At 36.9% G+C, this 144,179-nt stretch overlaps 1 protein-coding gene and 1 long non-coding RNA gene across 35 annotated transcripts in view; both read left to right on the top strand.

Moving 5' to 3' along the window:
• Window positions 1-41,526: 41,526 nt before the first annotated feature.
• On the top strand, window positions 41,527-106,765 carry CREM (cAMP responsive element modulator). Of its 31 annotated transcripts, none has more exons than XM_056800015.1 (9): window positions 41,612-41,730; window positions 52,920-53,021; window positions 55,683-55,806; window positions 68,090-68,236; window positions 75,627-75,724; window positions 75,894-76,036; window positions 86,177-86,365; window positions 97,647-97,800; window positions 105,950-106,765. In XM_056800015.1, the coding sequence occupies exons 2-9, from the start codon at window positions 52,978-52,980 to the stop codon at window positions 106,092-106,094; spliced, it is 1,044 nt and encodes a 347-aa protein (XP_056655993.1). In that variant the 5' UTR covers window positions 41,612-41,730; window positions 52,920-52,977; the 3' UTR covers window positions 106,095-106,765. The 31 variants fall into 31 exon arrangements, with proteins under 31 accessions (XP_056656001.1, XP_056655997.1, XP_056656002.1 ...); XM_007504717.3 differs by having other exon boundaries at window positions 97,644-97,800; window positions 105,536-106,765; XM_003342079.4 differs by having other exon boundaries at window positions 41,613-41,730; window positions 97,644-97,800.
• A 29,618-nt stretch (window positions 106,766-136,383) lies between these two features.
• Window positions 136,384-144,179, top strand: part of LOC103093016 (uncharacterized) — a 22,767-nt gene continuing 14,971 nt past the window's right edge. For 2 of the 4 annotated variants that reach the window (XR_008912397.1, XR_008912396.1), the window contains exons 1-3: window positions 136,385-139,497; window positions 140,067-142,056; window positions 143,372-143,484. This is a non-coding gene — a long non-coding RNA (uncharacterized LOC103093016). Of the gene's footprint in view, window positions 139,498-140,066; window positions 142,057-143,371 lie in introns of all 4 variants that reach the window. The other 2 variants (XR_008912395.1, XR_008912394.1) reach the window with 2 other exon arrangements.

The following is a 144,179-nucleotide window of genomic DNA, read 5'->3' as shown; positions in this document are numbered from 1 at the left end:
AAAAAACAAAAAGGGGGCCCGGTGGCAAGAACCTCTATAGATTTGTACAGGATCTGAGGGCTGTGAATAACCAGGTTATAAAGAGACACTCCATAGTTTCCAAGATCAATACTGTTATTTCTTCTATTCCTAGCACAGCTACATACTTTACAGTAGTAGACTTGTGCTCAGCCTTCTTTTCCATACCCATACATGAGAACTCCAGGCATATCTTTGCTTTCACCTGGAAAGGCTCAAAAACACATGGAGTATTCTGCCACAAGGGTTCATGGAAAGCCCAAGTTTGTTTGCACAAATTTTGAGCCAAGACACAGATAATATAACATTTAAAAATAACAAATTAATTAAATACATAGATGATCTACTCTTGGCTTCAACAGACACAGAAACATGTCAGGAAGATAGTAAACACCTTCTTTTGGAATTGCACAAAAGAAGACATAAGATCTTGAAGGATAAAGTTCAGTGGTGTCTGCCTAATGTAGAATATTTGGGATTCATCCTGATTATGGGTGCCTGCTCTATTTCTCCAAAATGAATTGAAAAATGTTCAAAATTTAAGAGCTTTTACCACTAAGAAACAGTTGAGAGCAATTTTAGGAGCAACAGGGTTTTGTAGTGTGACTGCGAAAAATGTGGGTTTCAAGACTGTAAATTGTCAAAACTGTAAAGATAATTTTTAGTGTCTTGATTTAAATAAAAAATAAGTGGTCACCATGGGAAAAATTCCCAAATATGAAAATACCCAAGTCAGCTGGGTTTCATGGAGATTTTAATTAATACAAATGAAGGAATTAAGAGAAGGGAGAGAGACAGAGTAAGAGGAAATAGTAGGAAGGGCCTAGGCCAATTGGCCTAGGCCTGAGCCTTAAGGGAGACTAGTCAGTGTTTAATCACTCGCCACAAGATCGTCCTAAAGCAAGCTCCAAACATCCGAATGCCATCTCCAACTACGAACTCCAACTAACTCAAATTCAATAAGGCCCTTCCTTTTAAAGAAATTTTCTCTTATGTCACCTCCCTTAAATTTTCACATCTACCAATCACAGTAGACATTTTCCCCAGGACTGACCATTCTTAGTTCACATCTTCTTTTGTTATCACCTTCTCTGGGTAGACTAAAACTTCATACCTCTTTTATTAAGCTTGCCTTTTGTAAGTTGCTTGACCTTTTATTGATTAATTTAACCTTTATAGGTACTTAGCACCCTTTTGTATTAGATCTAAAAATAGATCTAGCTTAAGGTTTTAGCTTCACTATAATTATGAGTTGGGGACTTTTCATTGTTCCATCAGGAGTTTACAACTTTATCTTCCCCTAAAGTATGCCTAAGTATGGGTGGAGTAATGTTAAAATTCCCAATACATTCCTGACCAAGTACCTCCATTTGTTACAATAAGGGAATAGCCTTAACCAAATGTTCTAAGGTAGAGTCTGAGCAGTTTTTAAGATTCACAGTAGACAATGGATTCCTTGCTATGGGGAAATTACTAAACCCCTTATAGCACTAACAAGGGATTTGGTCCCGGAACCCCTCAAATTAGAGCCAGAACACTTGTCAGCTCTATCAGATCTAAAACAGGCTATCCTGTCTTCCCCTGCTCTAGGCATCCCAGATTACAACAAGCTATTTACTTTGTATGTACATGAACAAAGAGGGGTAGCTTCAGGTGTTTTAACTCAGACTTTGGGACCTTCTCAGTGCCCAATTGCTTATTATTCTGCCCAACTGGACCCAGTAGCATCAGGAGCACCACCATGTCTTAGAGGAATAGCTGCTACAGTCTTACTAGTGACAAAAATTATTGATCTAGTATTGTGATGCCCATTAACAATTATGTTCCCACATGAGGTCGAATCATTGTTGCTAAGGCATAGAACATAGGCATTCTCTGATCAGCAAAATACAAGGTATGAAATAACCTTGTAAAACAGCAAACACATTACATTGAAACTCTGTTCAATTCTTAACACTGCCACCTTGCTTCCAGATTTACCAACTTCAGGAGAACCATTACATAATTGTGAAACACTAGTGTCCATTGCAGAAAAGCCTCAAAATAATCTCTTGGACACTCCCTTAGACAATCCAGATCTGGTCTTATTTACTGATGATTCCTCTTTTATGAGAGATGGCATATTTTACATGGGAGCTGCTGTAGTCACAGAATTTGCCACTGAGTGGTCAGCTTCACTGCCCTCTAATATTAGTTCTCAAGGGGCAGAACTCATAGCTCTGAAACATGCCTGTATAATTGCCAAGGATAAAAAGGTAACAATTTATACGGATTCTAGATACGCTTTTGGCATTTGTCACTCAGTCGGGATGCTATGGCTCCAGAGAGGATTTTTAATCTCAGATGGAAAATCTATAGCTAATGCAGAAATTATTAATGAAGTTCTTTCTGCTCTCTAGCTGCCTGAAACCCTAGCTGTAGTTCATTGCTATGCTCATACAGGTGACACTGACCTTGTCTCTAGGGGAAATGATCGAGCAGATGTTGCTGCAAAACTAGCAGCCATAGAAGGGCCTGAATTAATTTTAACATTAACAACCACTGATGACTTAAATTTATCACTTTCATATAATGAAAAGGAAGTGGAAAAATGGAAGCAAAAATTCAAAGCAAAACAGATTAATGGAGTATAGGTGCCATCTGAAGGAAAACCCCTGCCCCTTAGAAGTTTCTATCACCAAATTTGCCAATCTATTCATAAAAATGGTCACTTTGGCACCCAGGGCATTGTGGACTCTGTTAAGAGAGTATGGATAGCCCCTGTTATAAATGCTATAGCCTCCAAAGTGTGTACAGCCTGCTCTACCTGCCAAGCATATAACCAACATGCCTTTCATGGCAAAGCCTTTGGTGGGCATCCTCTGGCTTACACACCTTTTGAGCACCTACAGATAGATTTCATAACAATGCCAAAGGCTGGACATAATAAATTTTGTCTAGTCATGTAGACCAACTGACCAGATGGCTGGAAACATTTTCTGCGACCCGAGTCACAGCAGCTTTTGTTGCTAAGGTGCTTTTAAAAGAAATTATTCCTTGCTTTAGCCTGCCAGCACGTATTGATTCAGATAGAGGAAGTCATTTTACTGATTCTGTCCTAAATCAGATATATTCTTGCTTGGGGATAACTCCCAAATTCCATGTTCCATATTATCCCCAGAGCTCAGGCCAAGTTGAAAGAAGGAACAAGGAATTTAAAACTATGATTGGCAAATTATGCACTGAGACACATTTAAAATGGCCTGAAATTCTCCCTCTGGCCCTATTTTATCTTTGAAGCAGGCCTAGAGGAGACCTATACATCTCACCATTTGAGATGCTTTTTGGACATCCACCTATACAGGCTAAACCTTTCTCACCTGCATATACATTACTATTAGGGGGAGATACTACTATTGTTTCCTATATACAGAAATTACAGCACAAACTGCATGAACTCCATGAATCTGGAGCTGCAGTACAAGCCGGACCACTAGACTTTTCTCTTCATTACCTGAACCCAGGAGACAAGGTGTATATTAAGAATTTCCAGTGTACTGGAGCAACTCAGCCTACTTTGGAAGGGCTATTCCAAATATTTTTAATTACTTTAACAACTATAAAGATTGGAGAGAAGGATTCTTGGATTCATTGCTCATATGTAAAAAAGAGCATCTTCTGTTGAGACTGATTGACTGTATCCTATCACATGCATTGGAGATAATAATCCATTGTCAAGTGGATGCTGTTTTCTTTTTTTTGAGAACACATTGAATTCATGATTTTTTTCTTTCCCCCTTATTTTTATTATTGCTTTCCTTTTATTTTGATTAGAAGATTTTGATTTTTTCCCTTTTTTTCTTCTCATTTTTTGTACTAAAGGTACATACAATTAAATATTATTTTTTTCTGCAGTAATATAAATTTTATATATATGCTTGCTATAATATCAATGCATACCCAAAAGCTTTAAACTGTGGGAACCTGCCATTTATTGATAATATGTTATGAGACTGTGATTAATATTTGTGTCTGATTCTAGGAAATGGGGTAAAAACAAGGAGCACAGACTTAACCTGAATAATGCCAAAAATAGCACACAGGTAAAAAAAAAAACTAGTGTGAGACTCGAGGTTACAATGCTTGACATATGTTAAGTTGTAGGGCTTCCTCATATCTACACTCTTTGTGAAGTACTCAGACATGTACCAAAGTTTGACTATCATCCTGGCTCCCCATATCCCTGAAAATGACAAAAAATAAGACTAGGGAATGACACTTCCCTATCAAAATAAAATTCTAGTTCCTTTCCTTCTTATAGTATGGCAAATTCCTGTTGTCTTGGCTGCAAATGGGTAAGTGAAATATTACTGTATTCTGTCCTACAGACTTGTGGATAGAAATTACTTTAAATTGGACCTATACAAGGGCCTATTAGAAATTTATTAAACCCAAATAATGGCCTATTTTGAATTTTTTCTTTCTTTCCATTTTTCCTTTCCTTGTGTTTTTTGATGTTTTTCTCTTCTTTTGATAATTGACTCATACAACCCCGTAACTCAACATTGCATCCTGAGCTGAACTGGATGTTTTTTAACACCCAATTTGGGGGGGATTGTATTTTAATAAAAATCCAAATTTTTGAAATTTTTTTTGAGAAATATCTTCAAGGAAAGAAGCTTGCTAACTCCTAAATCCAGAGAATGAACTGTTGTAGAAAGATGCCAGAAAACCTATACTACATCAAGAAGATCAAGAATGAACTTTGGGTGTGGTTGATTGAACTGACTTTTGATTGAACATTTATTTGAATGTATACTTTTATGCCAAAAGGGGATTCCCCCCAATTGTTTTTTGTCAATGAACTCAGCAAACATTGGTTTTGCTATCTGTATTTCTTCTATTTCCCTCGTTTATCTAACTATCATAATTTCCTCTTAGAAATTGAATATTTTATACATCTGTAGTTAGAAGTGCTTTAGGGACTACAAGATGATTTTGTTAAATGATCAATGGGGAGACTAGTCTCCCAATGATCATCAGGGGGGATTGTGAAGATTGGATTTTGCTATTTCCTGTTTGTAACAATGAAGATACTTAGTTTAACAAAATCAGGAATGTCTTGGGAACTCTAAATTATTCCACCCTACTTAGACTGTACTTTAGGGGACGATAAAGTTGTAATCTCCTGATTGAACTAGTTCTCACCTTATAGTGAAGCTAGAACTTTAAGCTAAGTCTATTTTTAGATCTTAATACAAAAAGGTGTTAAGTAACTATAAAGGTTAAATTAATCCCAAAAAGGTCCAAGTAACTCACAAAAGGTGAACTTAACAAAGAAGTGTTAAGTAATTCTAAACATATAATCAAATCAAAGAAGATGAGAACTGAAAGTATGGACAGTCCTGGAGAAAAGCCTTTGATATGATTGGTAGACATGAAAATTTAGAGGAGGAGACACAAGGGTGAAAGGTCTATATATTTGGGATTATTGCTCTCTCCTGTGTAAAAATGGAGACTTGAACTCTGGACTCCAAACCCCAGGAGTCCTTGCTAGCTCCCAGAATGCCCTCTAATCTCACTGAGATTTCCACCTGGGCGAGGTCAAGAATTTCTATTTAACCTGGCTGTAAAGGCTATTGGCCCTTTTTCCTACTTCTTCTGAGCAGATGCATCTCTTTCATGATGTAGGTGAGGTTGTCTAGGCCTCTCTGGGCCTAGACATGTGCTTTTCTTATTCTGTATTTTCTTTAATCCTTAACCTTTAATAAAACTCTAAAAATATAATACTCCTTGCAGAGAGAAACTAATTTCTACATGCCTCAGTTTCTCCCCAAATTTTAATCTTTACACCTTATTGGCGGTAGAGAGTTAGCTGAGAGCAGTGTGCTGATCCTTCCGGCATCTTAGCGTGGCTACAAGCTATTTGTCAGGTTTGGTGGTGAGTTTCTGGCTATTTCCTCCTTTACTTTTCCAACTTTATCCCCTTAGACGCCTTTAATCTTCTTCAGAGACCTAGAGGTGGGAATTTTAAACTCCCCCTGGCACAGGCCAGGCAGGATTAATCCTATATCCTCCTCCTTCCTTCTCCTTAAATAACTTCCCTCTATATTAATTAAATTACCATAAATTTCCAGACTGACTAGGGTATTTTATATGGGATTTTCCCCGGCGACCAATTAACTCTAGATTTTAAGTCACAACACTAAAATTATCTTTACAATTTGAAATTATTAAGCCCTCCACTCTACCCTTCCCTATAATACATTACATATCTTTTTTGTAGGTATATATGTAATAATAACAATAGTTAGAATTTTGCCTACAATGTATCAAACAATAAGCTAATTATATATATATATATTTATATTTTATACTTTCATTTATATTTATACCCTTTTTCTCATTTAAGCTTCACAACAACCTTGTAAGGTATATGCTATTATTATTCCAATTTTATAGCTGAGGAAATTGAGGCGATAGAAGTTGTGATTTATCCAGAGTGACCCAACTGGTAAGTGTCTGAGATCACATTTGAACCCCAGACTTCCTGACTCCAGGGTCACATTCTATCCACTATGCTATCTAGCTATATATAAAACTCCTGTTCCAAAGCCAGTTGGTATAGGACTTCCATTATTGGTAGAGATATGGAAAGGTCTGGTTCTGTGTGATTGGAAGAGTGGAGTTAGGTGACAGCTTGAGGAAGCTCTGATCTTCATGAACCTCCTTCGTGTCTCCCCTAGGTACTCTTCAAGGTCAATCCTCTTTGGGATTCATCAGAATTCTAGTTGAATGGCTTTGGGCACTTCTGGATTCCAGATTCAAGAAAAAAGATGGAAGAGGCCAACTCCACTTTAGGTTGCTGAAAAAAAATAGACTCAGAGAAGACACGAGAGGATCTGGCAGTCTTCATGTCCCTATTCCTAGCTTGCTACACAAGCAACTACAATGAGTTTCCCTTTGTGTAAGATCTGGCACTCTCTTTCTTGGTTGAACTGAGTGACTTCACTCCCAGTTAGGGAATCCCTTCACTTTATATTTTCTATTTTCATCTATGTATAACTCCTTTGATTTTCTGTTTTGTTGATGATTTGCATAATTAAGTATCTTTACTATTTTCTGTATGCATTCATTGTTGAACTGATATTGGTGGGAAAGGGGTCAAGCCTTGAACCCAGAGTTTGGGGTCCTCTTTCCTACCTATTATAAGAATGACAGTGATCAAAAGTTGGAATGAACCTGATAATATTCCTTAGATTAATAATATTTAAGGGGGAAAATGTAAGATTTAAATTAATATCATTAACTCAAGTATTAATTTTATGAAGTTTATTAATAATCACTTGAAGCAGAAGTATAAAAACCTAATTATCTAACAAAAAATAAGACCATGTGAGTAAGTTCTCCTGCCTGGCTCAAAGCCAGCTTCCATGGCCACAGTCAGGGAGAGACAGAGACAGAGACAGAGACAGACAGAGAGAGAGAGAGAGAGAGAGAGAGAGAGAGAGAGAGAGAGAGAGAGAGATGGGGAGAGGTAGGGTCAACCACAACCAGAACTATATCCTACACAATTACACACAGTGTTTGCACTCAGCATGAGGATGCAAATGGGATTCTGGGTAAGAGATTCCTGGGGAGCAAAATTCTATCCACACACAAATACATATATAATTCCAGTGTGATATTACCTCTCTCTTTAAGTAAAGAAGAGTGGTGACTTCTGGCCCCAACTTCATGACTTTTCCTCATTCCAGGAATTAGTCACCTTTAGAAAAAATGGAGGAAGAGCCTAGAGATGTCAATTCTGATTCTCTTTAAGTCATTCATCAGCCCTCCTCCATACACATGAAGCACTCTTCTGAGTCCTATATTAATTAGCTTTGGGATAGGGACTATAATAAACATACACACATTTTTATAAATATGTATGTGTGTAAATGCACATACACACATAATACACATGAAGTGTAGACACGTATATTTGTCTACATATGTATATGCATATCTATATTTCAAACATATAGACATATATGTGTATCTATCTATCTATCTCTATATTTATATCTATCTCCCGGCATATGTTCTGGGTCCTGTCTCTCTTCTGTAAATCTTCATTCACTTTTTCATTGTAAGGTACAGAAGAAAAGTGAAGAGCATCATGGAAGCACCTGCAAAATATCAAGAGGAAATTTGGTCAGTTCACATTGTAATCCTCCTCCCATCTGAGGGCCAGGCCAGTTTGTATCTGGTCTGCCTTTAGGCAGACCTTCAATATGTCTGGGGGCTTTTTGATTCATTTTCAGATACTAAACCCTCTCAAATTACAGTCTTCCTGGCACATCTACCAGAGCTCTCCTGAGAAAACTTTTACACATTACTGCCAAAATATCATCATCAATAGAAATCATTACTGCCATCATTTATTTCCCCAGGTCTCAAGTGGAAGTGGGACGAATCTCCTGCTTTCTTCCCAGATTCTCACATTCTCCAGTGAGAATCTCCACTGCTAGTATAATGGTGGAGCACCATTGCACATTTCACCTCCTGAAAACCATTGTGTGAGCAACTGGATCATTACCTAAGAATTTATATAAAAGGAAGATACTATCTTAGTACCAGAGAGAGATTCTAAGAGTCTGGAAATTGGTTGGATTAATCATAGAGTCCTAGCATCCCTCTAAGGAGCAAAGGTAAGACAGATGCTGCAGAGAAGGGCAATATTGAAGAGAGACATCAGCTAGATAGACATTTCATTGAAGCTTATAATGGAAGTCCAGAGAAATAGTTTACTTTTCCTTTGCTTCTCCTAATGCCTGTCTATCCATAGTATAATATATTCTGTTGTTTAGTTATCTAAACATTTCCAATTTTTGGCCTCTAGCATTTTGCCTCAATCACTGCAGAGACTCGGGGTTTATTTTTGTTAGAATTATAAAAGTTAAACTAGACAAAGAGCCCAACCTCTGCCTAAATGTTAGAAATTTTCCCAACTAGGTGCTTGGAGTGATTGTGACTGAACCTATAATTTTTTTTGACTAAAATAAATTCCCTAAAGTTGAGGGAACCATATGAACTGTAAGGACTACATCACTTCCTAGGCTTAAAACAAGGTAATTATTTTAAGATGGTGTTAAATTGAAATACGAGTTGGTGGCCAGAAATTTCCCTTATACAAAAGTTGCAATGAAAGAACAGAGTGAAGAGGTAGGGACAAAATCTTAGATGTATATAGCCAGAATTGAGTGATACTAACTATAGCAGAAAGTGGTTTTTCTTGATTTAGGTATCTTCATTCATAGAGACAAAGACAAAGAAAATAAAAACCTGGAGGAATAGGGGAGGAGGACAGGCAATTAATAGAAAAGAGACAAAATGATGGGAAAAGATCTCAACAATGATCACTCTCTTATGTCAGGCCAGTCAAATTCCCCTACTTGGCCTTCTTCCTTCATGACATTCTACTTTCTTTCTCCAGGCCTTTGCAGTGGCTGTCTTCTCTCTCCTCACTTCAGCCTCTTAGAATATCTTGCTCTCACAATTTAAGAATTATTGAACTACCTGAGACAATTCTACCTAAATTAATATATTTATTCATTGCCATACCAATCAAATTACTAAATAATTATTTTATAGAACTCAAAAAAATAATAACAAAATTCATCTGAAAGAACAAATGGTCAAGGATATCAAGGGAACTAATAAAAAATTAAATGTAAAGGAAAGTAGCCTAACAGTACCAGATCTCAAACTGTACTATAAAGCAGCAATCATTAAAACAATCTACCCATTGCCTAGCCTCTTACTGCTCTTCTCCTTGGAACCAATACAAAATATTGATTCCAAGATGGAAGGTAAAGGTTTAAAATGAATGTTTAAAATTGTTTTTACATGTAAATAGGGAAAAATAAAACATTATATAAAAATTATTTTGAATAGATTTTATATTTCTCTCTCTCTCTCTCTCTCTCTCTCTCTCTCTCTCTCTCTCTCTCTCTCTCTCTCTCTCTCTCTCTCTCTTCCCATGTTGTGTCCTTTGATTGTTTATCCTTGAGGGCAGGAACTAATTTGGCTTTGTATCCCCAGTGCCTCACACATAAGAGACACTTAATAAAAACATATTTGTTGATTGACTAATTAAGTGTATTACAAATCTTGGTCAGTTTTCCTTTTCTCTATTACAAGTTCAGCAATGACAGGGTCACTTTCTCACAAAGTTCCTATCATTTCCAGACCAACAACCAGTTCTTCTTTGGTGGTGAAGATCAGTTTGCAATGAAATTTCCTTTAATTTGCTTCATCCACTTTTTGAAGAATTTGAAGATTTTAGAGAGGTCAAGAGACATTTAGCTGCTTTGATTTTAGCAGAAAAGGAACTCCAGCTTCAGATGACTGAAGTTTTATAATGTTCAAGCTTGTAATATATTTCCGTCATTTCTCAACTATCTTTTCTTTATGTCCAGGGGGACAGAGTATCATAAAACCATAGATTTAAAGATGGAAGGAACCTTAGAGACCATTGAATCCAACTCTCATTTTATAGATGAGGAAAAGGAGTTCCAGAGAGAGGTTGTGACTTGACTAGGGTCACACAGCTAATAAATATCTGAGACAGGACTTGAATTCAGGTCTTTCTGACTCCAACACCAATACTCTATCAACTGTGTTACCTAACTGCCGTAAGTATTCTCTAAGAACAATTTCACTTCTGACTCTGTCTTCATGTATCTTTCACAAAGTACTCAATATTTCAACCTTTTGTTTCCCTAATTTCTTCCCCTCCCTAATATGTTCTGTTACACTATATGCAGATCCACTTCTGCTTTTAACTTCTTATCTTTCCAATGAATAAAATATCATTCACTTTATCCCATCAAGTCTCATTGATATTTGTGGGATAAAATTGACATCCTTGTGCCAGGATTTCTGGTTAATCTTGGTTTACATTTTGTATGTATAGACATCTTAGTTCATAAGTCTTTATTACTAGCTTCTTCCATGAACTTCTACATGACTCTACTGCTATTCTTCCAAATGGTGGCTACCCTCTATGGCAGGGATGGTGAACCTTTAAGAGACCCGATTGCCTCAACTGCAACCCTCACATCACAGACAGGGGAGGGAAGAAGCGCTCCTATTGATTGGACTGCTGGGCAGAGTGAGGAATTGTCTTCAGGCATGCTCTCCCTCCCCTCTTCCTTTTTGTTTTGTATCCTTTGTGTTTAGGTTTTTCAAAACTCCATGCAAATACATTATTAACAGATAGCAGAAACCTTCTAATCTAGGAATTATACCACAGGTTCTTATATGGCATTTGTAGAATCTTATGCACAAAAGCATCATATTTCTCTGACCTAAGTAGTCTGACTGTCACTTTGGGAAGACATAGTTTTAAAATTAATAAGCTTTCAAGGTAGTTTTTGATGAAAATGAAAGAACAGTTGCCAATTGAAACATGAAACAGCTATTAAATGATAGCCATTCCCTAAAGCTTCTTGTTCAGATCATTAAACCTACTAATTTTCTTACCTCTCAGGAAAAAAAATGTATTTTTAATCTTATATAGCAATTTCTGATTTTTCCAATAGAAGCAAAAGGTAACCTCGTATCTCAAAGAAATGGAAGAAAAAGGGAAAAGGATGCACATATACAAAATATTTATACTAGTTCTTTTTGTTGTTGATTTTTGTAGCAAAGACTAGAAACAAAATACCTGAACTGATTACATTATATAAATGTAATGAAATATCATTATACCAAAAGGAATCACTGCACTGTCAGCTTCCAAAGAAACCTGTCTGAACTGATGTAGAATGAAGTGAGCAGAAACAAAGCAATTTATACAATAAACACAGTGGAAAGAAAATAAAAGCTTTGAAAGACTTGAAAAGTGATCAGTTCAGTGACAACCCAAAATTCAGAGGACCAGAGATAAAGCATACTACCTGCTGCCTGACAGAGAGCTAACAGGTTAAAAATGTAGAATGAGCCATATTTTTGCACATGGACAATGGGGAAATTTGCTTTGCCTATGCATATTTGTTACAAGCGTCTTGTTTGTTTGTTTGCCTGGGGAGAAGCATAGCCACATTTCTATGTAATCCCAAGTCACTTCTATTACTTTACATTCTCAATTCACCTATTAGATTCTTTGGGATAGTTTAATATTGGAGACTTTGCATTTTGGAATTCTACCGTAGACTACTGCTGTCTCTGGGTAGTTTAAAATGATTTCTGTTGACTCTTGCCACTACCATATTCCTTTTGATTTACTCTTCTTTGAAGAGAATGCTTCATTCTCCTCTTATCAAAGACATAGAATTTGAATTCCTCCTGATGGTCTAATAGTTGAGGAGAAAGTAGACCCTTTAAGTCTTCAATCTCTCCGATTCAGAGGGAAAATTTCTTTTTACTCCATAAACCATGTATTTTTGTAACTGGGAAACTGAGAGAGAGGAATTTCCCATCACACCGCACATGCAACTGTGAGAAATGGCATAGCCGCATGGTGGCACTACAACCTAGAGAACCAAGAGCTGTTACACACTTTAGACTCAATTGGATATGCTCTGCTATTATTAAACACTTCAATACTTAAATCTGTGATCTTGATGATGTGGATCTTCCCCACAGTTGGTGCAGATTGCAGTCTTTCCTCACTGTCTCAACCTGTGTAAATCTTGTACACTTCATTTTGGAATTGGTCACATTTATCTTTGATATTTTGTGTATATATATATATATATATATATATATATATATATATAATTTTTATTTTATTTTTGTTATTTAGTTTATATATTTATTATATTATATATTAATTATGTTTATATAATATATAAAAATATGACATATTTTTATATATCTTCTTGTGTGAGATTTGTCATTGGTAATATGGGGCAGCTTATTTATACCCACAATGCATCTCTCCATTTCCCTTTTGGTAATATAATTTTGATTTGGGGGGGGGGTAATTATAGTATTCATTAATTCAAAACCATAGAATCCCTGAAAGAATATTGTTGCTAAAAAGATGAGCTTTTGTTTCAGGAAGATCCTTGGGATAATTAAAAGCAATGTACAATATCACATATAAAATACAGTCTGCTTCTTCCATTTTGTACTGTACCCAATGTATAGATGGTACTGTGAATAGAGGGCTGGGCCTGGATTCAGGAAGACCTGAATTCAAAAGAAGCCTCAGACAGTTGTGAGCTGTGTGACTGATCAAGCTACTTAATTCTGTTTGCCTCAGTTTCCTCCATCTGTAAAATGATCTGGAGAAGGAAATAGCAAACCACTTCAGTATCTTTGCCAAGAAAACCCCAAATAGGGTCGCAATGAGCCGGACACAACTGAAATAACTGAAAAATTATTGTCCATTGGAAAGATCTGTTCAAGATTCTCTGTCTATTTCTCTCTCTCTCTTGTATGATATCGATTGGACTATAGTTATTTTTCATTTGTACTTTTTGCTTGATATTTTTGTTGGTAGTGACACATACACTTGAGGAGCACAATTCTTCTTATTTGATGTCGTTCTTGGTATCATTAGCAGAAAATCACTAAACAAAACTATCCATGTTGTTATAACTTTAAAATAAACTTGTGTCCACAGTGAACACTTTGGTGGAGGCAAACCTTTAAAGGAGCACTTTGCACTGCCAAATAAAATAGAGTGCTTTGCTTAATCCATATTTTGATTTAATATCACTGAGAGTGAAAAAATAGAAATCATGATAGATATTTTCCTTTTTTCTCTATTTTTCTCAAATATTCTTTTTTTTTTAACCTTTACCTTCCATCTTGGAATCAATACTGTGTATTGGGTCCAAGGCAGAAGAGTGGTAAGGGCTAGACAATGGGGGTTAAGTGACTTGCCCAGGGTCACACAATTGGGAAGTGTCCTCCAGATTTGGACCTAAGACCTCCCATCTCTGGACCTGGCTCTCCATCCACTGAGCTACCCAGTTGCCTCCCTCAAATATTCTTGAATGATTTGACTTACTGGGGTCTCATCCAATTTCTTATGTAGTTCCTGTCCCAAAGCCCATTGGTATTGGACTGCCTTGTTGGTGTATCAGGGTGAAGTTGTTAAACGTAAGAGCTTTGGCTCTTGTCCAGTCTCCTTTGGGACTCTTCAAGTTTCAAGCCATTTTGGACCCTTCTGGCTTCTACCTTCAAGAGAGAAGATGGAAGAGGCCAACCCCACTAATGGTTACTGAAGGAAAAGACTCTGGGAAGAGAAGCTGATAGTCCTCTTCATGTCCCTATTCCCACCTCGCTCTATGAGAGTTTTCCCTTGGCTGAGATCTGGGACTCTCTTGGTTGAATTGAGTTTTCTTATTCCTAGTGGAAGAGATCCTTCACTCTACATTGTCTATTGTATGTTTTTGTATGAGTATCTTCTCTGATTTGCTTTGCTATAATCTGGATAAATGGGTTTCTTTGCTACCTTTTATGTGTTCATTGTGGAACTGGCATTTTGTGGGAAACTGTTCAAGCATTGGCTACAAGGCTTGGAGTCTTGCTTCCCGCTCCTATAATAACAGATTAAAAGTTAGATTGAACCTGATCAGACCCTCTAGATTAATAACATTTACAGGAGTGGATAGTTATAAATCTAGACAGGGACCCCCTCTTTCTAAAGCAAACTCTGGATCCAACTTCCTGCTCCTCCTCTTTCCTGCTTCTTTTTTCCTTGACTCTTCAGGCAAACATTAACATCTCCCTTAGATAAGAGTGGAGTAGAGAAGAGGCTAGAGATAGTTATTGTTTTTCTCTGAACTATCCAAAAACCCCATGCTATATGTAGGGGGATAGAGCCCCTCAATTCATGTGGTTCTTGTTAAGTATGGGATTCTTGCCATATGTGGATCACTACACTTGTTAATAGTTTCTCTCTTCCTTTTCTCATAATTTTATGAGGTGATACCACTTGCAAAATTCCACAATCGTCCTCTATAAGACTTTATGGATAAATTTTACATTTTAACTTTTTGATGCCCTTGGCAATCATATCAGATGTTTGCTGTCTGAAATGGTTCATTTAAATAGATTATATTTCGGTGGGATATGGCAATAGTCTGTGTCAATGTCTTCTTTTTCTTTTTTTTAGCTTATCTTCATTTTTATCATTAACAACTTTTAAATTTATTTTTAATTTTAAAAATCTTTTATTATTAAATTTTGATTTATTTTTATTTGTTTTTAAAATTAAATTTTTATTTTATATATTTTATTATATTTATTTATTATTAAAAATTAAATTTTATTAAGTTTTAAGTTAAAATTAACAAATTTTAAATTTAAATATAATTAACAACTGTTTAAATAGGATATAGGATAGTTTGGAATTATCTCAATTTTATTCCACATCTCATTTTTATTCTTTCTTATAATGTAGTATTGCATCTGACCTTTGCTTTAATAAGTTGATAGTCTACAGAGACAGATAATTCAGAAATACTTCGCTGACTGTTAAGTTTCTTATTCTTTTTGAAAATCAAACCATTTGCCCACCTTGTCAATTTTTATCTTTCCTTTTTGCCAAGATTTTTTCAAAGATAATAATCAATAATTTTTCAGTACTCCAGATTTAGTCCACTGGATAGACCTCGGGACTTGAATTTAGTGAGGACATTTTGGCATTATCTTACTATTTCTAACATATCTTGGTTTCACTTCCCTATTATTAGTTTTTGTTTTATTTTTCCCATCCTTTAGATCAATAGAGTTCACTTCAACTAGAAACAAGGCCACTAAGTATATAAGCATCCTTGAGGGTAACATAATGAATTAGAAAACCACTATTAACATTATCTGTGTTCTACTGTACTTCTGTTTATTTTGTTAAATATTTCTCAATTAATTTTTAACCTGGTTCCCCAATGCAGTTTGACCACATAGAGCAAAAGAAGAAGTTAAGGAAATAGATTACAAAACGGACACAGAAGATAATAATAGAAATAGAGAATTTTAGTTATTGAGATATGTGATGCATGTCATAGAATATCACTACTAGGTCAGTATCCCAAAGAGATCAGAGAAAAATGAAAAGGACCCATAGGCACAGTTCTTTTTGTGGTGGCAAAGAATCGGAAATTGAAGGAATACTCATTCATTTAGGAATGGTTAAACAAGTTATGGGATTTGATTTGGGTGGAATATTATTTTGCAATAAAAAATAATGAAGAGAATGGCTTCAGAATAACCTAGGAAGACTTAAATGAAGTGATGCAAAGTGAAATGAGCATAGCCAGAAGAATATTGTATAGAATATTATAACAACAATCAACTGTGAAAGACTTAGCTACTCTGATCAAGATAATGATCCAAAACAATTCCAAAAGATCCATGATGAAAAATCCTATCCACCTCCAGAGAGAGAACTGATAAATTCTGAGTCCAAACTGAAACTTTTTTCATTTTTTTGATTCTTGCTTTTTTTTTTCCCCAACATGATTAATATGGAAATATTTTTTTTTGCACCATTTAACATGAATAATGGGCATCATGTTGCTTGTCTTCTCAATAGGCTGGAGAAGGGCTACAGAGGAGAGAATTTGGGACTCAAACTTTTAAAATCAATGTAAATTTTTAAAAAAATTATCTGAGTGGTAATGAGAGCCTAAACTAAACTGTGTGAATATAGAGAAGGGTTGTGGAAACAGAAATGATAAAATTTGACAACTGCTTAAATACATGGGGGAAGTGAATGAAGACTCTGAGATGACACTGAAACTGTGAACCTGGGTGACTGGGAGGATAATGCAAGAATGAGACAACTGTAGGGAAGATGTCGTCCCTGATTTGAGAAGAAAGTGGGCTCTGGTTATGGAAAGTTGAGCTTTGAAGAGGAATAGACCCAAGGAACCCAAATAAACACAACAATGAGCCCCAAAGAGATACTACACCTGAGGAAGGATCATGAGAACATCATGAAAAGGGGGGGAAAAACCACCAGAGCCTTGCAATATCTGATATAAATTACACTGACCACGTGAATATGTGTTTCTTTATTAGGTTCTTTAGGTTTGTGCTCATCCTTTTCTATTTCTAGGAGAATGCCCATGTTCAAGGGGGAATATTTTGTAGCTGTTGTACGTAGAATGCCTCCCAGCAATGACTTCGTCTTAGCTAATTGTGTTTATTGGCCAAGCGTACCAGTAGAAGATCAGAAGATAAAATTTTAGGAATTTAGATCCACAGGATACTTTAAACACTATGTAGTAGCTCCTTTCTTATTAACCTTTGGGTGCTGAATTGGGGGAAATTGCCCAGATAGAACACCACACCAGTGGTTTGAATAAAAGTTTATATGGCACAGTTTATGAAATTTACCTATGACACAAACTGGAGGTGAGAGCTAGTGTACAAAAAGGCAGGGGGAAGATCCAAAAATTATTTGAAAATCTATACTAGGAGTTCTTCATCTTTTTTATGTGTGATGCTCCTCTTTGCACATCTAGTCACTTCTCAGAATGTTTTTAAATGTATAAAATAAAATTCATAGTGTTAAGAGGGAAACAAATCATAATGAAATATAGTTATCAAAATGTTTTAAAGCAAGTTTGTGGAGCCCAGGATGAGAACCCCTTGTCTAGAGAACAGGGCCAAATCCACTAAGACGTGAATTCTTCCAAATCATCAGCAAACAAGGGTAGTTTTGTCTTTTTAAAATTATTATTTCCTGTCACTGTTGTGAAATTTCCTGTCCCTATTGTGTCATATTATTTATGTCTTCTTGGAGCTCAGGCATTTCCGCTATGAATTTGGATGCTAAGGTATTTGGAGTATGCAAGTGTTACTGATATTAGTTCATTGTCTATGGTTCCTTTCAGCATAATTTAACTTCCTTACTTGTCTCTCTTTTTTAATGTTTGTTTTTCCTTTGTCTGATGAAAATTTCTGATTTTTTTAAATCTCTCAATGCATAGTAAATTTTCCCACCAGCTTAGTTTTATTTTATGTATGTCTTTGTTTTTAAAATGTGCTTATTTTAAGCAGCAAAATCACCAGATTTTATTTTCTTAGCCAATCTGTTGTTCTTTTTCATATTATCAGATTGTTTAAATCATTAATATTCAGCAACACTAAAGTCAGGTTTATATTTTCCTACCCTATCTCTAAAAGTATTTTTCTTCAAGTTTTGTTTTTTTCCTTTTTTAGAGTAAAAACAATATTAACTTCCTTCAATTATTTTACTTTAATTTTTTAAAAGGTGATTCTGTTCCCATTAGCTTTCTTCCCCCTCATTCCATGCCCTTTTCTCATTTGTTACCATGTTTTTAGGACTTTAGGACTTTAGGGTTTTGTTTATTTGTTCCTTTCTCCTACCTTCATTTGATTATATATTTCTTTACCCTCTCTTTTCCTCTGTTAGAATCAGATTCCTGTCCCCTTCTTCTCCACCCCTTCAGCTAGTTGTGTTCATTAGTTTTTTTATGTCATTTTTGTCTTCATTTAAAAACAGCTTTTATATTTATCAATCTTTTCTATCAGCTTTTTGTTCCTAAATTATCTGTTTTCCCTTTAATTTTTAATATCTCTTCCAAAGGATTTCTCTCATTCTCTTAACTGTCTTCTTCTACTTACTCTCCCCTCATTCTCAGATTCATGCTGTCTCTTTTCTTTGTACCATAAAAAAAAAAAATAACCTTGCAGTACTTCTTAGAATCAAAATTCTGTATTGATTCCAAGACAGAAGAGTGGCAAAGGCTAAGGTAATGGGGTTTAAGTGACTTGCTCAGGGTCACCTAGCTTGGAAATGTCTGAGGTCAGATTTGATCCCAGGACTTCTCATCTATAGATTTGGCTTTCAATCCACTGAGCCACCTAGCTGACCCCAGCTTATTTTTTTTTAAACCCTTACCTTCCATCTTGGAGTCAATATTGTGTATTGGCACCAAGGCAGAAGAGTGGTAAGGGCTAGGCAATGGGGGTCAAGTGACTTGCCCAGGGTCACACAGCCAGGAAGTGGCCTGGTTATCAATCCACTGAGCTACCCAGTTGCCCCCGCTTATTTTCTTTTAACAGTTTTGTTTTTTGCTTCTCTACTTCTAGATTATCTTTCACTTCTATGAAATTGCACTTTCAATTTCTTCTCTCTTTTGTCTCTTTTTTGAGGTTGGCTGTTGGAAATTAAAGTTTTTCTATTCTGCTCATAATTTTTGCTGAACAGGATGTAAATTTGGCTCTCATAATTCTCATTTCTCTTTTAAATCTCTCAAGAATAGTGTGTTGTGGCTCCAAGTTCTTCTCAAATTCCAGTCCTCTGCCATCAAGTGTTGGATCATTTTCCTTCATTTGAAAGTGTTCATTCATAGATGCCTAAGCTTGTTTAATAGATCTGGAGGTCATTTCCTTCTGTTTAGTGTTTTTCCTATTGCTTTATATTTTTATATTAAAGATGTCTGAGATTTCATCTTCTTTTAAATTGTAGTTGTTTCAGTCTTTTTCACCCTCTTATTTTCCTTAACACTAACGTCCCTACTTCCACCCTTCTGACTGTAGCTTCCTTGGGAACTAGATGTCCTTTCTTCCTTCCTTCCTTCCTTCCTTCCTTCCTTCCTTCCTTCCTTCCTTCCTTCCTTCCTTCCTTCCTTCCTTCCTTCCTTCCTTCCTTCCTTCCTTCCTTTCTTTCTTTCTTTCTTTCTTTCTTTCTTTCTTTCTTTCTTTCTTTCTTTCTTTCTTTCTTTCTTTCTTTCTTTCTTTCTTTCTTTCTTTCTTTCTTTCTTTCTTTCTTTCTTTCTTTCTTTCTTCCTTCCTTCCTTCCTTCCTTCCTTCCTTTCCTTCTTTCTTCCTTTCTTTCTCTCTGTCTCTCTCTTTCTTCCTTTCTTTCCTTCTTTTTCTCTCTGTCTCTGTCTCTCTGTCTCTCTGTCTCTCTCTCTGTCTCTCTCTCTGTCTCTCTATCTCTCTGTCTCTCTCTGTCTCTCTCTCTCTCTCTCCCCCCCCCCCCCCAACTTAGAATTAATCCTGGCCATTGGTTCCAAGGCAGCAAACAATAAGAGCTAAGTAATGGAAGTTAAGTGACTTCCCCAGGGTTACACATTAAGGAAGTGTCTGAGACCAAATCTGAACCCAGGACCTCCTCTAGCCCTGACTTTCAATCTATTTGGCCATCAGTTGCCCTGGGACTCAATTTCAAAAATTTCAGGCTCCTCCCACATTGGACAATTTACAGCTTAGGTCTCAGCCCCAGCTGACTTTTCATGGTCAGAAATGGCCCCAGTTGAATGCTGTTCTCTTTCCCTCAGGCTTAATGGAATGTTGCATAGCCTTCCACTAGCCTCGTCCTGTTCTGTGACTTATTCCACTCCTTCTTCCCAGTAGTTCTCGCCTGACACCAGCAGTTCAGCACCTGCCTTTTTGAGGTCTTGTCAGTGCCGGGATCTCAAGGTTGAAGCCCCCCCCCCCCACCAGCTTTTGCTTCCCAAGGGCTGTGCCACCCCCCTTTTAACATACAATTGTTTATTGTAGACTTTCAGCTGACACACGGAGAAAGCACTATGAAAATGAATGAAACTAGATAATCTCTCTAAACAGATTGTTAAACTATACAACATTCCTATATAAACTGTTTATGTATGTGAAACAATAGAACATGTAGTGACAAAAATTATTGTTTCCAAAAATGACATTTATGGATTTTTTCTTCTCTCCTTATCTAAAATTAAAACATATGTTACCTTCTTTCAGAAAGAAAACTTGACACAGTTCAATACCTAAAATGGCCCCAACTTCCTTTTTATTATTTTCTTCAAATAAAAAAATGGAAGCTTTCACATTTTTAAAAAATCCTTACATTCCATCTTAGAATCAATACTGTATATTGGTTCCAAGGCAAGAGTGGTAAGGGCAAGGCAATGGGAGTTAAGTGACTTGCCCAGGGTCACACAGTTAGGAAAGATCTGAGGTCACATTTGAACCCAGGACCAGGATCTCTAGGTCTGGCTCTTAATCCACTGATCTACCCAGCTGCCCCCTGGAAGTTTCCACTTTAAGAAAAATACTGTGATAAACATCAAACATTTTCTAGGTGTTTGTTTAACAGTATAGTTTTTGTTGCATGTGTATATTTGTGAGTATGTGTCTACATTTTCCTATAACACGAGTGATAATCAGTGGAACAAAGTCTGAATAATTGTCTGCAGCCTGGAGCCAGAGTCTCTGCAGGACTGGAAAGGAGTAGGGAAAGGGCTACAAGGCTAAGTTTTGATGTAAGCTTGTGATGTGTCCTGGGGCCTGCCACAGTGGTCTTTTAGCTGGTAGATAGGGAAGTGGAAGAAGGGTGTTGAGTGACTTTAGGTTAGTGAGGATCAGTTATTGGGTTTTGAGATCTGTTGATTTGTTTTTCACCTTTTTTGGGATTCTAATTGACCTAGATCACGGAAACAGCTGAAGTTGTTTTACTTTTGGTGCATTGTTTCTGTTTTGGGGAAGCTTGAGAGATTGTGGGCATAAGAGAAAACTTCTACACTATCACCCTAGTTGCTCATGTTCAAACAGATCAGCCTCAATTTTCTTATCCTTCAACTGTGGGTTATAATTTCTTCCTACATGGCACTAATTTTGTTGGAATACTAAAAGATTCAAATGAAGTAGTTCAAGCACTTTGCAAGCCTTCAGATGCAATAAACATGTCAATTATTATTTCAACTTTGTACCCCATCTCTTTCTTCTTGGCTAGAATTTTATAGTGTCATATATAATTATTTTTACTGAATTTAATTCTTTGCCTTTAAATATGTGGGTTAAGTGCAATATAAGAAAGTTAGAGTTGTGCTCTGTGGATTGTTACTTATGGAGTGTGACTTGTTATTACTAATCTTCTCTGTTGGTGTTCTTTCATCATCTTAGAAAAGTACTTCCAAGAACAAAAATTAAAGCTGCTCTAATTATTACCATTATTCTTCCAAAAATCAGTCAGAGAACAGAACAAAAGTCTCTACATTAATCCTATCAAGTCTCCTAATTTCCAACACAGAGTTAGTTCAATTTGAGACAAGGTTCAGTTTTCTCATCCTTACATTTTCTCTTGACAACTACTAAAATTCAGTTATGTGTGGGAAAATAGTAAATTTGGCATGAAAAATTAAATTTATGTGTCATTTAAACACAAATGTGAAGATTATGCAAGACCAGATTTTAATTGAATTAAGAATTAGAATTCAAAATCCAAACATTATTTGAATGATTACAAAAATTTCATAGTTTAAAACATTCATAAACTATGCCCAAAGGGCACTAAAAGACTGTCTTCCCTTTGATCCAGCCATAGCACTGCTGGGTTTGTATCCCAAAGAGATAATAAGGAAAAAGACTGTACAAGAATATTCATAGCTGTGCTCTTTGTGGTGGCCAAAAATTGGAAAATGAGGGGATGCCCTTCTATTGGGGAATGGCTGAGCATATTGTGGTATATGTTGGTGATGGAATACTATTGTGCTAAAAGGAATAATAAAGTGGAGGAATTCCATGGAGACTGGAACAACCTTGAGGAAGTGATGCAGAGCGAAAGGAGCAGAACCAGGAAAACATTGTATACAGAGACTGATACATTGTGGTACAATCAAATATAATGGATTTCTCCATTAGTAACAATGCAGTGATCCTGAGCAACTAGAAGGAACCTAAGAGAAAAACCACTATCCACATCCAGAGGAAACTCAGTGGGAGTAAAAACACCAAAGAAAAACAACTGCTTGAATACATGGGTCAAAGGGATATGGCTGGGGATGTAGACTCTAAATGAACATCCTAGTGTAAACATCAACAACATGCAAATAGGTTCTGATTAAGGACACAAGTAATACCCAATGAAATTGCGTGTGGGCTGTGGGAAGGGTAGGTGAAGGGGAAGGAGGGAAATAATGTGATTATTGTAACCAAGGGATAATGTTCTAAATTGACTAAATAAACTAATTCAAATAAAAAAAATAAAACATTCATAGAGGCTAATCTTATAGTATTCATTCTTGCACTCAAGATGAAAAAGCATTGTTGGGCTTAGTGGTTGTTAGATCTATCAAGATTTAAGATGAAAAGTCTTAAAACACATCCAAGGAAAAAATGATTATTTTAAATTTGGAAAACTGGAGTTATTCATTCTCTAGTGACAGAAAAAATGTTGGGCAGCCCAGGGATCATTACACCTCATAGCCACAGTGTGCTGATTTGCTCTGCATTTCCTCAGCATTTATATCATATTTCTGCAGCTTATCTAAAGAATTCTGGCTTGAACAGAACATTTCATACAATATCAATGTTTTCTGATGGAACAGTTTTGAATTATTAAACCTCTATAATAAGCTAGTAATACTAAATGAAAAGGAAGATAGTTATCTGAACTTTTAAGTTCATGTTATCTAGTGGCTTGAATTTTAATACTTATTCTCCCAGGATGGAAACAGGTTACATTCAGAATGGAGGGATCCTGGATATCTAGAAGAGGGGGTTGTCGGTGGGCAGGGGAGGATTAGAGTCCTTTTTCTCACATTTTTTGTATCATACATCCCCTAGCCTGCCATAGGGGAAAATTATTGAGCCTTGGTTTGAGGCTAATGTCACTGCAAAGAAAGAAATAAAAAAGATACTCAGTGCACACTCTAAACCAGTTATAGGACAAGTATTTATTTCCAATACACAAAAGAAATGTAAAACACAAAGAGCTTTCACAGGTTCAAATGGACAGAATAATTTTTATTTTTTAAAATTTATTTAATTAATTTAGAATATTTTTCCATGGTTACATAATCTCTCCAAAAGGCAATAGTGAAACTTCATTAGAATATCAAGTAATTTGTGTGCCCACAAAGGGGACATTCCACACTGAACTTGGGTAGTGCAACCATCCAAAGAACTCTGTCCATGTCTTCTTTTGGTGGTTATTTTCTCAGATAAAGAAATTCCATTATAGCAATCATCTCCAGCTGATAGACCAAGTGGTCCTCTGATCCTCTTGAATTCATAAAGTCTTCTCCAAAAGGAAACATCTCAAAACTGATGTTCTGCCACCAACAGAGGTAAGGAAAAACACAGACAGAAGTGAAAGCCAGGGGTTTGGAATAAATTAATCTAATTTATGTGAGAGTGGGATGGGGTGAAAGATGAAAGCCATTCTTCTACCTCTTGAGAGGAAATATACTCACAAAAAGCACAGACTGATAATGGGAAGTGGATGAGAGCCCCAAACTGATTTTTCTACTCCCTCCCTCCTTCCTTTCCCCCCTCCCTCTGTCCCTCCTCCTTTCTCCTCTTCCTTCCTCCTCCTCTTTCTTCCTTCCTCCTTCCTCCTTCTCCTCCTCCTCTTCCTTCTTTTCTCCTTTGGGTCATGGGGTAGGGGGTGTGATCTAAAGGATTCCAGAACTACCCTGAATTTACTCTACTATACCCAAATCATTGAGTCAGATCACAAGTGGTCAGCTTTTCCCTGTTTAATACCTAACTTTGTAATCTTAATTTTAAAAAATTGGTTACTTCACTTCTCTGAATCATATTTTCCTCTGCAAATGAGGATGATCTGATCCTGAGATCTCAATTGGCTATTCCCTTTAAGAATCTAGGAGTAGGGGCAGCTGGGTAGCTCAGTGGATTGAGAGCTAGCCCTAGAGATGGGAGGTCCTAGGTTCAAATTTGGCCTCAGACACTTCCCAGCTGTGTGACCCTGGGAAAGTCACTTAACCTCCATTGCCTAGCCCTTACCACTCTTCTGCCTTGGAGCCAATACACAGTATTGATACTAAGATGGAAGGTAAGGGTTTTAAATAAAAATAAAAAAGAATCTAGGAGTGATGCAGCTTTGCCAGTTTTCCCAAAGTACTTGTCAGCAAAAGGATATAAGGCAATTAAAGATTTTATGTAGAAGGCATCGAGATAACTCTTTAGAAGAGACAAGGAAACATGTATGTTATATGTATAAAATGTCCAATCTATGTTATCCACAGTCCCAGATCTCCAGGAACTTAGGATTTGGGCAATGGAATCTGGAATCACTCTTGCAGCTACCAAACCACATTTTAGAGCATTTCAAGGCCAAATGAATGGCAGAGTCAGTCAGTATTATAAAGGTTGGGACAAGGAGAGGTCACTGTGGGACCCAGCGGTTAGGGCACTTCATGGAGAAAACTGGATTTGAATTAGGCATTCAAGTTAACAGAGGAATAAACCAAAAGCGATTCCGGAGAGGTAGCCATGCTGAAGGAGTAAGATGTACTTAACTGGGTTTCTTGGTCACAGAGTAGGGAGGTCTCAAGTGAAGGGCTGGGCTTGTTGAGCAAAGATTCTGGTGTACAAACAAGGTATCAATAACAAAGGATAAAAAAGGGCTGAGCACAGTGTAAACTAGAGCAAAGACAAACTGAGTGCAAAGGTGAATTGCTGTTGCCACTTTTTTATGGCTTCCATCGGTTCTTACAAATCTGACCCTCCAGGGACTCAAACAATTGATTTTCATTATTGTAATGATTTCACATTTCATTACTTTTTTCTTCCAATGAACAAAGTCAATTTTCTTTCTCCCCACATTGAAAATAAAAAGAGAACAAAATCCTCCATCATCTCCTGTCTAGAGCACTTTAAGTTGGGCACCTAGAAATAGTTTGGATTAACTTGGCCTTGACAAATAAGGAGGAAATATTGAAATTTTTTTAGCTGGGGAATGAAAAAAAGTAAATGTAATATTTTAGAAAAATAATACTAGCTGCATATATAGAATAGCCTGGAAAGGAGGAAAGGGCTTGGGGGCCAGAAATCAGTCAGGAGCCTATCCAAATAATCTGCCTCTGCAGTGATAACAGCCTGAACTAGGTCCACAAAGGGATACCTGCAAGATGATCTGAAAAGATTAAAATGGTGATTACAAGTGCATGTGGGGAAGGGTGGTGGTGATGGTAAATAAAAAGAATGTGTAAAAAAGAAGAGTCGGATATAGTAGAAAGTGTATAGGATTTGGAATCAAGTGTTGGACTTTAGATGCAACGCTGAAACTTTCTAATGGTACCTGTGATTATGGGCAAACCATATTACCTCTCTGGGCCTCAATTTTCTCATCTATAATTAGAAAAGTCATTCTTGAACTACATGATTCAGAGGATGGCTTTGAGGGAAATGTTTTATAAACAATAAAACTATTATATCGTGCTTTGGAGGGTTAGTGAAATGGATGATTAGAAAAAGGGTGATTCTATTTACTGTCAAAAGGACGAATATGTTTTAGGGAAAGCTTCTGAGTCTGATTTTATGTATGTGGAGTTTAAAGTAGTAGGAGGCACTTCACGGATGTCCCATTAGGCAGTTGTAAATATGGTTCTGCAGTCAAGGTAAAGATTGGACATGGATCTAGTTGGAAGGGAAATACAAAAACTAAATTTGTGCTAATAAGCTGGAAGATGGGGCAGTTAGGTGGTGCAGTGGATAGAAAACTGGGCTTGGAATGAGGAAGACTCATCTTCATGAGTTCAAATCTGGACTCAGGTACTTACTCGCTGTGTGACCCTGGACAAGTCACTTCACCTAGTTTGTCTGAGTTTCTCATATGTCAAATGATCTGAAGAAGGAAATGGCAAAGCGCTCCAGTACCTTTGCCAAGAAAACCCCAAATGGGGTCACAAAGAGTCTGATACAAATGAAAGGACTCAACAACAATAAAAGCTGAAAGAATGGAGAAGAGTTCAAGAATAAGGAGCCAAGATAAGGATGAAGTAAAGTATATAGGGATGAGAAGTGAAGAATATTATGGTTAAGCAGGAATATCTAATGGTGAAATCTAAGGAGGTGACAAGTTAAGAGACATTCATTCTTTTAACAAACAGAGGATTTCAGTACAAATTCTCCCTTTGGTGCTTAGTAACTGTGTCACCTTGAACAAGTCATTTAACCTCTCTGGGCCTCAGTTTTCTCACCTGTAAAATAAAAGGTTTGAACTAGATAGCCTCCAAAGTCCCTTCCAGTTGTAGAGGTCTGTGATCTAAGAGCCTGTGATCCTTGTGTTTGCCATTTGTTAGACACTGGTGGAGACACAGTAAAACATGATCTATGACTGCCGGCTAAACCTTGTGAAGGTAGCCATCGGGTCGTCACCAACCCCTGGTGAACCAGGGCTTTGCTCACCCAGCATGTGAAGACTGCTTCGGCAGAACAGACAGAAGAAACCAATAAGAAGGTTCAACGGCTGAGAGGGCGACGCAGCAAAGCACTGTGGAGTGCTCAGGGCGTGTTGGAGCACAAAAGACAACACGGCCATTCAATGCAGCTGAGGAAGTCTCCAGGTGTAACGACTTTTCGTGCCACTGGACCCAGTCTTCCAATACCGAGAGAGTGGGACTGTCTCTGTGCATCGGTTTTTCCACTTAAATCTCCTTCACTCACAAGTGTCTTTGTGCACACTCATCTATCCTAACCCCGTCCACCCTCTTCAAGACCTGTGGCGATGGGGGAGTGTCGACGCAACAGGTGGAGGTGACCACTGGCAGTTGTAGTCATGAACCTGCACGTAGGCGGCCCACGGACCAGTGGTCGCTCGGCCTTGTGGGCAGCAGGGACGTTTGGCAGCATCCTGGGCGACGGAGCAGCCCTCTCTAGGACAGCACTGCTCACCCTAATCAAGGGAGGGGACTAGAAAAGGTGTCCCAAACATTGCCTGCCCTACAAACACCGAGTCAGCACACCACATCTGTCGGGTCATCCCTTTAAGCGGTTGAAATCAAAAGAAACAAAACACAAAGAAACTCCTACTAGGAGCATGGAACATCAGGACATTACTTGACAGAGAGAATACCCCAAGACCTGAGAGAAGAACAGCTCCAATCGGTAAAGAACTGGCGCGCTATATCATCGACATCGCAGCCTTAAGTGAAACACGCTTACCAGAAGAGGGATCACTCAGCGAACCCACCACTGGATACACCTTCTTCTGGAAAGGTAGAGCCTCAAATGAAGACAGAATCCACGGTGTTGGCCTGGCCATCAAGACCAGTTTGCTCAAACAGCTGCCAGACTTGCCTATGGGCATCAGCGAGAGGCTCATGAAGATCTGTTTGCCTCTCAGCAAAGACCAGTATGCCACAATCATCAGCGCATATGCCCCAACACTGACCAGCACAGAGGAGACCATCGAGCAGTTCTACTCTGACCTGAGTGCCGTCCTGCACTCAGTGCCCACAAATGACAAGCTGATACTACTGGGAGACTTCAATGCCCACACTGGCCAGGACCATGAAAGATGGAAAGGAGTGCTCGGCAAACGCGGCGTGGGCAAAATGAACAACAACGGCCTACTGCTACTCAGCAAATGCTCAGAGTTCGAACTCACCATCACGAACACTGTGTTCAGAATGGCGAACAAATATAAAACAATGTGGATGCACCCATAATCAAAACAGTGGCATCTCATTGACTACATCCTTGTACACCGGCGAGACATTCAGGATGTACAGATCAGCAGAGCCATGAGAGTAGCTGAATGCTGGACAGACCACTGATTGGTTAGAGCGACTCTTCAAATGCGCATTGCGCCTTGCCATCCAAAATGCCCCCAGACAGTTCGCGCATTTTACAACGTGAGTCATCTTAGAGATCCATCTTATTTGCAAACATTCCAGTCCTGCCTGGATGACAAGCTGTCTGCCAAGGGACCACTCACTGGAAGCTCAACCAAGAAATGGAACCAGTTCAGAGACGCAGTAAAGGAAACATCAAAGGCAGTCCTAGGCCCCAAACAATGCAACCACCAGGACTGGTTTGACAAGAACAACACTGCTATTGAAGACCTATTGAGCAAAAAGAACAAAGCCTTTATGGAGTGGCAACATAACCCAAACTCTGCTCCTAAAAAGAACAGATTCAAGTCTCTCCAAGCCGCGGCGCAGCGTGAGATCAGGAAGATGCAAGACTGATGGTGGGGGGAAAAGGCAGAAGAAATCCAGCACTTTGCTGATACAAAAAACTACAAACAATTTTTCAGTGCCCTCAAGACTGTCTATGGGCCATTAAAACCCACCACCACTCCCTTGCTATACTCTGACGGTGACACTTTCATAAAAGATAAAAAAGGCATCACAACAGGTAGAAATAACACTTCAGTCAGCTTCTCAACCGACCCTCTTCAGTCGACCAAAGCGCCCTTGACCAGATCCCCCAAAACCTCTCCATTGAACAACTTGACTTCCCTCCTTCAATAGAGGAAGTCCAAAAAGCCATTAAACAAATGAGTGCAGGCAAGGCACCTGGTAAAGACGGGATCCCAACCAAGGTGTACAAGGCCTTAAATGGAAAGGTGCTCCAGGCATTCCACATAGTGCTGACCAGCATATGGGAAGAGGAAGACATGCCCCCAGAACTCAGAGATGCCTCCATTGTAGCCCTATACAAGAACAAAGGCTCACGAGCAGCCTGTGACAACTACAGAGGCATCTCACTACTCTCCACTGCCGGAAAGATCCTTGCCCGTGTTATACTCAACAGACTCCTGTCGTCTGTCTCAGAGCAGAACCTGCCTGAATCACAATGTGGCTTCCGACCAGATTGCAACACCATAGACATGGTCTTCACGGTGAGGCAAATGCAGGAAAAATGCCTTGAGCAGCACCTGAGTCTCTACATTGTCTTCATAGACCTGACAAAGGTGTTCGATACAGTGAACAGGGATGCATTGTGGGTGATCCTTAGCAAGCTTGGCTGCCCAGCAAAATTCATCAAACTGATCCAGCTCTTTCATGTCGACATGACAGGGGAAGTCTTATCTGGTGGAGAGACTTCCGATTGTTTCAACATCTCCAATGGCGTGAAACAAGGCTGTGTCCTCGCTCCAGTACTATTCAACCTATCCTTCACCCAGGTATTACGACATGCTGTGATGGATCTAGACCTGGGCGTCTACATCAAATACCGACTGGATGGCTCACTATCCGACCTTTGCCACCTGACTGCAAAAACAAAGACAACAGAGAGACTCATCCTGGAAGCTCTCTTCGCAGATGACTGTGCTCTTATGGCCCACCAAGAAAATCATCTTCAAACCATTGTGGACAGGTTCTCCACCGCAACAAAACTGTTAGGCCTGACTATCAGCCTCAGCAAAACAGAGATGCTGTTCCAACCTGCACCAGGGAGGCCAACGAACCAGCCGTGCATTACAATCGACGGCACGCAGCTTTCTAACGTCAACACTTTCAAGTACCTGGGCAGCACCATCGCCAACGACGGGTCCCTAGACCATGAGATCAATGCCAGGATCCAAAAGGCCAGCCAGGCACTCGGGCGGCTGCGCTGCAAAGTCCTCCAACACAGCGGTGTAAGCACTGCGACGAAGCTCAAAGTGTACAACGCAGTGGTCCTCAGCTCGCTCCTGTACGGTTGTGAGACATGGACACTGTACCGGAAGCACATGAAGCAGTTGGAGCAATTCCACCAACGCTCCCTCCGGTCAATCATGAGGATCCGATGGCAGGACCGAATCACCAACCAGGAAGTCCTCGACAGAGCCAACTCCACCAGCATCGAAGTCCTGGTCCTCAAAACCCAGCTACGATGGTCTGGACACGTCATCCGCATGGACCCACAGCGAATACCAAGACAGGTATTCTATGGTGAACTGTCAGCTGGACTCAGGAAACAAGGCCGACCAAAGAAAAGATTCAAGGATCAGCTAAAGTCCAACTTGAAGTGGGCTGGCATGACACCAAAGCAACTAGAACTCTGCCTCTGTCAGAAGCAGCTGGCGAACCCACATTAACCATGCCGCCATCTCCTTTGAAGATGAGCGACGTCAACGTCTTGCCTCTGTGCGTGAACACCGACACCAGGCCACAGCCGCACCTCCCGTAACAACGGGCGTCCCATGTCCCATGTGCCACAAACTCTGCGCCTCAGCCTTTGGACTTCAAAGCCACATGAGGGTACACCGTAGATGAAACTGCACAAAGACAATCGTCATTCTCGGTCACCGAGAGACTACCACTATACTATGCATAGAGTTTATCAGCTATGAAGGGATGATAACATGTAGATAGAGATGAATTAGAAAATAAGTGCGTAATAAGTGTACGAATAGTCATAGCTTAAAATCTGTGTGACTATGTATGCAATAAAAGCAGGAATTTCAAGCATCGTTTTTAGGTGCATGAAGATGCTTTTGCAGGTTTCTCCCGGGTTCTGGACTTTCCCTCCCTCTTCTTTCATTTGCGTGTGAAACACTTGGAATCTTAGAAAGTGGGAAACTACAAAAACAAAAACAAAACTTTTGACCTCAGGTCCAGACAGGCCTTGGCAGTTTATTGAAAAACAATTCCTGAAATGATTCTTAAGGGGTTGAGGTTGGAACCTGGGAACTGATGCAACTTAAAAGAGATTTTTTAATCCTAAATCAGATAAAGTTTTGAGACAGAGATGTTGCTCCTGATAGAGGGAGGGAAAGTTTCAAAAACAGAATAAATGCTTGTGAATTCTATTTAGCTAGTTGGCTGTTCTGCCTTACAAATGAGGCCACTCCCAAGTACAAGCATCTTTCTCTACATAAGAAAGTGGTTATGGAGAGAAAGCAATTTTTCCTCCTCTGATAGCTGAGTGTGCCAGAAGCTAGTGGCAGAGAGAAGCTCTGAAACAACCTGCCCAGTAGAGCAATGCTGGAAAAAACCCATGATGTCACTGGACCCTGAAGTTCCAGTGCTGAAATGCTTGCAAAGACTCAATTGGGGGGGGGGGGGGGTGGAAGCTGCTCAATAAGCCTGTGGTTAGTTACTCAATGTCTGCTAGCATGAAGGGGACAAGGCCTCTAATTTGTTAATGTGTGTCAATAAGTGCTTTTATAGGCTGACAGCAGAAGCATGCTGGATCTAGCTCATGCTGGCTTTTTCTGTGGGAGCATTTACAAATTTAAAAAACCAGCAAATGCTACATATCTGGGCACGGTATGTTGTTTTGTTGGTTGTCCAGCCTTAAGAATGTGAGGGAGAAAATGTTAATAATGCAAATTAAACTTAAAACTGGATCATGCATACATTTCCTCTCCTCCTTATGACCTGCCTGGAAGATGTAGTTGAGACTTGGTCCTGCCAACACTTTCTGCACCATAGGTACCAGGGAGGAGAAGGCCAATGACAGGTCCCTAGCTAACATGAATAAAGACCAAAAAAGGCCTACTAGGGGGCAGCTGGGTAGCTCAGTGGATTGAGAACCAGGCTCAGAGATGGGAGGTCCTAGGTTCAAATTGGACCTCAGACTCTTCCCAGCTGTGTGACCCTGGGCAAGTCACTTGACCCCCATTGCCTAGCCCTTACCACTCTTCTACCTCGGAGCCAATACACCGTATTAACTCCAAGATGGAAGGTAAGGGTTAAAAAAAAAAAAGGCCTACTAACCCAATCAAGTGTTCAGTAGCTGTTGGAATTTTTCCCTACCAAAATGGTCCAATTTAGGAAAGAAACTTGAAATATGAATAAACAGAAGAAGAATAAAGAACACTCACACACACACACACATACCACATATATACATACACACATACATATATACATAGAGATGTACCAGATATATTCAAAGTGAAGAATGAACTCCATATCCACTATGGACAAAGCTACTGATACATGGGCTTGGCAATAAAGTCTATGAAAATTCCTGAAACAGATTAATACAGATATAAAACAGGGCTTTTAAATTAAATAAGAACTCTAGATGAAAGCATCCTTAGGAGAATAGTGAAGGACATTTGAAATCTCACTAAATTAATGAATCTCTGAAAATTAAAATAGACTAAACAAATCAATGATCCAATGAGACATGAAATATTAAAACAAAAGTAGAAGACTGAAAAAAAAGAGAAAATATAAGATATCCTCTGTTAAAAATAATTTATTTGGGGGTAGCTGGTTAGCTCAGTGGATTGAAAGCCAGGCCTAGAGATAGAGATGGGAGGTCCTAGGTTCAAATCTGACCTCAGACACTTCCTAGCTGTGTGACCCTGGGCAAGTCACTTAACCCCCATTGCCTAGCCCTTACCACTCTTCTACCTCGGAGCCAATACACAGTACTGATTCCAAGACAAAAGGTAAGGGTTTAAAAAAAATTTGATTCGGAAAACATTTCGGGAGAGAAAATCTGAGAATCATTAGACAACCAGAAAAACAGGACCAAATGGGTAGGAAAAGCCTGATATCTACCAAGAAATCACAAGTGAAAATTTCCCAGACCTATTAGAGTCAGTGGACAAAATAAAAATAGAAAGAATCCATTTAGTTACCACATGGAATAGAATCTAAAATGAAAGCTCCCAAGAATGCCCTAATCGAAAGCTACCAGATCAAAGAAAAAAGCATTGTTAATTATCCAGAAAAAAAAGATTTCCAGCACCAAAAAAACACCAAAGTCAGGATTCTATAAGCTTTAATAGCAATAAATAGAAAGCATAAAAGAGCTTGGAATATGACATTCCAAAAGGTAAAAGGGTTACAAATGAGAATCACTTAGCCTCCAAATTGAGTAAAATCCTACAAAGGAAAAGAAAGGATCTTTAATGAAATAGAGGATTTAATATAATTTTTTTTAAAAGTCAGAGTTGAATAGAATCTTTGAAACATAAACACAAGAGTTGAGAGAAGCCTATAAAGTTAATATATTGAAATAATTGAGATTGTACATTGAGAAAGTATTTAAATTCTAATAGGATGAAGAGAACAAGTACTTTTATAATGCCTTCATGCAACATAAAGAGATTTAAGAAAGATAAACAGAGGGCATATGTGTGTGTGTGTGTGTGTGTGTGTGTGTGTGATTTTGTTCTGTATGGATGATATTAATTGCAGAAAAGGGATAGAAAAAGAAAAACACTAGGAGAGAAAAGACAAAGTATGGACAGAATTTATTATTTCACATAATCTGGATGTGCAGGGGGAAAAATGACTATACAAACCTGAAGGAAGGGATAGATTTCACATAAGCCTTATTTTCAACTAACCTGGACAAATGAAGGTTGAAGATAGGTATGCTCCCAGAGCTTTGTATAGAAAAACATTGTGAGAAATGATGAAAGGGAGGATTTCAGGGAAAGTGAAGTCAGCATAATAAGGAGAACAATTTCTGCAGTAACAACATTATAAAGAAAAGTAACTTACAAGACTTAAGAATCTGATCAATGAATGCGATCATCAACCATAATTTAAAGCACACGACCTACCTCCTCTTAGAGGGCTAATGGATTCAGGGTGCAAAATGAGATATACATTTTTTGATGTGAAAAATGTTGAAATTTCTTTTTTGCCTAATTGTACTTGTTACAATGATCATGTTTTTCTTTTTCTTTTTGGGGGGAGAGAAATCAGGGAGGCGAAAGGGGAGTTATTGTTAATGAAAGCTCAGAATTTTTAAAAAAGGTTTAAGAGAATGTGTGGTGAGAAAAAAGAGGATGCAAGCATAAAAGTTTTCATATCCTTTACATCCTTAGCACAGAAAGAAAGTAGAGGTTGGGAGTTGACAGAATGACAAGGTGAAAGGAACTTTTGTTTTGTTTCAGAATAAAGATATCTAGAACATGCTCTTCTTTGGAGAATGACTCAATAAAGACTGAAAATTCATAAGAAAAAGAAGCAATGGTTGATGTTGCAAGGTCTTGAAGGAAGTGAGGAAAGGCATTGAGGGTTCAGGTCAAGGGAGAGGTAGTTTTGGCATTAATAATAACATATAGTTTTATGAAGTTGTCAAAGCAATTTCTTCATAAAAACCCAATGATGAAGTATAAGAATTATTACTTTTATTTTATATATGAAGAAATTAATAACCAAAGTGATTTACTGAGGTTTAGTCATGTTATATGGCACATAGCCAGGATTTGAACTGAGATGTTCTGACTTCAAAGATTGCCTATTTCTCTCTACATAAACTTCCTCTTGCGAAGGAGACTTCCTCTTCCTCTGAGACTGTAGGATCAGAGGAGATGGGTTAAGATATTGAGAGGTTGAACAGAATATTTTTCAAACCTTCTTTTCTTTTTATAAATGCCCCACTCTCCAGATTGTCTCAACTGTTATCAAGAAACCAGAGTCCATTTTGCCATTTGTTCCCTCTTTCTCCATTTCACAACCTATTGACATCATTCCAATAATGATGATGATGATGATGATCCTTTACTCCAGTGTCTGATTAAGAGATAGTTAGCCTTTCCCTTTGCCCATATCAACCTCTCTTCTTGAGCATGATTATCCCCTTCTTTCATTCCCTTTTCTCTTTTCTTTCCAATCTCTTCCTATACACTGGTTCTTTCCCTACTGACCTTAAAACATTCCCAAGTTTGGGGGACAGTTAGGCAGCTCAGTAGATTGAAAGCCAGGTCTAGAAACAGGAGGTTTGGGGTTCAGATCTAGTCTTGGATGTTTCCTAAGGGTTTAAAAAATTTTTTGTAAAACATACCTAAATCTTCTATCCTTAAAAAACATACAAAAAAAAAATGTGTACAAATCAGTCCCCCAAGTATCTTCCTATATTTCTTTCTTTCTCAACCAACTCTTCTTGCTCTCTTAAATCTTCCTACAATATGACTTTATCACTCCACTGAACTGCCCTTTCCAAAATCATCAATCATCTTAATTGCCAATTATGATGGTCTTTTCTTAATCTTTATCCTTCTTGATCTCTATAAAATATGTCATATTGACCACCCTCTTCTGGACATTGTCTTCTCCCAGACATGACACCGGGGGTTTGGGGGAGAGAAGGAAGGGAATAAACATTGAAAAATCTTTTCCTTCTATCTTAGAATCAATGCTATGTATTGATTCTGAGGCAGAAGAATGATAAGGACTAGACTTGCCCAGGGTCGTACAGCTAGGAAGTGTCTGAGGCCACATTTAAACCCAGGACCTCTTGTCTCCAGTCCTGATTTTCTATTCAATGAGCCACCCAGCTATCCCAGAGGGAAAAAATGACATTTATCACTTATTGAGTGCCTGGTAATGTTAAGCACTTTTAAACAATTATTATCTTATTTGATCCCACCTGAGAAGTAATTTTATTATTATTCTTATTTTGTAGTTGGGGAAACTAAGGCAAATTACTTGCCTTGGGTCATTTTGTGGGGCTGGATTTTAATTCAGGTCTTATTGACTCTAGACCTAGGCTCTATTCTTTGCACCACCAGTTGCCTCTTCTCTCTTTTGGCTGATACTACTCTATCCTGACTCTCCTATAGGTTTGCCTGCATCTGCTCAGTATCTTTTTCTGATCTATAATATATCTATATATGTCTATATAATATCTATATACATCTATAATATAACCCCTAAATATGGGCATACCCCTTAAAACTGTGTCTTGAAACAGCTCTTTTTTGGATTCTCTCACTTGGTGATCTTATCAGCTCCCGTAGCTTTAATTAGTATTTGTATGCTGATGATTCATTTCCAAATCTTTCTCTCTCTCCTGTTCTAGTCCCAATATCACCAGATGACAACTGGATGTATAAAACTCAGCGGCTCATAGACAAGCTCAACATGTTCACCACTGAGATCATCTTTATCTAACCATCCAAATGCTCTTCTAAACATCTCTATTTCTAACTATACTTCCAAATTCCCAATTTTAGTGTTCACTCTAACCTACCCCTTATGTCCGGTTGCCACATCTTGTCATTTTCATAACACAAAACCTCACTTCCTTATTCCCTCTACTTATGCAGTCACCATTATAGTTCAGACTCTTCTCACCTTTCACCTAGACTACACTAGATTCCCAAATTGCTTTTTCTGTAAGTCTCTTCCATCATTTGGCAGCTGTCAAAGTGCTACTTGAGAACTGATCATGCCATTTCTCTCCCTCAAGCTTCAGGGTCTCCCTTTTAGAGAGGATCAAATTTCTAGGGTGGATCCTTTAGGGAGAATCAGATCAGATATCTAGGATCAAATACAAATGCCTCTATCTGGCATTTAAAATCATTCACAACCTGACCTCAGTTTTTTGCTTCTGCTCCCAACATCTTCCCTTCTAATCACTTTTTTATCTATTTGGTATGTATTTTGTGAATATCTTTCTAGGCAAACATTATGTTCCCTGATAAATTACAAGCTCCTTGTGGGCTGGAATTGTTTTTACTTCTGGCATAACCTGGCACAAAGCAGACACTTAATAAAAGGTGGTTGATTGATTAAAGTAGGTGAGAGCCCTTTAGATTATGAACTGTTTCATTTTTGTCTTTGAATTAACTATACTTTGCATATTGTGTGCTTGATTAATGTTTGTTTCAAATCAGATGGCCTAAATCTTCTCAGTAAGTCTATAAAACAGCAGGTGAGATCAACAACTAGGCGAAGGAAAAGGGAAAAATTGGGGGCTTGGTGTGAGAAAAGGTTTGGAATAGCTGTTGTGGGAATTATAAAAGAGTCAGTAAGAAAAAAGGAAAAAAAAAAGATTTCCTGCTGTTGCATGGAAAGTACCCAAATGAGTATGATTTTTAAATTTTCTTAAACTGTATTTAATGGTTTGAGAGTAGAAATGGAGGATGAAGATGGCTGAAGTTATCTGAGGTGGAGGTTTAGCACAGTAGAAGGGTCAGAAAAACAAGGAGGCAAGTGATTCAAGAGTGGAGAAGGAGATATGCTACAGAAGTACAGGAATTCCTTGCATATCTTGGGGGTTTCTTGGGGTTTCTAAACATTTTGTGGCATCTTCAACTTCTACAAATCCCTCCCATAATTCTCATTTAATTTCTTATGCTGATTCCACAATAGGAAAATCTCAATGTGGAAGGGAGCTAGAAAAGAGTTCATAAAACAGGGAGAATCAAGTAATCAACAGAGAATAAAGAATAGATACAGAAGAATTGAAAAAACCAGAGGAACAAATAAAAAAAGAATTTCAGGGGGCAGCTGGGTGGCTCAGTGGATTGAGAGCCAGGCCCAGAAATGGGAGGTCCTAGGTTCAAATTTGGCCTCAGCCACTTCCCAGCTGTGTGACCCTGGACAAGTCACTTGACCTCCATTGCCTAGCCCTTACCACTCTTCTGTCTTGGAGCCAATACACAGTATTGACTCCAAGATGGAAGGTAAGGGTTTAAAAAAAAATTTTTTTTTAAAAAGAGAATTTCAAGATAGGATTTTGGAGCTGTTTCATGGGATATCTAAGGTGTTACTCTACTCTAGAATGTAAACTCACTTTATTCTCAAACTTTTCAACCCTCAGTCCCACATCCTTTTTTCTTTAATATGAACTTAGCTCTTCCCTGAATATATCAAATCCCTGAAAAACTTCTTTACTATTGATTTTTCATTCTTTCCCTTTCATAGACTTGACAAGTTTAGCCTGAATTCTAATACCCCTTACCTCTTTTATCATTGTCCTTCAGTGACTTTTCCTTTTTTAAAGTCCTTTCAATCTGAAGGTGCCAATCATCCCTCCTTTTTTTTTTTTTTAAACCCTTACCTTCCATCTTAGAATCAACTGTGTGTATTGGTTCTAAGGCAGAAGAACAGTGAGGACTGGGCAATGGAGATTAAGTGACCTGCCCTGGGTCACACAGCTAGGAAATGTCTGAGGTCAGATTTAAACCTAGGACCTCCCATCTTTAGGCCTGGCTCCCAATTCATTGAGCCATCTAGCTGCTCCCACCTCCCAACCTCCAATTTATTCTTGTCCTTATTGTTGTATTTCACTTCTCACTCTCTCACTCCTGCATTATTTTATACTTGGTTAGTGATTTTTCTCCATATTCCTTCCCCTCAGGGATATAATTTAACAATTTACTTTGTTGATGATGTTAATAACCTAATAGTTAAATTATTCTATGACCTCACTTTGATGACCGCCTTTCCACTCCATTTTGGCTTTCAGGGGAAGGAAGGAAGGAAGGAAAGAAGGAAGGAAGGAAGGAAGGAAGGAAGGAAGGAAGGAAGGAAGGAAGGAAGGAAGGAAGGAAGGAAGGAAGGAAGGAAGGAAGGAAGGAAGGAGGGAGGGAAGGAAGGAAGGAAGGAAGGAGGGAAGGAAGGAAGGAGGGAAGGAAGGAAGGAAGGAAGGAAGGAAGGAAGGAAGGAAGGAAGGAAGGAAGGAAGGAAGGAAGGAAGGAAAGAAGGAAGGAAGGAAGGAAGGAAAAGAGTATTTTAAGTGATTACTTTGGGCCATGTACTGTGCCAAGCATTTTACAACTATCTCAGTTTATCCTCATAACCCTGTGAAGTAGGTGCTGTTATTATCCTCTTTTACAGTTGAGGAAATTGAGGCAGACAGAAGTTAAGTGTCTTGCCCAGGATCTCACAGGTAGTAAATATAAGATCTTCCTGAGTCCAGTTCCAGTGTTTTATTCTCTGCTCCACCGCATAGGAGATGAGGCTACAATTTAGATATAGGATAAATTGGAATTGTAAGGCTTCCAAGATCCTTTGCAATTCCATTCTTTAGCCACCCTTCCCTCTCTACTTTCTCCAACCTCTCATTTAGTCTTTATTTTGAACTGTATATTTTGAACCTTCCCTATTCTTGAAGTCCCCACAAGTGGTCCTCACACATTTTCAGGCCTGCTTTGACCCTGTGGGTAATCACTCTTCCATCTTTATTAGCTCTTATCATAGATTCATTTCTCTCTCTAATATTGTTACTTCTAATTTGTTAATCTTGAAGAAATCATAGATTTTTATCTCCAGTGGTTTGCATGTTGCCAGTCATAAGGTGTTTAATTTTTTAAATAAAAAGAATATTGATAATGCCTAAACAATTTAACACTGAATGTAATTAGCCCTGTATATGAAACCCAATCTTTAAATTCTGCTTATATCAAAAAGGAATTGAATTCATGGGTCCCTCTTTACCTATGATATTTGGTCAGTTAGTCCTAATGCATGGCCTTTTCTCATGCTCTGAGATGATTCCAGTAAAAATTATTTCATAAAGCTTCACTGTGGTGGCTGTTACTACATTCACACCAATATAGATATAATATGCATGACATATTTTCTTTTATAGACAAACTTTTTAAGTTCTTGCTTTCCTATAAATGCAGGAATCAGTGGTTTACCACAGTACCAAATTCCCAGGAATGATAACATTTAATGTAAAATCACTGTCTGTAAAGTATTTTTAGATTTCATAATGGGAAGACATGATATGGTTTCCCCCCTCTAAATTCCCTTAGTCAAGGATTTAATCTCTCCTTCTCCAAAAAGCATTTCTCTCAAACTCCTACTGTTCCCTGATTGCATAAAATCAATGAGAAACAAAACTCTCACAACAAATATATGTAGTTCAGGAAAACAAAATCCTGCATTAGGCGCCAAACACCCCGTTAGACCAAGGATTTTTAATATTTGTTGGAAGAAGGATTCCTTTGGCATTCTGATGAAATCTATGGACCTTTTCTCAGAAAAATCTTATTTAAACTGAAGATCCAGTGAAACTGGGCCTTCTTACAGTTCCTCAAACAATAGCTAATATTTATATAGCTAAAGTCTTTTATAGGTTTTGAATCATTTGATTACACAGGACAGTCTACCTCCCAGTGATTTGTTAATACTTGGAATTGTTTCCCTCTGCATCCCAGCTCCTAGCCTCCCTGACTCCTTTCAGGTCCAGCTAAAATTACACCTCCAAGAAGCCTTTTTTTGATTCTTCCTTAATGTTAGTGCTTTCCTTATGGGTTTACAGCAAATTTATCCGGTATAGAGCTTGTTTGTACATAGTTGTTTGCATATTGGACTCCTAGAGATGACTATCTTTAGCCCAGTGCTTTGCATTTCATTTTACATAGCGAGCACTTAATTAATGCTAATATTGTTGCCCGAATGTCTGAATGGAGACTAATTTATAAAAGGGATGTTAGTTTACACCTCCTATTCCCCCCATATACCATGGATATTAAGAACCCCAGACTTAAGACTTCTGGCATGTTTCCTACACTCATTTCCACTCGCCCAGGAACAAATGCCCTTTATTGCTAACATCTTCTAAAAGGGAAGCTCGAGAATGTTGCTGAACTGCCTCAAGGGCTCCCAGCCTTCTCCGGGGAGCCTGGGACTGGGATCTCTGAGTGAGGCAGGCAAGGCAGCACCGGGGTGGAGACAAGGGGCAAGGTCAAGACTACTTGAGAGAAGTAGTCGCCAAGGTCAAATACAGCCTACTGAGCCCAGGAGTCGTCTCTTGGGCCGGGGGAAGAGCGAGAACCCGCCGGGCTCGAGTCTTGTCAAGTGGGGCGTTTGTGACGGCGAGGAAACGAAGGGAGGACGCGCGGCGCTCGGCTTTGCGGTCATTGAAGGAAGGAAACACACGCCTGCCGGCCACGGGCAGACTCCCTTCCGCCCCACCGCTCCGGCCCGGGAAGCCAATAGGGCCCTCCCCAATCCACAAGGGCCGTACTTCGAAGGAGAAGCGCCTCCCTTCGGGCTTCGGGGCCAGGACAGAGATCTCTAGCTCGCGAATAGCCCACAGGGGCGGCAATGAGCCAGGGGGAGCCCTCGAGCCCGGCTGGGGGTGGGGGTGGGCCAGTGGCCGTTGGATGTGTTTGCAACCAATTGGGATTCCGAGCGCCGCGCGCCGCAGTTGGTTCCGGTTCCACTTCCCCACCCCGCCCCCCTCAGGCCCCGCCCCTCAGCTGGGCTTCCTTCTCTCTCTTCCCCCCTCGCCCCCGCCCCCCTCCAGGCCAGCCCCTCCCCCGCCCCCTTCCAGCTCGTTCTATTTAATTGTTGAATTGTCAGCACCGCCCGCCCGCTCGCGGCCGGCAGGGGGCGGAGTTAGAGCTTTGAACTTTTCCGCTGCGTGTGCCGGAGGGAGGTAAGGAGAGTGTGGGGGAGGGGAGGGCTGGGTGCGAGGAGGAGGCTCGGCTCGGCCGCAGCTTCGGAGCTACATTTCGTCCCCCGGCCCCCCAGCGAAGAGGCCGTCGTCGCATCCGAGCTGACGTGGAGGCTACGTGGAGCCGCCGCAGCGGCCGCCGTCGGCGGGGTTGCTGGGCGGCGGCGGCGGCGCCGCTTCTGAGCGGCGGCTCCAGCTCCCCGTCTCCACCTCCTCCCGCCCGTAATCAGTGACGAGACCCGCTACGTAAATCCCTTCGCGGCGGGTAAGTAGCGCGTCTGCCCCCCGAACTAGAGAGCCGGGAGCCGCCGACGCTGGAGCGGGAGGAGCAGGAGCCAGAGGAGGAGGATTAGGAGGAGGAGGAGGAGGAGCAGCAGCTGCGGACCCCGGGCTGCGCTGTTCTACGGGGGGTGGGGAGCAGGAGGGAGAAGGAGGAGGAGGAGGAGCGGGGAGGATGAGCGGAGCGGAGGCAGCCGACCATAGCGCCTCTCGGGATCCCGCCTGTCGGCTCTCTCCTCCCCACCTATTTTACCTCCCGGCCCCGCTGGATGAACCTGAGCCCGGCCAGCCAGGGAGGCGGCAGCCGGCCCCAACTGCGCCTTTTCGTTTCCTCTCGGCCCCACTGCCTGGGCGGGTTCTTCCTCCAGGCTCCCTGGCGCCGCCTCAGGCTATCGAGTGCCCGGGAGGACTCGGCCTGGGACAGGGAATCTGGGGTCTATGCCTCTTGCTCGCCTCTTTCCGGACTTTCCACGGCCCGGCGAGCGGTGACCCCGACGCGACAACTCCGCCGTCCTCCCCCTGCGCCCTACGCCTTGCGGATTGGGGGCCTGCGTAGTCCCGCAGCTCCGATGGATGCAATTCCTAGCCTTCAACCTCTTGCTCTGTCTTGTTCGGAACCTGTTAAGGCAGTGGCCCCGGACCCTGACCTGGCCCCACCACCCGCTCCCCTTCGGAGCCACATTTACACTTGCCTGCAATGTGGACCTAGCTGGACTGGGCTGAGCAGGAAATATAAATGCCCGGGCCCTAGTCAGCCCAGATTCTGGGGGCTAGTGGTGAACGCCGAAAGTGAGGGACAAAGCTGAAGACCCAGAGGAATGAGGGGATTTAGACTTAGGATCGGGGGCAGCAGAGATAATACCTAAAAGATAATGTTGATAAAGGGGCATTTCGGGTCGCTTCTTTTCCATGTTGAAGCATCTTCACCGAGCTAGCATTATCGGCCTTGTGTAATGCAGGACCGAGTGCGGAATTTAAGACAGCCACTGGGCCCTAGGCAATCAATACTTTTACGACTCAGTTTCTTCATCTGTAAAATGGGCACAAAACCTGTTGTTTACCTTATAAGGGCATTCAGATGGACGACGTAAGTAAAGCCCTTCACAAACCTGAAAGCCCTTTAGAACTCAACTACTATGATTCATTTTAAGGTAGCTACAATTAGGCCTTAAAAAAATAATGTAAATGACATTCCTAGAATCTTAATTTAATTGCTCTTCCAGAAATAATGAAGAGACTGTTTTGGCTTGTGTAGGATGAATAAACCTATGAAAGTTAATTTTTTAAATTGGAGGTTGATTCCTTAGGTGATTAGTCTTTACTGCTGATGTGGACTCTTAAGTCTAGTGATCAATAATTAGTTGAGATGTGGGCAAGTACTGCTCAAATTTTCCTTCTGTCCTAATTTCGTTTGATCCTTCAATTTGTAACCTGTTTAGAAATAATCCTTTAGCAGAATTTAATATCAGTTACTTTGTTAAATGCTAAGCAAAGGAGAGAGTACAAGTAGAAGTTGATTTCCAAAAAATTGCCAACTGGTTTGGCTTTGTGGTCAGCTGGTGTGGAGTCAAGATTTCTCAGCATTTCTAACTAAGCCTCTTAAGGACTAAAAAATTATTTTCTCCATTTACATTTATTAGTTGGATGGACTGGTGGCTCCGAACTTCCTTTTTAAAATGCTCCAGTGTGGAAAATGATCCAGCATGAAAAATGTATTAAAATTGCAATCTTTAGGTACTATGTTGCTAACATTTGTCCTATTTTATGGAAGCAATACCTTTATGTTATTGGGACCTAATTCCCTAGAGAACAAAGAATATTTGTAAATTGTGTTTAGTTTGAGATAGAATATTCCAGTTAATGTGGGCTTGCCTTTTGAATTATATTTTTGAAAATAAAATGAGATATTATGAGACTACTTTTTAAAATTTTAAAACACTACATATTATTATCACTGTGCTTCAGTTGCTAATGTATGCCTTAAATATTGCTAATGTATCTCCCCAGCCTCCATACTTGAAAGCTTACTGAGCACAATTGTTTATTACCCTAAGTGCTGGTTTTGACCCATGATCATTTAGAACACTGTTTCATTTTTAATATAATAATTCTCTTCCATCATGATCATCAAGCATTTGAGATTTGATGCTTGCAGAAACAGGTAGAGTGGCTTTCAAACATCATTAAGATTTGTTACTTCAGAAGCACTTATTACAAAATGATTTTCTATTATATCCTGTAGTTTGGAGAAAAAAAATTGGCATACTAGAAACAAGGCATTTTTCGAAAAACAGCTTTGGCTTGTTGGTGTTAGGTATTAGGATAAATGAGTATTTAAAGACAAAGGGAATTTATGCAGTTACTCAACTGGAATATTGGAAAATGTTCTCAAGATATTCTCTTTTCTAAGCACTATCAACATTGCCATTTTTTAGGTAGTTACACCTACACCTATTTAGTGTAAGTAGTATAATTTGATTTCCATTGAGGTTTTTTATTCTGTTTTGTGGAACCAAAAGTTATTAAAATTATAACTTGTATGTATGTAAACATTTGTATAAATGTATTAATTGTTTTTAATTGTAAAATTTGAGGATCAATTTTTTAATTTAACAATTAATTAAAAAAAACTTTAAATCCAGTATTATTAACTGTGGGCCTTGTAAATTTTTTATTATTAATGGCAGCAAACTTTCTAGAATTCTTAGGCAGTAGACTAAATCATAGTTACTTTGTAAGAGTCACTGTATAAAGATTAATAAAATTAATGAAACTTTGCTTAGAATTTTGACTTTCCTGGAACGTATACAATAGTTTTTTTTCAGGTTTTAAAACATTCTACAGTACTATTTCATACATGTCATGTGATTGACTCACAAAAGTTCTAATGGGGACTTCCGGATATTATGATGGCTGAGACTACTCCTACAAAGAGGAAGGTGAGATTAGATTAGAAAGATGATTTATCAAGAGAGTTTGCCCGGTGTAAAGCACTGTTTTTTGCTATTTTGATGTCAGACCAGTTGAGAATTAAGAAATATTTCCTTTACATTTTTATAACCCTATTTACATAATGGAATTGGGGAGACTTAATATTTGAGTATAATGAAAGTTTTATTGAAATTTTTAAGTCATTCTGTACTATTTGTGGACTTTTTTATGGTCTCTTACCAGAGAGACAGATAACCAGGCAAATTATATGTTTAAGTGGTTCTATAAGTCCTGACATTTTAATCTGTATGTGCCTGTTTTTGAAAAATAAACTGATTTTATTAACAATCTTTCTAGTGAATTTTTAAAATACTGTTAAGCTATCAAAATGGCATGGTTTCTGTTAGAAATTATTCTAAAGATGTTCAAATCTTTTCATTTCATTTCTTTATAGAGCACAGATAATTTATATGCTAACATTTCCTTGGAAAAACTTCCAAATGGGAAATTTCTGTTTCTTTTTGCTGGAATTAATTGTAGAAAAAGACATATTCAACATAATTGGAAAAAACAGTATATCTAATCTACACAGGAAAATTTTGCACTTTTGCTTTAGTTAAAATGAAGAGCTCATTTCTACAAAATGATTTAATATGCACCCTGGAATACATAAGCTGAAGCAACTGGCTGCTCAAATATATTTATTTTTAATAAACAGGAATAATATAAGTTAAATATATAGATTTCTCAAACTTTCTCCTAGTTAATTTTAGCCTTATCTCACTTTCCCAGTGTAGTTAACAATTTTGTTGTAAACAGTAATGATTCATCTGAAGTTATTTACAAATTAAAATTTTGTCATTTGTTCCTCAATACAATAATGGAACTTATTACATGAATTCTATAATAAATCCTTTTTTAAATATTTATTCAAGGCCTCAAATTATTTTTCTGTGCTGGATTAGATACACTTCTGTGAATTCCACTTTTTCTTCATTATTAGATTCAGGTAGTCATGAATAAGAAAATAGGGAAAAGGCAAGAGTAGGGTAGAAAAACCTCCAACTAGGAACTGAACACTTTTGAACAGTCAACTTTTGATTCCAGCTACCACAGTTACATTAATTGATAATGAATGAGTTAGGATGATATTACCTCCCCCATTATACTGTATACCCCATGCTTTTAATTATTATTTGGTTTTAAGATAGTTTCATTTAAAGGTATATTCAAATTTATTTCTATACAAACTTGTACTTACATGATCATTTGGAAAATCTGATATCTTAAACTTGAATCTTCTGTTAACATACACTCTTAATCTTGATTGCTATATTTTTCCTCCTATTTTAAAAGCTTAAGATTACTCTTTTGTTTCTGGGACTGTAGATGGCCATTCTAGATATCCAGTTCAATCCTAGACCTAGAATTTTAGTGCTTCTGAATTCTTATAGTCCTAATAAACTCTCTTCCCTCCTCCTCAAGTCCTTAAAATGACATTGTCTGTGACTTACTGTTTCCAGTAGTTTCAAGATTTCTCCATTTCTTTGAGTTGGCCTTTTTAGGTATTAGTTTGTTCTTTGTGTCTTTGCTATATATCTTGATAACCAGATATTTCACCATCATTTTTTTCTTCCCCTTCCAAATAGAAATGTATTTTCTTCCATTTGAAGTAGTATGTAATTTTCAAGCTAAAGTATGTTCGGGCTGCCTAAAATGTTTTTTATGATCTCAATTAAGAGATACATCTTTTGAGTGCCCCAAATTACCCATGTTTATCTTTTTGGCAGAAGAAAGAGAAAGTTGAACTTCTCAACACTCTTTGCTTTTTTTTTTTTTAAACTCATATTTATGTCTTAAAAACAACTCTTAAGATGGAAGGGCTAGAGCAAGGGCTAAGTGAACAAACTTAAGTAACTTATGCAGTGTCATACCACCAGGAACTCTCTGAGGCTATATTTGAAACCAGATCCTCCTGGCTCCAGGTCTAACTTTCTGTCCACTGTGCCTCCTAGCCACCTCAAAACTTTATCTTTTAAAAGTGTAAAGTTGTTAGCTGTTCAAGTAAAAGAATTGGGCATATTTTGCCTTTATATGGAGGGTGGAGGTCAGGAAAGAGGCAGGAGATAACTCATGGAAGTAGATATCTGTGATATAGGCCTCCCTGGAGGAATAAAAGTAAACATTTGGATCTTCTGATGCCTTCATATTGACTTGTGATTGTACAGATACTTGAAAAGCCCAAGTTATGATGTCTGACACACAAAGAGGAAGCCTAAAATAAATTTCTAAAAATTACTCTGTGTTTTCATGGCATAATGGTGTCTCTCTCAAACTCTTTTCTCATTAAATCTTTAATTTTTCAAGTGGAGTTCATAATTTAAAGATTGTTAGTGTGATGCCTAAGTAGATTTTCATACTATTTGCTTGGGTTTGTTTAATTGGCCTAGAATCCTCATGTCACACAGTATTCAAATTTAATACTCTTAGTAGAATTCCTCCAAAACCAAAACAAATCAACTTCCCATCAGGATGATCTGAGGTTATTTTCAAGTGATTGAACGGTACGGGATAGGAGGCTCTCAACTAAAGTAATAAATTTTAATCATAACTAAAGAGAATTTCTATTTAATTGAAAAATAATATTTAAAACCCTTCCCCTCCCTCAGCTTCAAGATATTAGTTTTAATGTGAAAGGCTGAGTGGCTTAGTGGAAAAGGCCTCAATAATTGGAGCCAGGATACATGGGTTCAAATCTCAGATACTCATTAAGCTACATGACCAGTGGACATTTAAAAATTTCTTTGTGCTTCAGTTTCCTTATATATAAAAGGAAGATAAATACTGAAGCTGCCTATCTCATTCAGTTGTGAGGAAAGTACTTTGTAAGCCTTAAAGCATTAGAAACATGTGTGATTATCATAAAATTCTTGATGAGATATATTATTTTAGTGTTTTTAAATGGTGAAAGTAGTTTTAATTTTTTTTCATGAAGGAGCTATTTTTTTTTAAACCTTTACCTTCTGTCTTTGAATCGATACTAAGTATCAGTTCCAAGACAGGAGAGAGAGCAGGAAAGGCTTACCCAGGGTCAGAAAGCTGGTTTCTAAGGTGACACTTGAGCCCAGATCCTCACAACTCCAAACTTGCTAAATTCAATCCACTGTGCTACCTAGCTGTCCCTTCTGTCTAATTTTAAAAATTATTCTGCCCCCAGCCCAAAAACCTATAAGGAGAATATTCATTCTAGTTAAAAACAAAGACTTTAGGTTGATACACAGAAAAGAATGAGAATAACTTACACCTTTGTTCTCTTTAATTTTTCCCCATCTACTCCTCTGGCTCTCACTTCATCCCTCTAAAATGACAATGACTAATAGAAAAATAAAATGGGAGAGGAAAACATTCCCCTCAAGTTCTTTTTATAGCTTGAAAAATACCTTCATCTTCTCTGTGTCCATTTTTTTTTTGAGATATCATCATTGTTAATGTTGCCCATTTTGGTAGGAAAACTCAGTGAATAATAACAGGTCATTAAAAATATGTGAACTCTATTTTTTTCAAAGTGACAGATACAGAGATAGAGAAAAAAACCCTCAATGATACTTAGTAATATTAATCTGCTCTCGACCTTTTAAGCATTTCTAAGAACAACAGTAAATTGTATAACTGGATTTCCAATTTAATCAAAGTAGTACAAAGTATAGATGAAAAATTTAATTTGGGTGATATGCAATTTGAGATTAAAATGTACATCTTATTTTTGTACTCCAACTCTTTCTCCTACAACCGATATCTAGCTTGTCATCAATACTTATGATGACGGATTCCTAAGTGTCAACTATAGTTTTCTTAAATTAAAGTTGTATATTTAATGCATTGACAATAGGAAAATATTTTGACTATTTTGATTTGATTGCACATAACTAGTCATCTTTATGGTATAATATATTTTGATTTGATTGCATATAACTAGTCATCTTTATGGTATAATAATGTCTCCAGGAGTACTAAAAAAAAAAGTGACCATACCCCTCCATTTTTATACTGTTAATAGTGTAATCTCCTGTTTAAGGAGTCACTTAATCTTTAGACCTTTCTTCCCCCCCATGATGAATAGAATGAATTCTATTTGGGCAGTGTAAATGGATGGGCAGTTTACATAATTTAGCCCCAAGTTTCACCTGGAAATTGTAACTGTGAAGTCAATCATGAAACATTGTAAACAATTAGATTTCCTTTTCTTTCATTTCCATAATATTTTTGCCTTCTAAGGGATGAACTGTCAAAAGAAGGGGCAAATTTTCTCTTGAGATCATTCTATGCTAAAATGATTGAAGATAGCTTCGATTTAAGAAGGGGTTTCCAAGGGTCAGACAGCTAATAAATTGTTTGAGGCCTGATTTGAATTCCAGTCTTTCAGACTCCATGGCTGGCATTCTATGTACTGTGCTACGTAGCTGCCCTACAGCCTTGATGTGTTGCCTTGTTTAAACAATTTGTCCTTCCTTTCCCAGTGTTTTGAGTAACAGTTTTTGTTAATTTTTAGTGCAGCAAGTCAGTTAGGTAGCTTTGTGGATGGGGTAGGGAACACCTCTGAATTTTGCTCTGACCAATGAAGTTAACCCCTCTGACCCTCATTTCCCTCATCTGTAAAATGGAGATAATAATAGCACCTACATCACAGGGTTGTTGCGAGGATCAAATAAGATACCACAGAAAGCACTTTGTGAACTTTAAAGTGCTATGTGAAATGCTAGCTATTATTTTTGCATAGTTTTTAATAGGACTGTGTGCAAATTGGGACTTATATTTGACTATACATTTAATAGAGCAAATAAATTAGTCTATGTTCATTAAAATTCTATCATTTTCCTTGTAAGTTCTTTATAATTTTTTTAGACATTACATATCACTTATAAATAGTTGAATGTTTTAGGCAGTCTTAACAAAATTATTTAAAAATAAGGGAAACTTCATGAAAAGATTTCTGGATTTAGAATGAAAGAACTTGGATTTCCAGGTTCAACTCTCACCTTAGGTAAATCATTTGACTTCCTAGTCCTCAGTTTTCTTAACTGAAATGAGGAAATTGGGCTTAATTACCTTTAAGTGTCTTTCTGAATCTGTAGCACTACATAAAGTATGTCTTTTGGGAAAATGTGACTTATGTAAAAGACAAATCATTTCTAAAATAACATTTTAAGGTAAGTATTCTAGAAGCCATTCAACATAGCCCTTGTTTTTTCATGATGAAGCATCCAAAATTTATATCCATGTTTCAGAAAAAAAAATTGGTTATAAACTGTGGTGGTTTTATGTTTTAAATTGTTTTGAATATTTGACAATCTAGTTCAGGGGGTTCCCAACGTGGGGAATGAAATGCCTATCAAGGGAATGAACAGTTTTTATTTTTGAAAAAGTATTCTCTATTTTGTTTCTTGCATATATAATGGAAAACTTGAAAGCCAGAGGATATGGAACCAGAAAAAGATTGGGAAACTTTGATTTAGATCTTTTACAACAGAAATACTCATCATTATATATAAAGAAAGTACTTACTTAGGACTTTAATTTACAAATTACAAGAAAGATGATGAGTATGCACTTTTTCCTTAATTTCTGGGACATTTAACTTAATACAGCTTATATTCATTTTTTTCTTTTCAAAGAGTTCTCATATGTGGGATGCAACCTATATTTGGGGATGGGTCGATTGCTATAAATTATTTTCAGAATGAAATCTATTATTTTTCAGAAATGATTTTTATTTTAAAATAATGAACATAGATAAAAGATTTTTATCCAGCAGAACTTCATTAGTATTGGTTAGACCCTTCCTTACAACTAAGGTTTCAATACTGAAGAACAGGAAATATGGTTTGAATAATCATACTGGCCTATTTTTCATCAGTGTCTTGAATGATAGATAATTGCCTAGTGTATAGTAAAGATGTGTGTTTTTACTTTGAAGGGTGAAATTCTTTTTTTTTTTAAATATAAACCCTTACCTTCTGTCTTGGAATCAATTGTATTGTATTGGTGTATTGGTTCCAAGCCAGAAGAGTGGTAAGGGCTAGGCAATGGGGGTCAAGTGACTTGCCCAGGGTCACACAGTTGGGAAGTGTCTGAGGCCAGATTTGAACCTAGGACCTCCCATCTCTAGGCCTGACTCTCAATCCACTGAGCTACCCAGTTGCTCCCTGAAGGGTGGAATTCTACATATAAGTATCACTTTTTTCTTCATAGACAACATTAAATGTCTGTCTCCCCCCCTCCCCCCCATGAGACTGTATTGGTAGTTTAATGCCTGTAATGAAGAAAGCATAGTAGATTAGGTATTTTTTAAGTGTAAAATTAACATTTGTTCCCTAATTTAGATAAAAAAAATAAAAACCTATGTATTAGCTTATTTAAAGAGTATTGCTTAGAAAAAAATTTTAATGAGAAATTGGCTTTTATGCTGAAAAAATGTTTGAATTTACATACTAGTGGCGAGTTGAATTTCTACCTTAATTCTTTGGGATCAGGCATCATAAAATTAAATAAAAGCCAGGAAAAGGTCAAGCATCAAAGTATCTATAGTATCTTACTAGGGAAATGACCTTTTCCCTAGTAAGGAGGATTTTGAAAATAACTGTCTTATTGTTGCCACCAGGGGAAAGCTATTTTCTCTTCCTTGAGGTTTCTTTTATCAGCTGTGGTTGTAGTGGCCCCAAAGATAGCACCTTATACATTGATTTAACAAGTGCTTACTTAGCACACTGTTGGGTGATAGAATCCTTTTGGTCTTTTCCTATGAGCAGGGACTGTGTTTGTATCCCGTACTTATATTTGTTTCCATAGTGCTTAACAAGAACCTGACACTTAAATGTCTTTTCATTATCAATAACACAGCTATTATGTAAGACAGCTTCCTGCCATCAGTAAGCTTATAAGTATTTTGGGAAGGACAAAACCATCAAATACCAATATAAGAAAGCACCATTAATTGTCAAAATGAATAGTACAAAGGTATATATATCCCTTTATCATCCTCTAGTATTTAACATCTACACTTAGTGATATGTCAGTGCCATTTATTCTATTATTTACCTATTGTTCTCGATACCGGATGGTGTAGCAGCATCATTCCTTTGTCCTTAGCCTTAAAGATACACGAATTATGCTAATCTGAGTATTGGTGAACATGAACATATTTGGTATTATGACCTTTGCATTTTATAACAGTAAAAGAAGAGGAACCAACCAAAGGACAATTGGTTCCCAGCCTATTTTCTCATTGTTTTTACAGACAAAAACAGGTTGATCACCAGTTGTGTTTACATGTCCAAGGGCCACTCTCCCTGAATTTGTTGTCCCAGTCACATACTTATACATAGAAAGATGTCTACATATGATTTTAAAAACAATCTCTTATAAATTTGAGATTAGTAGCATTTTGTTTTATAGTTAAGTTGGTTAAAACAACTTTCCTTTGGGTTGAAGGAAATCTTTAAACCTCTAAAATGTATACTGTGTGTGGAGCCTTGCTAGGCAGGGTGTGATAGAAAATAGAGATAAGATAGGGAGGGCCAAGTGAGGTTTCATAATCAGCAGAATAGGAGCTTCATAGTTTTAATTAAGTATTGCTGGCTTTTGGACTATAGAGTTATAAATGCATATATTTGATTTGATATGGGGCAACTAATAAGAACTGTGATGGCAATGAAGATCACATTTTAATATTTCAGAGTTACTTTTAAATTTTACACAGTAATTTTGGAAGTCATGAAACAGAAAATAAGTATTTAAAAAGAAGATTGAATAATTGGAATTTTTACCTTGCTGCTTTTCTGTCATTTTAATTGTATGAAAATTAGAATTATCTCCTTCCTGTTTTTATTTTGACAACAAGATCTTTAATTGCTTTGACGGAAATTCTGTAATATCCCAAATTCAAAAGTATAATTTTACTGCAGGATAAATAGAAGAAGAAAGCTGGGAAGGAGCAAAGCATTGTTTACAAATGTCTTAATAATGAGCAAATGTGGCAGGAAAAAATATATTAAGACAAGTATAAGGTAGGTCGATTTATGTTTATCTGGTTTTTTAAAAGTTTTATTTTTTAAAAATTAAATTTAAAATGATGATGGACAAAATTACTTGTTCTTTTCAGCCTTAACCTATGTTAGAAATAAACTATTCGCTCACCTAGCAGATAAATTTATTGAGTGAAGGTTTATTGACCTGTAACTACACTGTGCTAGGCAAGATATAGAGAGATGGGAAAAGAGAGACTAGAAAATGGAACACATGGTAAATATTCTTAATTGAACTAAGTAGTAGGATCAGAACAATTGAAACCTTATTTGTATTAAACCCTCTTGTACTCTCTTATAAATGGTTCCATAAGGGAGTTAGCTAGGGGGCTCAGTGGCTAGTCAGTCCTAGTGACAGAAGGTTAGGTCTCAGACATTTCCTCGCTCTGTGATCCTGGACAAGTTACTTAACCCACATTGCCTATTCCTTACTGCTCTTCTGCCTTGAAACAAATACACAGTATTGATTCTAAGAAGGTAAGAGTTTTAAAAAACAAACAAACAAAAATAAGATAAATAAGTACCATGAAAAGAATAACCTTTCTAGATGATTCGGGGTCATTTTTACTATAATGTTTTGTAATACAAGATGCCTTTAGGGATTGTTAAAGTATTGATGCTTTAAATGCTTGCTATACTTTTGTGAGCTTTGTCTTTTTTTTTATAGGTTTTCTAAACCTTTTATTCTTGCAGGACTTGCTTTTTTGTGGCTGACATTGTTTCCACCTCTGCAGCACAGCCTTTCCCAGTTTTGAATTGGAAGTGGGTTTGGAAACAAGATAATCAAGATTTTTTTAATAATGTCTGATGTAAGAGTAAATAGGCACTAAGCCCAGGCCCTATGGTTCCCTTAAAGCTTTGCTCTATATCTGATTTCAGTGGTTGAAGGGCCTTTTTTTTCGTTCTTAGCCGAGTTCTGAATCTGTAGAGTTGCCATATTTCAGTTCCAGATAATATTATAGTTTAGTCATGCAGTGTTAAGAAAGGGCTTCTTGGAAAGCAGAGTGTTTAGAGAAAACAGGACAATCAAGGTAGAAGAAATATTATGATTAAAGGCAAGTAGGTAAGAATTAGATGGTGAGAAGCAAATAGATTTAACTTAGAAGTAAAGGGGTCAGGTTGAAGAATAACAGAGATATTTGCTCTATATGGAGTAGTAAGCTAAGGATTTTTAAGTTAGAGTAATAAATTAAGACAGGAGGTTACTGAAAGTTATTGATTATAACAGTGACTGCTTGCTTTTAGAGAAGTAATTGTTATAGCAGCTATGTGTTTAGGATATACTAGAAAATGGAGTATGAGCATATTATATAAGCATATGTGAGATTAGGAGTCTTTGGAAGTCAGGTATGTCAGAAATGGAAAGGAAATGACTAGTCTGAGAAGAATTGTAGAGGATGAATCTTTAGGAGAATTTGTATTTTTATCACATTATGAATGACCTTAAGTTTTACATTTATTTTTAGACTATTTTGGTTACAGATATATGATTGTGAGTCTAATAAATGGGAAAGTACAAGACCAAGAATTATTTCATAGTTTATTAACAAGCATAACATTTTTTTAAACTCTTACCTTCCATCTTGGAATCAATACTGTGTATTGGTTCCAAGGCAGAAGAGTGGTAAGAACTAGACAATGGGGGGTTAAGTGACTTGCCCAGGGTCACACAGCTGGGAAGTGTCTGAGGCCAGATTTGAACCTAGGACCTCCCATCTCTAGGCCTGGCTCTCAATCCACTGAGCTACCCAGCTGCCCCCAAGCATAACATTTTAAAATATTTTACTTTTACTTTTTAGTATAATTATTATAGGATTACTTACTCTTGATAGAAATTCAGGATGATAGCTAGTTTATTTCAGTTAAATTTAAAAAGAAACTGAAAATATTATTAAAAAATTATAAAAATGGATCAATTTCTTATGAATGATTGAAACTGTCTTATATATCTTTAGTTTTTTTATGGATAAAAATACATGGTGTACTTCTTTATCATTAACTCCATGAACTAAAAACACTTAAATTAATCTTGTTATAATGCTATGTTATAGACATGAACAGTTTGAATAAATGATGAATAAATTATTTTCATACAATTGAGAAGGCTTAATTTTCTTTTTTCGTAAAGTGAGGGAGGGTTGAACTAGATCATGAGATCCCTTCAAACTCAAAATATATGTTGGTGTGTTTCCATGCCAATATTAGCAACTATGGTAATAACAATGATATCTTACATTTATGTGGTGCTTTATGATTATAAAGGTCTTTCCCACCTATTCAATCCCATAGTAACTTAATAGTGCTGCTGAATTTCCCTAAAGAAACGTCTACCTTTTGAAATCTTTTGATGAAAATTTTATTATAAATACTTACAGAATAAGCCAATAATTTCAATCATTCAGCTGTAGGTGATCATAGGATTTTTAAAATCTGCTTTCCATGAACAGTGTCAATAGAATAACTTGCCTGGAATTTGGAGACTTAGAATTTGTGCTAAAATGATACATTCTATAGGACTAAGCATTCACTTTGAATGTAAACAAATTTCTATGAATGCAAATAGATCAAAGTTAAACATAAGTAGTAATTGTTGAGATAGGGGCTTAATAATTTTCCTTTTTTCTTTTTTGGTTTTGTTTTCAGACAAATGACCATGGAAACAGTTGAATCTCAGCAGGATGGAAGTGTAACAGATTCTGTAACAGACAATGATTCTGCCCATGTACAGACTCAGACTGGTCAAAATTCTATTCCAACCCTAGCTCAGGTAAATTAAAATAGTAGCAAAAGGCAGAAGCTAATAATAAAGTTAAAAATATATGGAAATAAGAGATGTGACTCTATACTTGTTATTTTCTTATATATGGTCTTTAATGTAGTATATTCTTAGTATATTAGTAGATGGTCATTTTTTCTAATGAATATGTTGAAGGAAATACTGATATTTGGTATTGTATTTTAATAGGCCCATTAAAAAGACAAAACTCCAAGAGAAGAAAAAACAGCAAGGAAAAACTTAATCCTCATAATATTAAAAAAGAATGGTTATGCAGTTGGTATGATACTATTATGTAATAGAGTTATTTGAGCAGAACTCTTAGTTTTTTTTTTAACTGCCAATTAGCCACCTTTATTTTCTTTGACCTTGTTGATATAGGAACTTAAGTACAAATTAGTGGGTCTGATTTTGATCCTGAAGGAAGAATACTTTTTGGAATATAAGGTGGCTATTTAGGAGAGGTAGGTCCAAAACTGTGGGAGGTGTTTGCATACAGAGATTAGGCTTTACAGACAGAAATCAATAATTTATTAATTTCATTCATTTATTTATTTAAATTTAAAAAGTATTTATCCATGGTTACATGATTCATGTTCTCTTCCTCTCCCAAGCAATTTTACTGGTTTATACATATCACTCAATACCAATTTCTATATAATTCATTGTTGTAATAGTGTAATCTTTAAAAATCCAAACCCCAAATCATATGCCCATATAAACAAGTAATAAGTCATATGTTTTTCTTCTGCGGTTCTACTCGCACAGTTCTTTCTCTTGATGTAGAATAGCATTCTTATAAGTCCCTCAGAATTGTCCTGGATTATTGCATTGCTGTTAGTAGCAAAGTCTGTTACATTTGATTGTCCCACAATGTTTCAGTTACTGTGTATAATGTTCTCGTGGTTGTGCTCATTTCACTATGCATCAGTTCATGGAGGTCTTCCAAGTTTTTATAGAAATCCATTGATTCATCATTCTTTATAGCAAAATTGTATTCCATCATCATCATATAGTACAGTTTATTCAGCCATTCCCCAGTCAAGGGACACACCCTCATTTTCCAATTTTTTGCCACCACAAAAAGTGCCACTATAAATATTTGTGTATAAACATTTTTTTTTATCTCTTTGGAGTACAAACCTAGTAGTGGTATTGCTGGATCAAAGTGTATGCATTCTTTTAAAACTTTTTGGACATAATTCCAAATTGCCTTTCAGAATGGTTAGATTAATTCATACTTCCACCAGCAGTGCATTAGTGTCCTGATTTTGTCACATCTTCTTCAACATTTATTATTTTCCTTCACTGTCATATTGGCCAGGCATCTGATAGGTGTGAGGTGGTACCTCAGAGTTGTAATTTGCATTTCTCTAACCAGGAAGGATTAAGAACACTTTTTAATGTTATTATTGATAGTTTTGATTTCTTCATCTGAAAACTGCCTATTCATATCCCTTGTCCATTTGTGAATTGGCTTGTCAATCAAGAATTTATTGAGCATATGCTCTGTGGTTGAGACCGTTGCTGCACACTGAGAAGATACAAAAGCAAAGATGAAACAGACTCTTCATGGAGTTTATATTAGATCCGGGGAGTTGGCATGTGCACAAATAAGTATATTTATAATAAAATGTGTCCCAAAACACTTGGTGCAATTTAAACTATTAGTTTTATTTTTTTATTCAGAATGTAAGTACTCCAAACATTTTTATATATAAAAGTAGAACATAAATAAAGGAATTTGTATTACTGCTTTCAAAACTGGTTAGGCTTCTTTCTGTTCCCCTTTAAAACTAACTATGCTTCGTTTTGTTTTCTGTGTACATTTTAAAATATTTTAATCTCTAATTTATTATTAGATATATATTAGATATAATAAATCTCTAATTTCCTTTTTTAAAAAATGGCACAATTGATACAACCTCTATTCCAATCTTATTCCAAGTTAAAAACAGGAGAAAAATTCAGATCTTTGTAATAAATAAGCATAGTCAAGCAAAATAACAAGCATGTCCAAAAATGTATGTTAAATCCTTTTGAACCTTAGGGCTTTTATCTCTTAGGAAAGAGGTAGGTGACATGAGCCATCATAGATGCTCTGGAGATATGACTGATGGTTGCTTTGATAAAAATTCTTTAAAAAAAAATTTTTTTTAACCCTTACCTTCCACCTTAGAATCAGTGCTTATGTATTGGTTCCAAGGCAGAAGAGCAGTAAGGGCTAGGCAATGGCAGTTAAGTGACTTGCCCAGGATCACACAGCTAGGAAGTGTCTGAGGCCAGATTTGAACCCAAGATCTCTCATCTCTAGGCCTGGCTCTCTATCCAACTGACCCCCCTCCTGCTCCCTCCCCCAACAATTCTTAAGTGTTATATAGTATCATTGACCTTGTATATATTGTTCTCTTGATTCTGCTTACTTGGTATTACATTTCCTAGATCCCGGGCTTCTTTTTAAGGCACAGTAATATTCCCTTATATTTATGCATCCTAATTTAGCTGTGGGCTTCTCTTTTCCCCCAGGTCTTTCACTCCCCAAACACTCCACTTTATTTCCTTTTAAGTAGGAGAAGCTTGTTTCACTAGTGAGTGTTCATTCTTGCTATTATCCTCCTTCTTTGTATTGCTGCTCTTCCATTTCTGCCTGTTTTCCTGGTGAGTATAATTCATTTCTATTCCAAATGAGGTATGGGTGTTCAGACTTCCAGATGGGGGAGAGCATTATTTGATGCCCATTACCTCAACCCTTTCTCCATCTTAGTTATGAGAAAACTTTATTGCCATTACTTCTTCTTTTCCCCATGAATATATTCCTTTCATTTTCCTCTCCCTTTCCCCTCTTAAAAACCTCAGAGCAATACTTATCTACCCAGCCTCCCTCTGGACCTTTGGAAAACATTAACTTTCTAAAACTCATGTATTTTTTCCCTATTCAAATAGTAGTCCTCCATCATTATGCAGTCCTTCTTACTTTATTCTTGCCTCTTATGTTTGCTTCTCAAGGTTTCTACTCAGTTCTTGTCTTTTCATCATAGATGTTTGATAGTTCAGTGTTCCACTAATGGTCTATTTTTGTCAGTATAAGACTATGCTCATCTTTGTAGGGCAAGTTATATTTGTTTATAAGACTATATTTGTTGCTTTTTGGAATATTGTTTTCTGAGATCTCCTCTTATCTATAGTACAAGCTGTCAGGTCCTATGTGATCTTGACTATGATTCATCTAATTCGATTCAGCCCAGCATTCTAGCCAATCAGGTTCCCTTTTGATCTGTTGTATACTGTGTTCACTGTCCCTCTAAACTTTATTATCTACAGTTTTGATGAGGGATAATATTATCTATGCCACTGTAATTGCTAAAGAAGGTTAGGCAGCACAAGATCAGATCAATGGGATATTCCACTGGAGACCCCTGTGCTTTTGAAGCATTAGCAATTATTCTTTGAATCTGGCCATACAACCAATTCTGGATCCATGAGATTGCCTTTTTTATCTGATCTTCTCAGAGAATAACATTATATACTTTATTAAAAAAAACTTAGGAAAACTATATTCATATCATTTGTCTCATCTACTAGTTTAGTAATCTTTTCAGGAGCGGAAATGAAAACAGGTATGACCTGTTTGGTTTTTTTTTTAACACCTTCTATCTAAGAGTCAATACTAAGTTCCAAGGCAGAAGAGTGATAAGGACTAGGCATTTGTGATTAAGTGATTTGCCCAGGGTCACTCTACAGACACACAGCTAGGAAGTGTGTGGGACCAAATTTGAACCCAAGACCTTCAGTCTCAAGACCTGCTTCTGTATCCACTGACCCACCCAGCTGCCCCTGGTATGACCTATTCTTGATGAAACCAGGCTGACTCTGGGTTTAAAATTTTCTTGATAAATGTTCATCAACCACTTCTTTAATAATATACAAGAATCATTTAAGCTCATTAACCTATAGTTTGCAGAGTGTGCTATATATTTTCTTTTTTGAAAATTGCTGAGTATTTAATAAATGTTGACTTGTATTGATTGACTTAGACAAGATTTATTATACAAGATCTGGAAATCAAAGATAGTGTGGTTCTGAAAAGTTATTGTTGTAAGAGAATTTTTTCTTCATGAGAAAGACTTAGAAAATGCCTTAAAATTACTTAATTAAAAAAATTAATCAGTTGACTGAATTATTTGTTTCATACCCAAGTTATTCAAAATATAAATTAACCATTTTGTATCTAAGTTATTAGTTCAGAATCAAGGACATCTCAGAATTTTTTATGTTTTGCTAGAGATAATTTTTTAAAAATCAGTCAATGGACCATTTTATAAGCATGTGCTCTGTGCCAGGTAATGTACTAAGTATACAAAGAAGGGAAAATACCATCACTACTCTTTTTTTTTTTAAACCCTTACCTTCCATCTTGGAGTCAATACTGTGTATTGGCTCCAGGGCAGAAGAGTGGTAAGGGCTAGGCAATGGGGGTCAAGTGACTTGCCCAGGGTCACACAGTTGGGAAGTGTCTGAGGCTAGATTTGAACCTAGGACTTCCCATCTCTAGGCCTAGCTCTCAATCCACTGAGCTACCCAGCTGCCCCCTTCTGTCACTACTCTTAAGGAGTTTAGTCTCTCAAAATTACACTCCAAAAATGTACACATCCATATTTTCATACTTCATAATAAAGTGGTAAACTCCTTTTTTTTCATCTAACATAGATCTTAATAGTTTCACTAAATAAAATTTAAAACTTTTTTTACTCTCTATTTTAGTAGACATAATTAAAATTACTTAAAATAATGAATGTGAGTGGTCTTAATCCTCTTTTTTTTTGTCCTAATTCTCTTTGGGCAGTTGTAAAATGCTTTAGGATACAAACCCTTATATGTTGCTCATAGTAAACCTCTTTAATATAAAAAGACATTTAATTAAAAAAACAGGTTGCTCTAAAATTTTGTGATTATATTTTCAGAAAAGAAGCATTAGAAATGCCTGAGAAAGTATAAATAGAAATCATTCAAAGACATACAAGAGAAAGTAAAGGTGAAAATGAATAGCATGTAATGAATCTATGTAATCAAACCTTTTGAAAATAATAGTGATAATACTATTTATAGAGATTGCTTTCATATACATTCTCTTTTTATTATTTCAGCATGGGAAGGGATTCTCCAGGTAGTATTTTATATATATACATATATACATATATATTTATTTATTTTTGATGAGGCAGTTGAGTTAGAAAGGTTAACTGATTTGCCCTAAGCATCCCAGTAAATTACTGGATTCTGATATGAATCCAGACCTCCTGACTACAAGTCTCACACTTTCTAAAGTTCTATCTTTATTTTTAGAAGTGGATTCATTTAGAGAAGATTGATTTTTCAATAACATTGCTTTTTTCATACAAGGGGAAAAGAACATGGAATAGTATCAATATTGCATAGAAAAGTCAAGGTAAAATCTTTCTGGTTTGAGGAAATTTGAACATGTTTGTTTTTAGGAATGTCCTTTTGTATCTAGAGAGAGAGAGAGTATCTGGATGAGAAAGAAAAGATGATTGCTGGGGAAAGTTTCTGGATGAGGCAAAAGGGAAGCCATATTAAAAGTAGAGGGATTAAGTGGGAATTCTTGATTCTCTGAGACCCATGGCAAAATGATTGATTTTTGAGTTAACAAGTGAAATTTGAGGAATGAAAGTTGGAAATTGTAGGAGCTCCTGTTAGATGGCTTTCTTCTCCATGAAGTAGGAAGCTGTCACTATAAATCAAAGAGGGCTTGAACAAGGAAAAGATTTGAAGTAGGTGCTGTGGGGAATTAAATAGGGAGTAAATAAGAAAAGGATTGCTAAATAGCAATGAAAATTTTAAGTTGAATGGAAGCAACAGAGTATACATATTCTATGTTTTGGGGCTCTGTTAGTCCACTGTTTTACTGTGATTTTTTTAAATGAAAATTTTCCAGATAGGGAAAACATTGATAAGTACTCAGAAGAATTAATATATTATTTTGAACAAATCCTTAAAATCTATTTGATATAGCTATGGTTAATGTTCCATGAAGCATTGCATTGTGTCATGTAAAAGTAGTCATGAATAGCAAGATATCCTATGTGATGGCAAGATCTCCTGAAGATTAATTTAGTGATTTATTTACCTTTTTTAAAATTAATTTTGGGGCAAAAAGATAGTATGGTATATCCATAGAAATGCAAGAAATTGGAGCCAGTAGGGGATTTTTGTATACTCATTTAGTATGTTACCTTTTTCCCATATGATAGGTTCAGTAGAAATAAAGCAATATAAATCTTACTGAGCTCTCATTTTTCCCAAATGACTGGAGAATATCGTATTCTGTTTAACAGAACTTTACAGGATATATAGATAGATATTTAGATATACAATAAATGTTTTATTGTTTTACAGAAATTTGAGTCATATGCACTTAAAACTGTATAGATTTTTTTCTTAATAACTTGATATTCAGCAGCACCTTAGATTCACCATTATGAATGCTCATTATCCTATAATAATATAGACTTCTTAGAATGAATGTTGGTCAAAATTATATCTACTCTGGTGACTTTTACTGAAAGTGAATCCAAAAAACGATCCCTTATTTCAGGTGTGTCCATGTCAATTTCATTTTTAAAACTGTATATAAAAATTGCAGATTATTTAAACTTTACAATTTAAAGATACATGTTACTACAACTCCCTAGTTCATACATCTTTATATATTCAGTGAAGAACAAATGGTACAAATGAGAGATTAAATGAGCCATTTAGTTTAGAGAGTTTGAACAGTTTTTTAATGATTAATAGTTTGAACTTTGAAAAACTATCTGTTGGTATAATTGAGCAAAATTTATGCTTTGGGAAGTTGGCTTTATTAGTAGAAATTTTTCAGATCCCTTTAGAGTCTAGATTCTAGATTTTTATTGGATATACTTCTTGAGATATGCCCCCTCATTTTTTAAAACCCATACCATCTGTCTTGGAAACAATTCTGTATGTATTGGAACCAAGGTAGAAGAGTCGGTAAAGGTTAGGCAATTGGGGATTAAGTGACTTGCCCAGGGTCACATAGCTAGGAAGTGTCTGAAGCTAGATTTGAACCAGGGACCTCCTGTCTCTAGGCCTGGCTCTCAATCCACTGAGCCACCCAACTGCCCCTGTATATATAATAGGTGTTTTAATGTTGGTTCATATACTGAGTTTTCTATTAAATTTTGCTCTTGACTCCACCTACTACTAGAAGGCTTTCCCAGTATCTTCCATTCCTCCTATTCTTCTCTGGTGCCTTTCTATGAAATTACTTAGCTCTACTATATATATTCTTTTACACATTTATGTACATATTTTTTTTCCACCGAATATATTATAAGCTGCTTCAGAGGAAGGGACTGAGGGCAAATGTGTTTATATCCATATTCCCTAGCACAGTGCCTGGAACATTGTAGGTATTTAGATGAGTTGTTTTTTATTATGTTAATATTTTTCAGACTAGATAAATCCTTTAGAAAATATTAACAAGGGATCTATTTAGAGACATATATTTTTTCCTCCAAATCTATGGCTAGCTAATAATATTCTCTTTTATTTCTTGACCCTTGTCTCAAAAAGTTCAGGCCATCAAGGTATTTCTTAAAGTTTTATTGTAACCTTAAAACAAAGGTTTTCTTTCCGATGATGTTTTTGTGTGGTGTGTGGTTAATCTTCAGGGTTGAGATTATTTCTCAAAGTTGTAATTATCCCATTTTATTTCTATATCATTAAGATGAGTGATTTCAGGGACGTTTTTCTTTATGAAGCCATTTTTAAATAGGTGCTTTAAAACCTTTTATGGTTCCCTTTATAATTTTATTATCACATAAATATAAAGATTAGATTTAAAAACTCACTACAAGTAGTCAAATATATTAAAATTAATATCTGTTATGTAGTTTCTGGACCAATTTGTATTTCTATATCCTCCCAGTTCTCCATTTTTGTGGATGTACTCTTGCTTAGTAGCAACCGTTTTTTAGGCCAGGCAGGAAGATCTCAGTGAAAGAGTATAGTTTGTTTTGCAATTTATATTCTATTCTGGAAACAAAAAAATGTGTTTTTTTGGAAGAAGTGAATATACTGGCTAAAATGAGGATTACTTCAGTGCTTCCTTCCTCTAAGCTTTTTGCCTCATAGAAACACAAATGATATGTTCCTCCCACAAATTTTAATATAGTGAAAATGAAATGTGTTTATATCTAAATTTTTGCTTCTACTCATAACAATTGTGCTTTGAATCATCCTTAAAATAGAGGTAGACTTTTACCATTTGTTTTTGATACTGGAATTATAATAGCTTTTATAGTTAAAAGCTCAACCTGTTAATAGAATCTCATTATTTCTAATTGAAATTAAGTTGGAAACTATAGACATTTGATTCTCTGGCCACTGGGTTAATACAAGGATTTAGTTCACAGTAGTGTTAATACATTTTTCACTCTATCATCTCCCCAAAAGTAAAGACCTCTGTGATGTTTGAAGGTACATTATGACATCACAAAAACATCTTCAGGGAACCTAGCAACAGATTGGATGTAGTCTATTAGGTCTAAATCAAGTGCTGTGTTACAACATTGTGAGGTTTCTCCCAGTTATAAGTGTCATTATTAGGATTTTTTAAATTGCAAAGCCAAGTAAGGCTGTAAATCGCATCATCTAATTTATCTCTTCAGATTAACTGTCTATAGTGGGGTTTTCAGTGGATGTGGTGGCATCAGCATAATCTATGTTTCAGGCATCACACACAGGAGGACTGCTCTTTAGGGGATCTAGAAAAAAAGGTAAACTACAAACCCATTATGGGTTAAACAGATCACTTTATACAATTTTTGGGCAGCATCTTTATTGTAAATAAAGACATACAAATTAACAAGGTTTTTATTTGTGAATATAATTTATGTTTTAAGTGACTAAAAAGACCCTGCAATTTGTATTTTAGTGTGACTATATCTGGAAAGTGGTGAATATACATAAATGTATCCTGCTATTCGATGCTAAGATTTTTTTTATTTATAAAAATCTTGGAATGCATATTTGATGTTTGAATCTCTTCCCCTTATGCATTTTCTTTGGATTCAGACATAATCTATTTTTAAGATCATTTGCCTCAACTCCAAAGCATAAACTTCCAGTTCAGTTTTTTATTAGTCAAAAGCTGCTTATTTTTTTTATTTTGATGACTTAGTTTTTAACATTATTCCAAGTTCCCGAAATAGAACCATTTGAAAGGATTTCATATTTTTCTTCTACACTTTAGTAAGCGTTTCTGAGAAGACTTTTGTCAGAGAAGCCTCTCTCTTACAGCAGAATCCCTGGCATTAATGCAGGAAAAGTCTTTTGAATTTTTGGCAATAATATGCTTTTTAAAATAGTTTTTGCCATAATTATTTTTTTAAAAAGGGTCCTTTAAGAATAGATTTTCCAGGGAGCTTCTCAGATAAAAATCTGCTTCCTATCTTTCTTCTGAATTACAGTTCTATAACAGCCTATGTATTGGACTTTTCACCTAAATGCTCCACTATCGTAAACTCAGTTTTCCAAAATTGAATTCATAATTCCTTCTTATTCCTCCCTCCCCACTCCTTTTTTTTACTGCCCAGTTTTTTTTAGTGGTTTATTATTGCTACCACCAATGTGATCTAGTATCTTCTTCCCCTAAATTATTGCAGTAATCTCTTATTTTTCCTCCCTGTCCTCAGGCTTGTCAGCTTCCAGTTCATTTTATATACTGATAGCAGATTGTTATTATTATTGTTCAGTCATGTCCAACTCTGTGACCCTCTAGACTCTTAGCATGCCAACACTGATCATGCGGTTTTCTTCTCAAAGACACTGGAGTAGTTGGCATTCCCTTCTCCAGTAAATTAAAGCAATCAGAGGTTAAGTGACTTGCTCAGGATCACACTAGTAAGTATCTGAGGCTAGATTTGAACTCATGGCTTCTTAACTCTAGGCCCAGAGCTCTATCCAGTGAGTTGCCTCTTATAGCAGAGTAGTCTTCTTAAATATTTCTTTGAAAAATAACATCTTTCTTTTGCTAAAACCTTTGCATGGTTCCCCACTGCTTATAAGATAAAGATATAAAATGTAAATATTTTCTTTAGCTTGACATTTAATATTCATCATACTCTGACCCAGATCTTCTGTGTCCTATGACATTCTCCAAAATGAAGTTCCCATTTAAATTGGACTAGTAGCTTCATTGTCATGTGAAAAGAAAATACCTGCATTCCCACGTTCATTGTATAGACCTTTTTCACTCTATCACTCTTAATTTTGCTCATCCTTTAGGACCCAAATCAAGGCCCAAATAGGAAGCTTTCTTTGACCATTCTAGCCTTCATTTATCCCTCTACTTTAAACCTCTAGCTGAACCATACAGTTTTGATCTTAAAAGAATGTTTTCCATCCAGGCATCCCAACAAATTTGTAAATCTCTTTTGGCCAAGAGATGTATGTGTATATATATATATATATATATATATACACACACACATACATATATATATTTATGTATGTATGTAGCCTTTTTTTCTATGCTATATAGAACAATGTAGGGGAATTTGCTTTTTCCCCAGAAACTTATGAATACCTGTTTTGTTTTTACCAGACCTATGAATTCTTCAGTGTAGAGACTTCTTCCAGTATAGTTTAGCACCTTCTCTGGGCTTTATGGCCTTAGAGCACTTAAAAGGGTTAAGGGATTGCCCAGGATCATTCAGCCATATTCATCAGAAGCAAGAATTGAACTCACGTCTTTCTGACTCTGAGACTTAACCTCTATGAGAAGACCCCACTTTTTACTGTGTAGAGAGTATCTGTTGTGTAAATGGAGATTTTCATTATTTTTCACTTCTATCAAGTTGGATATGCTTGTCTCCCTATTGATCTGTGGTTCACATTTAGTGTGTCATTAGCCTTTTATTAAAATTTGGATTGATGGTGGGACATTTGATCCTACACAGAACATTTTTACAGGTCCTTTTATTTGCTTGCCATAAGAGCCCAGGGAGGTAGAAATTTCACTGTACATGTATAGGAGAGTCATGCCCACAGTCACAGCTAGAACCTGAATGGGGCCAGTATCATATTCCATCGCCCTTTTCCGTGCCCTCTTCTGCCTCTGTGTCAGTCCTGAGAATGTTTGGAAATTATAGCTGTCCCCTGGAATGAGACCCCAAAGTTGGCATCAGGAGTGATTATGACTTTTTACAGCTCTGTGGATATAACTCCAAGCAGCTGATTTTCTATAGCATCTTGAGGGTCCTAGGATTTGGTCACCGCTCTTCGGGGATTCCATATCAAGGAGGCCAGGGCTGAGTGACCGAGTAACAGGATGTGAGTGGCAGTGTCACTGTGTTCTGTGTAGAGTATCTGTTACTAAGATGAGACAGGTTTAGAAGTCAAAGGTTGTTTCTTAACCTTACCTTTTTATGGAAAGAATCTTTGTGATTAAGAGGTTCACTCATTTCAAATTTCCTTTAGCAATAATGTGTTTTAGCTGAGGGGAATTTTTGTTGAGAGGACCTTGACAAGTAGTAGAGGGGAGACACTTTTTCATCTCAGCCTGGTCCAAGCTTTGTAGCATTTTAGTTAAATGGAGCAAGTAGCAAGAGATGGGAGGGAGGACCTCCTGTTCCTGTATTAAAGCCCCTCTGCAAGGACTTATGGGGTTCTTGGTATTACTCTTGGTGTGTATCATCTTGTGATTTTCACCTATAGCTGGAGCAGTGCTGAGGCAGCAGGGCATTGTCCTATTATCAGAAGTACATTAGAATGTCATCAACCAAGGAGTTTAAGTAAAATTTGTTAGAATGAAATGGCTTCCGAAACTTAATTTTGGCTTATAAAAATATGAATAAAGGATAAAAATGGTCACATGAGAGTTTAGCTATACCACTGATCTCTCCTAAAGGAGGCTTTGTCTCTGTAGTGGCGAGGTGGTTTAACTGCCTTAGAACCCTTTGCTGGAAACATTCTCAGCCCACCTAACCATGGGAACTGAAAGTGAGGGTCATGGATTTTTTTAATATCTATAACATTAGAGAACAACTGTTCTAGGATAATAATAATCTCCTAATGGTAAATATAGCAACTTGTTTGTCATTCCTTGATAGCTGAAAAAATAAAAAAAATAAACTAGTCTTATTAATAAATAGTGTCTTTTTTGCTGTTGTTATTGCTATTTTATTTTTTATTGTGGCATCTTTATAATATCGAATGATCATTTTTGCAGGTTTCTGTAGCTGGATCAGGCACCGGAAGAGGCTCTCCAGCTGTAACTCTAGTGCAATTACCTTCAGGTCAAACTGTACATGTACAGGGAGTGATTCAGACACCACAGCCATCGGTTATCCAGTCACCACAAATACAAACTGTTCAGGTTAGCTTTCTTTCTGGATGACTTTGAACTTTGTTAGGTTTCCAAAAAAAAATGTTGCCCATGGTATTATTTCCTTCTCCATAGAGCTATTCTGGTTAAAATCTTTTCTTAAATAATATGGAAGAGTTTCTGTGATACTTATGAACAGTGTCATGCTTTGGTAGTTTAGGGTGCTGATTAGGAATTGGGGTCTGTTCTTAGGACTTATTTGCAAAGTAATACTAAATGAGGAAGCTAGGAGGCATCCTGGTTAGAGCTCTGGACTTGGAGTAAGGAAGATCTGAGTTCAAGTACAACTTTGGACACTTAATAGCTGTCTTAACCCTGGGCAAGTCATTTAACCTCTGCCTCAGTTTCCTCATCTGTAAAATTGGGTATTGTAGCACCTACTTCTCAGGGTTGTGAGGATCAAATGAAATAGTATTTGTAAAGCATTTCCAAATCATAAAGGGCTATTAAAATGCTAGCTATTATTAAATGAGTCACTTAACTTGTTTCTCTAGGGAAGAAAATCAGATTTATAAATTAATCAGTGGTACATATTTTGAGAATCCCTCTTGAAATACATTTAGTAAATATATTGGATTGATGGTATTAGGATAGTATTGGTTTTTAGGAGTGTCATGTAACAACATGCATACAAATGATTTTGAAATTAGCTTTTATATTTTTAGGAAGGGACATCCCAGTTCACTTAGACAATTTATTCTTGAGTTTTTGTTCTCTTTAAACCCTTAGGTTTCTCAATAATCTTATAGTTGTGACTTAATGCTACTTGAGGGTAAAATTTCATTCTTTATATTAATTCCATGAAAGGTTTAGAAATGCATATTCAAGTGTATTTGTGTGTTCGGTTTACTTATTTTCTTTTCATTCCTTTTGGGGAATCATTTTTTCTCTTTAAATACTGACATTGACCATGTGAAAAAACATGATTTAGCATATTTAGTCATTTGTGTCCATTCTTGAAAGCTCGGATCCAGCAGTATAAGGTGTATATGTGTGTGTATGTGTGTATATATTTTTATATATATATACACACACATACATATATATATATAAATTATGTCTTTTGTCTTACTACCTTTATTTCCAAATCTATCCTTCTTCATCCCTAATGGGCCATCTCTTCAGGAGCAAAATTTTTTAAATTGTAGATATCAGCCTTTAAAACTTTTAGTTACTTTTTTGCATTGTGCATCTTTTCTTATGCTGTTCAAATTGTTTAAGAGAATTTGGTCCAAATCTGTGCTCTGTTTATTGGTAGGAATTTACAAGGTAGTTTTAAACTTTCTGACTCCTAAATCTAGACTTTTCATCAAGAAAGATCTTTGTTATTTTCTTTAAATTCTTAAGGCATATTATTCCTTATCATTAGTTTTCACACAACTAAAGTTGAAGGAAGACATAGAGCCTTGGATATATTGGGCAGTTAGTCATACTGAGCAAATGAATGAATTTTCCTTGTTTAAAAGTGAATTTATAGAGCTTTTTAAAGAAAATAGCTGGACCTAAATTTGTCAGAGAAAAGGAATTCCCAGCCCTGAAGCTACCTCTACTAAAAGAATTTAGTACCATTATATAGGGCATTCAGAGGTTAAGTGACTTGAACTTGGGGGTCACAAAACTAGTATATATCAGAGGTATTCCTTGAACCACATCTTCCTGAGTCCAACACCAGCCTTCCATTCACTGTTATATTGCTTTAAAATTTTTGCAAAGATCTGAGAAAGAAATTTTTCTGTGGATGTATGTGTATCTGTTTGTGTTCAGACTATGTAATAATCCCTTTCCAAAATAAGTTATTTTTATGCCTTTTATTTTAGTGTAAGTCATTTTTGGAAATACCCTTTCTCTCCAATTGAACTGTCCTATAAGAAAAAAAAATAGTCAAGTGAAACATAATATAGTAATTACATTTGACAGTGCATATAATATTCTGCCTTAGTTAATGTCTTGCTAAGAGGATGAGTGGTATTTTTCATTGTTCTTTAGTACTATTACTAATTTTTTAGTTGTTAAAAGTTGGACTTAGTTTTAGTGTTGTGTTTTTTCCATTTAAATTGTCGTCAGTATTTAGTTTGCTATTGTTTCTACTCATTTCACTCTGTATCAGTTTATATACAACTTCCCCTATTTTTCTGAATTTTTCATGTTATTATTTCTTACTACAAAATAACATTTTATTTCATTATATTCATAAATTAATTCTTTTGGTCCCTTCCTCAATTGATGAGCTCTTATTTTTTCTAGTTCTTTACCATAATAAAAAGTTGAAGGTATGACTGGTTTTTTATACATACTATATATCAGACTTTGGTTTCTATCTTTGACCTCATTGAGATATATGGCTACTATTGGGACCACTGCGTCAAAGAACATGAACACTGTAATAGTTTTTCTTCTTTTGGTTGTGTCTGACTCTTTGTGACCCCATTTGGGGTTTTTTTGGCAGAGATACGGGAATGGTATGCTGTTTCCTTTTCCGGCTCATTTTACAGATGAGGAAACTGAGGCAAACAGGGTTAAGTGACTTGCCATCCAGAGTCACACAGCTAGTAAGTGTCTGAGTACAGAATTCAATTCAGGTTGTCCTGACTACAGGTCTGGCATTCTATCCACTGTGTCACATGACTACTTGATACCATTTTTCTTATATAATTTCAAATTCATAAACCAGAATGGTTTGACAAATATTAGCTCTACTAATAGCATATTAGTGTGACTATTTTCCCTCAGCCCTATTAGCATTGATTCCCCACCACCACTTTTTTTTGATCATCTTTTCCAGTTTGCAGGATGTAACATAAAACCTTTTAGTTTTAGTTTGTATTTAAAGGGAGTTGAAGTATGTTTTCCCTATGGTCATTTAGAGTTTGCATTTTTTCTTTTGAAAACAGTTCGTATGCTTTGACCATTATTTATTGGCAAATGGCTCTTGGTGTTATATTCATGTCAACTTCATGTATATCTTAAATAGCAAATTTATCAGTTTTATGCTAATGTTTTTCCCACTCAACATTTTCTCTTTTTATTCTATCTTCATTTGTTTTTTAATGCAATTTTTATTTTTCATAACCAAAATTATCTTTGTTGTTGTTGTTTAATCATGTTCAATTCTTTGTGACCTCGTTTGGGGTTTTTCTGCACAAAGATACTGGAGTAATTTGCCATTTCCTTCTCCAGCTCATTTTGCAGATAAGGAAACAGAGGCAAACAGGGTTAATGACTTTCCCAGGGTCACAAAGCTAATGAGTGTCTGAGGCTAGATTTGAACTCAGGTCTTCTTGACTTCAGACTTGGTGGTCTATACACTGCATTTCTTAGCTGTTGTATCTTTTATGATCATCTCTTGTCATCCTTTGGTTAATGTTTACCCCCTTATTGTAATTGTGAAAGGTATCTGCTTTCATTCTATAATTTTTTGTCATAAAATAGGTTTTCATGTTCAGGGAGTGTATTCATTTGATTTTTACTATGTTGTGTGGTGTAAGATGCTGACCTAAATCTAATTCCTGCCAAGACATCTTCCTATTTTCCTAGCAGTTCTTGTCAAATATTTGACAAATTTCTGTTGTCTGTAATTTATGTTCTTGGGTTTGTCAAACACCAGGTTGCTATTTTTTCTGTTTTTTTGGTTCTTATCTCATTTGTTTCACTGATACACTTTTCTGTATTTTTAACCAGAGATTTGGTCACTATTGGTTATTTTCTTTCTTGTAACCTTCATTCTAGGTTGTGGGTCTAAATTATGAGTGGATTATTCCAGGGAGACCCCAAACCTATTATAATTGTAGATTATCTGAGAAAGAGTTAAGTTTGATCCCTTAAAAGTTTTCACTCATTTCTAGGCTGTCCTATATTTTACCTTTTTTAGAATTTAAAGATTTGTGAGTGGTGCTGTTGTTTTCTTTTGGCTAGTAGTATGTATTAAGGAATTAGCAGATTCTGATGTTCCATCAGAGATGCTAGACTAATGTAAGCTTTTAAAATCAAAACATTTTTGAAACTTTACAGCATGATGGAGATATGTTTCTTTAGCTAGCATTTAGCTCTTTATTTTTGTCTTCTTTTGCTCTTTGCATTTTAGGACAAAGTTGATGAGATAGTCATGGACAGCCCCCTAATATAGAGACATATTGAGAAATATGAATTATATTAGAAGTGTGAATTATTTCTTAATCAGGACCTACTTAAATTATATACTACCTTCTTTGGATAGGAACCCATTAATAACTATGTTAGAGCTCTTTTCTCAGAACAGAATATCATAAATGATTCCAGAATCACATTATGTATATGTACATTTGTGTGTATGCACATATGTGTATGTACATGCTATCCTGAGACCCTCTAGTACTATTGGTATTACACTATCTGCTGAAAAATCAAAGTTGCCTCAAAATTAGACTGTAAAGTACTTTATCAAGTATTAAGTCTGTACACACATACACATATACCTGCATTAATGACTAATACTTTTCGTTAATCAGGTTGGGTTTTTTTTTTGGTACATAATAGGTTTTGGCATTATTATGCTTAGTGCCATTATGCCTGTTATTGAACTGAATTTACTGTTGTGACTGATAATAATAACTATGCACTTTTTTTTGATTCTCAATAGACTGTAAGCCTTTTGAAGGCAGGGAGTATGTAGGGTTTTATCTTTGAATTCTCATTACCTAGCTCTATGCCTTATACACACTAAGTGCTTAATAATGACTTATTGTATTAATCATTGAATTCAAGCTATTAATATTTTGCACATATGTTCTCATTTAATTGTCAAAGTGGTTCCTCTATAGTTTCCTATAACTTTGATGGTTCAGTGTTCAGAGTGATTGGGAGTTAATATGTTTTAGAAATGCAAATTTTAAATGTTTTCAGGTTTTCTTCAGATTTGTTATTGTATTTAATGGTGTTAGACCTTAAAAGTGAAACATTATCTACTCTTAATTTCTTTTTTTAATTAAAAAAAATTTTTTTTAAACCCTTACCTTTCATCTTGGCAGAAGAGTGGTAAGGCAAATGGGGGTCAAGTGACTTGCCCAGGGTCAAACAGCTGGGAAGCATTTGAGGCCAGATTTGAACCTAGGACCTCCCATCTCTAGGCCTAGCTCTTGATCCACTGAGCTACCCAGCTGCCCCCTCTTAATTTCGTTTTTAAAAGAGTTAAACAAATTTTTATCTTACCCATTTTTGAGGCTTCCCAATTTGATATTGGTCTCATTTGGAAGGAAACTTAGATAATATATACACCAATTTACTTATTTTGTGGATAAAAAAACCTATGGTTAAAATTTTTTTTAAATGATCCTTACCCACTATCTTAGAATTACCAGTAAGGCAGAAGTGCAGTAAGAAATAAGACAGTTTTTGGATAAGCAACTTGCCCAGACACACACAGCTAGAAAGTATCTGAGATTAGATTTGAACCCAGTACTCCAGACCTGATTTTCTATCCACTGAGCTGCCTAACTACCCCCAAACAATAATTTTTCAAAGGCATACAGCTAATTAGACATCCCAGTGTTCCAGATTTCCTCCTGTGTGTCTTGTGTGGCCTTTCTCTGCCATCTTGTCTTACCTGATTTCTAAGGATTTGAATACCTCCCATTCTTTATATGTGTATACATATATGTGTACATATATGTATACACATATAAAGAATGGGTCTATTTGTTGCCCTTAAAGATGCCGTGAAAACCTCTATCTCCTCTGGGTTTCTTTATAAAATTCCCTCTTAAGTCTGAATGCTCCCTCTACCCCCTTTTTTCTCTACTTATTTAAATCCTGTGAAGCCTTCAAGGAATACTTGGCATAAACATGGCAGCAAATGACACTAATGTGATCTTCAGCTGAGCTAAGACAGGCAAAGTGTCCACACAAGGGAAATAATAAATCTTCTGTATTTTTTCTGGTTAGACCTCAACTAACTATCATGGCACTCAAAATAAAACATCTGGTAGGAAGGACAAGGTATATGTCCTGGTCACCCAACCAGAATGAGACAGCAAGAATATATGCCACATGAAGAACTGCTTCATATTTAGCCTGGAGAAGATACTACTTAAGAGTGCCATGATATTTGCTGTCAAAAGATTTTCTTATCTAGTTTTCTTTTTTAAATTAGGAATTCCATAATCAACATATGAATATTTCTGTATAAAAGAACCAAAAAAGAGGGTGATATATTAAATGTGTTATTGCATATAAATTGCTTCTTTTTAGAACTGGGTGGCTCAGTAGATGGAGAGCCAGGCCTGAAGATGGGAGGTCATGGGTTCAAATATAGCCTCAGACAGTTCTAGCTGTGTGACCTGGGCAAACCATTTAACCCCCATTGCCTAGCCCTTACCACTCTTCTGCCTTTGAACCAATATACAGTTTTGATTCTAAGACAGAAGGTAAGGGAGAAAGAAAGGAAGGAAGGAAGGAAGGAAGGAAGGAAGGAAGGAAGGAAGGAAGGAAGGAAGGAAGGAAAGAAGGAAAGAAAGAAAGAAAGAAAGCATCGTATATTAAAATTGATAGCTTTGTACCAACCCTGTCCCACTTTTCTGTTTCTCCATTTGGACTCTATTCTGTGTGCTTTTTCTGCTATGTTGACATTCTTTTTAAAAGTTTCATCTCACAACCTGCCCATTTTTCCGTACAAATTTCCCCCTTCTCAAAAAATGCTTCCCTTTTTAAAAAAACAAAAATAAGTACAATCTAGCAAAATAAATTTACACATAGGTCATGTCTCTCAACATGTCTCATTCTCTCTTCATGAATTTGAATGGGGTTCCCATGGAAGAGAGACTTATTTTGATTGCCCCAAGAGGGCAATGGGGGTTGGATGTTCTAGAGGCAAATCTGGTCTCAAAGTTTGGAAAGCTTGTTAATAGGTAAAGCTGTCCAAAAACGAAATGACTGCCTCAAGAAGTAAAGGATTTGACTTCACTGGAAATCTGTAAGTGGAGACTGCTGTTTGACCACTTGCTGAGGATATTGATTTCTATTTAAGCACAGACAAGACTAGATGACTTCTAAGATTTCTCCTAACCATAAGGATCGTTGATTCAGTGACTCAGAATTCTCCATGTTCTTCATAAAACCTTCTCAGATTATTCCAAATCTGCAGTGATTTGACTTTCTTTCAAATTTGTATGTTTATCCTCTGTGCTCTTTATTTGACATATAATTATATACACTACTTTCTACTTTGTGTATTTATATTTTCTTTAAAGTCAAATTATAAGTTCCCTGAGGGCTTTATGTACTTATTTGTATCTGCTGCAGTATGATGTAGTGTTATGTATGTAATAGTCTTCAATAAATATTTATTGGTTGAATGAATTAATTAGGCCTTTTATTTTATGATGAATTTTTAGAAACTCTTGTATTCTAGGTAGCAACAATTGCAGAGACAGATGAGTCTGCAGAAGCAGAAGGTGTAATTGATTCTCATAAACGTAGAGAAATCCTTTCAAGAAGACCTTCATATCGGTGAGTTTGTTAAAATTTCCATGGTAATGTAACAAAGGTATAATGTTGAATAATTAGCCAATAAAAGCTTTAATTTTAAGATTCTTTATTTTACTTTTAGTTTCATATTTTAAAAGTATGTTTTAGAGGAGTTAGAGTGATCATTTATACTCTACTAATTGTGTTTTAGAAAAATACTGAATGAACTTTCATCTGATGTGCCTGGTGTTCCCAAGATTGAAGAAGAAAAATCCGAGGAAGAAGGAACACCACCTAACATCGCTACCATGGCAGTGCCAACTAGCATATATCAGACTAGCACGGGGCAATACAGTATGTATGCTAAGATACAGTATGGTATAATTTTACTTTTAAGTCCTCTGTAGTTATATTAGTATGAATTAAATGCTTTGCTGAATTAAAATAATTTTATTTTTCAGCACTGGTTATCTTAGCTTTTAGTATATTATTCTTCCCTGTATGTATTACAGAATAAAAAAATGGATGTTGAATAAAGCAAGATTTGTATGGAAAAAAGTCAACTCTTATTAATAATCAAAATAAAAAGAATTGGGTACTAGTGTATTCCACCAGGCTCTTACCCTTTTCTAATATATTTTCATTCATTTTTTCTGAGAATTTTTGCTTTGTTGTTGTTTTGGGTTATTTTACTATATAATGTATGTTAAGGTTTTGAAAGCAATTGAATATAGTTAATTTTGTCTTTATTGTTATTAAAGCAATATAAATATATCTATTATTTATTGATATGAAAAGATTATGTTGTATTTTAATGATGTTTTTAAGTGTATTACCACTTCCATTCTTCTCTTTGTTCATTTATATTGTAGTTCTGCCAAAATGAGGATGGAAAAAAGATTTAGCCTTTAAAACCCAATAATAGACCAGACAATTTACCTGAAATCATTAAACTGATACTTATATGTACATTATTATTCTTATACATTTTAATGTATTGTAAATTTTTATGTTCCTTGCTGTAATTAAGGCACTAGTTATTTCCCCCAATAAAGAGCAAATTTGCTATGTAAACACTTTTGTAATAGAGGATCTGTATTGCAGGTACTGGAGTATATTTGAAATTTAAATATTTTTTTGGGCAAATGTGAGGTTAAATTTTGAATGTCCTCCCTACAAAAACCCTTCCAAGATTGAACATCTAGGATGAAAAATATTATTATTACAATCACTAGTTTTGCTATCAAGGGGGGGAAAATCATCTTTGAGATCTAGAATGACTTTAGGTTATTTTTCCAGTTATGCTAAAAACCATCTACACAATTCTTTTTGCCCCTTTGGTGACCAGTATTGTGTATTTTTTTTGTTTGTTTTTTTAGTATTGTGTATTTTTAATTCTAGTATTGGATGAGAATTGGAAGAACTACTTTTCTAGAAAGTATGACTTCCTCTTTGTGGCCCTGTTACCTTGGGCAAGTCTCTTAATCTCTTGACTCTTTTTATTTATCTGTAAAAAGAAGATCAATACCATATTGATACCAAATATAGGTATCATTGCTAAAGTTAGATGTTTTTGAAAGGAAAAAATTATTTATTATTCTCAATTGTGCTAAAAAGCCATCTATATAATTCATTTTGCCCCTTTGGTGACCAGTATAAGTTTTTGAAAGGAAAATAAAGTGCACACAGAAATAAGAAGTGTTTATATATTGCACTCAGTCTTTAAGCAAACTAGATTTGAGAGGTGGCATTTATTCATAGTAGTACAATAATGCTTGCTATTGTACTTTGCAACATTTTTTATTATAAGGTTAAAAAGATAATTTGTTACAGTGCTGTAAAAAAAACAGGATAGAAACATATAAATGAAAAATATTACTATATTAACATAGGACATTTAAAAAATGTAGGGATAGTATTGAATCCAGCCCTTTGTGCAACCAATGGTCGAGCATTAAACTGCATTTGAGGCAGTGTAAATGGTAATATATGTTACAGTTGAGGGTACTGTAAAATAGATTAAGACTTTTTGGTTCTCTAGATATTTGTTTGTTTTAAGAAAGATTTTCTGCTATCTTACAGTTTTCTGCATTTGAGCCATCAACTATCGAGCTAGAAATGGAAGAACTAGTTTCCAGTTTGGCTGTAATTTAATATGGTTAATCATTTAAGACAGCAAATCATGGTTGTTTTGTAGATTCACTCTTGATAGTATTTGACTTTTGTAAATTTAACTGTGTAAGTAGGCAAGGTTCACTGTATCTCTAAAATCATATCCCTGAGGTAATCATGATTACTAGCTAATTAAATGGAATTCACACAAGAACCTTCTAAACTCACTTTAACTCTAGAAGATGAATATAGATGTCTATATATTTACATTGCAATGCTTGCTTTTAAAGCATAATTATTTTAGATTAACACTCGCTTTCAAATTTATTCATGCATGGTTAGGGAGTACTAGTTGCTGGTATTAGCGAAGGTCAAGGGGAGCAATTTTCCTCCACTATATAAAAGACAGATGCCTTTTTCCATTTAGGTGCTCTTCTTTTTTAAAAAATTAATTTATTTAGTCAATTTAGAACATGATTTCTACAAGAATCATATTATTTCCCTCCCTCCCCTTCACCCACCTTCCTGTAGCCGACGCACAATTTCATTGGGTATTACGTGTCCTTGATCAGAACCTATTTCCATGTTGTTGGTGTTTGCATTAGAATATTCATTTAGAGTCTACATCCCCAGCCATATCCCCTCAACCCATGTATTCAAGCAGTTGTTTTTCTTCTGTGTTTTTACTCCCCATTTTTTCCTCTGAATGTGGATAGTGTTTTTTTCTCATAGATCCCTCCAAGTTGTTCAGGATCACTGCATTGCCATTAATGGAGAAGTCCATTATATTTGATTGTACCACAGTGTATCAGTCTCTGTGTACAATGTTTTCCTGGTTCTGCTCCTCTCACTCTGCATCACTTCCTGGAAGTTGTTCCAGTCCCCATGGAATTCCTCCACTTTATTATTCCTTTGAGCACAATAGTATTCCATCACCAACATATACCACAATTTGTTCAGCCATTCCCCAATTGATGGGCATCCCCTCATTTTCCAATTTTTGGCCACCACAAAGAGCACAGCTATGAATATTTTTGTATAAGTCTTTTTCCTTATTATCTCTTTGGGGTATAAACCCAGCAGTGCTATGGCTGGATCAAAGGGCAGACAGTCTTTTAGCACCCTTTGAGCATAGTTCCAAATTGCCCTCCAGAATGGTTGGATCAATCCACCATTAATGTCCCTACTTTGCCACATCCCCTCCAGCATTCATTACCTTCCATTGCTGTCATGTTAGCCAATTTGCTAGGTGTGAGGTGATACCTCAGAGTTGTTTTTAGGTGTTCTTCTTGAGGACTTTTCAGAATTTCTTGTTATAAAACAAAATCTTTGTTACAAAAATACATGGGCTTTTTGTTTAGTTCTTTAATTTTCGTTTCTAGTTTTCTAACAATCTTCTATTACATTTATTTCTTTTTATAAATTAAAAACAGAACTTAATCTGTCTTTGGAATTTGAAGGGTTAATGAATTTTAAAAATAAGTGCCAATAGAAAACTTGGAGAAATAAAAGCTTTTATAAATTCATAATCATTCCAAATAGATGTTTATTGGCATATAATGGAATGTGTTACCTACATATAAATTGAGCTTGTATGGATAGGTTTAATTTTTTTATAGTATTTATCTTACTCTATTGAAAAAATAAGGAATGAAAATTGGGTTTGCAAGTGATTTGAATTCAGTGTATTTATATATTTCAGTATAGCCTTATTGATGGTTTTGTTGCATGATTGCTGTCATTTTTACAATGGACTTAGGAAAAATCATTTGAAGGAATTGCATGGGTTGTCTCTATTTTAGCCATAGGAATATAAATATATGTATGTTGTTAAAGTAGATATATTACATGAAAAAATCTTCCTTTAAAATTTTTATTGTATTTTTTTTAAAGAAATTTCTCAAAATACAGCAAAGGAAACTTATTGTTAATTATTAGTTTAGTGTTAAAACATTAATAAAGTTGCTTATTGTATAAAAGTTTCCTTTAAAGGCTATGAATTTTCCTTTCAATTATGAGATTTTTTAACTCCATAATATGGATTGATTATTTCTCTACCTTTAGATTCCAGAAGATCAATATTCCCTACTCTTAAACAATTTTCTTGCCTTCAAATCTGCTTGTGCCTATTGAATTGGAAATTTTACTAATATCTGATTTGCTTTTTATCTGGCCCTTTGTGAATTTAAATTTCAAAAGTAAGTGACTCAGTCTATTTAAAAAGACTTGCAGACTGACAAGTAGAATTAATAATCTTTTTAAGAATTAAAAGTTATTGGTAGAATCATAGCTCTCTGCTTAGTCAATTCTTTATAGAAGAAATTTGGCTCATACTGGTGTAGTCTACATTCTAATTTAACTGAAAAAAGAGATGAAAAGTGCTCTTAAACTCCCAAGTACTTTATTAAGTGCTAGCTATTACATTAGCACACTTATTAAATTTTTTGTTTTATGTCTTTGACTTTGATATCATATAGAGTATATTTTTCAGATCTTAATTATATAACACCAGAAACTTTAATGTAAATTGTAAAAGAAAACTTATTTTTATCAGGAATAATCTGATATATTCCATAAATCTTCATTTGTGTTACTGTTCTTGAATCTACCCTTTATTTCCATGTGATAGCTGTGCTGTAAAACTTAGTAAAACTTCTGAGTGCAGTTCTAGTACTGAGTTCTAGTGCTGAGTTTTGTTACCCTGGATAATTCATGGATAAAATAAAATAGTAGTGCCTACCTTAAATTATTTCATATTTACCCATTTTTAAAATAAATATCACCTATGTGATACTCTCTTCCCTTTTTTCTTTAAATATTCTTTGTTATATTTTTTAAGTTCCAAGTTGTATTTTTTTGTTCTGAGTTTTTCTGCCTGTTAGCAATTTTATTACAACTTTTGGCCAGGGTGATTTTCAGTAAGAATAATTTTTATATCTTATCTTTCTCTTTATAACTCTTCATTGACTAAAACAATAAGCATTATACACCTGTTGTGTGCAGAATATAAAGATTATGGGAAGATAAAATATTCAGGTAGACTCCTGAAGGATGTGAACCCTAGTTTACAGTGTAGTAGAGGGATAATAATACAATGAGACATACAATGAGAAATAACAAGTGCATTAAAGGCTCAGAACAAAGGGTAGATGACTTGTCAATGATGGGGACTAGAGAAGACTTCACTTTGCTGATTCGGATATGGTATATGAATGGCCTATTAAAAATGGACAAGAACTAACAGATTAGGGGCAAAAGAGGACATTCCAGGCATAGGGCATGAGCAAAAAAATGATGGTTTGGAAAGCACTTGGCCAATATAGAGAGCAGAGAACAATATCGTTTGACTAGCATAGAAATACTGAAAGGACTAACATGAACTAAGGCATGAAATGTAAAAATGGAATGCCTTGCAGGTGAAGCAAATTAATTTAATTTCCCTTAGGCAGTAGAAAGCCAGTGGAGATTTTTGATCAGAGATGGACATGCTTGAGGCTCAGCTTTGGAAAGATTAGATTGTATGAAGGATAAATTGGAGGAGATGGGAGAGTATAGAAACAGAAAAACATGTGAAGAAGCTATTAAAACAGTTCAAGTTGGTAGCATTGAGTATAAGAGATGAATATAAGGTATGTTTCTGAATCAGAATTTCCTGGACTTGCTACCTGAATAGTTGTGAACATAGAATGGAATACAGAAGTCAGTGAAGGTCCCTCTGACAGATATAGTGAAGTCAGCATGTAAATTAGCATGTTTTTGCATGCTTGGGATCTAAAGTATCTTTTTGACTGAGTCACTTTTTAGTCATATGGCAAGCATAATCTTCCTAATTTGATTCCTGCACTTCTGTTAAACTGTGTGAATTGTGGTCAAATAATTTATATTCTCTAGGCCCTCATTTACTCACCTGTGAAGGAGTTGTCAAGATCAAGAATTCTTTCCCTTTTTTAGTAGCATGCACCCTATGATCAACTAAATTTGATTTAAAATTCATAAAGTAAATGCTACATGTTTTCTAAGAGGTTAGTGAAAATACTGTGATGCAGAATTTTTTCTCGATCCGAATTCAAACCCAACCCCCCCCCCTCCGGAAATCTATCTGTGTATCTTTTTGGTTGGAGTGAGGCATGAATGATGTATGTGGGCTTCAGGCTAAGAACCTCTGTTTTAAAGGATCTTTCACATCCATTCCAGCTCCAGATTCTATGATGTGTTTCCTACCACTTCTCATAGGCCCTCTCTTACTTTATCTTCATATATTATTATGTATGCTGCTGAAGCAAGCACTATACAGATTAATGATTATACAGTGTGCTTTTCATTTTTCACAGAAATGTGTTTAGGTAATGGTTGAGTATATTTGAACTGATTCAGGTTATGGAAATTCCGTTCCTCTAGCTGACTTTTAGGCTATGATTTTTTTGGTGCGATTTACCTCCACCATCATCAAAAGCATGTAGTAAGTACCAGATTGTACTTGATTCGTTCCACAGGACTTAGAGTGGGGTGGAATCATAGATAGTTCTGCCCCCTCCTAGAGGAAACTGAGACCCTGGGAGGTTGACTGACTTGCCTAAAGTAATAACAGGTAGAAATGAGCAGATCCAGGATCCAGAATAAGAGAAAAATCATGTCCTCTGACACCTCACTAGTTGATTTTTCTCTTATGCTATGCTATCTTACCTTGATGCTAAGTAACAGGCAGACAACTCTGCCTTGCCAGAGGTACAGTGATATGAATATATTGATCACACAGATGTCAGTGTTTTGTATCTGTATGTATGTATGCTTTCACCTATAGAGAATCAAAAGGTAAAGGGATTGCTGGAATTGAAAGGGGGCCAAGAAGTTTAGGTCCAGCTAGGATGGACTTAAGTTTACTGGGGTCAGAGAAGTAACTAACTAGCTTTTGTTCAAGTGTAGTGATGCTGATGTCATTTTCCTTTAATAACATAAGTGTGAGGATGCTGAGAATAGCAGTTATAGCACTATAGGATTGGAATGCTGATGCTCTGAAATATTCTTGTGCTCTTTGCAAATGCACTCTATTATTCTAAGGCGAAAGTGGGTAAAAATTAGTTATTTGTGCATGAAACATGTATAGATGAATAACTATCATTTGGGGTTCTCACTCAACAGTATTTTAAAGATAACTCAGAAATAATTTAGGTAGCCTCCTCTTAACTTACTTTTCTGGAGCTCTTTGACAGAGAAAAAAAGCATCTAGAAAAAAGAGAGCCATTTGGGCATAATTTATTTAATCTTTCAAAACATTTTTGGACAAAATTCAGTATCCAAGGCTCTAAAAAGAGGCAGCATAGGATTGTGAAAGGAGTACTGCATTAGGAACTAAATGAGTTGGTTTCTAATCTCATTTTTGCTACTTAATTTTCTGAAAGGAGTACTGCATTCGGAATTAAATGACTTGATTTCTAATCTCATCTTTGCTACTTAATTTTCTCTATAATTATAAAAGTGTGTTGTTTCACTTCCAGTCCCTAGTTCCTCCAACTATAAAATCAGGGTATAGTATTTGATGAATCTGCCAGTACTGTCTGGCTTTTAAGGTTGTTTTTTTTTTAATAATTATTTCTAGTGTTATTTAAAGAAGAAGTAGTAGTTAATAAGGAAAGTCAGGAATATGATCTAGATTTTAGAACATTACTAGCTTAAGAATTTTCTTTTTTATGCCACCTACTCTCTGGAAGCTTTAGTTTTCTTATTTTAAAGAGCCCTTTCCAGCTTAAAACTGTTGTGATCTACATGACAAGTATCTTGAAGAAGAATGCTTTGTGGCATTGGCGAGGTCAGATTTTACAACAATTTCACATGTTTTAGAAATTTCATTTAGATTCAGTCAGTAGTACAGTAAGATGTTGATTTCCATAATGCATTTTAAACCAATCACTCCTCTTTACTGCTTTATAATTATTAAATGGGACAAAATAGTATGAACACATTTTAAATTTGGAGGTCCTAAATTCAGAGAAATCATATATGAAAACTGTTGCTTTTTACCATAGAGAGAAGCAATTATTAAAATAACTAATCATGCTTTTGTTTAAACTGCTACTGTGAAGTCATATTGTTAGGTTCAGGTCTTAATGTCTTTTTTTTTTCAAATATTTTGTAACAAAATTTAATTTGTTATATCCATATTAACTGATTGATCCTTTGCTATGTTAAAACCATCAAATTTCAAATATTTTAATATTAAAATATTATAATTTATGTGTATTTATATCTTCAAAAATTTTTTTCTGCTAGTTGTGAGTAGTAAAGATCCCATATTTTGCTTATTTTCTGTGTCTTTGGCATAACATTTTTTGTCAGGTGTACATGAAATATGAATTCCAAAACATGCATTTCAAAAAAAATTCAGCAATTAATACTTTTCAAATCTTTTAAGTACCCTAGTTTCTAAAAAGTAGCATCTGATCATTGTTAAATTTAAATATATTTCATTTAAGTCTTAATGTCATACAGAGTCAGAATTTGAATTATAGAAGAATGTATGTTTATGTTTATATTCATAAATTTTGATCATCCACAATTTATTGACATTGTTTCAATTTGAGGAGAAGGGGAAATCACAAAACAAATTCTTTTTGAGAATTTAGAGAGAAAATGAACTTCTGATTATATTCTGGGATCAGTACCCATTTAGTCCAACCTCCTACCCCTTTAATTCTGTAGTCCTTTACACTGAGAAACGATGTTCAGAATGATGATCCTGAAGCACTGTAAGACCCCGAAACATCAAAGAATATCCAGTATAGTCTACTTACAAAGGTAGGAAAAGTGGACAAATGTATTTTAGAATGATTTTCAACAAGAATTGAAACAAAAGGCTTAATTTGAAAATAAAGCGAGCCAAAGTACAAGCACATTTCTTAAGTATTCTGATTAATCACATTTCTATAATGTTTTAATTGAACTTTGAACCTCTTCTCCTATGATGTTTATTTAATTTATCTTAAATGCTAAATATATTCAGTGACATTTTTCTCTTGTTAATAATTTTATAAGAATTCTTTAGCTCCTCTCATTTTGTTATTTAAATCAGTCCCAATGATATGCCAAAATTCAGGAAACTTCTCCCAAAACTCTTACTTGCCAGAACTTTTGGGTGAAAAATTTACCTGGGTATTTAAATTTTCCCCATCAATATATCAATCTCTAAATGGTCATTTACTTAGCTTACTAGTAATAATGGAAGTTTGAAATTGACCCACACCTGTCCTGAATGTGTTGTTTTAAATAACTTTATTATATTATTTACTTATATCTAAATTCCACTTTAGAACTATTAAATTCTAGCATTTTTTTATCTTTTTTTTTTTTTAAGTTTAATTGGGTGTTTTAGACTTTTGATTGAAGGACCTCCTATTTCCCCCAAAGATACTTTGTTACACTTAAGCTCATACCCTGGCCCTGAAACATGGCTTTTAATTCTAAAATTTCACCCCTCCCATCCACCATCACCAAAAAAAATCAAAATGTCTTTTAATCTGGTGGGTAAAGAAGGGTGATATTGTTTTATCTTTTTAACATTAGACTATTACTAAAAATGTGTCTTTAAACCTTAGTGTTTTTAAGAATGTGATATTCTAGCCAAAATATTACGTTCACTTGTCAGGCATGGAAGGGATGAAACTACTTAAGAGTCTGTTTTTGATATCTTTGAACATGTATGAAAGAGCTATATACCCCATAGTGCTCTTTAATATGAAAGACTTAGTTAGATTTTCATTTTCTGATGACTCAAGCAGAATGAAGCACAGATTCATTATTTAAAAGTAGAAACATTCAGAAAAAAAGTTGCCAATTTCTGTTAGCATTTACCCTTAATAGAAAAAATATTGGTTTTCTGCTATTAAAAGTACCTCAATGAAATTAGAAGATGTAAGGGAGGCATTGATAATCATTTTGGACCATGTTTAAAGTCTCCAGTATTAAATCATTCTAGACAAATGAGATATAACATCACTGTGGCAGCAAATTCAGTAGGTACCATGAAAAATTTTGTCTGTAGACCTCTTTCAAGTGCCTTGCGAGAAGTGCAGATATGTAGTCGGCAAGAAGGTGGATTAATCACTTGATCTAAAGCCACTTTGAGCCCCAATATCTCCATACCCCACTTCCAAAAGAGCCATCATAAAATGAGTACTTTAAAGGTTGTTTAGGAGAAATGTCCCTTGATTTAACTTGATAGTCCTTGTCTGTTCACCAAGAGAATTCCACAATAAGGCAGAGAATCAGTGTTGATGTGAGAAATAGAAAGGCACCTGAGAGCAGCAATGTCCAAGTCTGTGTTTTCCATTATAGTATTAAGTATGATTTTTCACAGTTTCTAATGTTTCTTTTCTTTTTTCTGTTAAGTTGCTATAGCCCAAGGTGGAACAATCCAGATTTCTAATCCAGGATCTGATGGTGTTCAGGGACTACAGACATTAACAATGACAAATTCAGGAGCTCCTCCACCAGGTGCTACAATTGTACAGTATGCAGCACAATCAGCTGATGGCACACAGCAGTTCTTTGTACCAGGCAGCCAGGTTGTTGTCCAAGGTATATTTTATTAATGCAATAAGTTTAGATAGTTTTAAATGATTCACACCCATTTGGCATGGTGTGGCTTTTCAAATGACATTAGTAGATTTTTATTGGCCACTTAACAAGGAAGAGAGCTGAGGAAGATATAATCTCTTAGTACCTCTAAGCAGCCATTAACATAAATTGCTTAATTCCTACTAGAATTAGAAGAAGTAAAATTTTGTGAACATTAAAAAAAAATTAAAGCTAATGTAAAGTTAAGGTAAGAGAGCATCCAAATACTATTAAATTTGTTCCATTAAATCAACATCCTTAATTCCTGGGTCACAAAGATGTGATATAAAAGATTTCTAGATGTTCCTGATCTCTGAGGAATGAGAACTCAATTTTTGTTGCATTTCTTTTGGGATGAACTAAACCCAATCATAGTCAAATGGTTGAGGAAGATTTCTTCCCCCCAGTCATCACACTGATGTTAAATTGCCACCAGATAATTTCAAAACCGATACGGATTTGTGCTTAATATCGTGGAATTCTAAAGGGCCAATTTTCTCTAGTGAGTTTGATACTCGAGGGCCAACCTCAAAGGAAGGAATACCCAGGCTTAAGCTCTGCCTCTGCTTCATATTAGCTTTGTGAGTATGGGCAAGTCAACCTCTCAGGTTCTCCAGGACTGTTAAGTTCCAGATGAATTGCTAATCAGCATCATTGGAGGGAGTTTCTACCTGGGGAGTGTCCTAAACCAATGAAATCACAGGCTTAGCTCACGCATTCCCAATTTCCTCCCCCCCCCCCCCCACCTAAGCTCCAGCACTTAGAAATAAATCAGTCCCATAATTTTGCAATAATTCCATGACCAGCCACTTTGATAGACTATAAATTATTTTAATCATTTTGTTCAGTTAAAGGAGTTATATTCTTAAGGGCATTAAACATTAGTCAAGAGTGCTGCATATGTATATTTTATGTGAAGTGATGCCACTTTAAAAAATATTGATTTCATTTTTCTTCTTGCATGGTATATTTACTCAATGTACAGATTGCTGGCACTAGTTTGGAAGGTTAGCAGTCTGGGTTCTTTGGTCTGTTATTTTTGCACCAATGGGAGTCTGCAACTTGCAGCAGACACATACCATCCAAGGATTGCTCTTCCCTTTTATGTGCTTTGCCTGTCAGATAGCTAATCTGGAACATACTCAGAGTATTGGAAGAACTGTTATTGTTCCTGATTTCTAACTGTCACTGATCCCTAATCTTTGGCCAGAAGTTTTTCCTCATATAAGAGAAAATTTGTTTTGTTTGACTTGTTATAAATCTTATATAGGGGAAAGTATAGTTTAAAATGTGATGAACAATCATTTTCTCCCTACTGCAACCTCTCATTAGATTTAAAAAAAACCAGTAAGTTTTTTCTGGACAAAGTACAAAACTGATAAAAGAAAAGGTAAAATTGAGTATTTTATGTTGAGGCATTAAAACAATACATTTATGTCAGATTGAAAGTCAGTTTTGTCCTTCTGCCAGCATTTGAGTCAAGAAGACCTCTGGATAAGTTACCAGTTTTCCACCCAGTCCTACTATTCTGTCAGTAGATGATGATAATGATATGATGATGATGATGATGATGATATTGATGATAACTAAGATTTACATAGGGCTTAAAGGATTGCGATGCGCTTTATATTCTTTCATTTGATCCTCACAACCCTGTTGTTGTCCCCATTTTACAGATAAGAAAACTGAGGCTGAAAGAGGTTAAGTGACTTGTCCAGGATCATACAGCTAGTAAGTGTCCGAGGCAGGATTCGAATTCAGGTTCTCTTGAACACAAGGCCAACACACTATCCATTATACTTGGTCCAGACTAGAACCAAGTTCCTGGGGAATTGGTTTTAAACTATCCCTTAGAAGAACACAGAAATAGCATTATTTTTAGTAAAATACAAAAACCTATCAAAAAATAGTAAATTTTTATTAGAATTTTGGGGTGGGCATTAGGAAACATGAATTCTAGTGCAGACTCTGCTACTTATTCTCTGACCTTGGGGGAAAGTGTTTTTCATTTTTTACTTTTTACCACTTTAGGCCTTGGTTTCCTCATCTGTAAAATGAGAAGACTGCATGAGATGATTCTAAGGTCCCTAAAATGTGGTAACTGTCCATCAGGCCCAGCCCCAAATCCCAGAGGCTTTAGGATCTTCCCTGGGCCTGGGCTCTCCTCAGGGCAGAAGCAGAGGCCTACTGTGTTATTCCCCGGCTAGGCCAAATGGTCTTCCCTTTGCTGAATTCATCTAGTCTTTCTGGCCTTCATCTGACACCCGGCATTCATTCCCAAATACACATCATTTCTGTCCTCATTCCCAACTTGAACACTTTTAGAAACTCGGCTGATCTTTTTTCATTTGTTTCCTCACTTGTAAAATGGCGAAAATGCTGCTTTCCTTGGAATAGGCTGTATTTTAGGGTTATGGAGAGAAGCGGAGCTCTGGAAGACGTCCGACAGGTGTAGCCCATTGTTGGTAGGACGGGAGTTTTTATTTGATTTTGTTTTCTGCCAGTGGGGACGAGTTGCACTAAAGCGTCTCTACCCGGCTCTGCCATTTCTCTCATCCATGCATTCACCAAACAGATTTAGTAGCCCCCCACTTCAGGCTGGCACCGATAGATGGTGGAGATGCACGTACCAAAATGAAATGGTTTGTAATATCAGGGGACTCACAAGCAGCCCATGAGGACTTAAATCCATCCTCAGCTTTTTTCCGTATTTAGGGAAAATGCTGCAAACCCCCCCAAACCAAGCAGGGTCAGAGTCACTGCATTGAGAAGGCAGGAGCAGGAGGAAGGGGCCAGGGGGTGTCTGCAGAGGCCCCGAACCGAGGAGGGCAAGCGGTGTGCTGCTGGTGAGGAGCAGTGGACAGGCAGGCTGGAGCCGCAGTGCCAAACGGAAGAGTGTGTATTTTATCCTAGAAGCCATTGGAAGTCCCAGAGAAGTGGCATGATGGCAAGTCCTGTCTTTTAAGAATATCAGTTTGGCAGCTGCTGGAGGATGGATTGGAGGCTGGAGAGGCTGGAGGCAGGGAGACCAATTAGGAGGCTAATAAAATAGTCCAGGTGAGAGGCGGCGGGAGTCTGAGCTGGCCCAGTGGAGAGGAGAGCAGTGTGTAGGCTGGCACTGTGGGGAGAACCAAGGATGGGGTGGGGGCCCTTAACACAAAACACAAACTTACTGGAAATCAGTTGTTCCTCTCGATGCCAGGAGCTTTGGGGAGGAAACTCCCTCTGTTCATGCAGGGCGCAGTTTTGCAGGGACCCTCAGGCTCTTTAGCCTCACAGTGGGGGAGGCTAGCATTCTATCCACCAAGCTCTGGCTTTCCTTGGATCAGTATCTCAGCAGGCTTTTATCAAGTGCCTCCTATTTGTCTGAGACCCAATACAAAGAATGAGAAAACCCCACTTTCAGGGAGCTTCAATGCTATCAGAGCAGGCAACATAGAAATATAAAAGATACACAAAGTGAAGGAAGGCGGGGTAGGAATTTGCAACATTTTTAATAAAAAGAAAAATTGTTTTGGACTGTTTTGAGATTTAAACTAAAATTTGATAACCAAAATCAATACTATTACCTGTGCTCAGAACCCCTAATTATAATTTCAGGTGAGGAAATTCCTATAGTATGGCATTTTTAATCTTTTTTTTTAATTTATTCAATTAACTTGGAATATTTTCTCATGGTTATATGATTCATGTTCTTTCCTTCCCCTTTTCCCTTCTTCCTCCCAGAGCCAATGCGCACTTCCACTGGGTTTTATATGTATTATTATTCAAAAACTTTTTCCATATTATCATTATTTGCAATAGAGTGATCTGGCATATTTAATCTTAAAAATCCACTCTATTTGTGGCATGTTTGAGATCCTCAGTTCTTAAAGAATCAAGCCTGTAGAATGCAAGGTGAGAGTGAGGTTCCCAAACCAGTATAAGCTGTGTGCTTCCTTCCTGCCTATCATCCAAGGACCATTTTAGTTCAATTCTGAGGATTTGGCTCAGCCATAGGGGGACAGTTTTTTTGGCCATAGCTCTAAAGAGTTAGCATTTGAGTCAGAAGGTTTATATTCTGTGTCAGTAGAGGACATAACCGTGCCAAAGATATCGCAGATTCTTACAGTATTAAACTAGGATGTTGAATATTCTAACATAATAGGTGATTTAAAAAACAACAAAACAATTGGCCTGTTCCACCAATAAAGTCAACAGAAAATAATTTTTGGCTATGTAGAAATCTCTAACTGACTCATTGACATTAAGTCAAAAAATGTTTCTTTTTCAGTATAGAAAAATCGCCACATTCTTGTTCTTTTTTTATTCATTTTCTTAAATTTTTCATTCTCCAAAACTTTACATCTATAAACTGGAGTTAGCAAGTACATCAACTTTTTTAAAAAATGTATTTTTTAAGTTTCATAAATGTTTGTATTGAAATCTTGGGCAGAATAAAATAGAGAAATAACTCTAAATTATTTTAATTCTTAAAGCTAATGTTCCTGGCATTTTCTATAAGTTGTTAGAATCAGTTTTATGAGTAGATTTTGGAAGAAAATGGGAGTTAGTCTCATTAGCAAGAGCTTTCATTAGGCTTTTGTTGCAGTGAACTTCAATTCAGTGACAAAGTAAATTGATGGCATTGATAGGCCCCCAGTGATGTCATTGTGATGTCAATACTCCTATTTGTCATCCTGTGCATGCTGCTAGCTTGGAACATTTTCTGTTTGAACTCTGTTAGAGGAACAAGAAAAATTCTGTAAGCAGAAGCTAGCTGATCATGGCTGTAACTGGAAATGACACAGGTAGGAATTTTACATGGGTGTTTTCAGAATAAATTCTGCATAGTGAATTTAAGAAAAGATAAATTATTAGGGAATATTAAGGTATTATTCAATAATAGGAATTAAAAATTGTAAACAGCAAGCAATCTCTCCCTTTTCTATCTTCTAACCACTATAACATGGAAATGTTATTGTACCAATGTATTCAGCATTTCATTGCTTATTCAAGGAAATCTCTTTTTTCCCCTTTTATGAATATTCAGTTATTTAGATTTCTGCTCAGCAGGAATGAACTATCATGGCACTTTGTTGCAACCTGTTGCGAGTTTAGCCTAGCAATCAGTGAAAAGTGTGCCCAGATTGGGGAGTGGAAATAAGACTTGGGTATATTTGCACTAAAGCAAAGGAATAGAACTCAAAACAGAGAGAAAAAGCTGCCATTCTTATGTTCTTAATGCTTCTGTATTTCTTTCCTCCTCTGTTTTAAAATGGTTTGTTCCTCAGCTAATTGAGTTCAAAAGGCTGACGTCATTAAATTTCCTGGAATCCTGTTTCAGCAGGGAAGTGGAAAAGTTAAACTCCAAACAAGATGCACATTGACGTCAGCTCCGAGTCATGCTCTGAGTTAGTCAGTTCCTTTCTGCTTTGTCAAATGCTTTGGATAGATTAGAGTGTTAAGTTGGCTCACTTTCTTCATCTGCAAAGCTGCTGTTAACCTGAATAGACAAAAAGGTTTAGTGTTTCTTTTCTGTAAAGGTAAGTACCTGCTTTAAAAGCAGGAATGCTTTCCTGAGCAAGAACGCAGGAGATATGGAGCAGGCTTATATGGTAAAGTGGAGAATCCTTTCAAGAAGAGAGCCCAATGCATGTGCTGTATTTGGAGGAGACTATATATAGAATAAGGCTTTCTTCTTTTGAACAGCCATATAAGAACTTGCTAATACTGGGGTGCTCTCTAGTGCTCAGTGAGGGAAATACTTTGTTTGGGGTTTGAGGTATTTTCCTGTCTTTTAGTGTGCCACCTGACTTTGAGAAGATCATTTATTTTTTTAGATTTTAGTTTTAGTTTAGACTTAGTTTTTTAAATAGATTAATCTTGAAAAATTAACTTCTTTAAACAAAAATTCATTTGGTTAAAACATTGAGTATTTAATGCTGACTTTTCTAAAACCTTATAATGTGACTAGAATGAGTTAATCATGCAGGATGATTTAACACCTCAGTCGCTTCAACTCATTCCCTTTCTAGCATGGATTATATTTTATTTTGGGTTCTACACTGTTTTAGGTTAAAAGAAAATAAGTCAACCATCTGAGTAGAACTTGAATAAATTTTATTTTAAAAATTCTTTTATTTATCAGATTTTAAAAATCGATCCGCTAAAATGTACAGTTGAAAATCCTGGATTGAATGTTTTATTCAAAATTTAATTTTCTTGATATACTTGAAAACACTCTAGTCATGTATGTATAATCATGAATCTCTTATGTGTAATATAATTCACAGGTTTAAAATGATTATTTTTTTCTCAAGTTAGTAATTAGTATTTCTCTCACTGAACCCATTTAATTTCTCATGTGAGCATTATATGAACATGACAAAATCATAAAAACAAGAGAAATAATGCAAAAATACACTAAGAGTTGATATTAGTTTAAAATTGGCTTGAATACAAATTTGATTAACTTTTATTTTTGCACTGCATAGCAGTTATTTTAAAAATTGTTTCATATAATTAAACTGACTGGTATACTATTGGTAGCATTTTGTGTTTACCAGGCAATAGTAATATGGGCAGTACTGTTATGTTAAGTGTTTTTATTTATTTTATTATGCCATATATAATGTGATTCCCAGTTTTAAAATGTCAAGTTGCTGAAACTTGCCAATCATAATTATATATGTGTGTGTGAATGTATCTACATATCTAGGATTTGTCTATATACATGTTATATATGGTACCAGTTTCATAGCTCTCAGTGATGACCTTTGTCTTTACAAGCACAGATCACAAATCGGCATATTCTCTGCAACTTTATTTAGTCTTGTCAGGTTGCCCAGTTTTGCCTGGGTCTGACAGGCTCTGAGGCCAGCTTCTTAACCACTATGTGCCTCGCTATTCCTTTTCATGAAACATTCATTTTTTAAAGACATATCGATTTAGTATGAATAAAATTTGCACATTGCAGAGAGCATACAAAAGAGGGAATTTTTTATGTTATTCTGTTTTATGTCATAGACCCCTTTTGCAGTCCGATGAGGCCATTAGCACTCTTTTCAGAATAATGTTTTAAAATTCACAAAATTAATAAGATTACAAAAGAAATGAGTTATATTGAAATGGTTATAAATTTTTTAAAAATTAAGGTCATGACTCTTTGCTTGATTCCCTTTTTTAAAAAGAAGATAGATATTTTCTGTTTTCACTTTGGAGTATTTTTGGAAGATATTACTGAGCTTATAACAGCATGTTAAAATTATTTCTTTGGCATTCTATTTGGATAGCAACACTAGTGCTGGACATATTTCATATTTTATTTCAATGACTGAAACTGCTGACTTTTTAGTTTTATAACTCCTCATTTATTTAGTAAGTACCTCATGAACTTAAAGACAAATAGATAAGAAAATGCTCTTTCCCCCCCTAAACCCTTATCTTCTATCTTAGAATCAATACTGTGTATAGATTCCAAGGCAGAAGAATGGTAAAGGCTAGACAGTGGAGGTTATGTGACTTGCCCAGGATCACACAGCTAGGAAGTGTCTGAGGCCAGATTTGAGCCTAGGCCCTCCCGTCTCTAAGCCTGGCTCTCAATCCACTGAACCACCTGGCTGCCTTTAAGAAAATGCCTTTTGATATTTGCCTGTTGACCTTTAAAATGTTTTATAGTATTTACTTGATAAAATGATAAACAATTTAATTGAAATATTTCCAAGTTGGATCAATTAATTAAAACATTGCCACTTTATGATGATATTGTTCTTTAATCAGGAGTCATGGGAAACATGGTCAGAGGAGTGATTCTGTAGATATTTACTGGAGAATCAGTAAATATACATTTGTAATAATAATAAATTAGCCATCTTAGAAATTTTGCAGAATGTTCCTTTTACAACATGTTGTGATTTTCCTCTATTCCCATAGAGCCTGCCTTGTGGATTATTCTGTGTTCTGCTTATTTTACTTACCTTTTGGCCTTTTGTGATTTTTAACTTTCTTAGTCATTTTAAAATAACCTTAAACTTTAAAGAAAAAAGATCCATATCACATTTGTTTATTTTCATTCTTTTTGAGAAATTGGCTAACAATATATTATGGATGAAATGCAGTAATTTGAAAATAATTTCTCCTTCAATTTTTAAAGGTTTAGTTATTATTATTATTACATTCTGTATGTCACAGTTTGGTGTTTCTTTTAGAATTCTCCAGAAGAAGTATTAGAATAGCAATCAAAGATAAGAAAGAGTTAAGGAATTTTCATTCCTGTGAAACACTGGAAAACAAAATTTGATTTTGATATAGCTATCATATAAATATTATATATGTACATATATATAATGCATATCTAACTTGCTAAGTGAGACTATGAGAAAAGCATAAACATGTATGTATGCTTTTTATATCAGGAATTGGGTGTTAGCTAACACTTGGCAATGAGATATTCAGATTCCAGCATTCATGTTAGATAATCCATGATCTCAGGGAATGGTTTAAGAAAAGAAAGTTCACAGAAGGCTGGTTTCTGTCAAATATGGATATGTTAGCCACTTGGACCTCTCATTTTTTAACAAAGTTTGTTTATGTTTTCTCAAAGATTCTTTTAAAAAATTACTTTATAAAATAGTGAGCCGAAGTCAGAAATTCAGAATTCACTAGGTATTTGCCAATAACATTTCTTTGGTTAGTTTTTTTCCTCCTTGGAAATCAAATGTATAGAATATATTTTTGTGTATATGTTAAAAACACATTTTTTTTTCTTCTTATAGATGCGCAATCACATCACAACAAAAATCTCTTACAAAACATTTTCAAGCCTCAACTGATTGGGTTTGGGGACCATTTTTATTCTAGACTTTGATTTCATTGGTGTATGGAACTTTTGGGAGTCCATGAGTGGAAATAGGCAAGTTATCTAATTTATAGTTTCAAAGAATTACTCAGGGTTCTAAGAAATAAAGTGACTTGCCCTTGATTACAAAGCTCTGGTATCAGAAGTAGAACTTTAATCTAGGTCTGCTTGATTCCAGTTCTTACCCTCTATTCATGATATTATTTCCCTCTCCAATTGAGCCTAAATTCATATAATCTGTATATTTTACAAAATATTTGATGCAGTAAAATTTTACCATAATAAAATAGCTTCAGCTCTCTTTAATAGTTAAATATGACAGAGGCATAGAATACTATATTAATTTAGTTTCTAAACATCTTTTCAGTGGGTAGTAGTGAAGGGTATGAATGCTTTCAGTAAAGACAACAGAATATACCTGAAGATTGCTTCTTTGAATTGGGGTCTGTAATGCAAAAGAGAATATTTCCAAATATTGCAAGGTGAAGATGACTAATGAAAACTTTAGCTGTCCACTTGCATAATGTGGTGGAACAAGTACTACATTTGGAGTCACCAGGCTCTAGTTTGAATTCCACTAACATGATGGGACACTGGGCAAATCATTCCACCTTTCTGGTCCTGAGTTCCTTTGTCCATAAAATGAGAGAACATGAATTGATGATCATTTTTTCAGCTGTGATGTTCTGATTCTTTGATTTGCTTAAAGAATTCATTTTCTGAATTCCTTAAAATAAAGGTTTCCTTTTAGAATGTAAGCCCTATGAGAGTAAGGAGTGTTTTACCCTTTGTATTCTTAGCATCTAGCACAGTGCCCTGGAACATAGTAGATACTTTAATAAATGTGTGTTGGCTGATTTTCTACCCTTATTTCTTTCTTAAATAATTTCCTACTGTGATTATAATTTTCTCTTGATGGAAGCCATCAGTTAACCTTTTTTGATGGGCCATTTTATGTGAAACAATGTACTAGATTCTTTGGGGAGTCATGTTTATAAAGAAGATAATCAGTGGCCCTGTGGAATTTATTATTTAACTGAGAAGGCTATTACCTGGACCTCTATTACCTCTGATGGCATTGGCAAAGAGACTGAATGGTTCTGTGATAATGGCTTACAAAAATTGATAATGCCTTATGAAAACTTCTTAAAGTGGCAGCTGTCAGTATAAACAGTTTACAATCTAGAACCATTTGTTGATTAGAGAGAACAATGCATATTGTAGCATAGATCATTTAACCTCTTAAATAAGAATCCATTCTAAACTTTACTTCATCTATGTTATAACATGAAAACTTTTAAGGATAAGGCTTATTTGAAATAAGTATTTTAAAGTTTGATTAATGCATCTTAGGAATTATGTGAAGAATCCAAGAAAGAAACGAACCCATAAAAGTATGTTAAGAAACCAGGTGGATATGAGAACTTTTTCAGTTTAAACCGTGTGAACTAAATTTCTACAGTACCTCACGCACTTCCTCAATACATGTCTCTGAGGGAGACACCTTAATGCTCAGTGTTCTCTTTAGGATACCGTTCAACCTAGTTAACTGCAGTGCTGATGGCATGTGGGTGTTCTACATTGGTCAGTTGAAAGGTTAACTGAAAATTAAGCAGAAAACTATTTTAACCTGTTTTGAGATGGTATCTAAAATGTATTAGCATGCTTTTTTACCTTAATAAGTAGAACAGAATGAATACATATCTTTGATGATGCCAGATTTTTTCCCCACAGTAGTGGTCCTTATGAAGTTATATTTATACAGTACTTTCCCCCAAAGTTATTTTTTCTTTAACTTATTCATTCACTCATTAAATATTTGCTGAGGTGCATGCTTTTAGACATAGCTAATGAAATTATTGGAAACTGAGCTGGATCCATAGAACTTGGGGCTATAAAAAATCTTAGAGATCCAGTGGCCTGGTAGCATTTTTCATATGAATAAATGAGGCCAAAAAAAAGTATGTGAAGTTATTATATTTACAAATGCTACACCTCATATATGAGCTACTTGTCCCTTTCCTAAAAGGAAAGCAGCACAAGGTTCTTATTTATTAATCTAGCTTTCTTCATAATTGTTTTTTTTGCAGTACTAAAATAGAGATGCACTTTTTTAAAGCCTTAAACTCCAGAGAATAGTTAAAGCATTATGGAGAATAGAGAAGGCACTATCTCATACCACTGTTGCATGGCACATGTTATGTAATCTATCTTAATTTTCATTTGAAAAAACATGCCTGTGTGACATCATTTATAGTAAAGCCATCCTTGATCTCATAAAGTCCCTTACAGTTTATAAAACAAGGTCTGATGTTTCCATCCATTTCATTGAGATCAATTTTATATGAAGTTGAAAATTGTGAGTTTAAAGAAAATTTATAATGTTCTGTTTTATTGCAGCAGCCACTGGTGACATGCCAACTTACCAGATCCGAACTCCTACTACTGCTTTGCCACAGGGAGTCGTAATGGCAGCCTCTCCAGGAAGTTTGCATAGTCCACAGCAACTAGCAGAAGAGGCAACCCGCAAACGAGAATTAAGACTTATGAAAAATAGGTAAGATGTTTCTCTGAAAATTTGAAACTACTGCAAAAAGTTTCTCTGCTAGAAACTTTTCTAATACTTCTCTGGCAAAAGTTTTCTTCTTTGTTTGAAAACATTTGAGGTTTTTGTTTTTGTTTTCTTAAATACTACTATGGCAAGTGTTCTGTGACATTTGCATGAGTCTTTGTTCCACAATTCAGTGAAATCAGATTGGCCTATATTCAGAGTTCTCAGCTATTAAACGACTTCATCAGCAGGAAGTACATTCCTGCTTGTTGCTAATCAAGATTGCTTTCATAATCACCTTTTTTCCCTCATGGTAACTGATTAGGAGCTTTATTTTAATTTTAAAAATAGTTTATTTTAAAGATTTTATTGATATATTTTATTTTTACATCACCTTAATTTCCAAGTATGTATCTCTCCATTCCCAGAGAGCCAACTGTTGGAAAATAAGGGGGAAAATATTGTAGTTGGTCAGAAAGTGACAACTGTATCAGATTAGTCAGTCTATATAGTGTTTCACACTTTATCCTCCTTTTCTGTAAAGGTGGGAGATGATCAAATGAATAAATATACTTGTAAAGCACTTTATAAACCTTAAAGTGCTATATTATTGTTAACTGTTATTTTCACATCTTTTAAAGGAACTTTTTAGTGTGCTCATTTTCTCAAGAATATAAAAGTTTAATACTTTATATTGATATATCAGTATAATATAATGTATTTCTAATTAGCATCAATGCATTTAAGTGAGCAAAGATTTTCTCAGTTTAGTTGAAACATTTGAAAAGCTTTTTTATTTGTTATATATTGATTTGTTTATTTTCAACTCTAAAAATTTTTATGAGGGGCAGCAAAATGGCTCAGTGTATTGAAAGTCAGGCCTAGAGATAGGCAGTCCTAGATTCAGATCTGGCCTCAGATAACTTCCTAGCTGTGTGACCCTGGGCAAGTTAATTGCCTAGTTCTTACCACTCTTCTGCCTTGAAACTGGTACTTGTATCAATTCTAAGACGGAAGGCAAGGGTTTAAAAAAATGTTTTTAATTAGTTAATTTTTTAATGTTGTGGTAAGGTGGGAAGCAGACTTTTGTAGAATAAAAATGGCATCCCAGGAGCCATTCGCACAACTTTGCCATATTATGATGCTCCTCACAGCATGCCCAGACCATTTCAGATACCAGCATTGGCTTGTTGACACTGAGCACTTGCAGACTAAATGGCTCATGGCTTTGGTAAATCTAATGAACACCTTGGCTATCATGGTCAGCGGCTGTAAAGAATTATACTTGAGATACAGGTTAGAAGATCCCCACATGTTTATGCTCTAGAGGAATCACCTTAGTTTAGAAATTGTACCCTCCATCTGCTGCTCAAAAACATAAACATTGGAAACTGTAATGGCAGTGCTTGCATGTTTCTTTGTACTCCTTTTGGATTTAGAGTAATAACAGACATAAAAACATGAGATAGAATTTTCACCTACATTTTATTGGCATCAGTTTTTATGTACCAGAAGTAGCCCTGTTTAACATATTGAGGTCAAAATAATTATGAGAAATTGTCATAATGACGAGAAACTCCTCTAGAAAGAATAGTTGATTGACCCTAGTCAAATATTGCCACATTGAGAAACTCAGACTTAACTCAGGGAAATGAGATCTGCCCACTAGGGTCTTAATAGCTTTCACGTTCCCTGGGATTCAGGATTTCAACATTTTAAAAAGCCTAAAGATTGGAATAAGTCTCATTCAAAGGGGGCAGCTGGGTAGCTCAGTGGATTGAGAACCAGCCCTAGAGACGGGAGGTCCTAGGTTCAAATCGGACCTCAGACACTTCCCAGCTGTGTGACCCTGGGCAAGTCACTTGACCCCCATTGCCCAGCCCTTACCACTCTTCTGCCTTAGAACCAATACCCAGTATTGATTCTAAGACAAAAGGTAAGGGTTTTAATATATATATAAAAAAGATTGGAATAGGTCTCATTCAAGAGTCAGGAAAAGACTCAGTTTTAAAATGTGTTTACTTTCTTCCTCTGTAGGTTTTCCCTATTTAAAAATGCTGCTTTCCTTGCTAGCTGTCATCCTAGCACGACTTTTCCTTTCCCACCCAGACTCCCAAAAGAAAATGCTGTCTTGTCTTGTGGCTTCCTCTTCCTCTTCTCTCACCTCCTTTGTAACTGCTTGTCATTTGACTTCTGCCCTCATCCTTCAACTGCATCTACTTTCTCTATCACATCTAATCTCTTAATTGCCAACATTGATAGCCTTTTCTCTTTTTAATTGACATTTGAAGCACTTAACACTGTTGGTCACCTTCTAACACACACTCCTCAGTGTCCTCTCCTGGTTTGTCATCCATGTCACACTCCCACTTTCTTTAGGGGAAAACCCCAAAGCTCTATCCTCATTCTCCTCTATTTTTTCCTTATTTAGTTTTTCCTGGTGACCTCATCAGTTCCTTTGAGTTTAATGCCAAAGTCCACTCATCTGTGTGTCTAGCCCGAGTCTTGCCTCCTGAGCCATTGTCTCATCACCAGCTGACAATTGGCCTTGTCAAACTGGGTGTCCCATAAACATTTCAACCTGAACCTGGCCCAGCTACTCTTTTTTTCCCTTCCCAACCTCCTATCTTATTGTTCCTGACACATCCCTTGGGCCTGGAATGTATTCCCTATTTAGCGCTTTCTCTTAGGATCTTGTTGCCTCCAACATAAAGTTCAAGCACCACCTTCTCCCATGCAATTTTTACTGATTTCCCTCACAAAATTGCCTTGAATTATTCTGTATATATTTAGTATACCCAGGATCTAGCACTGTGCCTAGTACATTGTAAATGCATTTAATAAATGCTTATTGGTTGACTGATTTTAAATTGCTTTGCCAGAATCATGATAGATATGAATTAATATAGTTTTGTGATCATTTGAGACATGTATTGGAAAGCATTGTAATTATAAAGCTATTTTGTAAACTTATAAAAATTAAATTTAACAAGAATATTAGGAACTAGTATGTTCATAGCCCTTAGCCTAGATGCTAATAATTAAAAACAAAAACATAATCCCTTACTCTTTGTTTACATAAAATATGAGATATCACAGTACTATATTATCCAAATATAATTAGAAAAATTGATTACTTATGTACAAATGAACTTATTTACATATTTATCTAATTTATATATCATCTTAATTTATATTATTTTATATTAATATGTGATATAAATATATATTACATATGTTATGTATAGTTTATAACAAAATATATTTTATACATTTTTATTTGTATTATTTATATTTTAAAATATTATTTTGTCATGTAAATAACCCTCCTACTTCCTGTTTTATCCCATTCTAGTTCCATTTTTAAAAAGTTTTAATAATTAGGACTTATCTAAAGCCTAAATTTTGTCTCTGCAGTTTATACCACTGTTCTCATTTCTGCTCTCCAGGGCCAAGCAGAGGAAATCTAATCCTTCTTCCATGTGACTGCACATAAAATATTTGAGAATAGCCACAATGTGCTCCCCTCCCACTCTTACCCTACTGTTCTGTTCTGTTTAGGCTAAATACCATTCCAAGTTCCTTTAGTCAGTTCTCAAGTGGCATGAAATCATTCTTCAAGATCTTAGTTCTTCTTCTAAACACTCTTGAGCAAAGTAATTTCCATGACTAAATATGGTACCCCAAATGAGGTTCTGGGGTAGCATATGGCAAGACTGTCATTTTCTTATTCTAGAGCACTGTGCCTCTCGAATCAGTTTAATATTGGAGGCTTTCTTGCCTGCCTTATCACAGTGGTGACTCTTTAAGCTTGTTTAACACTAAAATTTCTTTTTTTTTTTCAGATGAACTAGTTATATGTTCTCCCATCTAAGACCTTATACTTCTATTATATAAAATTTCCTTATATCCCTTTCAGGCCATTGTTCTAATATTTTTATTATCTTTTTGAAACCCTACTGCCCTCCTAGGCTTTTGTTATCCGCAAATTTGATTAGTAGGTCATCTCTTCCTTTATCCAAATTTTTGAATAAAATAATAATATTTTAATATAGAATAAAAAATTATAAGGTCAAAATCAAAGCTCACTAGGGCACTTTGTAGATGAGATTGAACGATTGATTGACTTAACTGCCTTTTTCGTCTGGCCATTCAGCTTGTTCTGAATCTGTTTAACTGTATTATTGTCAGGCTTGCTTCTTTCTCTTTCCCAAAGCATCTACATGGGAGACTTTGCCAAATTCTCTTTTATAATCTCAGCTATATTAGCAAATTTCCCTGATCTGCCAGACGGGTAATCCTGTCAGCAAAGGCAAGAGGGTTGGTGTGGCACTGCCCCTGCCACACACCTGTGCTGACTTTCTGTGCCCACCATTCCTTTTTTCTGTCATCTTCATTAACTTTTCCTATGCGGATATGCTCTAGAATCTTGCCAGAAATGGAAGTCAAACTCGGTGCCTTCTAACCTTCAGATGCCATTCTATTCCTTTTTTTTTTCCAAGTGTGAGATATTTGCAGCCAAAAATTTAATACTGCTTTGCTTTTGGCAGAGAAGGAGTGGTAGGAGGGGGAGAGAACATGAGTGCAAGTGAGGGAGCACTAGTGGGCGTCCAGAAACGTCTCCTTTCCTGCTTACTGTGCCCAGCTCTGGATCGGTTTGCTGAAGCTCCTCCTCTCTTTGGCCTTCCTGTCTAGGTGGTCTGAAGTAAATGTTTGGGATGGGGGCTGGGGGGATGACTAGATTTCCATTCCTTGTGTGGCTTGGCATATTCCACCTTTGTTTTCAGTATCCAGAAAGCTTAGCAGAGAAAGTAAAGAGCTTCAGGCAGTAGAATGTTCCTGGCCTCAGCCTATAGCACCTACACCACCCTGATTGAGAAAGAGACCATTTGTATATAATTGCCATGGAAGCCTGGCCACTTGAGAAAGATGAGGGGGATCTACTTTTTTCAGTTCCCTTAAGGCTCAGTGCCTTAAAAATCTTCATTCATTCTTGAGGTTTTCCTAACGCATCAGATAAATTGGTCAGTCAGCAGGCATTAATAAGCACCTTATGTGTGCCAGGCCCCACATTACATTCTGGGAATACAAGAAAAAACTCATTCACATGGAAGAGCAAATGATGGTTCAGGCTTACTATCAAAATGCTCTTAGGAGTATCTGTAGTTTGGTAGGAAAGCATTTCCTTATGAAGTTGGAGATATCAGAGAGACCAGAGAGGGAGGGATTGTTTACATGAGGGCCTCTGGCAGTACTCGTGAAATCCCACCCCCAGCAGCCTCTCTGTGGTGAGAAAGCCAACTGGCCGGCTTCAGGCTGCACCATCCAATGGAACGGCTCTGCTGCATCCGCTTTGTATGGCCTGCCCCTCTAGACCTCACTTACAGCTCTAAAATGAGAGGACAGGATGAAAGGTCCTCTGAGGAGCCTTTTAAATGACCTCTGTGGTTTGTGGAAGATTGGCTTGCCAGTCACTCTCTTGAGATCTGCCTATAGAGAAAGAGACAGAGAGACAGAGATCTTTATATAAGATGTGTGTGTCTGTGTGTCTTCTGTGTGTGTATGTGAGTCTCTATATAGGCCATCTCTCTGCGTCTCCATATGTATATATATCTCGTACCTAACCCTTTTCAGGTAATAGACTTGCACTTCATGATCCAAATCTAAGAACTCTTGAGACCCTTTTCCCCTGTTTTTCCCTCCCCCCCCCAACTCCTGTGATTTCCCCACCAACAATTTATTCAAACATCTTTTCTACTAAATTAAGGGCAGTTTTTAATTTCTTCCAGTATTCTCATCCTTGCTTACTTGCTTGCCACATATTTCTCTCACATAAGGCAACAGTGTGTGAAAGTTGAGCCAACTATAAATAGGCATAGCAGGTGTTTTCCCTATCTAAGCATTGTTTAGATATGTACTTCTTTTGGAGAGATAATTTTAAAATTTTGGGCTTGAAAATTCTACGTAAGAGAATTGTGAGAGTATTAATAAGAAAAAGGGGAATATAATTGTTTTTTAAATCTAGCTATAAGTTAAAACTTTAAAATTTAAATTTAAATCTGTTAATTTACAACATTAAATTAACTTTCTTTCAGATCTTTATTTGTTAAAATAATTATACAATGAAAACTTTGACTTTACTGAGGCAATTTCAGTCCCAGTGGAAATAATAGTTGGAAAATCTTTTAAAACTGGCAAATTTGTGAATATGCTTGATTTTCTTTTAAAATTTGCACTGTGTCACTTACATTAATTAGCATCTTTTATTAGATTAAAGCCAATTTCCTATTTGAGTCTGAAAACTTTTGACATAGCTCTTTATTGTTTTTTAACTAGAAAATAAGCACTGTTCTTTTTGGTGTATCTCATTGAGAGTACTAACTGCTGATTCCTCTGAGGAAACTACCTACTGCTTGAAACAGAAATATTCCCAAATTAGTGAGAATCAGTCTTAAAATTAAATCCTTAAAGGATTATTTTTTGGGACATATTTACACTAAGTTCAAGTTTGAAAGTAATTAAAACGATTGTTAGTTTTTACTTTATACATTTAACTCAACTGTCGAGAGATTTGTTTCTTATATAAAAATAGCTCCAAAGTTGTCTTATTAAGATGGATGGAATTAGCAGTGTAACAGCTATGCCACAAAGCAAGGTTATTCTAAGATGTTACACTTTTGTTATATGTCAGAGTTGCTAAGAAAGAAGAGTAAATGGCTAATTATAGTGTTTATACTGCAGGGAGTTAATTGAATATTTGCTTCCCCCACCCAACCCCAAAAAGGAAATTTTGGCTGAAATTTTTACTTCTTGGTGACCATTGTGTGTGAAAATAACCAATTTAATTTCACTTAATCCTTTTTTATTTGTTTGGTTGCTTTGGCTGCTTTTCTTCATGGATGCTTCTAGTGCTTTTTAAATGGAGTGTAATGGATGTTGAATGCATGTCATCGTAGAAAAAAGTTTTGACCTTCCCTTGTGAGTTATTTTGGCAGCTTTCCTTTCATATTTCTATGTTGTTTTGCTCTGCCTGTCCCATGTTTAAATTGACTAGTGTGATGAGCCCTGTGTTTCATCCAGGCCGCTCCTCATTTCTCTTATTTTTAGTGGTAGTGCCCTTTCATTTGGGCTTGAAGTGAAAAAAAAATGCACTCTTGTGACTTGTTTTATACATGTTGTCTTTTGTAGCTGACAAACTGTTTATCTCTTGATAAAGGCAGTTGAATCTATCTGTTTTGCCTAGATTTTAGTTTGAAGACAAAACCTCTAACAATGGTGCTTATTAAGGTTTTCTGAAGATTAATTCCTTTAAGCATTTTTGATCAAGTAAAATTCAGTTCAGGATGAGAGAATTACGAGATTCCTGGTGGATAATCATCATCAGGAGAATTGAAAGGAAATATAAATGTCAAGTATGGAAATGCAGCTAGCAATGTGGTCATATTGTTTCGTGTGATGGAAAAGCAATTCATTGATCTGATCACTGTGGTGATGGATCGATCATATGCCTATGAAAATCCAGTTTTGACACAGATGCTGGGCAAATTGAACATAGTTGTTTGTTGCATTATAGTCCTTTATAAAAGGCCCGTGCTTGGTTGTAATTGTTGTACGGTTTTGTATGAATCAGCACCAGTTTTGATTGGCTGTTGAATTTGGGGGGCAGAAGAACAGTTCATTGAGCCATTCTTTGTTGTTCTGGGGGTTGTTCCTGTAGTCATTTGCCTTGTGTTGGTTCCAGGGAAGCTGCTCGGGAGTGTCGCAGGAAGAAGAAGGAGTATGTCAAATGTCTTGAAAATCGTGTGGCTGTTCTTGAAAACCAAAACAAGACTCTCATTGAGGAACTCAAGGCCCTCAAAGATCTTTATTGCCATAAAGCAGAGTAACTGTCTTTGACTTGGACCTTGTTTACTGTGAACTCTAATCAAGGCATGAGATGCAGCAATTCTACAAATTGCCAGGTGGACTTGTGGAAGGGACACTTGTGACCCTTGGGAATCCAGTTTGGCTTAGTATTTGAAACTGAATTGGGAGTGTTGTTCCAAAATTTGGAATGCAACCATGATCACACAGTTATACCAAGCTTTCTTCAATCTGTTTGCCAATAGCATGCAAATGGTTTTTTGTTTGCCCTTTTTGCTTCTGCTTTTTGCAGGGAAGCTGCTAAAGAATGTCGACGTCGAAAGAAAGAATATGTAAAATGTCTGGAGAGTCGTGTTGCAGTGCTGGAAGTTCAGAACAAGAAGCTTATAGAGGAACTTGAAACCTTGAAAGACATTTGCTCTCCCAAAACAGATTAGTAGAAATATTTACGCTATGAACTGATTACAACATGTACAGTTGCTTTTGAAGGCAATACAATATATAGCCGGCAAGAATTATGGCTTTTTTCCTTTGTATCATTCATCTTATACTATAATTTCTAACATTCCTGAAATGCTTCACTGTACTTTGTTGACTCTTAGCTGTAACTTCAGTTTTTTAAAGGAGACAAACTGTAAAAAATGTATGTAACAAATTCTTAAAATGCAATATTTGTAAGACTTGTTCCATTGCCACATATTTGCAGTTTCCACTCTTTTGTGTCACTAATAGTGTCCTACGCAATAAAATATTTTGCAGGTCTTTTAAAAATCATTTTAGGAAAGGATGATCAGAGATAATGCATCCAACAGTACAATAAAATCAACCCACCAAAAATACCTCAGGAAGTAGTTGATAGAAAGTATGTTCTGATTACATACCTATATGAGAATAGTAGCTCATAAATGAATTTATGGCATTTTTCAGATTTTTATATTAGTTGCTTTGTGAAGAAAATATTGTATTGCTGTCCTTGAATGCCATGGTTGAAGATAGTTTTTAATAGAACCATGTTGGTTACACTTTGTAGTGTTTGGTGCTCATTTAAATATCTGAAACACGTATTGCAGTTTTTAATCTACAGTGTAATATAAAAGATCTTGCAGAAGCTCTTAGTGTCAGTTTTATGTTACATAATCTGCAGTTATCTTACAACACATTTTCAACTTCTGGAACGAGTTAAGGGCTTCTGCACCTCAAAGCATATTGACCTATTTCTACATGTGCCATGATCTTCGCCCTGGGGCTGTTTGAACTGTCTCATCTGATCCAGGCCTGTGGAGTTCTACACACAGAGAAGAAGATCTGTGGTGAAGAATTTGTGTGTGTGTATATGTGTGTGTGTGTGTGTGCATCTGTGTGTGTGTGTGTGTGAGTGTATGTTATATAAGTATGTGTATGGGCTGTAGAATAGGCCTTTCCCTGGGAAGGGTGAAAAAAAAAAGGTTTGGAGATTTCTTGTTAATGGACCTTTACTTGAATATTTGCTCTCGGTAGAGGTAGCCCTCCAGAAGCAATTTTCATTGTTATTCTAAAGCAATATAAAGTCCAGCAAATATTTTTATTTCAGTGCATTCAGTTCAGACTCAGCAAGATTTGTAGATTCACTATATCAAACTTTGCTTGTATTAACAGGTTGTATGTATCTATATTTTACCTGCTACCCAATTCATTTATTAAAATGATTGTTTTTAGTAAATAGCCACTTCAAATTATAGAACGAAAACCCTGCCTGTCACTATATATCATGTCCTCAAGTGAAAAAGTAAAGTTTTCCCAGGATAAAGAATCTGTTTTTTATAAATGGCCTATTTTGTTTGCTTTTTGTATCTTAAATCAGAATGACTGTGGCAGCTTTCCCTGGGTTAGACATCATCCCATTTTAGGGAAAGAAGTGATTAAGATATACCTAGAAAGAGAGAAAGAGTACCCTTCTTTGCCTATCACTACTCTCCTACTCTTTTCAAACACTCCCCCCACCCTCATGTTATGTATCTCCAGCTTCCAAAAAGTAGGGGATTAAGACCTGTTATTCATGTATTCTCTAGAAAGACATGCTCTTTCCCCTTTAGTCTTCTCTTCCCCTGCTTCTCCATCTCATCTTATCAAAATTTTTGTCTCTTCTCCTGCAGAAAAATAAGATGAGGAAAGAAGACAAGCAGAAGAAAGAGGAAAGAAAGGAAAACCGAAAGTTTCAGGTGAAGAAAAGGAGAGTATTTTGCATTAATTCATTAACTGAACATTATTTATTAAGTGTCTACTATATGCCCATAATTGGGGTAGGCACTCTTAGGGATTCAAAAAATACACAAGACTCTGATAGACTTATAGTCAAGCTGGAAAGATGACATAATAAGAAGAAAACAAATTCTCTGTAATTGAGTTTGGGATCATTTAAGTTGGCATTAGTCTAAGAAAAGCATTTAATTTTTTAAAGGGAAGGGCCTGTAGGATTTAATTTTAATTAATGAAGACAGAGGGGAAAGGAACATTTCAAAGAAAAGATTGTGCATCAGTAAAACCAGACATACAAAGGAGAATGATAGACAGAAGGGTCCGATTGGAATAGTGGGTCCATGTTAAGCAACAGTGATAGATAAGTTCATAGGGTGGGTGCTTATTCACCTTTTCATTTAAAGTCTCAAATTTTATGCTAATGACTTAAAATTTGATTAATAAATGTTAGTAAAGAAGTCTGTAAACAAGGATAGTGATGAGGTAATGTTCTAGGTCATTCTGGCAGCAGTGTGGATTTAAGGAGATAAATCAGGATATTTAAGATATTTATGAAACGGTTAGGAGCCTGAGCTGTGATTATTGCAGAGGATAGCCACATAATGGAGAAAGAGGAATGAATTTTAACAATGTTTCTGAAGAAGAATATATTGATAATTGACAAATGAGTATGAAATATAGGAAAAAGTCAGTGATTATTTGAAGATTTAAGGAACTGTGTTGGAGTGAGGGAAGAATGAAATGGTACAGACAGAAATAGTGAAGAGAACCCAAATTAGAAGTGAAAAGAGTGCTTGGGTTTTAAATATATTTAGTTTGAGGACATGGCAAGATGGGCATGCCATGGGGGAATGTCTAAAAGGTATCTAGAAAATAGACTTGAAATTAAAATGTCATGTAAAGATGTAGAATTGGCATTCTGTGCCACATAGGTGATGTTAAGACTCTGAAAGTAAAGGAGTTTTCCAAGTTTAGAATAGAGGGAGAAAGCAGAATACAAAGAATCCAGTTGAGGGTGTTGTCCACACATAAAGGTCAGTGGCAGGAAAATGACTCAGTGAAGCCATCAGTGCAAGAGCAGACCTGAATTTCACAATCTTCCTCTTTTCATAATGCATCCTTTTTTCTCCCCCTCTTTTAAATTGAATAATCATTTGGAAGATTTAAGTATCTACTGTATATTCCATTATTCTGCTAGATGCTGAGAGGAATACCAAAATTAGAGTTTCATGCCTTTGGGGAGTATAATCTAACTGTAAACTAAAATAACTTAAACCCAGTATAAGAAAATAAGATGGTAGCTAGCAAATTACGTGTTATATGAGTTTATTATAAGAGTGGGAAATGAGGGATGAGGACCTGAATAATCAGAGAAACTTTCACAAAGGAGGAGTTAATAGGTAAGCTGAACTTTGAAGAACAGGTAGAGTTTTATTTGAGAAAAGAGCATTCCAGGGAATTTATGGACATTAAATTATCTTAGCAGTCATACCAGCTTTTACAAAGACCTTAATCTGTTTAATTTTAGAAAAAGGAAGCTCACACAAGAGAATTTCACATACGCTTCATGCTTAACTCAGTTCAGTTGCAACATTATCATTTTTATATTGCATGTTTAGAGTTTTTCTATAGATTTGTTAAATCACTAAATAGAATCCTAGATTTAAAGTTGGCATGCTGTTAGAATATTTCTACATCTGAGAAGTTTTATTGGGTATTATTATAACCAAAAATTTCTAATCAATATTTTCTTTATGCATCAATTTTATCATGAGAGAGAGAAATGCCTCACTGATAGATAATCTGTGACAAGACATTTCAGACAATAATATTATCAGGATAATTTCTGCTATATAAAATCTTGCTTAAATCTTAAATCATTTAGGGAGTGAAAAACAAATTGGTTGCAAAGCTCATTAATTAACATTTGGTGCTTAGACTGAGTTTTAGTAACTTAACTAAAATGTCCCCAGTGTTAAACTTGAGCCAGTCCTAACTTGGAAAACTCTTCAGTCCAGCACAGGCAAAAGTAGATTCTTGAATTTCTTAAAGAAAAAAATAGTTAAATGCTGAACTGCTTTTGGTTATTGGGCAATTGTTTTCCTGCTCCCTCTTATATTAAGTACTATTGACTTTTTAACTCTGGCTTTTCTCTTTCCTATGTAAATAAACCATGTTCAAGGTTATTGGGTTTGAAGGTAATGATAGAAGTGACCCTGCTCCAAAACAATGGGACTACCACTGGCTCCTCCCTTGTAGGAGAAAAAAGACAAAACTATTACTGTGAGCCAAAAGGCTTCACTCTCTCTCCCTTTTGTACTTTCTAATGAAATGGAATAGACATTTACTGAGTAACTGTTTTGTGTCAGGAAGTGTGCTCTGTACTAGGTATATTCCTGCCCTCCAGGGCTTACACTCTGCTCAGAGGAAACCCTGCACAGACAACATAAATGTACCTGTACCCTACCGTACCCTACCAGGAAACACATTAAAAAACCAGAGGCATTAGGAAAGGCCTCTTGGAGGCAGTGACACGAACCTGGGTTGTAGGGATTCCAAGAGGCAATGGGTTCAAGCATGGGGAAAGCACAATAGCTCTGTAAAGAGAGTAATAACCAGTGCCCCAGTTAGGCTGGTAAGTAGAATCTCAGTGGGAGAGTCTGGTGAAATCAGTTTGGAGCCAGATTGTGGAATCGAAATATCAAAGTGTGTGGGATGAAATTTGTGCATTTTCCCCTAATATACATTGATTACAATTAGTAATTATAGCTTGCTTCCTATAGAAAAGTAGAGAAGTTAGGTGCCCTTCCCTAGGAGATATCGATCTCTCCTTGTGAAGAGTGGAAGAAATCGCCTCCCCAAGCAGCTTTATGTATGTATATTAATATAGTCCTTTAATATACTCTTTTTCAAATGTGACTAGGAAACTGCCCCCCCCCTTTTCTTCTATTTCCTGTGGGAAGAAGTTTAGGGGTGACCTAATTCCTATGAGAGAAATCTCAATAAGTTATAATCTTGACTCGGCCTATAGCCCAATGTTGTAGTGCTAAAGCCTGAGAAATGTTTCAAAGAGTGTTTTCAGCTTGACATATTGCAATCTGATAAATCCTTGGACAGGTCTAAAACTCTGACTTAACTAAAAACTGCAAACCTAAGGAATATGCCCATACACTTGGGAATGTCAGAAGCACTGGGAAAGGATTGAGGACGATAAGTAAGGATAAGAAAGAGAGTAAAATAAGATACAGATGATGGGAAAGTAGAGATAGCATTGAGTTAGATCTGTAAAAAAAAAAAATCTGAGCAAATCTAGGCATTCGATGCCCACTGTTTCTGGGACCTTAGACTGTAGAGCCTCTCCTCTCTCTCTCTTCCTCTCCCCCCACCTGTCCCCCTCCCTCTCTTCTCTCCCCTCTCTCTCTTTTTCTCTCTCAGCCCCCCCCCCCCTTTCTGAGGACACTGTCTAAGGCCCAGACCAGTGTTCTTCACTCTATGTGCCCCCACCACCTCTGAATAAAGCCACGTCAATCAACTCCGCAAGCATCAGGTCTTGAAATTTTACTCCACATAAAAGCAATTCTTATGTTATCATTGGGGCAACAGTGCCTTAAAGCCTCTCGAGGATGGAATGACCTGGTCACTTGTGGTGCTGTAGGAATGCCCATTTAGTCGTTAGGTGTGTATTGGAGGAGTCCAGAGACGGGAGACCAGGAGAATCGGGGATGAGGGCCTGAACTCGAGTGGCTGCTGGTGTGAGGAGGGGAAGAGGAAGAGGGCAGAGGGGGGAGACTTGAGAGGGAAGGTGGGAGGGAGGAGGGGCTTTGAACCAGGATGACGGGAAGGCTGTGGTGCCTTGGAGACGAGCAGGGAAACTGAGAAAGGTAGGTTGTGCAGGGCAAGATGACGGGGCGTGTTTAACTTGCTGTATTGATGCCGCTTGGGTGACTGAACTAGAGAACAGAGATGTTCCGCAGTCACCTTCCAGAGCTCAGGAAAGAAGATCGCCGGGTTAGGGAATCACTGGTCTAGAAAGGAGAGTGAAAGCCACGCAAGAGGCTAAGACCACTCCGAAGAGAGCCCGGGACAAAGGCCCGAGGGCCCCCAGAGCTGGCAGCGTGGGTCCTCCACACTCCCTAGAGGAAGACCTGGAGAGAGAACGCACGCGCGTGTCCTCAGCTCCCGGGTGTAGAGCCGGGGCGTCTGGGAGGACTGTCACCCAACCTCTTGCCACAGGGAGCCCCAGGACCTGCGCTGGAGGGGGGCCGGCCGCCAGCTTTGGTGTGAAGGTGAAAAAGTGGCACAGTTCCCTGCTGTGGGGCTCCATGGGGGGATGGTCACACGCGAATCGTGCAGCTGGGGTGGATGCTTTGGGCACAGGGAAGAGAGCTCGGTGTCGCAGCAGAAGCGAGTTCTGACCGGCCCATTCTAGTCATCGAAGCTGACTCTCCCATCACCTCTAGGCGGTTCAGCCACGGGGTACTCTAGGTTCTGAAGGAGCCTGGGCTTGATCTGCCCGGACCTCGATGCTTCCTTTTCTACAGGATTAGCATCCCAAGGGTTGTCCTAGAGAAAATGACCGCTTTTTGGAGTCATTGGAAATGGAGGCTAAATAGATTGGGGGATTGGATAACCACAGACAAGCAGCTGGGCTGTGCAGGGAGGAGAGCCCTGGGCCTGGAGTCAGACCGCCTGAGTTCCCATCCAGGCACAGACCTGTACAGCATCCACCTTCCAGGGTTGTTGTGAGGATCAGAGGAGATCCTTGCAGAGAACTGAGGGGCACCATGTGAACGTAGTCAACAAAGCTTAGAAAGGTGGAGTGTTTCGTGGCAGATCCGGACCTAGAAACTAGAACTGTTGACCCAAGTCCCTCTTTTGACCATAGTGTCACTTTCAGCTAACGCAGTCTCTTTTTTGATTCACCTTTAGTGCATGCGGTATGAAAAAGGCATTTATCTCTCCTGATAGATAATTCTCCAATTTATTGACAACCCTATAAAGTAAATGACCTCACCAGTCTTGTCATTCAGGATTTCAGCTGGTTTCCATGAGGTAGTTAGTTGACATCCCTCTGACTTTATTCCAACTCAAGAACAGGAATTAAATAACATTGCCGCAACAGTTGAAGAGTTTCCTTAGGGAATCTCAGTCAAAATCCTAGGTCTTTCACTTTTATAAGTTAGACTCATAATTCAGAGTACTGAATACTAAGTTGTGATAACAAAGGCTCCATCTTCACCTAGGAATGGACACTTTCTCCATCCAAAACAGAAACTACAGATAAGGTCTTAGGAGCATTGGAGAACCCATAGGAGGATCTCACTGGAAAAGCTCCCAAAATGTGGCATGCATGGATATTGAGAAGCGACTACAGTCTCTTTGTGACATTACAAAACATAAAAAAATTCAGCAGGTGAGTAGTTGTATAGTCCATTTTTTAATATTTCACCATGACTTTTTCCAGTAATGATTTTTCATGGATTATGTGATATGAAGATAGACCTAATCAGCAAGTCATCACTTATGCCGCTGGACTGGTAGAGCCCCATGTATTTAATCCCTTGGCCTTTTTTTAAGTAGTTAGTGAGCACCAACATTTTGGTAAGTCATGGAGATGTTAGACCCAGAGACAGTCACTCCCTGGGATCAAAGGAAGTCCTAGTTTCACTGCTATCTCCAAGCCAGATTTCTGACGTAAATTATTAGTCTCTGAAGACCTCAGATGTAATGCAGTTTCTTTTCCACCCTCACACCTCTGAACAGCCCCCAGGATCTTGGGGTAGATCTTGAGATCTAGAAGATTTTCTCATTTGGCTTAGCTTGTCTGGAGCTTCTGCAGTCTTCAGGATTCTTGGCTGGTTTGAAATGAAAGTCCTCCCTGCTGCAGTTGTTTTTTTTTTCTTTTCCAAGCACTGCTCCTCTTGGCCCATATCTCTAACTCCTTCCCAGCCCTGCTGTGCCTAAAATTAGCCCAGATACTGCTTTAGTTTTTCACTTCAACTTAACTAGAAGAAATATACAGGTGTTGAAAAGAAAAGGGAGAGAAAAGTTAGGAATGCCTTAAAAACTAATCTGGGCTGGTATCCCCAGGTCATTTCCCAATAAAGAGCCCTCTTTTCTGAGTCATTCTCCAGCCCCTTTAAGCTCAGCACTAGACCAAGCAAGAGGGTTTGTAGCTTGAGAAAGATGTATTTAGTTTAACAAGTCTCCTGTGTTTCTCAGACCTTCTGGAATCTATTTTTCAACCTTATGTACACATTTCAGGCCCCTGAATTGCAAAAGGCACTCATATGACTCTCCAAAGATTTCTCCCGACTGCAGACACCTTCCTTGCCCAGTCTGGAGGGGTCTTAATGATATCTATTCAGTTTAACATTTCACCCTCCTTCCTGATTGTAGAAAGATCCTTTCCTTGGTCCTTTATCATTCTGAGTTTATAATCCTGGATCTGTCCTTTAAAAAAAAGTTATTCTCATCCTGCGAAGACATTGTCCTTCTCCTGGCAGAAGTCCTAATTGCCCCTAAGCCCACCTGGGCAAAGGAGAGGGGGAAAACATTTTCCTAAAGCAAATTTACTAACTCTTTGGGATAGTTTCTGACCTTGGGGTGAAGCCTAGTTTCTCCATGTTTTGCCACTTTTCTTTCCGAGCGGGCCACAGACTGAGAGCAGAAGGTAGCTAATATTACCTTTGTCTTAAATCTCCTTTGTACATGTTTTCCAAAGAAGGGCTCCACTAGGTTCCTTTTTCCAGGCCAAGAGTTGCCTCTCATTGGTGGACCAGATTGATAAATGGCTGTGGTTCTGTTTTCCAGTTTATCTTTTGCTGATAGGAGCCCAACATGTTTTTCTGAATCCTATTTACTGTTCATCAACAGAAGGGAAAAGAGTTCTCACACTCTTTAAAACAGCATTATGGGCAATAATTTGAGCAAAATGTGTGCCCACTAATTTTTTTTCTTTTGAACCTTTGCCATCTGTTTTAAAAAGTCAAAAGAATGGTAAGGGGTAGGCAATGAGAGTTAAGTGACTTGCCAAGGATCACATAGCTAGGAAGTGTGTGAGGCCAGATTTGAACCTCTTTTGACTCAAGGCCTGGACCACTATCCACTGAGCCATTTAGCTTCCCGGTGCCCATTTTTAACACACATTTGTTGGTATAGGAAAATAGATATCTCAGAACTTGGAAATCCCATCAGTGTGAATGTTCCTTCCACCAGTACAAATCACAGACCATCTTCCTCACCTTGTCTTTCTCCCATAGATAGACTTTTGAGAGTCAACCCAGTATGTAGGATGGCTTTCCTCTAAATCTTTTTAAAATTTAGTTTAATTTTTAGTTTCAAAACTTCTCCCACCCATTGAGAAGGCAGGAAATAGAAAACTCATTACAAATGTGTTGTCATGCAAAACAATTTTTTGCATTAGCCATGTCCAATAAATAAATGCTTCAGTCTATGCACTCAGCCCTCTCTGGAGGCAGCTGGTGTGATTTACCGTCAGTCCTTTGGAACTATCAAGGTCCTGATGGTGATCAGAGTCCTCAGGGCTTTCACTGTTGTCTTTACAATATTGCTTTTGCTGTGTAAATCGTTCTTCTGGTTCTGCTCATGTCCTTCAGCATCAATTCATAGAAACTTTTCAGAAACTCTTCCCTTCATCATTTTTTATAGCACAATAATATGCCATTGCATTCATATGTCAAAATTTGTTTAGTCGTTACTCACTTGATAAGAAACCATTCAGGCTCCAGTTCTTTGCCACCACAAAGAGAGGTGCCATAAGTAATTTTTACGTGAATTGCCCCAGCCTCAGGTACTGAATTCAGTCTTTTTTTTTTTAATTTTGTGGGGAACTATGAAGCACTCAGGCTATTTGTTGTCAGTCCTTATTCACCATGACTGGGCCACCACCTTGTCATACATTTTTCAACAGATATAGACACATGGCACTGTAAAATCATTGTATTTAAAGAATCATTTCTTGTAGATGAACTATGATTGTTGCTACTTTTAAATCAGTTAATGACTTGGAAAACTCCACTCTTAATAATATTACCAATAGTGTTATAGCTGGTTCCTTTAGTTAGATGGAATGTGATAGTAATGCAACTGTGATCATTGATTTGATAACTAAGCCTGCCAATTATCTTTGTCCTACTCCATTCCATAGCTATAGATGGCATCCTTAATACTGGCTAGCCTCCTAAAGATCCTAGTTCTCCTTTTTGGATGAGGTAAGTGAATGCAAATAGATCAATGAAAATCCCTTCATATACTACTAAAAAGAGTCATTCAAAATTCTTGATAGTACCGGCTGAATCAGTAGCAACATTTTTGTTGCAGAGAGCAATTTGTTATTTTGCTTATGCTCCGTTAAGTCCTGGTTAAACATTTCTTTCCTAAAATAGTGACCCTGCCAATCCTTAGTTAGAAAGCGATGATTGTTCTGATTTTCCAGAGAATTTGGTGGCAGAATGTAGCGCTCCATCTTAATCTGTATTTCAGCTTTATCCCTCAAAAGTGTCTTCTACTTATGGGATTGACTTTCAGAATGCTAAATCAAAGATTATCCTTAGCATTGGTCTTAAATGTGGTCCAGTTGATAAAGAAGAGAGTTGTCTCTTCTTCTGGCATCTGTAAAATCTTGACATGTGAGACTTTATTGGTAAAAATTTCACCATAACACAAGTTTCTAGATAGACTCAAACCCACTTTTGCTGATTAAAAAAAAGAAAAAAACACTTCTACTTTGAGCTTTTCAACAGGAATATTGTGATAATGAATCTGATGGTATTGAATTAAATGAATCAGATCAAATCAAATAATAATCACTGTATTAGGATTCTCCACTAATTGTATTGCCATCTGTATGTCCTGGAAATAATATAAAGCCATACCAAATGGCCACTACTTGTGGAAGAATTTTTTACTTAGGGAAACTCTTTAAAAGAGTCATTGGCTTTTATACAAATAAAATGCATTTAGAGTTTTTATAAGAAAGCATTATAATGTAGAAGAACATCGGATTGGATTTGAGTTTGGTGATTAGATCTTTAATACCAGAGGTATGACCAGGGTCCAATCACACTATTATTGTTTCTCATTTGTAAGTACCAAACCAGCTCCCAAGGGGAGTCTATTGGAAAGAACTCTGTCCTAGACTCATGGGATAAGGGGCTTGGGAGTTATCAGTCACACAATGAACAAGACTTTTTTAAGGGTCTAATATGTTCCAAGAAAATCTGTTGAGGCTACCCAGGCAAAAGTAAACCCTTCTGCTCTTAGGGCTCTCCTGCTCTATTGGAGACACATTTCATTATATAGTCATGTTACAAAGTAGACAGACACAAGATGATTTGGGGGACATCAGAAAGGGTGTCATGTATATGTTATCATGACTTTGTGTTGTTCATCTGTGAAATGGGACTAACAGTATTTTCACTCTTCTACATCCAGTGGTCTGTAAACTTTACAGTGCTATAATTTTTATATTAAATGAGTTATTAGAATGCAGCTTGATGCTTCAGGAAGAAGATAGGGTTTACAGACAGTATCCTGGGTTCAAGTCCCAGTTCTTCTGCTTGTTATCTGATAATAGGATGAGTTATTTCACCTCTGGCCTTCTGTAAAAGGAATCCCTACATTTGGTTTGAGGAGGCTGGGTTTTAACCATCTCCAAGGTTCCTTCAAGGTCTGAATTTCTATTCAACAGAGAATGTAAGCTCCTTGAGGGCAGGAACTGCTTATTTTTGTCTTGATAGCCCTACAGCCAAGTAGCATCCATACTAGAGCATTTATTAAATCACTTGGTGAATTAAAATTAAATGGACTCTATAAATTCCTTTCTCTAAATCTTTTAGTCTTTATCAGTGGAATAGATTTTTTTTCACATTTGTTTAAAACAAACTCTTGTGTTTTCTAGTGTATAGTATTGCATACTTCAGGAAAACCTTCTAGAAGTCTAAAAATAAAACCTAGCATATTAAGAATAAACTTTATAAAATAAAAACTCACCTGGAATGTTTGCTATATTTTACTACTAATAAATCCAATTTTTATTTTCAGAATTTTTGTCCATTTGATTTGATTTACTTCCTCAGTTCTTTAAAGATTTGATATAAGAATGTTGTACAATGAATTTCAACTCAAAATTTTACCTTTTGAAATTTGCTAGGCTTTCTCTTAAGCAGGCATTTGAAAGTATTTCCTAATTGTTTTGCTTTCAGATAATTGTAGAATTTTCCCTGTGAGAAAGCAGCAGCTACACCTAATGGTTGTTGGGAGTATCACTGAAAGGAGAGGAATCAAGTTAAAATCAGTAATAATTGCCTTTGCTGACCCCTTGTGGACACATGGAACCTTGTAGAGCCTAGTTTTGTTCGGGGGATTTTTTTGAAAAAATAATTGGGAGATTTAGTCAAATGTTAAATTGAAGTGTCTGTAAAGAATCCTTTTCTTAAGCATCTCTTCAAGAAAAAGTTCTAAATTACATAGAGAAAAATCAGGCCCTGAAAAATCTTTCATTCATTTTTTAGACAGAAACATTTTCTCCAGACCTATCAGTTGCAGAGAAGTTTGTACTGAAAACTCAAATAACTAATCTATCCATCAATAGTGAATCTATATTTAGTTGAGGAAGAAAGAGGGAAGGCATAATAATATCATGTATTTGGATTTTTAAACCAATTATTGGGCCCTTACTTAAAGCTGACATAGAGGGAAAGGATCCTGTAGTAGCTATGATGATCGTAGGCAAGTCACTTCACCCTGAATTCTCCATTTAATCTCCAAGGCCCTTTACTGCCCTGAATGTTGTGATCTCATTCCCCCTCTGGTTAGGTTTTGCAGCCAGCCTTTCCTCATACCCATTGTTGAAACCCATGTAGAAGTCCTCCCAACTGTCTTTTCAGACCACGTCATCACCCAGCGATTTCTTCTTCCTCTGAACTCAAAGCTTGTATTGTTCATACCATTCTTTTGGCAGTTAATTTTGGATTAATTTTAATTTGTTTTTTATCTTGTTTCCCAAACTAGATTTTAAGCCTGGGAGCCAGGGGGAAATAGCTTTATATATCCTCAGTTCTTCTATAGCCTCTAAAATAATGCCTCATTATTTTAGGAAGTGTTCAGTACATATTTGCTAATTAAAAATAGAGGGGACCTGAGGGCAGCTGGGTGGCTCAGTGGATTGAGGTCCAGGCCTAGAAATGGGAGGTCCTGGGTTCAAATATGGTCTCAGACACCTCCCAGTTGTGTGGCCCTGGGCAAGTCCACTGCCTAGAATGAATATATAGTATAGATTCTAAGGCAGAAGGCTAAGGGTTTTAAAAAAACAGGGGACATATCATTCCCATCCATGGGGAGGCATAAGCCCTAGACATCAAATCAAAAGGCCTGAACACTGGGGCCTGATGAATGTGTCACTGTAAACCCGACTTTTCTGAACCTGTTTCCTCATCTGCCGAATGAGGATAATAACCATTTTACTTCCTACCTCAGGTTGTTGTAAGGAAATTGATTGACAAAGTATAAAATGCTAATATAAATACTATTACCCATTATATTGTCATGTTCAGTATCCTGTGGGTTTTTTTTCAACTTTTTATTCAGCACAGCGCCTTATGCCTAGAAGGCACTTAATAAATATTAGTTGAATTGAATTATAGAATTGACTCAATTGAATCAAATTTGGTCAGCAATCCTCATCTTTGTGCCCATAATGTCCTTACCATACCTTTCACATTTGACCCCACTTTCTCCCTCCCTGGAGAGCCCTGCAGGTGCATCTGTATTGTAATCCTTCAACCCTGCTAGCACCCCACATTCTTCCACATCCTCTTTGTTTACTCAACTCTTGGGCTACCAAGCATTTTGGGACAAAAGTTACAAAAATGTAAATCTGCTACAAAACCATGCTGTTTCATACACATCAGTTGAGCCTTCATGGCCACTCAATTCTTTTTATTCATCCCCCTCTTGAGTTGTTTTCATGTTCTCCTTAGAGGCTATGCCAAACCTTCCACCATATTCTGCAAGTGCCAATCTTAGGCATTGCCTCCCCTTCTGTCAGTGACCTTACCTCCAGTTTTATGGAATAGATTGAGATTATCTGGTTCAAACTCCCTCAACTAGCACTGCCTCTGTCATCTAAAAAATTCTTTAGATTCTCACAGATTCTTTACTACTCTTGTCTTAATGCTCACCAGTTCTGGGCTAACCCTTCACCGGAGTTCTTGATCTCTTCCTCACCTACCTCCTCCAGGACTTTCCTCTATCACTATTATTCTTTTTCTGCTATCTTCCATCTCCGGAGTGGCTTATTCCCTTCCTGCAAACATGTTCCACTATGTCTGGGCTTGACAATGCTTTCCTCTAAAACCTGCATCCCCCTTTCAGATTTCCTTTCTCTTTTTCCAGCATCACATTTTCACCCAAGAATAGCCTCTACTTGATGTTGCCATTTTCTTCTCATCATTTCTCTTCCTTTTGCAATATGCTATAGAAATGGTTCTGTTTACAGTCACCCTCCAATTGCTCAATCAATCCAATGTCTTTTCCCAAGTTGTCATGCTTCACACTTTTGAGAAGCCATGTGTCAGAATCAGGACTGGAAGCCAGAAGATGTAGCTTCTAGCTCTGACTTACTACTGATTAGCCACTTAGTCTTGGAAAAATTACTGCGTTTACTCATCAGTTGACACTCTCCTATCTATCCCTGTGCATCGAGTAAGCACCCAACGTGTGCTTCCATCTCTTGGTTCTGGGCATCGTCTCTGACATGGCTGGAATCCCCCCCTCCCCCAGCTCTGCCTACTGACTTTTCTAGAATCCTTTAAGCTGCGACTAAAACCCTATCTTCTACATGAAGCCCTTCCCAACTCTTCTTAATTCTAATGTCTTCCCTCTATTATTTGCTCTTCTGAATATAGCTTGCTTTGTATAGATTTGTTTGCTTGTTGTCTCTTCCCATTAGACTGGAAGCTTCTTGAGCATCAGGACTACCTTTTTGCCTCTTTTTGTATGCCTAGTGTTTAACCCAGTGCCCAGCACATAGTAGGCATCTAAAATGTTTATGCATCAATTGATTGCCTGGTATTATGCTAATTGTCAGGAATAAAAATAAAGGCGAAAGCAGTCCTGTCCTCCAGTCTAATGGAGAGGCAAAAATGACTGTGGAGAGAGAGAGAGAGAGAGAGAGAGAGAGAGAGAGAGAGAGAGAGAGAGAGAGAGAGAATAAGTTGGAGATAATGGAGAGAAGAGGGAAAGCATTAACATTAAAGAGAATAAGGAAAAGCTTTATATACTTTTTTTTAAACCCTTACTTTCTGTCTTGGGATTAGTAGTGCATATTGATTCCAAGGCAGAAGAGTGGTAGGGCTAGGTAATGGGAGTTAAGTGACTTGCCCAGGGTCACACAGCTGGGAAGTGTCTGAGGTCAGATTTGAACCCAGGACTTCCTGTCTCTAGGCCTGGCTCTCAATCCACTGAGCTACCAAGCTGCCCCCAAACTTTATACACTTGAAAGCAAGATTAAGAAATATTGTTACTGGTCACACCATTCTTCCCTCAGCTCTAGGAGCCCTGTTTTCATTCTTTCTCTTTAGGCTACATTTGTCTTTTCATCTGGTTGTATTTATTTCCATTTCCCACACTTTAAATGTGGGCATACCTTGACTCTTAATCCCTGGTTCTTTGTTCTTCTCTATCCAGTCTTTCTCTCCAATATCTCATCTCCTGTTATATCTTCAATTCTCTCCTCTATATTGATGGCTTCCAAATCTACAACTTTGACCCTAACCCATTGACTAAGATTCAATCCCACATTTCTGACTAGTTTTTAATCATTATCTGTCATGTTACCTCCCTGAAACTTGGTTGTGCCCAATACTTCCCCCTCAAAACTTTCTTTCTTGACACTTGCTTTTGTCAATAAAAACATTTTCTCAGTACTTGAGTATGTCCATGACTCCTTATCAGACAAATCATAAATTCTTGTCAGATCCTCCTAATGTTTTTCAAAACCATTGCAGTCATTAAATTCTCATTGGTTTCCATGTAACATTATTGCTGTGGAAGTGATTTAGATGACTGTCAATTTGTAGAGGACAAGTTTTGAATTTAGGATGGAATAATTTATAGAAACTAGGAAAACCATAGTGAAAAGTGAAGGAAGGACTTAATCAGAAAAGAAGAATTCAAGAAGAAAAAGGCAGTTGGTAAAAATAAGGTAATGAAAAATTTGCAAAAAACAAATGGTAAGACATGCTAAGAATTTAGTATGAGATGGAAAAGAGGTTGAGAATAAGTTATTAAGGGATGGTAAAAAGTGAAGATATTTATAAAGGGAGTAAAAGGGATTTGATTTTTTTCCCCTTAAGATTCTTACCTTCCATCTCAGAATCTATACTATGTCTTGGTTCTAAGGCAGAAGAGGAGCAGTAAGGGCTAGGCAATGGGGATCATAGCTAGAGAGCATCTGAGGTCATATTTGAACTCAGGACCTCCCATTTCTGGGCCTGGCTCTCCATCCACTGAGCCAACAAGTTGTCCCCAAGGGATTTAATTTCTAAAGGTTGTAGAGGTTCTTTTGGTGGGTATAGGTTGAATGAAGTGACTTCTGTGGTTCCTCCATTTTTAATTTTTTAAAATTGTATTCTTGACCCTTACTATCTCAATCCTAGACCCCTGAAATAAAGCTTGCAATGGATTTTCTTTCAGTATTTTTATTTATCTTTCCTATCCTTCTCAGGGCTCTCCAAGTGCCTAAAGCAGAAAGTTCAAACTGAAACTTCCATCAGCCAGCCCCAAATGTCCTTTCTGAAATGATGGCCTTCAGTAAAACTAGTGTGTTTACTTTCCCTTGGAGTGACCATGCACTTTAGGAACACCATTTTCCTAAAATTAATGGTCATCCCCCTCTTTGTCTCCCCCCCATATGCCCCTTACCTAGCTGCTGTGAAACTGAATTTTCCCCCTTGGAGCTGCAGCATCCTGGGCCCGCCACTCCCTGGATGCCCCTGCAGGCTTCCTTCTGTCTGTGTAATACATTCAGCAGCTCCTCCAGAACACGAGTCATTTTTCATGCTTCTTTAGATGCCTGATTTCTAGCCCGGTCCCTTTCCCAAAGCAGACACCCAATCTCTTTGAATGATAACTCGATGAAGGCGGAGATACTGAAAGCTGACCACGATTCTGGGGAATCGCAGCCTCCGCACCCCATGGGCTAAGGAGCGAAGGGCTTCAAGCCTGTCAAGACCACCCCATTGGGCCATCGGTTCTCACTGAAACGAAGGATGACCACCCACAAGCATGTGCCAAGCATACAGCTAGTGAGTGTATCTGAGTCTGGATTTGAACTCGGGTTCCAGTGGGTTTCGTATAGAGCCTGGTGTTCTTGCCCACTGCACTCCATAACTGCTGCAGACAGAGTAAGGCTCAGCGCAAGGATGACTCAGAAGGGGAGACTTGGAGTAGAGTTCAGGAAGGACGCGGGATGGCCAGGCAGAGAGGACAAGGACACAGTGCACACGTGGGAGGCTGCCAGGAAATATACCCGGCATTTCCCAAACTCTGTTGTACTGGAGACCAGTCGTACACCTCATACTGTACTGTGGAATTGTTCCACACGGCTGTGCAGAAGCAGAGGCGAAACGCTGCACGAGGGTGGAGGTGTGGGGCAGAGCAAAGCGCAGAAAAAGGGAGCTCATCTTGTGTCTAGTTTATAGTTTTAAGAAGGCCGTTTGTCCTTCAAACTTATATACCAGTAGAAATTTGCAACAGGTCATTTGCCACCTTTAGTTAAGAAACATTACCTCGAGTCAGAATTGGATTTCCTATCCTATAGCGATCATATGTAAAATTTGCATTTTTCATATTCAAAAATTCTTAACATTTTCTTTTTCCCAAATTTAAATGGCATCTTCTCTGTCTCTCCTCGTCTCTCTCTCTGTCTCTGTATCTGTCTTCAGAGGTGTCGATATGTAATTTTCCAGGGCGGAGGCGGGAGCAGTAAGAGGGTGTTTCATTTGTGCAGGGAACTCCTAATGAGGAAATAACCTCCGACAATCCTAGATCATCTCTTCCAAACCTCTTCAAGACTCAGGTTCCCCCGCCCCATCCTCTCTAGTGTGATGACTTACCTTCATCCTTAACTTCCTCAAGGCCATTCATTGGATGTTTCTCAGCTCTCAGCCCCTTGATGTCATCCTACACCATTTTTTCCTTCCACTCTCTGGCGATGAAGTGGCCCTTCTTGTCAAGGCTAAACCTTCCCCTTGTACCTCCCGTAGCATCTCTTCCCAGCTTTTCCAGCAGTTTTTCCACTGTCATTCTATCATCTTCACTCTCCCTTTTTACTGGTTCTTTCCCTCCTGCCTACAAGCATGTCCACCCTAACAATAACCCCATCTTACAAGCTTTCTGCCATCCTTTTCTCAGCCAATGACTTTAACGAGGTGCCTCAGCTCGGGGCTGCCAATTCCTTTCCCCTCATTTCTCAACCCATTGTAACCTGGCTGCCAACCTCACTCAGCTGACACTGCTCTACCCCAGTGGATCCTTGAGCTCTTAAATAAGAAGCCTGCTGCCTCTTTCCCAGTCCTCCACCTCCACCAGTATTCAGGTTTGGTATTTTTTTAATCCTTTTTTCAGTCAGTGGAAATTCGCCTCTCCCCGCCCCCTTCCCCTTCCCTGAGAAAAGCCAACAAACGCGTAGAGTCAAGCTAAACCCATTTCCTCTTGGCCATCTCCAAGAGAAGTGTGGCTCGGTCTGGATGGGGAGGCCATAGGAAGCCGAGCAGATTTGGGTCTGGGACCTCTGACTCCCCTTCACTGGAGCATCCTGCCCCAGGGTCCGGCATTTACAATGTGCATTTATAATCCTCGTTTCCTAAAAACTCCCAAAGAGACTGTGTGTGTTAAACAAAATCAGTTTAATGACAGATAAAGTTTAATCATTCATTTAGTCAATCATTAATCATAGTTATACATCATTGAGCTTCTCCCTAGAATGAGGGCACAGTGGACAATAATTAATGTTTATATCGTACCCACACTGTGCCCGGCACCGAGTTATCACCCCATCTGGTGCTCGGAGTCCCCCTGAGGTGCAGCTGCTGTTATCCCCATTTTCTAGGTGAGACCATAGAGGCTAGGGGAAGCTCCAACTTCAGGACCGATGTTCTATCTGCTGCACATGGTGGGGCCGGTCCTGGCATGAGGAACAAAGTTACATTTAGATTTATTTAGATTTAGATTAATTCCTAGTCACGTGACCCTGGGTAAATGACTTCATCTCTGCCTCGGGAGAGCCATCTATAAAATGGGGATGACAATACAACCAACTTCCTGGGGGGGGGGGTGAGAATCAAATGGGATATTTAACTTTTGCAAGCATAAATGCTTGCTGTCATTCATCATCATCATTACATGGGACACTCTTGGTTGATGTAAAGATTAAAATTTAGGGGAGACTGAGGCAGGTAGAAATTAGTTTCTCTCTGCAAGGAGTACTATATTTTTTAGAGGTTTATTAAGGATTGAGAATTTAAGAATATACAAGTAAGAAAAAACACGTGCCTCGGCCAGAGGCCTAGACAAGACCTCACTACATTATGGAAAGAGCCACGTCTGTCCCAAAACGGAAGTCCAGGAAAGAGAGAGCGCCTTCAAAAGCCTTTGTAATCAGCTTAAGTACCTTCTTGATCTCGCCCACCTCAGAATTCCGTGAGATTACAAAGCATTTTGAGGAAGTTAAGCTTGTGGGGATTGAAGTCCAGAGTTCAAATCTCAATTTTACACTGATGAACCATTTCTCAAAGTTGTGATCAAGTTGTCCTGAGCTAGTCCTCTGTGGAAGCTCCTGTCTGCAAGGGGAAACTAGAATTCACGCCTCCAACATGATCCTTGACAGAAAGACTTCCCAGGGAGAGACTACTATCAAGGTATATTTTTTTAAAATGCCTGGTCATGCAATATTCAGTCATCTTTTCCCTCCACTAGCAGCAGCAGCAGAGCTAATGCAGAAACAAGTAGTTTGGTTTGTCCACAGGCAGCCCTTTTAGACCAGTAGTAGGGTTCGGTGCAAAGAGCCCCAGCTTCAAGGAGGAGACCCTTGTCTAAAGCCTGACCACAGCGGATTGATCACAGACAAAACCATTTCAGCAGTCGTTTTATTTGTAAAATGGGGATAATCGACAAGCATGTATTAATAAGCAGCTAGGTGATGCCACGGATAGAGTGCAGAGCCAGAGGCCAGGAGTTCAACTTCAGCCTCAAACCGTTACCTGGGTAAGTCCCTAAAAATTTTTTGTTTTTCTCAGTTTCTTTATCTGTAAAATGTGGATAATCATATCCTCTACTTCCCAGGAGAGTGGCAAGGATCGGGTGAGACAATATTTGTAAAGAGCTTAACTAGCACACAGTAGGCACTATTTAAATGTTAGCTATGATTCTCATTGCTAAGCACTCAGAATATAAAAACACAACAATCCTTACCTTGAAAGATCTACCTATTAAAAAGAGTAGGCTACCTCTTCCACAGGATTGTTTTGAGGAAGGGGTTTTGAGTGGAAAGCACACTGGCTCTAGAATCAGAGTCTGACCTCTGATTATTTCTCTCTGATTGTTCCTACCTATGTGGTCTCGTTACTGAATCTCTGTGGACCAGAATTTTCTCATCTATAAAATGGGAGAGTTGTATTTGATGACCTTTAGGACCTGTTTGGCTCACAGTCTCCAATCCCAAAATGGAAGCTTCTTTGGATTCCAACAATGCTTGATTGGTTGGTTGTCCATCCTATGCAAAGAGGACCAACATGGCTATCTCTATGTTAGGGTCAGTGTACAGTGTGTCCAGCTGTGGCTGATGAGACCAACAACAAGCTTGGAAGGCTCTACCACAGGGTGGGCACAGATAGCCCATATGAACATTGGGATGGAAATGCCCAAATGTGCACACTGCAAGTTTCTTCTGAGCTACTGCCATTCCTTTTTGCTCATCCCTCTGATACAGGCACACTTTGCAGGATGGTCTCACAGGCAATACTGAAGCTCTTCGGAGAGTCCCCGAGTGTCTTTGTATCACTTCTTCTGACCTCCAGGTGAACGCTTGCTTGCCTTGTAGGAGTTCTCCAGAAAATAGTCTTTTAAGCAAATGTACGTTTGGAATCCAAAATGCAGTAGAGTCTCCGTGCTTGGCAGTTTAGTGCGAGGAAAGGACCTCAGCATCCGCTACCTGATCTTGCCAGAATCCTCCTCAGACAGCTCAAACGGAAGCCATTCCATTTCCTGGTAGGGCACTGGTAGACTGTCCAGGTGTCAGTCATGTGACAATGAGTCCTCCCAACAGCTTCTCTGACCCGGGTCTGGGAGGTGGTCCAATCCTCTCCCACACTTCCTTCGGAGTTACTCCAGTTTTTCATGCATCACCTTCCTCCGTATGCTGCCAGGGAAAATGAACTTGTCCACCGCGGTCAGAAATTCTCCATTGCTGTAACTGATGGAGCCACATATAGATAGTGCGGTGCTGGCAGGGGGAGAAACCATTTTCTCTGTCATCGTCAGACCAGAATGAGCCCAAATGGCAGAGAGGTGATCCAGGCAGTATATGGAGGTTGGTCTCAGAAGATCTTGGCCAATCTCTATATAACTCTCTCCATCATCACCATCCGCTCTTACTCACCCGCAGCTAAAAAGCCATTGGATGGTGCTGCATGAAGACCCTACAAAGGAGCATTTCTTAGCGGTGGCCCTGCTGCAACAAGCAGCCCTTTTAGTCCTCCCAATGGATGACTCATCCCATGTGGAGCTGGAAAAGCCAATTATGGCCGAGTCTTCAGACAAGATAAATAGCTAATTTACCTTTTGAATACAATCTTCTACACTATTTCCTCAGTCCAGGAATTCTCTTATTAAGCATTTCCTGGGTGCCAATAGAGGGAGGGGGAGGAGAGAAAGTTCAGACAGAAACAAGAAACAATTCCTGTCCTTAAGGACCTTATAGTCTATCAGTGGGCACAACATATAGATAAGCAGATTTAAAAAAAAAAAAAAGTTTTGGAAGAGGAAGAAAGCCCCCACAACTAGGGAGAGAGAAAAGTTTTCACACAGATGACCACCTCTGAACAGTCTTGAAAGAAAGTGGATTCTAAGAAGCTGAGGTGTGGAAGGGGTGCAATCTAAGCCTGGGGGGCAGCCATGCAAAGATATGAACAGCAAATGGGCCCAGGTAGCTGAGAAGTGCTTAGAGAACAAAGTTGAATAAGGCAAAAGGAGGCAGGAGCCAGATTTTTTTTTAAACCCTTCTGTCTTCAAATTAATACCATGTCCTGATTCCAAGGCAGAAGAGCAATATGATCTGGGTAATGGGGATCAAGTGATTTGCCTGGGGTCAAATAGCTAGGAAGTGTCTGAGGTCAAATTTGAACCCAGATTCTCCTGACTCCAGGCCTGGCTCTTAATCCATGGAGCCACCTAGCTTCCTCCCAGGAGCCAGATTTTGAAGAATTTGAAGTGCTGTAGAGATAATGGGTAACAATATTCTTGTACAGGGGGGTGAAGTTGGACATGCATTAGGGAGCTTATTTTGGAATATTAAGAAGCTTATTTTAATAGCTGCAAAAGCTGGGAGACACATTAGGAAACTGTTATAATAGTCCAGACAGGAATTGTTGGAGGACCTGAATTAGTGATGACTGAGTGGAGAGATTTGAGGATAGAATCTCTAAGACTAGACAAGTGATTGGGTATGGGGATGAGATGAGGAAAAGAGTCAAAGATGATTTTCACAATGATATTCAGGTGGCTGGAAGGATGGAGGTATTCTTGACAAGAGTTACCACAAAGAGCTAACTGCTATATTTTAGAATGTGTAGGTTATTTTTATTTTTTTTTTCCTGATTATCTCAGGAAACAAACCAAATAGTGGTATTGCTAGGTCAAAGGGTATACACAATTTGGGTAGAATTCTAGTATATAGCAATTCCTCTTGTAGTGGCAAAGATTTGGACAGTAAAGAGATCCACATTAATTATGAAGCAATAAGAATTGATGAAGTGAAAAAGAAACCTGGGAAGATTTGAATAGCCTGATACAGAGTTAAGTGAGCAGAACCAGGAAAACAGTTTATACAATAATAGCATTATAATCAACTTTGGGAGACTTAGGAACTCTGAACAATATAATGATGAATACCAATTATGGAGGACCTATGATGGAGTATGCTACCTACCCTCTGACAGAGAGGGGAAAGAATCAAGATGCTATAGAATTAAATTTTTGGATGTGGTTAATGCAAAAATGTATTTTCCTTGACTATATATTATGGTGATTAACTTTTTTCAACTGGGGAATAGGGCAAAGGTGAAATGCTTAGTGAAAAAAAATTGAATCTATGTCTCCTGACTAATTCTAGAAATCTACACTGCAGAACAAAATCCAAAAGGATTTGAATATTCTCATGAAATTAATTGTAATAGGAGATAACTTTTATCTAGATTTAGCTTTCCAATTTACCTCAATCCACTGCAGGCTGTTGTTATTGCCAGAGAGAGAGAAAGAGAGAGAGATAGTTGGATGGATAAATGATAGATAGAATTTAGAGAAGAAAGAAGGGAATGACAACTTTGAAATGACCTGGAACTCTGTTGCCTCCTAGTCTTTCCAACTTGACCCTATATCTACCACCATAAATCAAACTTAAATTATGCCAAAGGGAAACAGACCGAATTCCCCTATGCAAGTAAATCTATCCAGGTGTATCCACACAGATCAATGATTCAGTAATAATAGACTATTACAGATGTGATGAAGAGTGGGAACAGCCATGAGGGTATTGGGTTATTATATTTCCTTTCACTCTGGTGAAGCTATTAAAACTGACAATATCACCTTGGAATCCTTGGGATTTAATATATGACTCTACTGGTTCTTTCATGTAAGATACCTATTAAAAGTAATTATGGATTGTTTATAATATTTAAATAGGAGAAAGTTTTTCTAATCAAATTCAGAATGTTTTTTTTTTTTCTGCAAGGACAAAGGAGTAAAGATTTAGCAGTGTTATTTATTAGACTAAATAAAATATTAAATATTCATCCTTTTTATTAAAGTACAATAAGCTTAAATTAAATGATCTATACACTAATTTGCTTTAAAATGCTTATGAGTCTGGGGCTTAAAAGGGATTTAATTGTTAAAATTATAACATCATTACATTGTAACACTGGTGTTCAGGGATAGGTTTAACTGTTTTCAGTCAATAGGTGTATATTAAGCCCCTAATATGTGCTAGGCACTGGGGATACAAAGATGAAAGACATTCCAAATTTTCAAAGAGCTCAAAGTCTAATGGAGGAAACCACAATTTTATGCAACTACCAACAGGCTAAGTGTATTACAGGATAAATAAGAGAGAGAAGATACTAGAATAAAAGGGAACAGAGACAGACTTCCTGTAGGAGGTGGAATTTTAGGTATATACAGATAATTCCTTTTTCTATTTGAGTTTGAAACTACTCTACTCAGAAATGGAGTCAAAAATCACCTAAAGGACAATGGAGAAGGACATGGCGATTATAAGTGGATGATGTTACTATGTTACATATAAAGAATTCTATAACATACAAGAGAAAATGATGAATCTGATATGAGAGAGCTACTAGCCTGCATGTTATTACATACACAACAGGAAGAGGATACAGGGAAAAACAGCCAATCCTTTGGAGAGACTCCCCATCCCCACCTCATTGATTTTGGCAAATTTATGGGAGTTTATGAACAAGAGACATTCAGGATGGGCTGGCATGGAGAGGCTTTGTTCTATATTGTGAGATTATCTACTTGCCTACAGTTGAAATCACAGATCACTGAGAGTATTGGAGAGGATCTATAAAATTGCACCCAGTAAAATGAAAAGCTCTTAGTGAAATCTTTGGTCTAAGAGCATGCTTGTTAGTATATTCTGACTTCAGCTCAATATCTAGAGAAACACTGGAGTTAATTGCTCATCTACTACCTGAATTTATTCATCTGCTGGGCATGTTTGACTAGGTGACAACCCTACATAGACACCATGGATGTGACACTGACTTTACACCTGTAAAAATAATAAACAATGAATTGATTATTGATTATAAACTGATTAGATACTCTGCTTACTGTGCTTACAAAGTATCTTCAGTTTATATCAGTGAAGTGAAGCTCATAAGTGAACTCTTCAGAGCCAGGTACAAGGACACTAAGGAGACTCTTGTTACATAAAAACAAACTATTTATTGAGAATATAAGGGTAAAAAAAGGATTTCTAACTCTAAGGGATTCTAACTCCACCCAAATAAAACTCCTTGGTTCCACAAGGAACCGCTTCTCCTATTTCCACAGACTATACTGATCCTTCCTGATCTGACTAACCCAAATTTTCTCTATTTCTAGAATAAATGAAAGACTATTATCCTTATACAAAGTATATAATTCTTAACTTTGTCTCCAAATTATAAAAAAATAACAAAGGCTAGCTGGCTGAGCCTCAGCAAGAACCAGGTTAGGACTCAGCCTTAAAAGACTCAGAGTCCAAACCAAAGACCAGGTCTTTCTTTGGTCTTTTCAGGTATAAAACTTTATAAAACAGCAATAGACTGTCATTAGTGTTTCCCAAGTTGGAAAAGGAAAATCACCTAGCTCCTTCAGGTTTTTTTCCCTCCTTTCCATTTACTTCAGACAGTGAGGCACCTGTTCCTACCACTAGGAAAGAGTAACTGCCAGAGAACAACTGCCACAGAAAACCTGTTACCTCTCCCCAACACACACTGTCAACATTTGAAACTGATACTCTGTCTCAGCTCTGCTTCAAACTGATTCTTTCTCAAGCCAGCTCCTTCACTTCATATCTCCAAACTAATATAACAAGACTTAATTTCTAATCTCATCTTATACACCAAGCTTCCAGAATGATGTTAAATCCATGGAGGTCATTTCCTCCACAAAGCCCAGAACCTATATGAAAGAGTCAATAAAGTAAACCAAAACTCCTGTAATCCTAAATTTTCAGATGCATGCTTCAATTCCTTTTGATATCTGTAATTGCTAACTTCTGGGAATCATCTTAGCCATAATAAGTAGCATTTAAGTACTTTTATATGTTGTCTTATTTGATCCTCATAAGTACTCTGTAAAGACGATACCTTAGATATTACTATTCTCAGATAATATCAAGAAACTGTGGTCTGGAAAAGTTCTATGATTTGCCTATAATTTGCCTTTGGTGAGTGTCAGAAGCTAGATTTAAAACAATGTCTTCCCGAATCCAAATCCAACACTCTTTTTTTGCTGTGGCATATGGCCTCTCTAATAAGGGACTGACCATCCTAGAATACTTGAATATAGGTTTGAGTAAGAGACGGATAGATGACAGAACTATGGCTGAGGCTAATTATGCTTGTGAAACATTTTTGTTAAAAATAGAACACATAAGACTTCCTTTGAAATTTGGGGCCAAAATGTTAAAATTAGGATTTACTAAGGAATTTGTTTACTTTGTTCAGACCCTTAGAGGGAACCAAATTGATTTTAAAAAACAAACAAACCTGCAATGACATCTTTTTTCATGTTGACTAGAATTTCAACATATTTGTTCAATATGCCCCCTATTTAGGGAGTAATCCATTTTCTACATGTTTCTTGCCTTTGGTTAATTTAATTAATGTATTCACTCTAAATATATTTTAGATGAACTTGCACAATAATTCCCATTTCAGAACTTATGAATGGGGGAGGGGAAGAAGAAAGAAGCAATTAAATGAAGATTACCAGACAATGAGAACTCTTCTTACTGTCTTCTCAAAAAGCAATTGTGGAGGGGTAGCTAAGTGGCTTAGTGGATAGAGAGCCAGGTCTGGAGATTGAAGGTCCTGGGTCAAACTGTCTCAGACACTTCCTAGCTGTGAGACACTGGGCAAGTCATTTAACCCCTCTTGCCTAGTCCTTACCACTCTTCTGCCTTAGAACTGATATTTAGTATGGAGTCTAAGACAGAAGGTAAGGTTTTAAGAAAAAAGAAAATGCAATTGTGCCCCATTCATGATGGAGGCCTTTAGGGAAAATCTGAGTGATCACTTTTCAAGGATTTCTGTAGCTGGGATTCCTGATCAACTAGGTAAGAGGTTGAACTAGATCAGAGGTGTCAAACATGGCTCCCATGACACCTAAGTACAATGTGAATCAGATCAAAATGGAAGTGGAAATATTTAATCAAATAAGTAAAAATATACTAGAATAGTCAATATACATAGGGTATTCTTATCCAAATTACCAAGGGTCCTTATGTATAGTATAAAAAAGTTCAACTCCCATTCAGTTCAACATCATTGGACTAGATGACTTCAAAGGTCTCAAAGTTCTTGAATCCTATAATTCTATGAATATGAAATGGCTAGGAAATAGAAAAATAATACAGTGGAGCAGAATAGACACAACAATTATAAAATATTATAGTATAATAGTTTGGCAAAAATAAAGATCCAACTTTTGGAATAAGAATTCACTACTTAGTAAAAATTGTTGGGAAAACTGGGGAGTCATCTGGCAGAAACTAGATATAGAACAATATTTTATACCATTTACCAGTGTTAGATCAAAATGAATACATGACCTAAGTATAAATGGAAATGTTATAAACAAAATTGGAGAATAAGGAACATTCGCTATCAGATTTATGGACAGGAGAAAAATTTAGGAATAAATGAGTTAGAAAGCACTGTGAGATGTAAAATGGATAATTTTGAATACATTAAATTGAGAGGGTTTTGTACAAATAAAACTAATGTATCTAATATTAAAAGGAAAGTAATAGATTGAGAAAAAAATTTAAGAACAGTTACTCAGATAGAAGTATCATATCTAAAATATATAAGAATATAAACCATTCCCCAATTGGTCAAAAGATATGAACAGTTTTTGGATGAAGAAGTCAAAGCTCTATATAACTATGGAAAATGCTCTAAATTATTATCAGTGAGAGAATTACAATAAAAACTTTGATCCATCATCTCATATGTATCAGATTAACTAAAACGATAAAAGGGCAAAATGACACATGTTGGGAGGATATGTGGGAAAATGGGGATCCTGAAAAATTGTTAGTGAAACTATGAACTGATCTAACCATTTTGGAGAGAAATCTGAAATTCTGTCTTTTGACTCAGGAATGCCCCTATTAGATTTATTTCCTAAAGTGATCAAGGAAAATGGAAAACAAGATAAAATATTAATAGCAGCTCTCTTTGTGATAGCAAAGAACTAGAAAATGAAAGAATGTCCATCAGTTGGGGAATGATTAAACAAGTTATGGAATATAATTGTGATGGAATACTGCTGTACCATAAGAAATGATGAATAGGTTAATTTTGGAAAAACATGAAAAGATATACATGAAATTATGAAGCATGAAATGAGCAGAACAAAGGAAAACTTTTTGTATGTCCACCTCCAGAGAAAGAACTGAAAAATAGAAATAAGACATAGTTTTAGATATACATTTTTTGGGGGTCAAATGATGCCTTTTCTAATAGGGGGAAGAGAGGGAAAGGAGTTAATTGGATATTTAAATGTAACAAGCAAATAAAAAAAATGAACACATTCTATAACTCTTAAGAGGTGTGTTCTCTTATTTTTTCCAGTGTTTCAGAGTTTCTCATTTAATACATTTAGTAGTATAAGTATTGATACATTAATAATAATTAGACTTGAAATGTTCTGACTGAACACACCAGGTTTAGAGCTTTTTTGAGGTGTGTCCTCTTAAAGGGACATTCCTACATTATAGATTAGAAATGTTGATCTATTCATCCATTCAGCAAACATTTACTGTCAATCAGTTACTTTGGGTCTCCCTCTCTCTTGCAGGCAGGAAATAGGACAGGGGTCTATCCACTGCTAATTGGCATAGATCTCATTCATTTCCGTTCCTTAAGCAGCTGGAGGCCTCCCACAGTGGGTAGGGGAGAGGGTTGCCATATTGGGACCAGGTTTAGTGTATATAATCCATCAGATGCTGTAGACTTAATAGCAACTCAAAACTCCTGACTCCACATGACCTTTAAAGCCTTAGCCTCAGCCTTCTCCCAGGTAACAGGTATTCTAGGCATGCCATTCCATAGCACCCGCCTTTATCAAACATTTATTAAGCATCTACTGTGTTTAAACTAGGGCCAAAGCTTGAATTGGGCATGGTTTCTGATCTCATGGAGTTTAGCGTCAGGTAAGTTAGTTATGACACATATAATAAAATAGAATACAAAAAAAATACAGAAATGCATGGGAGAGGTGCACAGTGCCAAGGAAAATTGTTATTAAGGAAGAGAGAAAAGGGGAGAGAGAGAGAGAGAGAGAGAGAGAGAGAGAGAGAGAGAGAGAGAGAGAGAGAGAGAGAGAGAGAGAGAGAGAGAGGAGAGAGAAAAAGAGAGAGAAAGAAAGAGAGAGAGGAGAGAGAGAGAGAAGGAGAGAAAGAGAGAGTGAGTGCTCTGGCTTCCACTGATACCAGTTAAAAATTCTAATCCCCAGCCAAGGGAAAAGAGTCTCAAGATGACGCCTTTCCTGGAGGCTTCACACCTCCAGAAAGTCAGGGTCACTAAGTCAGCCTTTCACTCACCAATGGTGACTGTCTAAAAAGAAAGCAGTCTGAGGTCTCCTGCAAGAGCTCCTCCAGGGTTGAGTTCCTCTTCCAGTCTCTCCTCAAGTGTCTGTTCTCCAGTCCAACTCGAAGTCAGAGTTCTTCCCTCTAACTTGAATCAAATTTCAAATATCTCTTCTTCTGGCCTCTAGTCCTCTTTTTTAAAGATCTTTTTCTCTTGTGTCACCTCCCCTAAATTTCATATCTCCCAATCACAGCATATGCTCCTCTCCAGGACTGCCCACTCTTTAGTTTGCACCTTCTTTGGTTAGATTATACCTTTTTCGGTTATGTAACACCTTTTTTGGTTAGTTCACCTTTTGTAGTTACTTAACACCTTTTTGTAGTTAAAATGGGTAGATCTATTTCAAATACTGAGTTACCACCTTCTGGGGATTAAAATCTAAAAATAGATTGTGGAGCTAAGTACCTTCATTATTACAATCAGGGGATTACAATTTAATCTTCACAATAAAGGAAGATTTAAGTATCTTCATTGTTACAATCAGTAGATAGCTAAATCCAATCTTCACAAAATCCCTGGTTCCAATTTGTACTGAGCCACTGGCTGGATTAGAGTCTTCAAATTTTTCCCGTAATGGGCCCTGGTGTGTACACCATGGGTGTGTAGAAATGTGTATGAATTGTATGAATTTAATTAGGTAATTAATTATTAATTATGTTTTTATTACTATTATTTATTTATTTATTATTATTTTGGATAATTTAATAATTTAATTTTTATTATTTGTTATATTATTTATTATTATTATTTATTATAAATTAAATTTTAATTTAAAATAATTTAATAATTTTAAGACAAATTTATCATTTATTAATATTAAATTATTAATTAATAATTTAATAAAAATATAATAAATGAAGGTAATTCACCTTCAATTACAATTATTACTTGATCCAAGTCACTAGCCTGACACCAGATGGCAGGAGTCAACTAAACAATGTAGGCTAGCTTATTAGGTAAATGTTTTGAATACAGATCTTGGGCAGGAGGCATTGGAGTGTCAGGTAGAGGCATATTTTTGCCTTTTAGACACCCAAAGAGAAGTGGTTACTAACCCAGGTGCATTTGTGTACATTTTTGATGATCTAGAAAACAAGAATATATTGGTTTAAAATGTGTGGAAGAGAGTACCAAATCCCTCTTGCCTTTTTTCTTATATTCATTGAAAGACTGCTTATTATAGTTATTCCCAGTCAAAACCCTGACTTTAATTCCCAATTCTGCCAGCTAAAACCCTGGCTATAACATTTTCCTCATGGCAGCTATCATAGCAGGAGGTTTTCCCCATGGTCCCCTAAATTTTGCCAGATTATTTCATTATATTGATTTTCTTAGTAAAATGCTCTCTAGTTCATATTACTTGTGGATCTAAACTACATACCTCTAAAGTAATCTGTGATTTAATCCACTTATTAGTGGGCCCTGCAGCCCATCTGCTAGAACACCTTATATAAAACCAAATTAGAGATATCTAATTTTGAATAATCAAATTATAAATCTCCAAATAGCTCACTTGATTATATAATGATATGAGATTACTATTCATCAGATACTACATATGGATAACAGCCTGGTCCAGATTTGAACAAGAAGTATCAGAATAGTTTGGATTATTTTTGAGAAATTACAGAGTATTTTTAATGACCTCAGACTTCTCCCTTGAATAAAAGGCTTTTATTGTTTTTACATCAGTATTCTTCTGGTGATACCGTATGATTGTGAGTTGTATAGAATAGTCTCCAAAGAATTTAAGTTGAAAATCACCTAAAGGGCGATAGGGTGGTACATTGAGCAGGCTTAACATTTGACTAGTAAATTCTACAGGAGACAAAATTATAAAGAGTAAATTCAGAAGGATGATGTGATCAAGAAAGGAAAAAAAATAAGAGAGGACAACTTGATAGATAGCTATATGCTCCATGGAGAGCTATACAGCATGAACATATCAAGAAAAAAAATGGTCCCAGCACATCAAGTGGACGTCCTGTGATAAATTTATGGAGGATGTGGATGAGAGTTGCACCAGGATGGATAGGTCAAGGTGAGTTCTCTCCTTTTTTTATTTTCTTTCTTTAAACCCTTACCTTCTGTCTTAGTATCCACGGTCAGACAGAAGAGTGGCAAGGGTTAAGCAATTGGGGATAAGTGACTTGTTCAAGGTCACCCAGCTTGGAAGTGTCTGAGGCCAAATTTGAAGCTTCCCCTTAGATGATTTCTATTCTAGGTATTCATTTTAGGTGATCCTGGCATGGTTGAAATTTAAATTCCATTATGAATTGGACATTAATCCTCAGTATCTGGTCCATTTCTACTTACTCATTACCCACATATGTTTATTACCTACATCCAAATAAATGGACCCATTTCCTTACTTTAATATTCATATTCACGTACATTAATTCTATTAATGCCCTGTTTATCTGAAAGGGAGATTTCCAGACCACAGTCCAGAACCAGAAATGCATTTTTTAAAAAGGTCATCGAACCCCAGAAACAGATGTCTTAAAGCTCCAGCCACAGAGATGCATTCTTTGCCACTTAGGTTCTTTCTCAGAGCCTTTTTGTTTTGTGGTCTATTTAACAAATCATCCTTAACAAGCTTGGTTATCTTGTTTTATAGCCTCACAGCAGGTTAGAAGCAGTAACCTAGAAGGGGGCTTGGAGCTCTGTTAGTCAGTCTGCACAGTGAGTGTAGCATAAAAGAATATTGGTGGCCCCACATGAGGGAAAAGGATGAGAACAAAAGAAAAGCAGACAATTGTGACTACACAGGAAGACACTGAACTTCCAAACAATAATGATGATGAAAGCCAGCAGCAATTTTAACATTGGCAAAGCACTTTACAAATATTATTTTGTTCTATCCTCACACAAACCTGTGAGGTAGGTATTATTATCTTCATTTTACAAACAAAGAAACGGAGACAAATGGGGATGAAGTGACACACACAGGAGTCACACAGCTAGTCTTTTAGGTCAAATTTGAATTCAGGATGTCCTGAATCCAGAGCCAATGTTTTAACCATTGTACTTCCTAAACTCCCTTGTGATGACCAGCCGTCTAGTTAGCTTAAATTATTTCAAATTTTCTGTTTGAAAAGGCATCTAGAAAAGCTTAAATCCTTTCAAATCCTGTTTTAAAAGACTAGAAAACCTTGAATCATTTCAAATCCTGTTTGAAAAGTGTTTATTACAATTTAAATAAAAGATTTCCATAAGGAATCTTTAAAATTGGGGAAGGGAAGTTCAAAGGTTTTAGTTTTCTAGAAAATTTACTTATATGCATCCCCTACTGTTACTAGCTAAAAGAGATGGTTTGATATATGAATACCTACATACATAGAGGTATATATATACACAGACACATATTTTTTTTGGTCTAGACCTGTGATTTCATCAGGTATGGAAGTGCCTTTCAATGATTTATCTTTGAAAGTCCCAGAGACTCAGAGGGGTTAATGCCTTGCCCAGGGTGCCCCAACTTGTCAGAAGTTTTAGAGGGGGATAGGCTGCTCAGTGTGAGAGCCAGGCATAGAGGGGAGGTCCTGGGTTCCAATTTGACCTCAGATACTTCCTGGCTGTGTGATTCTGGTCAAGCTCCATTTCCTAGTCCTTAAGCTCTTCTGCCTTGGAACCAATGCACACTAAGAGGTTTTTCTCCGGACTCTAAATCTGCTTCTACTGCTGCTGCATTGTAATAGAGAGAATAAAATGTCTTAGGGCCTCTAGAGAGATGTGGGGGACTCGAAGAGAGAAATAACTTGCCCATGGTCACTGGGTCACTGTAAGAAGTCAAATCTTCAGCGCTCCAGGCTCTACTGTGTCCACGCCCCCAGGAGCCTCCATACCACTATAATTCCTTTTCTTCCCACAGGAAATGAATAAAGCCAAGGACCAAGCGCCATCTTTGTACAAGGTACTTGTGTGCTGCTTATGCTGTCTTCAATGCTGAATTGTTTAGGATGAGAGAATTTACTTCATTAAGAAATGCTAGTAGCGGGACAGATTGTTGGGAGAAACAGGACAGGAGAGGGAGATTATTTCATCAGGAAGCTATAAATAAATACTGCTTGGACTTGTGTGAATTCCAGAAGCTCCATCTCTCTCTTAACCTCCTCATTCTCCTCCTCCAATGTTTAACCCTCAGATCCGCCCCCAAATATAGTCAATCAAACACTAGAAAACCATCCCCCTCTCTCACACTCATTCTCACTCCTAGACTAATAAAAATCAGTTATTAATAAAAACCAGAGGATGAGGAGCCACGGGGCCCATTTTGTGACGAAAACCAAGGATCTAAAAGAAATCTGGAGAGGAACATAGCAGTGGAGTGGGAGGTTGGGGAAGGAGTTGCAAGCCTAAATCAAGGACACCTGAGGGCCCCTTATGTTCCATAGCCAGCGTACATCAGGTCCCTGGGCCCTTAAAACCCAAGTCATCACTCGGAAATTGTTTTTTTTTCTTTTTTCTTTTTTTTTTTGGTAGGTAGGTAGAGAGAATGGAGGGTGGTGAGGCATAAAAAGGAATGAAGTAAATTGCTCTCTTTCCTGGCTGTGTGGGAAGGTGAGCCCAGGACAGGATAATTGGACAAGAAGAACGGTAAGTAATTTCACCCCTGGGCAGAATAGGAGTCCAAGAATGATTAAAGAAACTGGGACAGTCTAAAACAAAACCTTGATGCAAACAAACCCCAAACCAATTTAATTTAATTTAACATTGGAGGGACACAAAAGGGTTGAGGAGAAATAACATGGTCAAAGAGTCATCTCCCACCTTATATTTGCAAAGGGATTTACAGTCATTTTATTTATTGCACTTCAGTTTATGAAGATGAATGGATTATCCCATTTTCATATATAAGAAAACTTGGGAGGAGGGACAGTGAATGCCAAGAACTCTCAAATCTAGTCCCATTCAACAGTAGGAGCAAAGTTGAGATTCGATGGAATTTTTAGCCTTTTGCTTACCTAATGAGAACTATACTTCTATCCCAAAGTTTAACATTTATTTTCCCCTTTAAGGAAAAAAAATTTCTTCCTTCTTTTTTAAGAAGTCGAGGCCTAAGATAACCAGTGGAACAGGGCACTTAAGTCAATTAAATACTCCAATAAATCTTTTGACTAAATTATTCAGCAATTCATTTCTAGAGTGTTTCGATTTTCAGATATCTTGTTTTTGAAAAGGTTTAGAGACACGGGTGTATTCTTACCAAGTCCTGGGTAGATCTTAATTTTGTCATTAAGGTAGACTTCGGATTTTACTTTATTGATTAAGCCTGGGAAAAATTGACACTATTCATTTTGTATGCACACAGTCTATGAAAACATTCATTGATTTCCCAAGCAGTAAAGGAAGAATGATATCTTTTATATTGGAATCTGCTTTTGAGATTGCACATTTTATTTGAGATTTTTACTTTGTTGATAAAAAATGAATCTTATCAAGGACACATGTAATACCCAGTGGAATTGCACATCGGCTATGGGAAGGGCAGCAGGAGGGGAGGGAGGAATAGAATCTGATTTTTGTAACCAAAGAATAATGTTTGAAATTGACCAAATAAAATTTTTAAAAAATGAATCCTAGTCAACATCTTATTAAAGTTTAAAGAAGAGATCCTGATTAAGGCCAGGCAGAACCTTAGCCAATAATTATACCTTTAACCTCAGGGCAGGACAATGTCTTCTAACTAATTATAAATCTTTGATAATAAATAATGTTATTTATAATAAATTTCAAATTTCAACATTGTAATAATTTTTTATGAAACTTTTCTTAACTCTAGAATTTCCAAGATTAGGCAGCTCCTAAGCTAAAGTACTTTATTCTCAGGTCTCACAGCATCTCACTGAGTTGGTTCCCTTTTTATCTATAAACAACAACTCTCATAGGTAAGGGAAGTCAGCAAGCTCTAGCTATTAAAGTTAGCAGCCAGGTGGCTGGGAAAAGCTTGTGCTGGTGTCTTCTTTGTGAGTTCCATCTCTCCTGTGATAAAGTAAGGGGGGAGGGGAGAGGAGTTGAGGTCTCTAGATCGATCTCTTCTCTCAAAAATATCCACTAATGGGGACTGGCAGAGGAGGCCCTAAGGTCCAGCTAGCTGGCCACTCAGAAAGAGGACACAGCTCCTTTTAGAAGCAACAGACAGGACTCTCTTTTTTGCTTTGGAGACCAATGAGAGAGCTTCCATTCTTTGTTAGCAGACACATAAATCTGTTAATAAAACAATGTTATTCCCAGAGAAATGGCCTCATATCCTTTATTGGTAAAAGATCAAAACGCACTATATGTGTATCAATTTGTTAACCTCAAAGCTCTATATAAAATGCAATTTTGTATTTTTTTTTTCAGGAATAGAATGAGCTAGATGGCTTTTCCTGTCCCTTCCAACTGGATTTCTGCAATCCTGTGAAATGTTTGTTGGATTAGAGGGGAAAAAGTGAAAAATAAGGAACAGCTTTTTGGAATTGAAGTGGGGGTAAGATACGAGAGGCTCAATGCCAGAAGTTTTGATGCCTGTTTTTTATTTTGTTTTTTATTGTTACTTTCACACTGCCTGAAATTTTTTTATTTGCAGGATTAATACTGGCTGAAATTCTACCCATTTCAGTCCTTAAGTAAGCATCTGCCTTTAAAAATATAAAAGATGCTTCTATTTGAGTTGGGGAGCTGTGAGTTATGAATTAATGTATATTAGTTCTGTCAAATAGCTTTACTTCCTAACTACTGCTGCATTCTTGTGCTATGTGAAAGAAAACTCTGTTTGAGACTATTAAAAGCCCAGCTCTTCTGCTAGTTCAATTTATTTATTCAAATTCAATTTCAGTTTACCTATGAGCTTAAGTTTCTTCATCTATACAATGAAGAATTTTCAACTAGATCAGTTATTCCCAACATTTTGAGAACCCCTTTCAACATAAACACAAAAATGTATTGTACCCCCCAAAGTGATTTAATATATTCTTTTTTGATTTATTCAAATGCTTATAATAACTACAATGATGGATTTCCCCCTAAAAGGTCCAATACAAAATGGACAATATGTAATTATAATTTTAACATTAAATTTTATTCTATTATAATTATGAAAACTATAAAATTATAAAACTCTAATTATAAAGTCATTGTGGACTTTTATATAGGACATTCTGTCAGATCTAAAAGAAATAATCTAGCAAGACTTCATTTGATTACCCTTTGAGCAACCACAGAAACAAACATAACTCTCCAAACATGCTCATGCTTGTGGTCACAGAGGAAAAATATATCAGTAAAATAATTGAGCAATTACTGTTTAAGATGCTATTAAAGAATTTTTAATCATGAACCCTCAAGAGGCTCAAGAAGCTCTAAATGGGAACCACTGAATTAGATAGTTTCAAATTAGTTGTTTTTTTTTTTCACTGAAACAGTGTTTGATCTTGATTTGTAAGCTTTTCCTGGGCAAAGTTATTTATTTTCCATCTTCCCAAAGAAAAAGCTGAATGATCCTGGGAAAGCCACATTAATTCTTTGATTCTAATTTTCCTCAGTTGTAAAATAAAAGCATCAGACTAGGTGACCTCTGAAATGCTATTAAATCATCCCAAGCAGTGCCAACATGCAATGCTATCTGAATCATAAGGAGGTCACTTTGTGGCGTGGACTGAGAGCCTTTCTCTTCATCTTTATCTGAACTGACTCTAAGTAAAAGTATAAAGAAAACAAAATTTGTTCTAATCACGTCTAGCCTCACCTTTTCTGAAGTTTTCCCCTTATAGTGTTTCTCATTCTCCATATTTTCTTCTCTTTAGATCTCTCAGTATCCTTTCTCTTTCCATTCAAGTCTACTATTAAGAAAGAAGCCTGTTTTGAAGGGAGTTTGATGATTTTTAAAAAGTCCTGGGTTCCACATCAGAAGATCTAGGTAGGTTCAAGTCCTGTTTACTATTTTCTAGTTGTGTCATGATCTTGGGAAAATCATTGCATGTCTAAGGGCATGGTGGTACACTGTCTAATTCCTAGGGTTGTTGTGACTAAAACTCTTGGCAAACAAAAAAAAATCTAAATGTGAACATTGTTTTTATTATTACTGATATTATACTTAATACCACCTCTGGGCTACTACCCTCTTGGCACTTATACTTAAGGATTGGTTTTCCACATTTTAGGAATAACTCCTAGTTAGTAGTAGTAGTCTCTTGGTAACCGAGGATGACATTTGTTTTTGTGCGTTTTTGTGCACAAAGACACTTGTGCATGAAAATTTAAATTAAATTTAACTCCTAGTACTGCAATTTATAAACCCCAACTTAGTATTTCCCAAGCACATTCAGCCAGTAAATAATTAGTTTTTATTTGAAAAAATTCTTACCTTCTCTCTTAGAATTGACGCTGTATGTTGGTTCCAAGTCAGAAGAGTGGTAAGAACTAGGCAATGGAGGTTAAGTGACTCACCCAGGGTCACACAGCTAGGAAGTACCTGAGATCAGATTTGAACCTAAGACTACCCTCTCTAGTCCTGGCTCTTTATCTGCTGAGCCACCTCAGTGGGCAGCCACTGAGTTGCCCAAATAATTAGCTTTTAGTGAAAGGCATTTTCTAAGATGATATAATTTTTTT

This window comes from Monodelphis domestica, chromosome 5 (assembly GCF_027887165.1).
Source record: "Monodelphis domestica isolate mMonDom1 chromosome 5, mMonDom1.pri, whole genome shotgun sequence".
NCBI classification, from domain to species: Eukaryota; Metazoa; Chordata; class Mammalia; order Didelphimorphia; family Didelphidae; genus Monodelphis; species Monodelphis domestica.
This window is presented reverse-complemented; position numbering and strand designations above follow the sequence as displayed.

What these genes read in the sequence shown, in the direction of transcription:
- CREM (XM_007504717.3), top strand. Translation starts at nt 52,978, where the DNA reads ATGAGCAAATGTGGCAGGAAAAAATATATTAAGACAAGTATAAG. An exon ending in CTATTCCAACCCTAGCTCAG is followed by an intron (nt 55,807 to 68,089) that starts GTAAATTAAAAT and finishes TCATTTTTGCAG; the next exon opens with GTTTCTGTAGCTGGATCAGG. An exon ending in TCAAGAAGACCTTCATATCG is followed by an intron (nt 75,725 to 75,893) that starts GTGAGTTTGTTA and finishes ATTGTGTTTTAG; the next exon opens with AAAAATACTGAATGAACTTT.